Source organism: Corapipo altera, unplaced genomic scaffold (assembly GCF_003945725.1).
Source record: "Corapipo altera isolate COAL_440 unplaced genomic scaffold, ASM394572v1 180, whole genome shotgun sequence".
In the NCBI taxonomy this organism is placed as follows: Eukaryota; Metazoa; Chordata; class Aves; order Passeriformes; family Pipridae; genus Corapipo; species Corapipo altera.
Window position 1 is genome coordinate 5,271,931 of NW_020884915.1, and position 144,179 is coordinate 5,416,109.

Genomic DNA, 144,179 nt, shown 5'->3' on the forward strand with positions numbered 1-144,179 from the left:
AAAAAAATTAAATATTTAGCATGAGTTGTACAATATTAAATCCAAAGGAGACTTGAATTCAGAGGGGTGATAGTTACAAAGCATTCCTGATTTGACACCTAAAAATGTTTAACCTGGTAACAGAAAACTTCTCACGTAAAACTACAAGTTCCTAACTTTCTGTTTGTAAATGTATCATTAAAGTATTAATATGTACTACTCAAAACTTCTGATTTGCATTTTTAATAATAAATAATATAATAATAAAGTTGCAGGGCCGTTTTCAGCCCAGTGGGAGCCCCAGGAAAGGAGGAGAAACCTTCCAGAAGGAGAGAACATAACACCCCAAATTAATCCTCTTCTTATTTGACCTGAATATAAGAACCTTCTGCACACACTATATATGCAAAATATAGCTCACTAAGTGAGCTGTAGAAATTAGGCACAGATCCATGAGGTTTTGTATTTTGAAAAATTGTTTTAAGAATGAAGACTTAAATTTCAGAAGATCTGAAGTCCCTCAACTTTCAAGGGATTAGAAATGCTGATTGGTGTGTGAAAGTCAACCAATTGGATAGATGCAGATGATGTACATGGCCAACAGTCATTGTTTCTTGCATATTTTTAAGGAGAAAAAAAGGCAGTTTTGGAACGTAATCTTGTAGTTCATAATATTTTGTAGTCCTCTGTAAAGTAATTTAAACACAAGTAATCTCAAGGGCTTGATTTTTTCCATGGTATTGACAAGCATATCTAATCCATTGTGCCACAATTTACTAAGGGATAATTGCTCATTTACTGAAATTTAGAAAAAAAGCCACCAAATAACACCATCAAAGCAAAAAAAACCCTTGGTCATTTCTCCCCCTCTAAATTATATCACATTTCTTCCAGTTTTTATTAAATTTTCCATGTTTTAAAAACTTGGAAGGAGTACTTATGTGCCTTTCAGGGAAGTATTTTTACAACAAATAAGACTATGTAGGCACTGTGAATATTTGCACTGGTTTAGCCCTCTTCATATCCTTATTTATGCATTAAATGTTGGACAGTAATTTAAAAATTATTGTAGCAAGATTTGAATTACACAAAGAAAGCAACAGGGAGGAATAAGAAGAGAACCAAATAGAAACCTGATTACTTCAGGTGTTACCGTTGGGATTGTGTAATTAAGTGCATTCCTCATTTCATTACCAAATTCCATGGAAAGTGTAACTGCATTATTTCTAACTGCTGATCTCCTGAGCCCCCTGAAGGGCTACTGGGCAAAACGAGTTCTTGCATCTTTGATCAGGTTAAACACAACCTGATTTGCAATTTTTCAATATTTTTTCTGTTCAGTTCATTGAGTCGCTGTCTGAGACACCCTAGAGCACAAAAAGATTTAGCAACAGGCAACGCTGACAGATTGGAGACACCACAAAATACTGGTAAATCCGTGGGGGTGGGAAAATTATGGGTTTATTCATAAGCAGCTCTGAAGTAGGAATAGAAAAAACTGTGCTACCCATACACTGTGATGTTCAGCTATATAAAGAAAGCCTTTACTGGTCAAAACTCAGTGGTACCCAAAATACCAAGAAGTTTTCCTTTGATTAATCGTGATTCCTCACATGATATGATGTGGTAACTGCAGTGGTAATTAATCCTGTTAAGTGTTTTTTTGCTGTTATCCATCAGCGTTAATGGCCCGGCAAAGGCATTCACAGCAGGGCATCAACGATGGACATCTGCTTTTAAAAATAAAAGGTTTATCTCCTTCTAGCTGGAATAAGAACACTTATGTGTTGTAGGGCACTAAACGTTCCTCGCCTTCTAAAAGGAAAAAAAAAAAAAGCACCACGACGCTTATTTTGCTGTAGGAAAAACTGCCTCACAGGGATATGAAGAGGCTCCCCACAAATGGGTGGCACAGCCAGGGAAAATCTGAGTCTCTGATGTCCCAGCCTGATGCCTTGTGCTCCCTCAAAAAGAGGATTCACAGGGCAGGAGGCTGCGTGGGAAAACCTCCTCATTAACTGTTACATTGTGGATCTCACTTCGACTCTTTGAAAATTAGTGTTTAGCTGGAAGAAACCCATTAAAGTGCTTGTAACACTTGCAGCTGCTGGGATACAAATCACATCTGTCAAAAGAAAATCCTCATTAATGAAGGATGAGAATTCTGGCTCTCTGTGACAATGTGACACCAAACCCTTCTCGCTGCTTGTGATAATTTTACCTTTGAGAAGAATGAAGCGTTCCAAGGTGAGCTCACACCTGTGGAGTTACTGCGAGGAGGAATTTGATCCCTTCTTTTCTCTCTTAACAGCGATGAAGAAAGCAGGGGCACTGAGAAGAAATAGTTGCAAAAGATACGTGAAAGCAGAGAAGCTGCTGCAGCTCTTCTGGTGTTTCACATACAGGGTGGAAGTAGTGCTGATGCTGATAATATTTGATTCATTTGCTCATGGCTTACCAAAATACATGTTAATATTTATCATATTAAGTAGCCTCAGATTTGATATGCTGCCAAAAAAAAGCAGCAAATGAATTGTTTCAGTGAAAAATTTTTGCCTTTTCAAGCAAGGCTTCCAAATTCCACAACAGCAACTGGTATGAAACTCGATGCATTTCCATTTTTAATTTCCCCTTGCCGTGACTGGTTTTAATTAACAAAAATTATGGGTGGCAATGGCTGGCACAGATAGATGCTGGAACTAAATTACTAAGATGGCACCAGTTAAGATTTAAAATGTAGATTTAATTTCGGAAGATAACAGTATATTAAAAAAATGAAAAAATCAACCCTAAAGCCTCTATAAAGATTACAAATTGCACCAGTGAGCTGACCTGGCTCTTACAGGAAAGTGGATTTTATCAGGATATTTGCATGCAGTGCTCTGCCATATTTACTGAAGCCTTTCCCAAAGGCAATAGCTCATATATTTGTAATTCCTATCCATCTCTATGATTAAACAGTTGAACCCCCTTGTAGCTTTTGTATTTTTACATATTTTGATCCATTTGGTCACTGTAGGGATATGTTTTTCAAAGCTGTCTTGAAGCATGCAAAGACTTTTGATTGTACCTCCTGGAATCCTCAAAGGCAATGACATATTCTAATTAACAAACAGCTCTGAGTATGTTAAAAATGTATCCCACAATTTCATGGTTGAGGAAAAATAAAATATTTTGAAATGAGCTTGACTTGGGTTTTGTTATGTTTTATTGCTCTTGGGCTTTTATATGGTAAATTTTTTTCTAAAAGTCAAACAGAAAGAAATATCTGGAAAAACTGGAAGCAAAGTAGAAATGAAAATAAAAAGAAGGAGAAGAGACTAGAGAATGAGATTTCAGGCCCATCTAGTAGTGATAAATCAAAGGTTTCTCAAAATCTAGGGCAAATATGTCTGTTGTTTTCTCCTGCTCTATTTTACACATAAAGTCAGTAAGCAGCTAGTCATTTCTCTGTGTGATCAGTGGAAATTATTTGGGTAAAACTCTTGTTTTGTGATATCTTGTTTTGAGATAAACCTTACTAAAATCCTAATGTTTGCTCTAAGTTACGGATTAGATTATGGAATTGTCCTTCCTTATTGGCTCTTTTAATGGATACAGCCATTATCTTCACTTACATTGTGTAAAATGTTTTAAATTTCACCACAGAGCTGAAAAACATGTCTGTCTGTCAAATTTGGTTGAAGCATCCCAGTTTTCTTCCAAGAACCTGCCTCTCTCCTCAGATTAATGAAACTGGATTACAGTGAGGAATAATTTATAGAAGCTGTAAGAGCTGCCAACAGCCAAAACCTTGCCAGCCTCGTCTTGCAAACAGAGCTGAAACTCCTCCAAAACAATACATAAAACCAAGATTCCTATTGTAGATTTTAATAATTTCAGAAAACTGAGTCATTTCAAGATTCTCAGAGATGTTTTGCACTGCATTTACGTTCATTTCTATACCTGAGGAGTAGATGCTCTCCAGTTGCCCTCTCTAAAAATCCACTCAGACACACTGTTGGCAGAATACAAAATTTTGCTTAAGAAACTGAGCTGACCTTAATTTAAATACCTTGCTATAGCTCATCGAATTCCTTTTAATATGCTAATAGAAATTCAGCTGGTGCACAATGCTTCTCTGTTGCTGTGATTTTCAAACAAATTCAAGCAGAAAGTTTACAACAGCGTATTCATTCCTGGTCCGTGTCACTTGATGAACTTAAAGTTTGGAGGATGGAACTGTGCAGAGCTGTTGCTTTTCATTTCAAAACAGGTCTCCTGTCAGACCATAGTTTTGTCCAGATCAGGATTGTCAGTCCTGGTAGGAATTCCAGCACAAGCAAACCTTGCAGGTGAGGATGAACATTCCCACAGGTGAGTTTGTTCCTCTGTCACCTTTTCCTACACCTTTTGCTGCCAACTGCAACAGCAGCTCTTCAGGCTGGTTTGCCCAGTTAAGTGCTCTGGTTCCATTTGAGTTCAAATGACCTGATTTTCCCTTGTATTAAGAGATACTGATTTGCTTACTGCCTTTGGGACACAGCCTGTTCTGTCTAAACACTAACAGTGTGTATTTATAGGTCTTCACTAAACAAATCTGAGAAATGTTGGCTTCCTTCTTGGCTGAAAACTGGGTTAATTATGAGAAACATCTGCCAGTCTGGAGAGCACGATTCAGTAGTCCTGGCCATGTGGCACACTTTTCAATAAAGTCATAAAATCTAACAAGTTAGGAAGAACACCAGGAATAAAATTTATTTACTTATAACAAGGCTGTCAGGAAAAAAACTCTGGGTTTTTTTTCCTGAGATGAGCTGCTGAAAGTCTCAGTATGTTATTTTTGAGGCCCAGAGGGTGATTCAGGTGAGCTGGCTTGTATTTCCTCTCTCTGTTGTTGCCAGATTCCCACCAGTAAGCTGGATGAACAACAGCCACTCTGAGCTGGCTGCCCCTGCGCTGTGTGGTGGTCAAAGCAATGAGTGGCCCCACTTTTCCAGTCCCAACTCCTGCACTGAGGGCAGGACACACTGAAAAAGCAGTGGCACAGTGACAATGTACAGTTTCCCTCACTCAGGGCCTGTGCAGACAGGGAACATTAAAAGAAGAGGTGATGCTGATAAATAAACAGTAATTCCCACTCTACATAGTGGTCACATGAACCCCCATCTCCATTTCCTCTCCTGCAAAGAGCTGGAACAATTCAAGAAACACCTTTCTCAACTGAAAACTCCAAACCCCCAGCATTAGGTTTTATATGGGATAAGCAAATATGTGCAAATAAATCTGTAATCTCCCTAGAAATGTTTTATAATCTACCACAAAAGAAGAGCTGAATATCCCCAAGAAGCACACGCTTCTTTCTCAGATTGCTTGGTAGAGGTTTTGAAAAAAATCAGGCTATTCCATCTGAAAAATACTGTACTGACAATCTGGCAGTGACTTTCAGAGCTTGTCTGCTCTGTCCAGTCCCAACTTTGTGCTGGGAGCACTGGTAGAGATGGGAGAAATCTGTTTAAACTAGAACTAAGGACAGCCTTGTGACAGCTATGCAGCCTCAGACTGCATAGTGCCAGTTTTTTTGCTAAATAATTATCAAGGATTCAATTTTAAAATGGTGAGTCAGAGTAATTTACATATAAAGAGGATGAATTTAAACCCCTTGATTTCATTCCATGATGTCCAGCAGGTCCTAAATGCTCTCAAGGAAACTTATTTCCTGAAAACTTTTGCAAACACTTTTAAAAGGTAGACTGGCCTCTTTGTAGGACTTCATCCATAAATTTGAATCTAGAATCATGAACTATTTTGCAGAGGGGGCAACATCAGAAAAAAGAGAGACAGGTAACAATATCATTCAAAATATTGCCTTAAACCCATGGGTGATGCATGTTTTAAGTTTACATCCATTGTAATATCTTGAATATTCAAGAGAATATTCCATTTTGAAAATCAAACGGCAGATTTTGATTTCTGAAGCAATTCAGAGTCAGAGCGAGTTGCAACATTATTGTTCAAGCATTTTCTTTTATTCTCCTGGCTCTGCAGAAATTCCTGGGGTAGGCTGGGAGGGTTTACTACAGCTGACATTGCTTTGTAAGTCTGCCTGGGGGCATTTTGTGGTGCCTGAAATGGTACAGACACGTAGGAGCTGCAGCTAATGCACAGTGTTTGCCAGGGACATTGTGCCAGTGCCATTCTGTGCTATTAACAAGAAGATCAAATGTTAACCAGTTCAGTGGGATTACTTTTCCTTTAAATAATGAAAGGAACTCTTACATGCACTGAAACAGTCCCAAGGAATGAGTAGAGGCAACTCTGCTTAATTAATTTGTGTCTTTTGCACTTGGAGTTATAACCTCCCTCTAATAAAATATAATAAGATTGAACTTAATTCTTTGATAAAAATGTATAGTATTGGTAGGAAGATGCTAAATTTCAGTTTGCAGAATCAGTTAATAGATTTTTTTTTAATCTGATACAGCTGCTGTTGAAACAAATTGTAGTCCCAAGGGGTTACAAAGTGAAAAATATAATTCAAAATTAGCACAATAATTCCACTAGAGGGCTATCATAATTTAGATACTTGTTCCCTTTCTATTTAATTACCTCCACATCAGTGACATATGTTAAACACATACCTTCCTGAAATGTGGAAGGAGGAAGGGGTGGTATTGCAAGGGCAGTAAATCATTTAAAACAGAAAACTTCCTATCTTGATCCTCAGGGCAAAATTAGGGTTAGTGAGAAACAAACGCCCAGATGGATAAAATCAAAACTCTTTTCCACCACCAAAAAGCCCCCATGCTGGTGGTGCACTGACAGGCACTTACAAAGCTCCCTCACAAAAATGATGACTTTTGCAGCATTTTAATTGCATCTGTTCTCCTTGGTCATGTGTAGCCTAAGGAAACATATCCAAGAGCTGCTTGGATATTTCTTCATTAACTGATGACATTAAGCTAATGATAAAATAATGATCTGTGCAGGGCTAATGTTTTTACTGTAGCTTAATAACCCAAGAAGAGTGTGTTGTGTATTGCTTTGGTATTTCCTTTAAATAATTTCTAGAACTATTTGATTTTTGCTGGGCTGTTTTCTTCTCCCAGAAAGTCCAACAAAAGCAAACACCACAGCATGTTGCCTTTCTGGTGTGCAGTGTGCAGTGCTTTGATAAATAGCTGCCTGTGATGACATTTAGGGCAGCAAACCTTGCCCATTTTTCAAAACCCTGAGGCTCAAAGGGAACTTCCCACCGCAGTTAAGCCTGGACTTTACAGCTGCAGTAGAGCTGGACTCTGAGAGGTGCTGAATGTCAGCAATTCTGTGAGTGATGAGAGAGGCACACCAGGGTGACACAAAGCTATTACAGCATCCTAGGCCATGGATAGGCATGGAAAAAATCCTAATGCACTCCAGAAGCACGAGAAAGTCACACCACCATAATCCTGAACCTGCCTCAGCCTCCAAGTGCCCCCTTGATGCTGAGCCTGAATCTTTCCTGCCTAATTCCAAAATGAAGGAGGACCAAGCAGCGAGGCAGCTCAGGTTGCAGGGACTGAGACAAGGCAACTACCCCAAATCTGCAGCAAGTTGTCAAGGAGTAATCTCCTCACCTTCACTGTCTGCACATCTCCCAGCTACCAAGCTCTTAATGCTCTCTGCCAAAGCTTTTCTGATCCTCCTGACCCAACAGTCTCCCACCTGTCTCTTCCTTAGCAAACCAGACAAAATGTTGTGTCCCTGTAGCTCCCTTCCATCATTTTCTCATCCCCCTTCACAGACCACTCTGGCTGAATCTTTTCACATCCCCAAGTTTAACTTGCTGCAGGCTCAGCTTGTTGGAGGGTAATTTTCTATAAAATACTTCATTTGTTAACAAGTAAAGCTCCTTCCCTTGGATGTCCTGACTGAGAGCTGTAGATAAAGGTCAACTATTAGAGCTAAATAGAATAAAACAAGTAAAATAATGTTTCCTGTGATTCAAGGCGTATGAAACAGTGAATCATTCATATGTCCTTGACAAGAGTCACACTGAACAGAGAAAATAATTGAGAACACTTAAAAAAAGTTGGTTTTAGGTGGTCTAAGTGCTTCAAATGCATTCACTGCTTTAAAAGAGTCTTTGATTGCATGAACTAACTTATATTTTAAAAACTAACCGTAATTCAGATGTGAAAACTCTGGGATGGTTTAACAAGACCACAAGCAAACAGTTTAAGACAGTCAGAGCCTTTCAAGCAATAATAAGGCTATTTTAGCTCTTAGTCAAGTTCTGTTGACTCAGTGTGTTCAGTGAGCCTGAGGATGCTCTCAGAGGCCACACGGCAAAGTTGTTACACTTCCAGCAATGCAGAACAGGTTGTTGCCATCGACTCCTGTGAGTAATTTCTCTAGTCATATGTCAGAGAAAGCAGCAATAATGACATAGAATTTGGTAACAGATATTTAATCCTCTTCCATAGCCTGTAGGAAAGCTAATTAAATTCAGTTGGAAGAACTTTCACTAAGTAATAGGCTGCATATTGTTATTTTCATATGCCTGTTATCTAAGCACAGCATTTGGGAAGATGATTTATTGCAGGTCAGCTTTTCCTTATTCTTATATATTTACAGCAAAATTTGTTATTACCCATAGAGTAAAACATCTGCTCATGCAACTCTACTGGATCTCTAACAGAAATATTAACTTTGCCCAGCACTACCAGAGCATATCAGAAAAGGAATCTCATCCCCTTTGCTTCAAATTACAGGGGTGATGAAGAACATGAACTATTTTACATTTTGTCTCCAGAGAGTTATAAATAATGAACCCTCTAGCCCAGGGTCACTGAATGTTGCTGTTTCTGTTTTCACCTGTAGGATGATGGCAAAAACCAATTTTATTTTCTGTGTATTCTCTCTCTGTCTCTCACACTACCATCAGAAATTCAGCTTTTGCCTTAATAACAGCAATCATCCTTCCTCATATAATTCTCCTTTTTTCACAGATTTGTCTCCCTGGTTTGGTGGTGACTGACTGGATATTCAGTGCCTTTTTCCTCAAGACTCCTTGTTCATCCCTAAAGGCATTCTCTAGTTTCCTTTCATCTGCTACCACCTCTTTGATCTTGGGGACTCTTTTCTTTATCTGTCTGGAAGCTTACAGGCCAAATTTTCAGAATTACGGATGAAGCTGCAAAGGACAGAATGGAATAAAGATGTATGTTGTTAGCTCAGACCATGCTGGGGTATAAAATAAAACACAACTTCTCAACTACCAAAAATGCACTGCAGAACAGGAGAACAGAAAATACTACTTGTTAATAGTAGCTGGAATCACCTGTTACTCTGAACACTGGGTTTTCTTGCTTTGAAGTGTGAGCTGCCTCCATGTTTTTTTGAAATAGCCCATCTTTAATGGTGCACAGCTATGCCAGGAAACCGAGTCCTTAAATCCCTCCCAACAAAAATGCATCTTAAAGATGAAGATCTGTGTAGTAAACAGAAGGTGCTAAGAATTCTGCTTGACAAGGATTTTTTTTTTAAGTTACCCACGCTTTGTCACATGATTCAAAGTCTGCCCTGGGATGTGTTTGATATTGGAAATATGAATGTTGTTGAAGAGTAATACAGCTACTTGAAAGTTAAACACTCCAGGTTATTGATAGGAGCCATAAAAAAAAAAAAAAAGTCGAGAGCAGAGATGTGGCAGAAATGAAGTATTGCAAGTAAAAGACACACAGAGGAAGCTTTGCAGAAAAGCTTGGAGAAGGAGGAGAACCCCCTGGAGCTGCAACAGCTACAGGAGAAGAGTTAAAGGACTGGCAGAGCACAGAGGACTCACCTGTTTGTGAGGGATACTGGGACACAACCGCTTTTCCTTTTCCAGCCAAAAAAAAAAAAAAAGCCAGAACACGGATCTATTAATCTACACCTGTAAGGACTCAGGGCAGGGGATATACCCAAATTGCTAATGACACTTCTGATTATCCAGCCTGAAGTTACTTAAAAAGTCTGATTTTCAGAGGATGAGTTTTCTGCTTCTTCAGGCCCCTTTAATATCTCCCCATCCCCAGAGAGCTGAGACACCCAAAGCAGCTGATAAATTCGTGCCAGGTATCTTTCCTATTGCCTGGGACAGAGAGATAAGGAACCTGATTCTAAATAGGTGACAGAACAAATAGCAGGACATCCAGAAGCTGGATGGAGCAGAGACCTTTCTGGAGCCCTATGGAGGAAGGTGGAAAACAGTCCCCCAAGGCAGGGAGGCAGCTGGGCAAAGGCACAGCTCTGAACCAGCCAAACAAGCTGGGCTTAGAGAGGAGAGGCAGCTGGGGATATTAGGGAGCAGGGAGAGGTGTTTGGAGATGTGGGAAGAAGGTGGGAGCTTTCTTGCAGCACAGTCTGACAAAGGATAGTGAATAGTATGAAAAAAAATGAGACCGGCTTTGGAAGAGAGGAAGATAACAAGCATTGGTCACTATTTTGCTGGACAATCCATGTGCATATCTGTGTCCTTTGTTAGTCCTCTCTCTCACCTTTTCCAGAAACATTAGGCTGGGTGTCCTTTTTTTTATTTCCTACGTGCAGAAGGAAAGTCAGGCACAGAAACCTGCTCCAGAAGAGCAAATCTGTGCCTACAAGACACCTGGGCACCTCTTGATGTTTGCCCTTCACTCCCCAGGTTTTTAAATGTTTCCAAACAGGCTGCCTTTTTATACAGTCTGCAAACCTGTATTTATAGCTGTTCACAGAGAAGTTGATTACTTCTTAGACTCCATGATGATTAATTGCCTCAGTTAATAACTTTTTTCACAAGAATTACAGCCTCCAGTTTAATAGGGTTATAGAAGCATAACTTGAACTCCCTTGATTTCATTGTAAAGCAGAGAGATTTTGAAAGATTTAATAACTGATAATCTGCTTGGCAGGTTTGAAGAATAACACTGTTCTTCAGATGTATATTTCTGAGCATGTATGGACTGCAAAACAGTATTATAAAAACATTAAAAAGAATGATAAGCCAGGCAAAGACAGGGAAAACTTATAGGTTATGGAATTCTGATAAGCACAGTGTTACATTTTGTAATATGATGATCATCCTGAAATGAGATGTTAGAACAACATCAGTGCTCGCTGCTCTGTTTGCAGGGGAGGTTTGGAGAAGTAAAATCTGGGAAAATCCTGACCAACATCCATGCAACTCTAATAAATCACATAAAGTCATTCATGCAGGAAATTACTCAAGAGACTGTAGGATCTCAGTTCTCCAGAGTGTCTCCTGTATTAACATGTCACCTCACAGAGGTGTCACTGCTAGAAGGCACTGGACTGTGAGTTTTGGAAGTAAGAATAATACAAACCAGCTCCTTAAAATGAAACCCATCCCATTTCTCCTCTGATACACGGCTGCCATATAGAGGGACTGCTTAAAATGAGCCAATAATTCTGCTTCCAGCCCCGGGTTCTCTGTGGTGACCACAGGGTCTTTTATTTTTTCATGTAGTTTTAGCTCCAATTTAAAACCCTCCCTGACGTAAGTTACAGTCACAGGTAAACAAATAAAGAAAAGAGAATATCCATGACAGTGTTCGAATTTCCTAACTCCTGTCTGTTTGGACAAAAACTGAAATTTTAAAGTAAAACATTCAGAATATTCCAAAATATTTGTTTTATGAGCAGATAAGGCCATCTTCTGTTATCTAAGAAGCTTTCCCACAGCCTTCCTAAGTCAGATATTTTCTCATTCACTTCCTTTTGTGCATTTTTACAGGGCTAGCACCAGCACAATTCTTTGTATCAACACTGATCTCTTTCCTCTCTCAGGCCAATTACTCAAATCACCAACTGCTAGTACTTAATGAAATTTCTTGGTTCCAAACACATTAGAAGTCAATATTGTTTGTCAGCCAGGTCAGCATTCAATGCATTTTCTAATGAACAAAGCTCGTGCCAGCAATATCTCTGGTGGAATTCTGCCTTAACCTCAAGCACAGCCTGTGAGTGTTTACAGACACTGTTTTGCACAGAAAAATGTGCCTTTCAAGTATTTCTTCCACTGGAAACTGCTTTTCACATGTCTGTGCATGCAGCCCAACAAGCTGTGCAAGACACTGACTGTGTTCAAATGGTCACTCAGGTCAGACTGAAGTAGAAAAACTGAAGAACACTGTTCAGTTGTAAACTCAATATCTGATTTGTTTGGTGCTTTCATTAGCAAGTAGTATCATAAAGTGGGAGATGAACTAAATTATATTAAGCCTGTAAAAAACTTGAGGAGTGACTATAGGAAGTTTTCCTTTTGCTAGCAGAGATTCTTCCAGTATTACCAATTTTCTGGACTATTTACTCAACCTCAACCACCCTGAAACAGGCAAAGTTGAGGCACTACAATCTAAGTCAAGGAGAATTGGTTTAACAAAAGGTCAGGCTCAAAGGGTACCCATCAGCTTTCAGTGAGTGATACCATTAGTGGCCTTTTTCAGAGGCTAAATGGCATTAGTGATGCTGCCAATTTGTATCTGACTCCACCTGTAGGGTTTTTTTTTTATTTTTTAATCTTTTAAGTATTTCCCCACCCCCATACACTCACTTTGTCCCTGACCTTGGAGAAATCAGCACTGACTGTATCTTTATTTTCTCTCTGTTTAGGAAAGTGGTAACACTTACCTAACTACAGCCTCAGCTTTCAGCTAAAAGCCTCGACCAACAGATATCACAGGGATGGGAGTATTAGAAAAGAATCACAGAGAAATATAGAAGCTACACTTCCACCACTGACACCGAAGAATAAGTACCAAATATGCTGAAATACTTGATATAGAGCCAAGAATAATCAAGGAATTGCTGTTCAGAAGAGCTTCATGGAAATGACTGGTGTGGAGGACTTGCAGGTTCCAGTACATTTCCCTGACAGTTTTAAATTTCCTGCAAGTTAAATGTTGTGTTTGAAGATGTTTTCACTCATTTTAACTGAAGTAAAAGAAAAAAAAAAAGGAGTGCACAATAGAGCATCCTCATGTTTACTTTATTGTAAAAGAACTATTTTGTAATTCTCATTTCAGCTCCCATTACATCCAATATAACACTGAACCTCTCAGTGGGAAGCCCAACTCTGCACTGTTCAGTCCTGACTAAAATCAGGAATCTTGGGCACCAGCTACAGGGTGATGAGATCTGCCACATTCACTCTCCTTGACAAATATCCTGGCCCTGTACACAACAAACCTGTCCTTGCACAACAAGCCATCAGAGATTGCCTGTCCTCCAGCAGATGAGAATCCTTCTTCTTTTACTGACAACTAAAATCAAAAGTGTGGGTGCTACCTTTCCCATGAAAAGAAGAGTTGTAACTCCATTACAGCTCAATCCTCAGGATTGCTGAGGGGGTAATTCCCATGTGGACAACTATGGGGAGCAGCAGAGCCAATTTACCATCACTTTTTTCCTTTGATCCTTTAAACCTTCTGGAAGAATACACTTGAAATAGGGTTGGGGTTATTTTTTTTCTCATGGTAAGTCCCCACAGAAAACACAATCTGATATTGCCTGTGATAGTGTGGCTTAATTTTGAAGAGAAAGGTAGGAGGTGTCAAGAGACTTGAGAATCAAGATTGTCAGGCAGGGTAACCACAAGCTTAATAACTCTGGAAATTTGAGAACTGGGCTCACCTGTGGGCTGAGAGGGACTATCTACGGCAGCTTGTCAAACACAACAATCTGGCCAAGTCAGTAAAGACACAGCCATGTGCCACTTTAAAAAACAGTGAAGGACAGGCTGATTGATACCCCAATTACAAATAATAAAGAGAAACAACAAGGTGGAGTGGCTTTTCTCATCACATAGAAATATTCACAAAAGGTAACTAAGGGAAGCTGATCAGCAGAGATATTTCACAGCCTAAATTAACATTTGTAAAGCAGATACAGCACTCTGAAGGAAGAATCTGATCATGATATTTTCAGCTGAAGAAAAACAAACCGAAAAATCAACCAAGAGCAGAACTTTTATAAGATTTTGATACATTGAATGAAAACCAAAATAATCATGCAATCACTTCTCAGAGATCAGACCAAAACTGTTTCTTTGCTTTTAGGGTGTCAAGTCTGCATCTGGATCTTCAAGCTCCCTTTTTTACTCAAACTACCCTTTACTCATCAGCCCCGTTTTGCAGCAGTCAGGAGAAACCTGGATTTAGCTCCAAGACACACTGTTCTTTTTATAATTAAGGCTAACATACTGACTGATTTCTTCTCCCACACTGCACCTGCAACTTTCTCCTCCAGGCTGTTGGCCAACAGATCCTCACTGATTTACAAGAGACAGGACAACTGTCATTTGCTTACAATTTACACACTTCGTTTTTCCTTCCCCCCCCCCCCCCCCCCTTTCCAGAATAATTTAGAGGCTTAATCTCAGGAATGGCCTGAACTAGGTGTCACACAGGTGTCTCCCTTTGATTTGCTTTGAGGCTGAGAGAGACAGGGGTGAAGTTTTATATTGTGAGGATACCAAAGTATCCTGTAGCTGGGAAATATTCATCTTCCTTGTTAGCCATAGCACGGGATAAACATAAGGACAGAGGGTAGAAAAAGGAGGTGGAATTCAAAATAATCATTAGGTTACTGAATGCAGTTTCCATCTAAGATGACCACAATGCATAATGAAAGTAAATGGGAGTTGCCCAAGTGCATTGAAAGGAGATAAATTTGACAAAACAAAATTAATCAAGTGGGAGAAAAAAAAAAAAGGACAAAAAGGAGATGCTAGAGTTGGGAGGTGAGAGAAATAAAAGCGATGTGGACAAAAACGTCCTTACTAGAGAGCAGAGAGGAAAAAATCTAGAGAGGTTTTTCTCAGAGAAAAAAAAAAATTACAGAGAAAAAATAATGTAGACTGAAAATGAAAATTCTCGTTAAAGAATGAAAAGGAAATACCTGAAAAGAAAAATAGCTTGAAAAGGAGATGAAAATCACAAGGGGAATCTATGTACTTGAAAGATTGTGAAGAGATGATGAAATAACAAAGTGTACATAAGACCGTAAATACCCTGAGGGGAAAATTAGACTGAAAGAGAGACGTGGAAAGTAAACCAAGAGAAAGTGCTCAAGCAGAGAGAAAAAAAATATCAGAAACACAGATGGGGAGGACAGAGTGTGTTGCCCTGTATTTTGTGGAAGGATGGAGCATATTTACCACTTTGAATTTTTTCAGACTAAGACAGCAAAAAGCCTTGAAATTAAACTCAATACAAGCAGATTTCCAGAGCCTGGTGATGGACTCCAGTTTTACAAGGGGGTCATTTCTCCTCTTTGTTTTTTTTTTTGTTTTCAGATGTTGCCCCTCTCCATTACCTTAAAAGCAGCTCTCTGATAAACCCAAAGCAGGTGATGTCCTAAAATCCACCTCCTGGTCACAGCACCTCTCTTTGTGGGCAACAGCAAAGACAAAATATGACCCAACTAGTGTGTGGCTGGCACAACATCCATTTCTTACCTGTCTCCCAGCTCCCCTTGCTAGGGATCTCTTTTACTACCTACAGTTGGGTTTCTGCCCTTGAAGCAATAAAGTGTATGGATGATTTTATTTCCAAATTAATGTGTGGAGTTGCTGTAATTAAGCAATAAATAAATGCATAAATATAAAGCAAAACAAAATGCATAAATATAAAGCAAAACAGCTTTCTCTGGTGCTAATAAGAAACAAGGTGTAGCTACAGTGCTGTTATTCCAATATCAGATAGTATTGAAAGCAAAAGCCCCATGCAATTGGTTTTGACTCCCACGCATAGGACATAAGAAACTAATGTGCCTTCAGGTTTAAAAATGTATTTCATTGATTTTAGTATATTTAACTAGAACCTTTACCTATTTCAAATATTCTTTTTCACTATTTGCTTCTGTTCTTCGAGAAAATAAATTAAATCTCCCCCAAAGAGCAGCCTGCTCTTTCACAGAGCAAAAATGTAGAGAGATACCAAACCTGACGTGGGGAGCTACAGAGGTACCAAGGCAGGGAGGGAGCTGTGTTCTAATAAGCAATCATTGGTCATTAACAGTTTCATTCCTGACACAGTGAAGATTTTCAGCACAGCCTGAATTCAAACCTGCTGAAGTCTGATGGAAGCCAAAATTGACACGAGCAGGTGTAGAAGTGCTCTGCTGAGGGGTTTTATAATCAGGTATTAATAGATTCCAGACTGTAAATATAACTATTTGATGACTCGTTTACTTGTTAATGGCAAAAGAATGCAGGAGTTGCTTTATAGCTGCAATATGCAATACATCTAATAAGTGAGAGGAACCAGGGCCATATTTTTGTGTTCCTGCTTGCATAGTATCCTGTGCCAGAAGTTGTTTGCCACCTTCACAGCCCTTAGATACATACACACATCTCTGCAAGGAGATGCTTTGGACAACTAGATAAACAGAAGGATTGGCAACACAAGCAAAAATAACTCACAGATGGCTGTAGACTCATAATGAGTAAAGTTTCTGGTTTTAGGTTTATACCTTATTTTTTTTCTTAGTTTAAATCCATCAAAGCCAATAAACTGATGGATGTGTATCTAAAGTATTATTTATAGGCAACATAAGTTAATTGATTCTTTATCAGGAAAAAAAATAAATAGAAGAGGGGTGGTCATAGGGGAGTTTAATGGCAGAGTCAAAGCTTTTAGGCTCTCCTGAACCTCCTGCAGGCATCTGTTTAAAAAAAAAAATCATCCATTAAGATGCATGATTAGTGTTTTGGTTTATTTATTCTCTAGGTATTACAGATTTTCCTGTGATGGCTCATTTACTCCAGGAGAATTCTCTTCTGCACTTCAGAGATTCCAGCTCATCTCCAGCCCAGTGTTCACGGCTCACAGGGAGTGGGAAAGGAGTTCAGCTGTAAAGTGGTTTTAGCAGTGCATGGTTCTGTGATCTCAACTACTTCCACAATTTAAAAAGGATAAGGAGCAGCATTTCCTCTGTACTATAATCCCACTGTTCCAGGGAGACAGAACAGATTAATAAATACCCCCTCCCCAAATTCAGGGCATCAAGACCCCGTGGAAACACTGGGAGGTGGAGGCACAAGGGTGACCTCTGGCCTTGGCTTCACTCTCAGGGAGCCCCATGAGGAGGATTCCACCACAGACATTTTTCAGAATCCATGTAAAATAACTTTTTCTGATTTAGCTCCCAGTGTCTTCCCAGCCTGCACTCTCCACTGCCCTCCTCTGCTTCCAGCAGCCACAGTTCCCCAATATCCATGCAACACAATAAAGTTTACTCACTTCCCATCACTGCTGTCCCTCACTTACTTGGCTCTGGAAAGCTATAAACTCATCCTGAGTTAACTTTGATATTTTAATTGCATTTGGAAGATTGCCCTTCCAATGCCCTGACTATGACAGTGAAGCCATTCCAACAGCTAATTAATGCATTCACTTGCTCCCTGTCATTATGTAGTAAAATATGCTTTTCAGGAGAAGTCACAATTGTCTGGATCTCTGGGAATCACTGACAAAGAGCTTTTCCCTTTCTGAACAGCACTGAACAAGCCAAATTCAGTGTTTCATACACAGTGCCCATAACCACCTCAGAGATTTTCAGAATATTGCTTGACTGCTCCTCGTTGGAATATTTAGATGTAGGCTCATTTTCTCCCAGATATAGCTTTTGTTAATGAGGATGAGCTTTCACTTTAAACAAGTGAGAGCTTCAGTTCTAAGGTGCCACTGCAATCCATGACAAACTGCCTGCCACAGAAAGCAAATGCTGAGGCTGGGCAGGGATGAGATCCAAGAGCACACAGCTGCCTGCAGCGAAAAGAAACGCTTGAGACAAAAACCTCACCTCTTTGTAACATTCTGTGTTTGAATAACCATTCCCACATCTCTGCCTGGGGCTGTTGGACCATCATTTTGTAACCCTCTGACAAGGAGCCTTTGGATTTTTCATGTCTTCCCTATGGAAAGTAATTAAGCTGGATGATAAACTCAAGTGCTGCAGTGATTCATGGCTTTCTCTTTCTCCTAATTATTCTGATTGCAAAGGAAATCTTTGTTGCAGCTCTCAGGACAGTCAGGTATTTTACAGCTCTTTCTCTATAGCTGCTGTGAACATTCCTGTCTGCTGGACTCACTCCTACAGCTCAGGATTGCCACTGGGAGAAGAACTTCAGCAGGGAGGGAAAGCTGCCCTGACATTCCCCTATTTTGTCCTTCCTGCCTATATATCTCCTACCCCATCTCATGGTTATCTCATTGGAAAAGTTAATGTAAGGAACCTTTTCTCCAGTTGAAAAGGTCAAAAAACAGAATAGAAGGATCTTGCCTTTTTTTTTTTTTTTAATACTTCATTGCACTTTCCATTCACCTGGTTGCCCCAAGAATGTTAATATCTGAATATTAAATTGTCAAATCAAGGTCTTTCTGTACAGATGTTAGGATGTTGTTTCCATCCAGCAGCCAATTAAAATTAGTTGTTTGGCAAAAACTGAAATGCTTTCCAGAAGGTACTAGAAGGAAACAATTAACAGATGATCTGCCGTGACTGCTCTTGACAGCATTGTACATTTTATTATTATTTGTCATCTCTTGTCTTCAGAACATAAACAGACAAAGATTTTTCCCAGGGGGAAATCTATATCAATATGTGGTGCTATAGTGACAGGTTCAAATTAGTAGTTGATGTGAATTGCCATAAAACTTGGCATCTTTCCTCGTCGTCACTGAAAATGAAATTTAATTGACGAAAGCAGCAGCAGATGGAATTAAAGGTTGTCTGTGTAGGACTCTAGTGATAAATAGTGGAGGTTTAGCGAATTGATTCTGAGTTTTGAGAATAGCTGGTGTGGAAGAAGAAATCAGAGCAGCAACTGGAGAGCTTGGGTAATAGAAGAGTCCAATGTGTTAACTCCAGAGATGGGTCTGAGACAGCAAAGTGCCTGACTGAGAGCTAAAGAAGAGATTTTGGCATGGGGAAAAAAATTGAAAAAAAGACTTGACACTAAAATGGAGAAAAATAAGGAAGGGAAAAATGATTTATACAGAAATGAATGGTTTCTATCCAAACTATTCCTACCTTTTTCATTTCCAGATAGATTTTGCTCAATGTTTTTCACTGGCTATTTTTTTATTTCGAAAGGGGAAAGATTCTCTGTCCTGAAAACAGGAGGCAAAGTGCTTGGAAATCTGCACTCATTTCCCTGCTGTGCCATGAGCTTTTTTTTGTGCCCTTCAGCCAGCCACTTGTGCCAACATTTTCAAGTGCAGTTGCCCTCACTAAACCGTAACTTAGATGGTCTATGGAGCATCCACAACATCTACAACAGAAGGGACATTTGTAGCAAGGGAACAAACGCTCATTAAACACAGAAAAACACTGAAGAAATCTACTTTTCTGACCTATCTGTTAACAAAAAAGATTAGATATGAAGCTGTAAACAAACAAACTCTGCATCTTTCTTTTATTAGGATTAGTTTGCTTTGTGTAAAGGTTAAAACCCTGAAGTTTTCCTGAACTTATGCTCGTGAATTTAACAATAAAACTTCAAAAGAAGTTCCAGTAGGATTACCCAAGCTAAATCTCAGGCTTCAACAGTCAGCTCTTTCCTGATACACATGGAACACTGCCTGTTGATAATGGCAGGGCAGATGGTGCACAAACCCCCAGTCTCCAAAAAAATCATGTTAGCACAGCTTCAGTTAAGAGGCTGAAAGTGTTTGGTCTGCATTTTAATACGATAAAACTTAATCTGTTTAACATGGCTGGAGAACAGTATTTTCCACTCTGCATCCAGAGCAATTTTCCGTGACAAACACTGGGGAAAAAGTTGAAATAAGTGATGAAGAACCGGTCTTTCTTTTTTTTTCCTTTTTATTTCCCTCTAAATTCTTGCATTTTCCAATTCCACCAGGAACCTCTGCTGCAGAGTTCCCAGGTAAGGCAAGTCAAACACACCTTTTCACTATCCACTCTGCATTTTTGTTGGGGGACAAGATTGGCAGAGATACCATCACTTGTTCTAGACAAGGTTTGCCTGGAGAATTTGTGGGAATCTAATCTGAGTCACAACCAGCACTCCTTAAACCTACTCTATTGGCAAGTGCTGCAAACTTAACATAACAATAAAACTTCGCTGTTTATTTCTTGTAAAGGGATAAAATTCATCATGCAGTAAATGTGCTTATTCTCTTCTGTGCATAATGCTATTAATTAAACAAACATCCTGGTCATTCTTTCTCACATGTGTTTCATGAGACATTGAGCTGTAACATCAGATTTCTGTGATCCTCCAGTTTGGCTGAAGATTTTTTTCAGCAAATTCTCTCATTGTTCTCACAAGACAGCAGAAACACTGTGGCCTAAGATTTTTCCCCTGAACACAAATTAAAATTTATCTAATTAAAATAAACCACTTTGTTTTGCCCTTATTTTTCATTTTGTACTAAGGAGTAACCCAGGACATTATTTATGAAGATATCAAAATGCAGCCTGGGTTCTCATAGGTTTTCAGTTGATTATGCTGAGAATTTACATAGCAAAGCGTTCACATTACTTGCACCTTTAAAGCATCACTGCATGGTTATTGTTCATTATAGTGATTATTAATTATGGTTATTAAGGTGGCTCTGTTTTCAATGTCCAGCAGAAGCACTAGAAGGAAAGTGGTGAAATCCTGCTGAATAAGTTGGCAGGTTCAAAATTAGCCCAAGGGAAGCAGATACATGAAGGCACAGAGCATTTATTTTCCAGCTTTCATCCCAGTATTTTATTTCAACTGGCCTACTTGACATTAGAAAGATTTCAGATACTTCTGTTGCTAGAATAGTTTTGTATTTCACAATAAAAATCTCGGGGCAACAGTCAGTGTCAGCTTTATGTTTGTATACTACAAAGTTCCACACTTCTGAAAATGACTTTTAATATTTTTTTGGTTTTGTTTTCAATTCAAAACCAATGTCAATTTGGCAAGTTTTACCCTTCCAAAAGGGAATGCAAAGTGAAAACAGAATGGATCCTCTTTGCACCTCAGTTATGGGTTTGGTTTTGGGTTTTTTCCCCCCTTCCAAGTAATGTCTAATCCAGGCATCATCTGTTGCCTTTCAGGTGTGGAGCTCCCCAACTGATCCTTGGCCTTACACCAGAGGGATCTTTATGCCCAGTTGTGAGTAGCACATAAAGTATTAGACATCTTTAAATTTATTTTGTTTCTAATAAAATATCAACCATTAAGCCCAAGGATGGAAGCCAACTCTGTGTTCTCTCAGCCAGCTATTTCTCTATTTTTTTCCATTTAATCTGTTATCTGTGCTAATATTTTGATTGGAATCAAAACATCAATGCAATAGCTATTATTACACACTCCACTATAATTATTCAGGATTCAGGATTTTGGTGCCCAAGGTACTGTGAGCTCTACTCAGATGGTATAAATTCCATACAACCCCCAGGAACCTCCAGTTTTATATGAGGTAAAAGACACACTGAAGAGCTTGGACCACCCAACAGGGTGTGAAATCATAGGGTCAGCTTTGAGAATCCTAGAAAAAAAAGCCCAGAAACAGTGGGGGCAAAAAAAAAAAAAAAAAGAAAAGACAAAACAAATTTAAACTGTTAATAAGTCCCCTCCTGACCAACTTGAGCTGGCTGATGACCCTCTTTGCAAGAGATTGGCACCTCTGCCATAGTACTTTTTAGCTACATATTGATGATTCATATCCCAAACCACAGCCACTATAAAATCCCATATTTCCCACTCAAGACAACACAAAATCTGGGGCTAATTACAGTAATTTCTATTCAAACAGGCTTATCAAGAGTAAAGCAAGGGAAGGCTGGATTTCTTGGTGTAGCACCTGAAGGTGTTAAAGACATAAGAAACCAACTTTTTTGTTGTTATTATTATTATATTTCTCTTCAGATGCCCTCAGAACACTAAAACAAGGAGAGTTATTTCCTGGTTATTTTAAGTCTCACACAAATCTGTCACCAACCCGAGCTCACAAATTACCAATATCCTCATCATAATCAGTGAAAACTAAGAATATTACATTTGCTCCAAGGAAAAAATATGCAGATAAACTAAAATAATTTTTAAAAAGTGCTTAACTAGGGCTTGTTTTCCAAGCAGAAAATTAAATTTACCACTGCTTTCCCTTCCTTAGGATTCTTAGAAGAGCTTCATTCTTCTTTTAGCAAGCTCATGTTTTCACTTTAGCTTTTCTCTGGTTTGCTCCACAGCTTCTGATCTTGAACTCAGCTTCTGCTGAATTGGTTGCTCAATGTGATATAATAATGAGCAACCCAAAACTTGAAGGGTAATTTCTTGAAGAAAATAGAAAAAGAGGGCATGGGGGATAGAACTGTTGAGGTGAAAAGTTTGGGGGAAAGCAGTTGTGAGCTTATTTCTTCACAAGTCCATAGAACTTAAATAAAGAAAAAAAAAGAAAATATTTCCTTACTTCAGTTCTGACACAACTTGCAAGTATAAAATTTAAAAATTAATAACCAGCTTATAAAATTTAATTCCCTTTGCTCCTAATACAACTTTTCTTTCCCCCAGATAATTCACAAGATTCTCTAAAAGGAGTATTTTTAAGCAAGCATCAACATAGACAATGTTAAAACCACTGAGATACTTTTTTCTTTCTTCATGTTGGAAAAAATGTGCTTTTTTAACACATGCAGAGCTCAGCAGAAAGACAAATCCCATCCCTACTGCTTTAAGGTCACAAATATATGGAATTAAAATGAACTTACATTTTTTTCTCGTGCCATATCACAGTTGTGTTGCCAGACACAACCTTAAAGGAAGCAGGAGGGTGTACTGTTGTGCTGGTTTCAAAATAAGCAAGAGTACTATTCAAAAGAACATAATGAAAAAAAAGAAAAAAAACAAACCTTGAACCAACTCTAAAATGTTCTAATTGAAAGAAAACATACACAAAAAAAAAAGCCATAAAGCAGACAAATAAATATAGCTAAGATATTTTTCTGTGCAAGCCATGTCTTTGAATAAGAGTAACACCTCCTGAAGAGCTCTTTGCAGCCCTGCTCCACCCTGTGCTGCTTGGCACAGGTGGGTTCCCATTGCCCTCAGCTGTTCCCATTTCCTGCACTCCCTGTTGCAAACATGCCTTGGATCTGGGGTTTGTATTCCATCAGTGGCCTGCAGTGGGTCTGTGGCTGAAATCCTGCTCTTGCTGCACCAGGGAACACTCAAAATCCACGTGGGTGTGTTGGGAGAACAAGAGACAGTTTTACAAATCCTGGCAAAGCCACATCACTTTAGATGTAGGTCAGTAGGTATCCAGCACTCTCCAGTGTGTGTATCTGGGTCACAAGCACTTCACTTTATACTGAGAATAGATTTTGTTTAGTAAATATTTACTACCAAGGATACTGTAAAGGTGGTCTTACAGCAATTTTTGTGGCTGTTTATTGAATGACACCCCATGACTGGCAGGTGTTTAGTGGCAGAAATGTGTGGGTCAGTGCACCATCTTCTTCACAAAGAGCCAAGTCTGTGACCAACTAGAATTGATTTTGAAGGCAATTTTCCTGAGGAACTTCCACTGAACAGAGTGAAACTTTCATCTCCTTTCAAAAGAACTCACTCATGTGAACACACTGTCATGGGCTTAACCCACATATGGCTCCTCCTCCAGGGCACAGGTGATATCTCTGGAATTTTTTGTATTAAACAAAAACAAAGAGATAGCCACTGCTATCTGATTCTTTTTTTTTTTTTTTTTTCTAGCTGTGTGCCTCTGGGACTTTTGAATTTTCCAGGATGTGGGTTTTGTCTCTGAGCACACTGCCATACCCCAAGGACAGCTACAGTCCATAACTCTGTGTGCAGTAAATCTTTGGGGCTGAAGAGGAAAGGCACAGAGTTCTCTGTGACATTTCATCAGCTCTGCAGGATCTTTGACTACCCAGAGGACTTACCACACATCCATGGAGTCCTTCCAGCTCGTTAAGGGTCTGTGATTCCCTCACAATGCAGCAGAAGGAACAGATGTTTTGAAACATCCCCTTTTCTGCTTCTCTACCAGGTAAGAACAGTTTGTAGCATCTTTCTCATGGAGCGAGAGTCAAATATTGCTGCAAACTGTGGTTCTGGGCTAAAGCACCTCCTCACACTCCCACCATACACAGAGATCATTTTATACCAGTGGTAGATTGAAAAAGATTAATTGGAGGGGAAAATGGGCTCTGGAAGGATTGTATTATCATCATATTTACTTGTTTCCAACCTTTTTTGTGGCCTGTCTGAAAAGAAAGTCCCGTGCTGGGAGCGGAGGGAATGATTCTTTTGTGGTTGATGTTAATGCTTGTTTTGTTACTGGTTCTGAAAACACTCTAAGAATACTCGATCTTTTTTTTTCCTGCTGAAGGGCTGAAGGGCTCTGGTTTTCACTCCTGCAGGCTGGTCCCCATCAGCCAGCTCACCAGCAGATCATAAGTCCTGCCAGCAATTCTTTCATATCTATTTGTTCCTGCTTTTACCCACAGCAGGTACCTCCAAAGTCGTACCATTTTGTTTCATTTGAGTTCCTTGCTTCTCCTAAGCTCTTGTGTCATATTCAAGAAAACAGTGTTGCCACATTTTCCTCTGAATTACAGGAGGCAGGGAATTAAACAACTTGTTCTCAACAAATATCTTCATTCTTACAGCAAATCAACGCTGCTCATGCTCATGCAACCCCTTCCGACCCTATGGAGTTTGGAGGCAGTGAATCCTCATTTCCCCTGACAGAAATACAGGTGCATGGGGAATACACTCAGGGCTATCCCATCTGGCTTCCAGCAGTGATAAACCACTGGCAGGTGCTCCTGTGGAAACCAGGAGGTGCAAGTTGTCTTCCCAGACATCTCCAGCCACAATGGTTTGGAATGTTGTGTCTTGGGGTTTGCTGCTTCCCACAGCTCCAGGTTGCCACCAGAAATCTCTTGCACTGGCAGAGATAATGAATGATTCCCATTTGGAACAGAAAAGCAGTGAGAAGGTGGATTTGGAAGCTCCCCACCCTAAAAGCAGGTGTGCTGGAGGAGTGAATTATTCATCACCCCACAGCTGCCCCCGATGCTGGTGGTAAGAGGTTGGCCAAGCCCGGAGGCTGCAAATTGGAGCTGTGGGTCAAGAAAATGGAACAATTCCACATCAAAGCACGTGCTGGAGGTAAAGGGTTGTGTGAAAACCCATTGCAGCTCTTGCATCGAGAGATCCAGTAAAGCCACGCTCCAGAAGTTTCCTGGATTGAACCCACATCCGTGTGAAAAACTCAGGAGTAAAAATGATCACAAGAAACACATCACTTGTTTGCCAGCAATCTTATTTAAATAAAAGTAACTTCAAAGACAAAACCTGATCCACATGCAAAATTTGGATATAGTTATTTCAATAGTCCAGATTTTTGAGAGGTCTTAAGAAAAAAATTAAGTATTTCAAAATTTCCCACCTGATGTAAACTGTGTATTTCTTTTTTTTTTATTTTTTTCCCCCGTTTTGTTTGGATATGGAATTGAAGAAAATCTGTGCTAAAATTTTGAAGGATTTACACTGCCATTGGCAGAGCAGGAAAAACAGTACTTCATAATGGACCTTGAAATGGGAAAACTGAGAGTTAACTCATTTCATTGCAACCCACATTCATTTCAGCAGGTCTGTCAAAATGGGGAGTTAATTTTTCTCTTGGTGGGTGAGAAAACATCCCAGATAATCAACAAATCAGACAGGTCTGTCAGGGAGAAACTCTGATTCCCTCAAATTAAACCACACCAGGCATTTCTGAAGCCCAAGAGCAACACAGAGGGAACACTTGGAAAGGGGAATTTGCTGTTTTGAATTGACTTGTCAACGATGAGGGGGATGTTATTGTGAAAGATGAGAGAGATGGCAGTGGAGCTGAACAGTAAACAGCTGGTAAATGAATGCCTGTCTCTTTATGGTGTGATCCCAAAACCTGCTCGGTATTTTTTTCCTGGGAAATCGGACTGCGTTTGTTCTTAATTTGAACTGTGATTTCCTGAGGTACCACTCACCCTTGAATAAAAGAACTAACCTGAAAGCAAAAGTACCAACAGTGCATTTTATAGACAGTCAATCTGACTGGTGTATTACTCACTCTGTTCTGACACATGTATGGCAAAGAATTTTGATTGTAATGATTTACCATAAGGTAAGAACAATTACAGTAACGTTGCCATTTGTGTTCAAGAGGAGTTATTAAATACAATGTGATCTCTTGCAAAGTCTCACAAATTATGCATCACTTGAGAAGATTAGGAACACTCCTGGTGCAGGAACCTGGTGGCAGTTAAGTTAGCATGGGGATGAAAGGAAAATGGGAGGGATGAAAGAGGGTAGGAAAAAAAATCCCCAAACCAAACCAAACCAAACCATTCCCCTTCCTTGCAAACTTCAGCAGAGAGAGCTGGTTGATATCATTCCATGCCAAATTCAAATCAGAAGTCCCAGCCAGAAACCTCCCCTGGCTTGTTCCAGCCCCACTGCCTTGCCAAGCCATAATTAACAATGCTGTCTGTGCTCTGCACAAACACCACCAGCTCAGGCTCCTGCATCCCCAGAGTCACTGAGTGCCTTCCCGAGGTGTCTGGCACAGCTCCAGGAGCTCAGGCTGAAGTTTCACTGCTCCTTGACAAACTCCAGCATCCCTGAGGTGCTCAAGGGGGCCACTCCTGAAACACAAACTTGGAAGCACAAACACATCCCTGCACCAGGTTCAGTCAGCAGGAGGTTGTTGGGTTGTTTTCCCTGGGGGAGGTGGGGTTTTGTTGTCATCTTTCTTCCTCACTGTTGGTGAAAATCAATACTGAAGGAAAGCCCAGAGCATTTTATTAACTATATAAAGGTGCAAGATAATCAGTTGCTGCAGAACTTCCCTGGCTGAACCGGTTTTCTTGAAAAGACAAAATAGAGAGAAGTAAACATTTTAATGCAGCTGGTAAAGCACAAAGGGTGTTCAGTGCAGGAGGTGGTGTGACATAGTGATTTTAATCCCATACATCAAACACTTCATCTGTTCTCCTGCCCTCATAAACTGTTACAGACACGTTTGTGCAAGGAGTTCAAGAGCTGTTTGAGGGAAACTGAGTCTGATATTCAGAGAATCCACTTTGTTGCCTTTTTTTGATGTATGGGGGCAGCATCTAGTTATAGACACATAGTAATAGAGTGACAGCAGCTCAGAGAAAGCACACAATGAACTTTGCCTGTGGTTTTTGCAGCTGTGAAACTCATCCAACTTCTTACTTTTCAATTTTTGAGATTAGTACAAATATGTCCTGATTCACAATTGATATCCTAAGGTTTTAGCACAGTACATCATCCTTATTTATACTAACACAAGACGTTCTTTAGCTTCCCATTCAGCTTCTCCTCCTTGTGAGGCAGCCTAGAACCTGAACAAAACCTCACGATTTGTAATAAACACCTCTGAGCTTCATGAAAAATATAAATTGCTAAAAAGAGGAGTATTGAGAACATCTGTATTCTGAGACAGAAGGATGCACTTTGGCATTTTATTATGATTGTAATTCAGCTGGAAGACACTGGCTTTATGGCCTCACATTTTTCCTTTTAGTGGCAGATATTTCACTTTGAATGACTCCCAAATATCTAATCATGTGTTTGGTTTTATGTTTATAAACCTCAACATCAAAAGAACATGGGAATCCTGATATATTATTCTAGGTTCAGAAAGAATTGGCATGAAAACAGCATCTAGTTATACAAATATATAACAATAGACACACAGTGGGTTAGACAAAGCAAGGATTTGATATCACTGTGATAGCTAAAAACCCCCCAAAGCTAAAGATTTAGATGACTGCATTTATTATGAGAGATAAAAGTACATTCCTCAAAGGAATTCATTAATGTGGTAAAGCTACTATTATCCACTGAACTTTAATGGCTCTTTGAGCAAAGAAAGAACCTGAGGTTTGACACGACTACATATATATTTTCATATTTTCAAATAATGACTCTATGGTTCTGTTACAAAGAGGGGGGAATATTTCATATTTCATGTTATTTTTATTCTGTAGCCATCAGGTTTTGAGCTAAGTGCATTTAAATGTTTATTATCAGATAAAGATATCTATGTAACTTTTTCAGATACACTCATTTTTCCATGCCACAGACAGAAAGTGAGACAGTCATATTTCAGCTTTCATAGATAGCACTTAATTTGCATTATTCACCTTTCCCATTAGAATATAGGGAACTGTTTCCAAAACAAACAGTCTGCCCTCTTTTCTGTTATTGATCATAACCTTTGACACTACAGAATATTAAGCCAATGACATTTTGCCCTTGTTCAGTTTTCTTGTTGGCACCAGAATGAGAATGATGATACAAACCATGGAAAAGAGCCCAGCCATGAAAATTCAAAAGAGCTCACTCTCATCTGAGAATACAGCACAAAGTCTACTCTGAAAGCAAGAGGAAAATGATAATATTCAAGGGTTAGATGATTTTTCTGATGACCTTGACTGCAGGAAGTTGGTGCAGCTCAGCTGTACTGAACAGGCTGTGCCACTTCATTATGAAACCTTTAAATAAAAGGAAAAACACATATTCCCTATTTAATAACCCCAGTGGGAGGTTACAACAAAATTTTTGGAGGTTCAGTTGAAACAGGTTGAATATGTATTGAGGTGGAAGCAGTCAAGAAGAATTTCACTCTTAAATTGCATTCTCATAAAAGCTGCTTGATCCTCATCAGTCTAAAGAGTGTACAGAGACAGCAGAGCCTTTACCTTCTAGCAGTAATAACATGGATAACTTGATATTTTTCATAGACCTTTAACTGTTACAAGATATTTGGGAAATAAAATGCAAAACCAGTTCAAACTTCTCAGAGTAGGTGGTTAGCAGTGAAAGCTAAATAACTTTTTCTTGCATGTTTTTCTCCTTCGTTTTGGCCTTCCTTTCAGACAGAGTCATGTTAAAAAATAAGTTCTTGTCGCACAAGAGGTGAAAAAAGAGCATTACCATATTCAATTTCCCAGAAATGTCTGTTGTAGCAGTAAAAGCAGATGGCACCAGAAACAAATGAACATCAACTCTTCTGGAAGTGAAGGATGTCTAATGAGAGCAGGTTGGCTTTGATGAAGATAATGACTTTGGAAAATTCATCAATTTTTTTATACAATAAAAAAGAAATTGGAGCAAACATTTTCCATAGCGTGGAATACTTACATCCAGGCAGAGAGTTAATTTAATTGGCTTCCAAGGGTTGATCTGAGCACTGACTTCTTGCTGAATTAACAGAGAGAGAAAGTCACTGAAAACTTTTTCAGGAGCCTGCTGAGCATTTATGGCTGATCTTTCTGAAAGACACAGATCTACACTAAACTATTTCTGCCCTGGAACTACTATATTTATCTAGATGCTACGGCCATGGATGCAAATAATTTGGAGTAATCTGAATTTCAAATATCTATTTATATTTCTTTATTATCTGTTTATATTATAGGTCTTTTTGACCTCTAGGGAGCTGAGACTTAAGAGTCCATTACCACGTGGTTCTGAATGGAGAAAGGGTTGGTATAAGGCAGGAGAATAAAAAATTTCCACACCTGCACCTTGTTTGGAATAGCTGTGGAAATTTTCTACCTGAGAGTCTTGTAGGGATTTCCATAGGATTCTGACTAAACCATTCCTATTTGAAGAACACCCTGCTATGCCTATGATTTTTAAAGGTTTCACTTATCTGTTCTATTATTTTCCTACATTCAGCTTGAAGGGAGCTTGGATTTTCCATGCTTGACATCTCTCTCTCAGCTCTGTTGTAGGTGCAGTCACTAGATGCTAGAAAGATTCATCCAGAAAAAGTTCTTTGATTTATACACTTTAGCCCCCTGCTTTGATTTTTTTTTTCTTTCTTTCTTTGCTTACAAACCTTTGTATAAGCCATAAAATAGTCCACTGATGCCCCAGGCTTACACAAGTCTGGTTCTTTTGTCATTTCCTTGCCTTTTGCTGTGAAATTCCAGGATAAAAACCACAAAAGTAGCCCCACACTGCATCTCACTGTCATCATTTTGCCATCCTGTGGGATTCCCGGTGCTTCCCCTCACAGCATCCTCCCAAAAGACTCCAGGACTTAGTGAACATAAAAGTCATTGATAACAAATACAGACATTAAGGCTTTTTGAATCCCACAAAATGAGACTCGTGTTCCTTCTGCAAACATCACAAATCAGACACCTGGAGAAGAGAGATAACACGAATACTCCCTGGAACACTTTCCTCCCCCAGACACTTCTGAGAATGGGCAATTCACATAAAAAATGAGTGGATTTGCAAAATTCCTTGTCTGTGCTCACGGGCATTAAATTCTGGGTGGATAGAGACAATTCTGGGTGGATAGAGACAATTCTGGGTGAATAGAGACAATTCTGGGTGAATATAGACATTACCCATTCACCTCAAGTTAAAATACCCACTGTTTCCAATGAAAGCTCAAAGACAATCACACCACACTCCCTCCAAAATGGCCCAACAACATTGAATTTACAAAGTTTAATAGAGTTTGGCTGTTAAGATGTAGAAACAGGTACTGAATAAACTGAGGAAGGTCCAGTAAAGATTCAGCCCCACAACTCTAAACACTGTCTCATTGCAATGAAACTTTGTGAATTAAATTCAATTGTTCCTCAGAGAGAAAGTGTACAAATTTATTGAACTGCAAATAAAATATTGAAGCTTTTAATGTATGCTGAAAATCTAAAGCATTTTGCAGGAGTTGGTCTGCCTGCCTCAAAAAAGTGTATAAATGTTATTTATGATTGGAAGGTTTAAATACAACTCAAAATTTAGAACACCTGCAATCTGAGATTTTGGGGTGAAACCAGCAAAGATATCTTTTCAAAATATTGATGATTTTTTAAATACAAAATAACAGGTATATCCACCAAATGAAAAAAACACATTGAAAGTAAGAAAATTCATTTAAAAAGTACTGATCTCCAGCGTAGGGTGACACTTATCAGAGCTATTATAATGATTAACCTAGACTTGATGTTCAGGAACAGTTTTTTGTCAATATGCATAGAAAAAGAAAGGAAAGAAGCTTGAAAACATGTAACCACTAGAGCATTACCATGAAATATGAATATATGAAAGCATGTCTATGAATTCTCTCCAGCTGAAGCATTCACATTTCCATATCACTTACTGGAGATTATTACTTGCCATTTTAGTTAACATTCAGTGTTAATTAGAGAGACTGACAGGAGAGACACGGCTCAACATCTTCTACCTCTTCTCTCTCCTTTATTAAAGCAACGTTGGCCTCAGGACAATAAGGGATTTTGCTACTTAACATTAACATAATTACATTTATTAAGCATTTATTAAGCACCATCTCATCAAAGACTGTGAATTTTCTAGTGGTTTTTTATGAAGTTTTCTCAGCCTCCTCTTCAGTACTGTAAGTTATTTCATTATATTCAGTACAACTTTGCTGGAGAGAGGAATAATATCCATCAGGTTGGCATCCAAGATGCTAGAAAGATTCATCCAGAAAAAGTTCTTTGATTTAGACACTTTGGCCCCCTGCTTTGATTCTTTTTTTTTTTTTTCTTTCTCTGCTTACAAAGCTTTGTATAAAATAGTCCACTGATGCCCCAGGCTTACACAAGTCTGGTTCTTTTGTAATTTCTAACAGCTGCAACATCAGCAGCACTGCTGGATTTAATTAACCTGACAAAACAGCCTCTCCCTCCAGAAGAAAAGCTTTTATTCACTGAATACCGAATATTAGGACAGGTCTGTGAATCAGAAAGGCTGAAGGTAACTCATAGATGTCCCTGTCCATATCCACAAGCAATAAGGGAACTCTCATTAAGAGAGCAGGACCCAGAGTTTAAGCTCTTGTACAACAAGGATGTGACTTAATATGCAGCTCATCACGGCTCATCCTGGATGACTTTGCTAGCCTGGAACATTCTTCTGTGTAGCCTAGCAGGGATCACTGAAATATAATATGTTTGGCTGAGCTTTTGCACTTTTAGAATACTGGAGAGGCCCATAACATTCCCACAGAACTGGCTGGGAGCCTCTTGCAGGGACCCCCTGGATGTCGCTGCTCCACTCACTCCTGTCTGGATATGCTCAGTTTTCTTTCTCACTTTCTCACTGGAGCAATATAGCAAAGTTCCCTCGATTTTCCCAAAATACATTGCTAAAAAGGCACTTCTGTGCAGACATGACTTTGCCACACAGGCATGGCCATACCAGCAGCACACAGACGAGGCCTTGCTGGGACTTTTCCTGCCCCTGTAATGATTACTTTGATCTGTGAAGGCAATGGAAACACATAAAGGGAAGAGGCATGTAGCAATAAATGGGATATGACAGCATCTCTCCTCTCACTGCAGCATTCCCTTGAGTGTGATCTCTCTGATCCCCTTTCTCTCTGCTCCTGTTTAACAAAAATCTGCAGCCGGAAGGTTCAACACATTCATCACCAAAACGCTTCTAAACCTCAGGTCTTCTGGAGAAATGGCTTATAAATGAAAAAATTCTGAATAACCCTCCAAATTTTGGCTTGAGGCTGCAACCAGTGCCCATCAGCACACAAGATGGACCTGCCAGGTGCCAATCCTGGAGAAGCAGGTTCCAACACCAGCCTTCCCTGTACCAGGTTCCCCGTGTACCTGCACAAGTCCCTCCTGAAAAGGCTGGAAAAACCATCAAAGTCTTGCAATCCTTCAGCTTCAGGCATGGTAGTTCCCCCCTGTCCTTGTGCCCTGGTGTTCACCTGCTGGTCCCTTGCTTTGGTGTTGTGTTAATCCCACCTGGATATTCTCAGCGCTGGTTTTCCTTGCAAAAATAACTTTGCTACGCTCAAAAGGAAAAGCTTTTTTAGATTTTCTATAAATCAAGCTGCTTATTGCTGCTTCTGTCCCAACTCACATTCATCTTCCTTTGCCGGCTGTGTGCCCAATTTTCCAGAGGGATCCCCAAACGAAGCCTCCCAAGACAGGAGGATCTCCTCACCTTCACACTTTACGTGGCTGAAGATTTGCAGGTTTCTTCAATAAGGAAAAAACCATCAGGAATTGCTCTTGGTAATCTAGCAACTAAAATTCAAGATTTTGAGATCAGGTGGCTGCAAATATGGGAAGAAAGAATCCCACAGACTTGTGTGGTTTTTTGTGGGGGAGGATTTACAGCAATATAAATTCACAATCCAGTTTCTTCCATGAGTAAACACTACATCTTTGCCCTTACTTATGGATACCATATGCACATAAAGACATAGAAAACAGTGAGAAGCTGTTTGAGAGCAGTAATGTGGGGAAATGCAATAGGGGAAAACCAGGATTTTTTAAAAATTATTTTCACTAGTGCTTTTTGTTGCTGTTTTAACTGATTTTATTAGACACTTTCAAGAAAAAAAAACTTTTATAAGCCCCAGCTCCCAAAGTCATTCTGAAGGGTCATAGAAGAGCAGGATGCTTACCAAGAGTAAGATTACATGTTGCTTTGGTTTAGATTAACTTTTTCAATTTTTTTTTTTTTTCAGATTAAAACTGGAAGTATTTTAACCTGGGAAGTATATTTCCTTTTTCTTTGTTTCCTGTAGCTATTGGCTACTGAATAAACCTGAATTCTTAACAAATGCCTGTCCCTCTGAAATCATATTTTCCAAGAATAATCTGCTCAGTAAAATGACTTTGCTCTGCGTGTTTTATTCCCTGGCTGGAGCTGCCTCAGGTCTTTTTGCCCCATGTCAAAGGAGTGCTGGGAAATGATTCCATGAGGATGCCAAGACCTGATCAGGATCTCACAGCCCGATGAGAAATACATCACAAACCCTGAGATCTCATCACAACCCCTTATTTTCTTAAGATGCAGTATCTTCCCTGCCCAGTCTGGATCTTTTTTGCAACATTAATGTATTTGCATTTATCACCCTCCTGGGCCAGCTGGTGTGGACTGACTTGAGTGCAGGCTGTTCCAAAGTGGCACTCTTCAGGCAGGCTGTGTCTGCATTGGGGACAGGTTAAAAATAAGGTGTTCAGTTCTGGAATCAGACTAATTAGAAGCAATCTTCCTCCAGCAGCTGAAATCAGGAAAGACAGGGAGTACTGAATTAGCTGTAAAAAAGTGCTTTTGAGTTCAGTTTTAAAAATTCTGTCTGCACTGTAGCTTCTTCCTTTGACTTCAGTTGAGGTATTTTGTATTCTATTAGTAAAAAATGTAAACTACTGAGCAACTGAGATACATCCAAAAGGAACTCAAAGCTTCTATCTGAACAGTAGCTCAAGATTGAGTTCATGGCTAACAAAAACCCCATGAAGCACTAAGGTTCTGAGCTGGTTTGGAGAAAATCAGAAAAAAAAGCAAGGTGCTGATGGAGCTTTTCACAAGGGAAGGGTGTAATCAGGAAAAGCACAGAGTCAAGATGTAAAATCACTCCAGATGTGATAATATAAAATGCCACAGCTTGATAATGAGAACAGAGATTGCACATGTCATGGAAGCTCGTCAGTCAAAGACAGTAAAGGTTAGGTGGAAACCCAACTGGATAAATTCCAGGCTCTCCAGTGAGGTCCAAAAATAATGCACACACAAGGGTGGGTGGGCACTAAAGAAGGGGTACCTGTCACATCCCATTGGTTTGCAGTGCCAGGAGAAAAGATAACTTGCAGTGGGAGCACAAATGGTGGTACAAAGTGAGGAGATGGGGAGTGATGAGAACAGCGACCTGATGGTTCTCTTTGGGCAGGGAAAGGATGTTCCAGGAGGAGCTTCAGCCAAGCCCATCCAGCCTCACTGATCTGGCAACAGCAAACCCCACAACAGAAAAGCGTCTTGCACAGGGGTAAAGAAACAAAATCCTCTGGAGCCTCTGTGTCCTCCTCACCCTCATCTAATCATTGCAAAGCACTCCTTCCCAAAGAACCACTCCAATTAAGAAGACTATGAATATAGTGAGGAACTCATCCATTTCAGCAATTTATGCAGGGGCTTCTTAAGGACAAAATGCACATCACCCTTTTCTCTTTGCTTTTCATTTCTCATGCAACAGAAATTTTTTCAGTGTTAAATTTCCTGGACTTCACTGAAGTATTCCCATTATCTTCTACATATTTTTTTTCCTACCTTTGCTGGAGGCTTTATAATCACTGTAAAATCTACCTTGGCAAGCAAAAGCACTGTGCAATAAATTTTCTGGTAGGAAAAAGGCTGTATTTTGTGAAGAAGCCAGAGACATCATAAATCTGGGAGTAACAGCTTTGCTGGAAGGCCAGGCTTCACATGACTCCATGGGATCAGGCCAGGTTGGATAGGGCTTGGAGCAACCTGGACTAGTGGAAGGTTCCCTGCCCATGGTAGGGGGTTGGAACTGGATGGTTTTTAAGGTTCTTTCCAACCCAAGCCTTTCTATGATTCTATGAACTTCTGAGTTGCTTTTGCTCCTGGTTTTGGGCCATTCCAGGAGTGGACCCTGGGCTGTTCCACTGACGTCTGCCAAGAAAAGATGGGGACATTTGGAAGCTCTTCCCCACTTTTAGCTTCTCAATAACTGTTCCAACGGGTTGCAAATACTGTGATTAAAATCAATTTTTAAATTAATGCTGATTCCAAACTTATCCAAAAATAACTAAGGATATGGAAATGACTGATTGTGCTCTTCTGTTCTTGCTCTAAACAGAAACAGGTGAAGAGAAGAGGTGCCTACTGGAAAGTGCTTCATTACACTTGTCAGTGAAACCTGTTTGTACTTTCAGGAGAACACTATTTTTCAAAGTGCTTCAGTAAAGCAAACAAAGGGAAGAAAAGTGATGATCTTACTAACACACAAGGTACATTTGATTCCTGCCCGTGTTTTTCCCCCACTTCTTTCAGAATAGGGGTGCTTTTATTATTTTTCCCAGGTGAAATAGAACAAAAGCAGGAATGGCAGCACATTTTCCAGACCACACAGGCTTCTGCTTTTCACTTGCCAAAGCCTCCATACCTCCTCCTAGCAGCATAGGGATGTTTTTTCGGAAATTAGCTGCAAATTTAAGAAATTAGAAAGCTGACAGGCAGCATTTCCCATCCATCACCAGGCAGAACAACTGCTGGGATGGAGCAAATTTCATACTCAGCTTGCCTGTCAGCCTTGAGGGCTTTACAGGAACAGGTTATTTTTGTTTGGTTTCCAAGATGTTAGACAGAAACAAGGACTCTGAGAGCTCCCTGTAAGGCTGCATGTGCAGTGAGGAGATAGCAGGGAGGAGGAAACAAAACCACAGCTAATTGTGGGGTGAGCAATTACAACATGGCCTGGAAAACAACATAAAGAGATAACAATGTAAGCAGAGGATCATTTCAAATTGGGAAATGGTTTTATTCAATGTTAATCAGCTGCCTCAATTAAATACTAAGGGAAAATTATGCATGATAGTGTTGGAAAATTCCAAATCCTGGCCTGACCTCCTCTTCCAACATGTTTTGTTTGCTGGTGTCTGCAAACAGCCACATGACTGGGGTTTATTAGGGAAGGAGTTTAGGGGATTCACAGATGAACAAATCTCTGCATGCAAATGAGTTTTACTTTACTTATTCCAGTTTTAGATGTTGGAGAAATGATATGCCTTTATTTCACACAGCTTCAGGAAAATCTACTGAATCTCTGACTGTTCAGAGATCTTTAATACATATATTCTAGCCCAGCCAACCCAAAATTTTCTCCTCCTCTTCAGCAATGGACTAAGCAAAAGGCCCTCACTAAACTCATCATTTTTGTAGCTTCCTTGTGGGAGTAGCAAATCCAGGACCTGCTTTGGTCTGGGATGAGGAAGAGAAATTCTGTGCTCCTCATAACCAATTCTGGGATGAGGGGAGGGAAGGCAGCCACAGATCAGTGCCTGATTTATTCTTGCATTAGAGCTCCACCAGCCATACAGAGCTAGAGAAAGAATTCATTCTTTCCACTGAGGGAGAACAGAGGAATCTTTCTGAAAGAATTCTGTTTGAGAGCGAGAAAGATTCTTCTTTGCTGCCAAAAAAAATCAGAGAGCCTTTTTTCTCCCAGGCTGGTGGTTAGTGGTCAGGTAAGACCTCTTCAAAAATCTCTTTTTCATACATCTTGTCCCAGAGAAGAACCAACTCACTGTTGCCATCAGACATATGCAAGGGAAGAGCAAGAAGGAAACCATGTAGGATGGAAGAATAATGCAGCTCTGGTCACAACCCTTATTTTGGTGGATGTATTACAAATAGATTTGAAAGTTACTTTTATTAAATTAATTCAACCAGCGTATCTGATTTATTTTTTAAATAAACCTCAAACCTAGTAGTTTCATATCTTGCTAAAATAAACCAAAATCCTCCAGATATCACTAATAAAAATCAAACCTGAGAACTGCACCAAAAAATTTACCAAATATGAAGAAAACAATGCTCAGCTCTTATAAATGCATGGTCTTTCACTGGATCCTCAGTTATAGGGAATAACAGGGAACATCACAAACCCAGCAATCAACAAGTGGGTTTCAGTGCTGAGTGGGTAAAAGAGAAATGCTCATTTTCTTCCAAGCAAAAAGCATTTCCCATCAAGTTTTTTGGCAAACTAGAGCTCTGAAGGGGCAGCTGTCAATCCTTCCAGTCTGCCTGACACGTGGATGTCACATCAAATATCAAAGGGGACACCTCAGCAGTAAAAATGACATCTAAGAGAAGTTACTGAAATTTTAAAAGCATATAGCAGCCACCATATAAAGATGTTAAAAGTTATATTCTGATGATTAAGTGTAAAAAAGCACAAGGGGTTTTTTAATGCATTTCTTTGTAAGCTGGATTTCTTCAGCTTTTAATGAAAAAAACCCTGGGTTTGATTTTGGTGGACTTTTATCCTCATTACCATCTTTGCAAACAGTATCAAGGATGGTGCTAACATTTCTTTTAACCTACTATTCTTCAAAGATTTTGTAACAACATCTTAGTTCACACTTTTACTGAACAGGTCAGGGAAAAACAAGCTTATCTTTGCATAAACACTTATGTTTTGTGAGGATAAAGTGCATCATGTAATATAAATAGGCAGCTGAGTGACTGAGATATTAAACCTGAGTTGCATGTTTGGATATAAGGCTACTAATTTAAACACTCAAATTTCACTTTTTCATAGTAATAATTCATGATTGAAGTGAGATTTATTTCACCTCATTAGAGGTACACGAGGTGTGTGGTATTTTCCCTGTGTATAAAAAGCAACCATATGCTTGCAACAGGAATAATGTTATATGGCCTAAAAAGAAAACCATCCCCAAGAAAAAGCGCAAATTCTCTAAGATAAGTTAGAGACTGCATATGACTGCTGAAAAAAAACATGATGTTGACCTGAAATGACACACAAACCTGCATCAGCTTGGAGTTGTGGTACATTTTTCTCTCAGTGAAACCTTTGCTTGGTTTAATATTGCACTTGTTCAGAAAGTCTTGTCACCACTCCCTACCTTCCTGTCTGTCTTGTAAATTATTGCTGCTGTTAAGCACTTCTGCTTAATAAGTTCAGGTTAGAAATACAGACTGCACCCTCTCAAACCCAGTGATAAACACTGAACTGTCAGGGAAAGAGTTCAGGGAGAGAGGCAAGGAATGGAGTGAGGACACTGGGATTAATCAGGGATGATTTACCTGGGCTGCCTGTCTGGACATCTCCTGCAAACACCTATCAAGACTTGCTTATTTTGTGACCACAGCAGCTCTAAGCTGCTCTCCTGGGCAGTGTGCCAGCTCCCAGACCATCCCTGGAACAGCTATATTGCTGTGCTTAAAGGATACACCTCTGGAATGTTTCCTTTACAAGAGCACCTTAGCGTATTTAAAAGGTTAAACGCTCTAAAGAGCATTTAAGAAAGCATTAAGGGAAATAAAAGCAACATCTGGGCTACATTTTAACGTATTTTGTAAAAGTTAGTGTCCAGCTGCCAAAAAGAATATTACCTTTCCCCTCAGGTTTGCAAAGGGATCGGGTTTGTTCTTTTCTGGCCGGGATTTGTTGCACAGTTGCAGAATAAACTGGTGCTGTGGTTTGTGATGGATGATGTGCAAGGAGAACAGCTGAGGAGACCTCCAGGACCTCTTCCAGCCTTCAATTCCCTGCCATGCCAAAGGTGAAGTATAAAATGCATCACCTGGGATGGCAAGTGGTGGAAATAAAAAGGATCTGTATTGTTGAAAGTCGCTCAGAGAAGATGAATCAGAAAATGGCCAGGCACTTTAGATAGATGGAGATAGAAAGATAAATTGGATGAGCCCTTAGAATCCCTTCTATCTATTATTAAGTGATGTGTCAGCACACCAAACACATTTCAAGAACACAACAGGAGTCTCTGCTTCCCTCTCTGTGCTCCACTGTCACACCTCTTGTGTATTCTCGGTCAGAGCAGCACTTCTTAGAAATGCTGGTGGCCTTTTTTCTCCCTGTGTCTCGTGGATATTTCCGAGAAGAGTTTCTACATGTCAAAAAGTCAACTTCCCTGAACAACATCTCTGAGAAATAGTTGTTGGAGGTAAGAAGTATCATTGCCTGCTGAACCATGACACAGTGAAAAGAAAGGAATTGAGAGAGGTACCCAAATAATAGAAAATTCACCCTGATATCAGGTCAAGTTTGCCAGCCAGCAGTGTTTCATGGAGTGACTATCACACTGCTACTCAACTGCTGGGAAACCAGCAGCCTCTGCCATGGATGATGGTAAGGTGTATTTTTAAAAAGAAACTATTTGAAGACAACTCTGAATTAACTATATATATTTTTTTAAATATCCAATTATGTGAATAATAGTGCAACACTGTTGTCAACGACAAAGGATTACACGGTATTAAGAGAAGAGAATATACCTTTAGGGGATTTTTCTTTGAGGAGAGTTAATAGCTCTGAGAAGTGTGAGAGCTTTTTTCTAGTTTACGTGTATTCTGTGTGTTGTCACAAGTTTTCACGCTGTTTCCCATCCATTAGTTTTCCATATAGTATCATTAGTCTGATGAAGAGGACTGGCCAGACCCTAATTTCCTGTAATATTAGGATACCTTTTGATTCTCACAAATTAAAAGAAATAATCTGGCACTCCAAGCAGAGCTGTAAAGGATCTGAGCAATGCTATATAAAGGTCAAAGAATTTTCTTAGATTTCCAATTAAAGCAAACCAGAAGAGGAAGAAAAAGAAACGAAGTGTCCAAGGCTGGTCATAATTTTTCAGTGCCAAGGTAATGTAATTCTGATTAGTAGGTTGCCTTCATGTCTTTAAATGCTATTTTAGTCCCTGACATGTTGATCATTTATTAATATGATAATTGTTTAAAAGGTACTGACAAGGAACAAGAAAAATCAAGAAGCATTAATCACACAGCCTATTTTTTACCCCACGCTGAGTCACAGACCAGTTCTCCTTATCTGGGTCAATGGATGTGGGGAATTGCCAGGTTTTGGTGGAGCTGAGGGAGTGGATTCTGCAGGAGGCAGCAATGCAGGAGCACCCATGGGGAAGGGGAGTGGGGACTTTGATCTCTGTCCCTGCTGAGGTGAAGAACTGCTCTTCCAGGGTGTCACCAGCCTAGGGCTGGTTGTGCTTTAGCACAGTTCCCTCTTTTTTTCTGTTTTCCCCTACTCCTCAGCTTCCCCTTCGAGTCCTTTTGCTGATCTTTCTCTGTGGACCTGAGAGCTCAAGAAATTGGTATTTACACACTGCACCTTAAGTGACCTAAAATCTTTGACGTCTGTTTGAAGACCTGGATAAAATAAATCATTGCTCTTCATGTCTAGTAAATAAATCTGCACTTTTTCTCACTGTCAGAATGGTGGTGTTAACCCTGGTATTATCCCAGCCTAACACTGATAATCATAGAATCATTTAGGCTGGAAAAGACCTTTAAAACAGAGAAGAAAGTGTTCACATTCACCCTGACTCACCTGAGGTTGTGGAGATTTCTTTCTCTGCCATTATTCTTTTCCATTAAATATATCCAGTATTATAAATGTGTTTGAAAAGGCACAACCAGAAGCTAAGAGGCCCCCAAGTCAGTCCCTTAATCCTGTCCTTAATTTGTGCATTGTTATATGTGCACAAACACCAAATCATTAGGGTCACATTTAAGTATTTTCTCAAATATTTTGGAAACTTCTAGAAGATTTGATATATAGATCTAGATATGAACCATTCAGATTCTCCCCTAAATAAGATTTTTAAATACTAACAGACTAAATGAATAAACTGAGAAAAAAAATAGATAAATCTGTAAGCATTTTTGTCTTCAAGCATGATTAGATAGGTGGTGTAAATAAAAAAGGTGGTGTGGTAATTGCACCTCAAGTTAAGCAATAAGTATTCTATATTTAGATCTTATTGAATCCAGTTACTGAAAAGTCCTTCTTCCTTTTAGAAATGGTAGTTCAGCTGAAATTCCAAAACCTCCAAATGTGGCTGTTCCTTTGAGATATTTAACCTGAGCTGCCCACATGAAATGAGCAATTACTCCTTTGACTAATATTGCCTGGCCTTTTCAGTTAGAATCTTTCAAGTATTTTTAATTAAACAAAAAAAAAAAAAGCCCTGGTAATGCTTGGCAAATGAAGGGCTTGTGGTTTGTTTAATTTGGTCTGAGTCTGTTTGCTCATGATAAATAAAAATAGCACAGATCATTAAAACACAGGAGAAGAGACATGAGGGAAAACCAACCAATAGAGATGAGCAGTGACTCTGAATTTTAATAACAAATATTTTGTTGATAAGGACCTATGATTAATTATGTTTTATTACTCCACCAATCCACAAGGAATAATGGTGCTCTAAAAAACATCTGTTTTTTCTGAACACTGTGCACAGTAAGAATCCTGGACTGATCTGTACCTGTACAGGTGTAGGATGGGAGGATGAGAAAAAGGAGTCATCCTCATACTCTTCATCCTCATGGACTGAGAAATTAGGTTGTCTCAGGTTTCACCAGTGCAATGGAAGAACAGTATTTTATCCTCATGCAGAGCCTATTGCAACACAATGTGAGGAGCTGATCTGCTCCCTGATGGAAGCAAAATTAGGAAATTATGTCCATGTATTTCCTAGGAAGAGAAGGGAGTCATGAAGGGCTATTTAACAGTAAATAACTGGGCAGAGAAGAGAAGATCTGGCAAAGTGGGCCAAGTCCATCCTTGCCAGAGTGGCTGCTGAGTTGACAAGGAGGGCTCTAAATGAGGCCTGTGGGGGATGGAGATGAAAAATGGAAAAGAAATGGAGCGGTGAGGGTCAGGAGAAAATTTGTGTGAGGAAACAGGCTGTTCTCAGAGGTTGCAGAAAGATGGCTGGAGGCAGTGGACACCTGTTAAAACAAGGAAAACTGCTCAGAGACTGGGATAACATCCTTCACAGCGTGAGTGGTTTAGCATGGAACAAAGCCCGGAGAGCCTGTGAAAGCTCCAGCCTTTGAAATCCTGGAAGCTTGGCTGGAGGAGGACCTGAGCTACAGGATTAAGCTCGAAAATGGATCAAACTTCAAAGCTGGGCTGGAGGGACTGGAGCAGATGTCCTCTGGATGTTCATTCCAGCCTAAATTTTTCTGTGATTCTGTGATACAGACCTGAAATGCTGCACTGAAACCGGGGGGTTTGTCTTTATGTTCTGAAGAATTGAGCACAAGGATTGTCTAAAAACAAAGCCAGGCACTGCTTGAACTATGTAGAGATGAAAGCTGAAGAGGAGAGAAGCAGCTCAAAGGTGGACTGAGATACAGCATTGCCTGTAACACGATAATATTTTAGTGGGAAACTATATCAAGCACCAGAAATGCTGCATTCAGGTCCCTAAAACCCAATCGCTTTCACTGATGGTGGAAATCTCACACAATGTTTCACAAGGGTGGGATAATGAAGACAGAGCAGTGGAATAAAGTCCTCCTGAACATTCACACACACAAAAAAAAAAATCATAAAAAAAATTAGGTGCCATATGTGTTAAATAAAACACGTTGCAGGTCTCTAAATTTGCCCGTTATTTACTTTAAATTTAAAGTTATTTAAAAAAAACAAAACAACTTTCATCAAAATCATTTCTGTCTGTGATAAAAATATCTGTTCTCTTCAAGAATTAACAGAAGCAGCTGAGAAGAAAAGACAGCTGTGGGCAAGACTGAGTAGAGGTGCAGGAAACGCAGCCATAATTTGGACCTGGGCCTTGGTTTGGTCTGTTTAGTTGGAGCTTATCTCCACAAGATTAGATACTTGTATCAAGTAAATGAGTCCTAAATTTTCCATAGGTAACTTTCTTTAAAAAAAAAAAAAGTCAAGAAGACATTCCTAGAATTCTGGGGGGTTTTTTGTTGATTTCTTTAAACAGAAAGATGTGTTGAAAATTTTTATATTTACATTTTTACGTACCCAGGTGGGTTGACTACCATGGGGAGGAGGAGAAAAAGCCAGAAAGACAATAACTGAGAGATTAAGTTGTACTTCTTCAGAGGGACTGCTTCTCAAAAGAGGTTTTGCAGTAAAAGTCTAAACTTTCAAAATTTTATATTCATAAAAAAAATCTGATTTCCACGAAGAACAAAATGGGATAATGTCGCAAGGGAATGAACCTCTGGAGACGTATTTTAAAGAGCTTCTCTCAGAAACATTAAAAAGTCAAAATTAGAGCTAAATAAAATATTCATAGGGAAGCTAAATGTCCAGGTAGAACTTAAAAAAAAAAAAAAAAAAAAAAAGGAGTTAGAAAGGTGTGTACTCCTGTCTTAAGCACTGATTTCCAGGACCAGGTTTTATTTACTGGTACATCCTCCCTCACCATTGCATAAAAGTGGCTTTCTGTAAAAAAGCATAACAAAGAACATCTTCCCCAGTGCCCATATCTTACTCATATCTTCTCACTAACATCAGGAAGAGTAAAATAAGCAAATCAAAGAAATTATTAATGCTCTGTGTTGCATTCTGCCTGCGTGCAAAAAAATTACTTGCTAACTTCTTCTTATTATAGCCACTTAAGCACAAAAGAAACTAATTAAAAATTGAAAGAGTGGTACTTTTTTATAGCCTTCAGAAGTATTTCCATGAGCTGCATGGTGACTCATGTTTTATAGCACTGGGCAGCTCAATATATGTATTTTTAATGATTTGGAAAGTACTCATAAAGTAGTGTCACCATGTTGTAATTGTTCATGACTGCATGTAAAAGGAATCAGAATCCATTATTTCCAAGGAACTGTAAGAGAAACTTGCTTAGAAATATCTGTAAAGTACCTGGATTGCTCTCAGTAAAGCCAGAAACTTTTTATGATGACTTCAACCCAGGTGTATTATTGTGTAAGATATGTTGGGTTTTTTTAGATTCCTACCACACAGACACCCACAAGAGAATTTAATTCCCTTAATACCAAGCTTGTTTGGAGGTCTTGGGCACAAGCAACCAGCTGAAGTTTAATGATTTCATATATCAGGTGAGCTGTGATAGCTGCCCGGGAGCAGATGAGAGCTGAGTCACCCATCACAGGCTACAAAACTGCACCTCCACACTTGATGTGTGTCAAATGAGGAGGGAGATTTTCAGCTCCAGCAGCTTGACTGTTTGTCTGATGCAATGTGTATGTGTGTGTAGGGTTTCTCCATGTGGGCCTGTCCTGCAGTTCTTCCTGCAGGATACTCATCCCTGGTGGGGGTTGGTGTGAGTACAACACCGTATTTTCCCAAAGACTGACATACATATCCAGGCTTTTGGCACCTGTCTCTGGCTAAGCTCAGTGGCTGAGACCCCCTGAGGTTCTGTCAAGGCTGTATAATTCTCTTTTGTGCTGTTTATTTACCAGTTAGACAAATTATACCTCTTTTATCAGTTGCTATTGACTACCAGGCAATCTGAGCCGTTGCAGAGGAAATAAGTATTTCTTTTAAATCCCTGCCCTGGGCAACCTGTGCAAGTGTTTGACAACCTTTTGAGTGAGGAAATATTTCCTACTATCCAATCTAGGTCTGCTCTTGTGCAGCTTGAGGCCAGTTTGTTCCCTCCCTTGTTACCTGGAAGAAGAGACCAACCCCCACCTGGCTCCAACCTCCTCTCAGGTACTTTTGCTTTTCCTTTAGATGAGATAAAGGAGGAAAAAATGACATCTCTCCTCAGGTGACAGGGAAAGCAAGAGGAAAACTGTTCCATGAATTCCCTTGATTTGTTACAGCCTGGAAATCTCAGGTGCTGTGTCCCAGATCAGCATTAGTAAAGAGTTTAATCCTAACAACCTCCTCTCTTCTGTAGTTTATTCCAACTCCACCATTTTCCACAAGGAGTCAAAGCATCCAGACGTTAAAACCCTGTTGTGGTTTCAGAGAAAACAAGCTTGCAGATGCTTCCACAGCAACAGGAAAAGTAATATCTATTTCCCATTTTTGAAGGTGGTACTAGTGTGTCTTTGGTTGATATATTGGATCACGGTATGAAACAGCAAATTAATTCTGCATCAGAAAATACTTCTGCTTAGATTAATCCCTTTTAGTGTAATGTTTGCCAAGAAATATTCAGACCTTTGGAAATATTTGTACCTTGTTTAGACATAGCAGATCATTAGCTGCTTTATTAGTCAACACAGAGGATAGGAGCTGTAAGAAATATCATGTTGTCGCCTAGAGATAATACAATGGAAAAACAAATCAGGTTTGTTGAGATTCTTCTCATGAATTTTTTCCATTTATTATGCATAACTTTATCTTTTTTCCTCTCCTGTTGTTAAGATTATGTTAAGATAATAAATAAAAATAATAGTGCCCTCTGTAAGCCCAGCAAGGTTCCACACAGCCTATTTTCTGAAAATCACTTAAGAGAAGACACAAAAAATTGTATCAGTAAGGGGCAGCCAAGAAAAGATTATTTATTATTGGATTAAGTCCCAGGAAAGTTCATCTGCGTTGTCTTAGGCAAAAGCAAGGAACACTTTAAAGATCTTACAATCCAAACAGAGAAATGGTTGAACACATTTACAGGCAGAGAAGTGGAACACAGAGTGGCTTCATGGATAAAGAGAGGTCCTAAAATAACTTTTTGTGGAGTACAGTCCAAAACTCTCATGATTTCTACCTACACAGACAGCCCAAGAACCTCCTCACCACAGTCCAGTATTCAGGGAACTCTTACTGGAAGTTCTCACTGAGTCCATCTGACCTGCAGATCTTGTGGTGATGAGTGAACCACATTAATATAGCTATTATATAGCACAGAACAGAAAAAAAAAGTCATAAATAGTTGTTACAGACACTGAGAAACCACTAAAAGCACCTGTCTCTCCAGTTTTGGACAGATATCACAATTTTTGGATTGAAAAGTCCAGATTTCCACGTTTTTGCCCCATGAAAATTATTAATCCAAACACTACTCTAGTAAAAGAATAAATCAACTACCTCCAACAACAACAACAAAAAGACAAACAAAACAAAACAAATACCCAACTAAAAACCCAAATCTTTTAGAAGAAGTCTCTGACCAGTTTATCAACTACTTAAATGAACTGTACTTTGAGCATAAGTCCCCCAAACATGCCTGTACTTGTCTTCCTTAAGACTTCTAATAAGCAACTCAATACTTTGCAACTTCTCCCTTGTGTCCCAGGTCCCTCTATAATTTATCCAGATCTTTAGCATTATATTATCACTTTAACAGTGTTTTTCATGGCTTTCCCTGCTGTACAAGTGTAATACTGTGGCCAGTGCATCTATTGATACAGAATGAGGTTTCTTTATTCCTGTGCCTTACCTGTCTCAAAATGTAAATCTGATTTCAGACGTTTCTCTGCATCCTCTCTTTCATTTTCTCTGAGTGTTTCATTTTCTCTGCCTCCCACACAGAGGGCTACCTGTAACTCTGCATCCATATTCTGAATTTCAACACCATCTTTCAAAAATGCAGCTGTTATTAGTAAGGGGTAACTAGCACAGAAAGTGAGTGTTCTGTTATTTCTCCCATAAATGCAGCTCCATGGGGTTGCCACTAGGAGTGGTTTGGCTTTAATCCTTCAGTGCATCATTTTCTCCATCTCTAAGCAGGATGCAGGAAGGGCAATAACTGCTGGTTCAGAAGTAAAGAGGGTTAACACTAACCCACATCACTACTGTAAAATATTGTGCCCAAATCCTCACCACAGAATTTTTCTTTCATATAAAATGATAATACCCAGCTCTCATGGAATGTTTTGCACTGGTAGAGTTCAAAGTGATTGATGAAAAAGCAAATAACAACTGAGGTTAACTTGGTTAGTTTGCTTAAAGGGAAGAAGTTTGCCTTAAAATAAAATAGTGAGATATGAACTGGAATTACACCAGTGAATTTTCATACTTTTCCAGGCTCCTAGAAGGTTTATCAGTGTGACCAGGATTTTATGAAGGCTCCAGAAGCCAGGTGTCTGCAGCCCCTAAGGGCACTGCTGGCAGAGGAAACCATTTACAAGAGCACTTCTTACAAGCCATTTTGGGAATCTGCCCCTCCATCACTGGAATTCCTTTTCCCTCCATCCCAGGGGTAGCACCCAGCCCACTCACTCACCACTGCCCTCCAGAACAAGCAAGTTGTTAGAAGAATTTTCTTACATCAGCAAGGCTGGACTCCCAAAAACCCCACTGCAACCTGTTCAACTCACTTATTTTCCCTATTTACTTATTTTCTCTTTTGTTTCTTTTAACCCACAGATGTAAATTGCCATCTCTTTCTTGTACATGCACAGAGCAATAGAAAGATAAAAACAATTATTATTATTATTGCTCTTGAACTCTATTCTTAAATTGTCTCAAGAATTCTGGGTTGAAGGATGCACAGATGACTCAATATAAAGCAAATTTGCACACAGTGACATGAGCCTTTCTTGAAGGAGCAATAGTCATGCTTAAATCAATGGACTCATATCCAAGATGCAGAGAAATTCCACTAGACTTCCCCATATCTTCTTTTTGAAATTGAAGTAGGATCAAATGTGTTTTCCTGTGGTCTTTGGCTCATTACCTGGTTTTCCAACAGCTGACTCACCTTGAGTTTGCACTCTCTCAAGGCTGCCCTGTTCCTCAGTGCCTTTGCATGGATTAAAATCCCTGCTGCCATGGAATCAGGTGTTATAAAGCAGAAATGATTAAAACTGACAACTGCAAAGGCCGAGTGTTTTCCAGCTACAAATCAAACACAGCAAAATTGAGCAGCAGAGAATTTCCCACCCGGGGTTTCAAAGGCTGCCAGAGCAGATGGGGGGCCAGGCTGGAACAAAACTTCCTGCATCCTCCATGCTGAGGATGTGACAGATCTGCCCTGATCCAGGACAACTCTGGCTTTTCAGGGCGTTAAGAGAGGACAGAAGGGGCACCACAACACCAGGTTGCGGCCCTAATATTGAAAATACGGGTTGGTCACAGCACAGAGCACAGGCTGAACAGACAGGGAACAGCTGGGAGGGTAATCTGGGATATCCAGGTAGGATTTTACAAAGATTTGAATTCATGGCTTCGCTTACAGAGTATTTTCCACTCTATTTTTGGGTCCAACTTGTAATTCCAAAGTACAATTCAGTGTTTATACACAAAAGTCGGTGCATCCTATACTTCTGTGATAAACCATTGCAGTGGCTTTTCATCATCAAAATAGATTAAACTTTAACAAAATAGTTTATAGAACCCAGATAAAAGGAAAAGCATTTCTACAGGTGATGTCTCCCTCTGATCTACATGTCTTTGGTGTCATGGTTAAATAATTAGACTGTAAAACAACTTTTCCCTTCCCATTTATTTACATCCTTCCTTTAACTTGTAAAATACTTTTTGTCTTTTCAAACAGCCTATTTGATGTGTTTGTGTCCAGCTCTTCTGGCAGTTACCAGTTGAGGTAAAAAATAGCTAAAGAAAACTTTTTGAAAAGCACAGAAACGTGGAAGGGAAATCAGACCCTGCACAATAATTATTTAATACAAATTATGTATTTTGGCAATTACCTCTGGAAATAGATTGTCTCAGTTTTCTGTACTACACAGGCTAAACACATTATTACACCTACTAATTAATTAATGGCTGTTCACTGAGTAACCTCAGTGTCAATTTTTCTGTGTGCTTGCAAAAACTCCCAAAGTTGTTATTCAGTCCATGCACATTCTTCAGTATTATGAAATCATGATTACCCAATTTTCCTCCCATTTACTTTTAGTTTTATCCTAAGTGAATATTTTTAGGCTAATCAGTATCTGTTAAATCAATGCAGCAATTCTATCTCTCATCAGCTCATGCAAGCCTTCACATTCAGCATTTATCTGTGCATACCAGAAGAACCACCTATATTTAATGTAAGTTCAGGAATGTCTGTCATTTGAGGACAGAATATTCCAAGAAACTTTTTGGGTGTTGGCTTTTTTTTTTTGTTTTAATGCATGCAGCATTCAGCAGCAAAAGCACAAAACAACCCTAAAACAAAAATAGATTCTTTTTTATGATTATTATCTTATAGCTTTTCATCTATAAACCTTTTTGAATACTTTAATGCAAAATTAAACATTTTGGTTAGAAAATATTTTGTTCAAAACCCAGACTGGTCAAAAAAATCTATTTGCAAGATTTTTTTATTTTCTTTTGCAGGGATATTTGACACAACCTCTATAGATACAGAAACTCTCAAAACCCAGGAGTACTAATGGCATAATGTAATCAATCAATTTAATTAATTGCTGAAGCTGGGTGTCTGTGTGAGACAACCAGAAGGGTGTGTTGGGGGACAGACAGCCAAGGTACCTCTGTGCTGTAGGAAAATAAAATATCCATGCAGTTGGCAACCAGACAGGGCTTAGAATTCATTCATGAAATTCCAGATACACAGATTTTAAGGATAGAGGGATATATTTTTCATAGGCGCAGGAGAAGATGCAGCCCAACAATTACAAAAAATTTACAAAAAAAATAAATTAAAAAATCATTGTTTTGAAGCTGTTTTCTAAAGGCTTGGAGCTTGGCTGGATTTCAGAAAATGATCAGTCCTGTGATAAATCTCAAGGTTTTGTGCTGAGCTGGTGGATTGAGCACAACACAGTTCAAGTGATGGATGTAAAGGATCTGAGGAACCCCAGCATGCAACTGCCTGTGAATTTGCTGAGTGTTCCTGCCTGGGGAGGTTCTTTGCAGGGCACCTGCAGGCTGAGGAGCTCTGGGATCTGTTCATGTGTAGCCCCTGCACGGCCTCAGGAGGGTCTGCTCCCTTTTCTGTACCCAAATTTTAGCCTTCTCTTTGTTAAATCAGTAAATTATTAACAACAGGCTCTTCCCCCTCCCCAGGCTAAATCAATTAAGGCCTTTCTTGTATTTGGTCTTCATTACCCATTACATGCATATCCTTAAGAACTATTTCCCATTCACTGGTTAAACTTCCCACTTCATATACTTGTTTTAATATTAGGACTTTTTTCTTAGTCTGCTTAAAGACCAAGTTAATCACAAGCACAAACAGCAGCACTTTCAGAGAAAGATGTGGTGCTATTATCTGAATGCTTTCCATTTTCCCTTTCATTAACCTCCTGTGCTACAAAACTGCTGCCAAGTCACTTTATGTGATTTACTGCTGAGATAGAAACACACCCTTTTCCAATCACTTGGAAAGAGATTATATCCATGCTTTTAGAAAGAAGTACAAGCATCCAGACAAGTATGTTTCTGTGCCTGAGTGTCTTTCAGTGTCAGGAAATGTTTGTGCAGGGCCATTTGCTGCAGAAATTTAACCCTGGCAGGAGGACCAGGCCAGGGGTATTCCCATCAGCCTTGCTGGGATGCCAAAAAACCTGTGGTCAATGCTGTGGCACCCAGCCACAACAGTCCTCAGCCTCATGTGTGTGAATCTGTTCTGGTAACTGCTAAAACTCCATTTTTCCTCATTTCAAGTAACATTTGCCAAGTGAGTGCATGTTGGAACTGCCAGGGGCTGGATGGAAGCGTGATGAACCCATGTATCTTTGAAAAGCTCAGGATAGTTTAAATATAAGGCCATTGGGTTCTGATCTCTGACTTCTTATAGTCTTTTAGGAGAGCCTAAATCTTGCAAATTAAATCTCCAGTGGGATCCAAGCCTGGCTGCCTTTAGCACAGGGAGATCTCATTGCAGTGCTTGGACCACGGCACTAGAAATGGGCACGTCCTTGAAAGTCACTTCCAGAGCTGCACTCAGACTCCCCTAAAACTGCCCATCCCCACAACCTGTTACATTTCACAAAGGAATGTGGAAAAAAGAGGCAAGGTCTGCCTTGATCCTGGGGACAGCAGTGGTGGCTGGGTTAGAGCTCTGCCCTCTTACCTCCCTCACACAAAAGCAGCGCAGACTCTGCGAGTTGGGAGTATCATTCTGATCTCTCCATTTAGTTACTAAAGTAAATTCACAAGGTCTTTTTCCATTTCAAATGTGCTGGTGAACCTGCTATGTGTGCCACCCAGCTCAGCTTTGTGAGTAATCTTTTGTCCACCTCCATTTTAAATTTTTTGATCAGATTACCTAATTCAAAGCTCCAACTTATTTTAAGGTGGTGGAAGGAAAAGTTGCTTCAGTTTTTTTCAACACAAATGAAGATCAGATCTGTATTTGCAACACGAATCCCAAATCCACCCAGATATTCTGAGCCAGTCCAAATTTCCTATCAGATTCAAGAGTTTCAGGACTTGGCTGTTCCTCATCACTTCTTTCAAAATAAAAAACGTAGGTGCAAGGCTTTGAGCCACATTAGTCAGATCCTTATAAAAAGGTGGTTAAAAGTTTGATAGCTCTGTATGACATGGGTTATTAGGAGAGGGCTGTGGCAGATACACTGTAGAAGCTGTTTAAAATAGACTAAAACCTGGATAACTTAAAAAAAAAAAAGAGTAAATTCTAAATAAAATATTAGAAGATATTCTTAATTCAAATATCTCTCAGACTGGAAAACTTTTAACAGAAAATAAGACAGTCAAGTTAACTATTTAATGCAGGCCTTTCCCAAACTGTAAGAAATTAGATTTCAAAGGGTATTAAGTTCAAATTCTCGATGGCCTGAAAATTGAAGGTACATCTGTTTGTTTTGTACTGGAGTCCCTGTCTGCAAGTCCAAAAGAGCTGAGGAGGATTTAACTCCCTGTTCAAACACAAGTGTGTCATTAGAAGAAAAATTATCCATTTAGAACATGTAGGCAGAGGGTTCCAAGAGCCTAAATCTTGCACTCACAAGAGCTCCAGGTGCTTTTTAAAAACTCCCTTGTGAAACTGGCTTTCAGCACTTTGCCAGTTGCCTTTTCTGATTTTAAACATGCTCTTGTAGATTATTAAAGATGTCTGTGTTTATTTTGGGCTAAGCACATAAACCTTGAGATATTCTTGGATTTGCTGGGCAAATCATCACAGCTCACTTGATACCACTTCTACCACCTACATTATCATGGTTTAGGGCTCTCCCTAAGACCATTTTCCCCACACAACTGTTTCCTGATTTTATGGTAATATTCCTTAAGTCCAACATCTCCGTATCAAGTGTATTTATTAAAATATCAAGATCTCCATAATTAGCATTATTGGCAAGGGGAAAGGATTCCTTCTAATTAAGCCATAAAACTAAGCTAATAAAAGTAGTTTTCCAGTGCATTTATATAAAATTTTAATTTCACGTTCATTGGTGTTTAGTTCCTTTATTAAGTCCACAGTGAGCTAATAACTTTTAGTGTGTTCCTTCTTCTAGAGAGGAAACGAACATCCAGCACTAGCAGTGCCCAAGGTGGGTGTAGAAGATGCTAAATTTGGTTTTCCAACTCTAAGAGACACAAACTGCAGGAAGTTGGTACAGCTACACTGCAAGAACTGTAGCCAGAGCAAGCCCAGAAGATCTGCTGCCATGTAAAGGTCTGTCTTTGAACAATGAAATTCGGTTTTAAAACACTCTGTTCTGATGGACACGTGCAAAGTACTGATGTTGCTTGGCAGGGTTAACTGGAGAAATGGAACATGTTAGGTTCTATGACATTTAATATACAAGATAAAGATTAATTAGAGATGCATAAATTACAAACAGTGGATCTTTATAAATGTAGCTATGCTAATTAAAAAAAAGAAAGAGGGGGGAGAAGTTTGCTGAGTTGTCTATCAAATATTAAATTAACTGAGTTAGGGAAGCAAAGACTTATTTCCAGGAGATCCAATCCTTATTTTGTGACTAATGCTAGCTGATAAAATTTTCCTCCCCTTTAACAGTTATTTGCTTATGCAAATAGCTATTTGCTTTTGTACTAGCAGTACCTTGCCCTCCTTAAACACAAGGTAAAAGTGGAGAAATTACATAGTTGATGAGTCAATGCAGTTTTCTGTCATGCAAAATATGGATTCATGTAATTTTTAATAGGACAAAATGAGATATAGATGTAGGATAATAGTACATACATCAGGTTATTGTAGATAAGCATTTCACAGAAGTCAGATCTATAACCTCCTAGAATCAATTAGCAGCAAATTGGATGGCAGTCCCACTGTGAAATTGGAGTGGACTTTTTTGTTGTAGTTTCAATATGTGCAAGGGCATTTTCTGAGTGCCCTGAACACTGTTTTGGTCCTCTCAATACAGGACTTAAAAGAAAGCAGAGGTTTACTAAGCTGCAATGAGGCACAACAAATGAAGCTGCCTCCTTGTAAGACTTGTAGTCCCTCATTGTTTTAGAGCTTGTACAACAATTTGGGGATAAAAAACCTGACTTATTTAGGTATCTAAAAGTCATACAACAGTAATGAATTTGACTGTTGCAGAAATAAAATATTCTAGAATGAATCTTCATTATCTTTCAGATTTTAAAGTTATGCTCAGAGTAAATATAACATGTTCTTCTCCATTTTGCTGAAAATCACAAACTGTATTTAGTGGAAGTCCTGAAATACTTGCTTTCACATCACACGTGATGGAAATCTTAACTGCTTATTTTTTTCTGTATGTGCTTTTTTATTTTTACGTGAGACAAAGATAGGAATTTTTTTCTATTACTTCTGGAAAATGAAGCCAGGGTTCCAAAGGAAACTGTCACTTTTCTAGTGCCCTTCCCTGACTCATGATATTGTGTTTTCTGTTCATTTAAGGCTTTGCCAAATGTTATGAAGTCTCAGGGTCTGATCTCCTGCTGCAGTCACATTGTATAACACTATTGCACTTTCCACATTGCTCTGATTTTAATTTTGGCCAACAGCTAGAGACACAAAAAGAAGGCAGCTTAACCATATCCTGAATGACCTGCAGCTGGGAGCCAGGGAGTCATTACAGCCCAGCTATGCAACCAAGGCCAGACTGCAAATGACTGACCCAAATTCAGCCTGCAAGGCTTGAGGGTTGGAAAAAAATTTTGCAGGATTATTTTATTAGTGTCATGGTCTGCAGCTTTCCAGGTGTTCTTGTCCTGGAGCATACACAAAGTAAAAGATCCCAAATACATCAGTAAAACAGTTTAGAGATATTTTTGTGCTGGGAGGCGTGAAGTTTGAAATATTAAAGGTGTTCTCCAGAAGTGACTTAAATTAATGAATGGCTTCAGATCAAGGCCAGAGGCAGGGAAAAATGTCACCACAGTCCTTCCTGCTTATCTCAAGGCAGAGTAGATCTCTAATCACTGTTGCATGCAGAGAAATTACAGAAGCTTTCCCATGGGATGAGGGATACATTCGTGAACACCCAGGCAGCATCCCAGGGAAGACACCTGATGATCACACAGTGTCTCACAGGCTTCCATTCACAGCAGGACTTTGTTTAATGATGCTGGTGACTAATCACATTGTCACTGCCATCCTTCACCCATGTAATGAGCTGGCATTCCATGGAAACCCACCCAGGAGATGCCACCTCAACCTCTTCTATGGGTCACTAATGCTGATGGCAACGTTCCATCTCTGTGCAGAAAGCCACATTCCTATGTGTTTCACAGATAAATTGTTACATTTGGCATTGCAAATTAATTTAATCTTACATTTAAACCCCCACCTATGGGACTGACAAATCCAAGCAAGTGATCTCTAGAGTTCAAATCGTTGCATCCTGAAGAATCACTCTTCTCATTCTTTCACAGGTAATGAATTCCCTGACTTGCTAAGTTGTGAAACAATCAGTTGACATTAATTTGGACCAGGCAGAGATTCAGTGGGTCATTAGTGGTTGTGTAGGAAATGTTCCAGTTATTTCCTGTGTAGTGTGGATGCTCAAGTGCAAGCTGCCTCTGGTCCTTTTCTCCCAAGAAGGAACATCCCTTTCCCAGCTCCAGGCTCAAGGTTTATAGCATACACTACATATTGCTCTTTTCCATCCTCCTTGGCTTCTCTCACCAAAACAGAAATGAGGGACTACTGCAGAAATTAGTGATTGCAAGTGGCCACAAAGTATCCATGACAAATAGCTCTGTGGGCAGTGAAGTCCCTGAAATCTGGAAGGAAAACCAGACCTTCTGACATCCTGCAGTCTCAGGAGTCACAAGAACTGGAATGAACAGAAGGCAGCTGTATCCAGAATAAATTCCCCATGCCTGTCAGGTGAATGGCAGTAATCTCCATCTGTCTCAGGGGTGGACTGTTGGAGTGTGCTCTGGTACAGGGGATAAACAGCCCTTCACTGAGGAAGCCTCTGGGGCTCACCCCAGCCATTCCCCAGCTCAAGTTTTGGAAAAGATAAACCTCTGCCTTGGAAGATTGCAAAGATTACCTGAATCTCCCTTTTGTGCTTTGCATGAAGATAAGGTAATCAAAATGAAGGCAGCCACTGCCTGCACAAAAGCAAAATGCTCAGCTGAAAGCATCTCAGTCAGCTGCTGATTGTGTTCCTTCAGCTCAATCCTCTGTTGTGATCCCATCTCAACAAAATAAGGAGGGACCCCGAAGCCAGGCACACTCAGGGCACAGAAGGGTCACAGCACAGTCATCTGACAATGAAAAGCTCTCAGTTGTCCAATAAAATAATAAGAGGCAGAAAACCCCCCCAAACTCTCAGCCAAAAATAAAAAAAATCCACAAAAAAGCAGGGAGCAACTCCAGTTTCATGTCCAGATTCTAATCGAGATTTGCACTTAGCAAAAAAATGTAAGGAGGAAGAAAGCATAATATGTATGATCAATAATTAACCTACTTGATTTTAACTACCTGAAAGAAAACTTTATTTAGTACCCAGCACTTAATAAAAATATGAATATTTTAATTAGAACTAAGCATTAATACTTAATTGCTTTAAATATTACAGGCATATTGCTCATAGAAGGGCTCAGAGAAGTTTCACATCTTGCTGAGGCTGCAGAGTAATTTTAATTGTTGTGGTGGTGTTAAAATTTCTTTAAATCTACCCTTCATTTTGATTTGCCCTGTTCTAGCACTTACTAGACTGACTACCAAGAAAGATGCACCAAAAGGCATCTGAAGAGGTTTTGGAAAGGGCACTTCAACCACATTCTCCCAGACTGGAGGCAAAGCTTGATCATGGAGTGCAGCTACAGAATTGAAAAGGGGGTAAATTATTTTGGGAGTTAACAGCTGCCAATACCAGCAGGAGCAAACCCCTTCTAAAGCTTCAAGAAAAGAGAACAGAGTTGTACCTTTTTTAAAAATGTGATCATAATAAGAAAAAGAAGTAATTTCATTGCTTTTTCCTAGGACAGCACTTCTGTGGGGAGGAACATTAACAATTATTTCTGTCAGATTTAAGCAGCAAATGGTTTTGCTGCCGATTTGTGTGGCCTCAAAAAAGAACTGCTACCTAAAAAATGAGTCAAGTTGGGTTTACATTTCACAGAACAAACCCTGCAAGTCAGTAACTTTTGCAACACCACATTTCTAATGAGTTGCTCTGACATCTGGTTACGGTGACCCTGGGAAGTGTAATGGCCAAAACAAAAAACTTTCACCAGTTAACAACACTGCAGATGAAGAGCTGAGGCTCAGCTCTTACAGAGCCACGGGGGAGCCTCAGAGAGCTGGAATGGTAACTTCTTTCAATGGCCTTTGTTTTAACGAGCACTGAACAAAGGATGAACAAAAAAAACCATCTCCTGCCTATTGGAGTTTAATACCAGAAGAGTAAAAGGAAAGATGAGAGCAACTTTCATCCCTCAAGCCCTTTCATGTCCTTCACCAGATGTTATCAAGAATTAAAAAAAAAGAAAAAAACAACCCCCACAGATAATTAGAAGTGATCCAAGCCATGTTCAGCACAGATGACTATCCATCCCCCCTCTGCATTTACTGTGTTGTAGGAAAGAGTGAAAGCCTGAATCAGAGCTCAAGTATCAGTTTGAATAATTGATATTAAGATTTGGTGAAATGGAACAATTTGACTGACCCAGTTTTACACTTCAGGGAAGTTTATTTCACGTAAACACCTATTTTCAGTTTATGAGGACTTTTTTTTAGGAGCTCTATCGTGCCTGCCAGCTCACCTCACCACAGACAAATTCACAGAAAATAATGCACAGTATTAATGCCAATATTGCCCAAATTAATTTCACCAGTGATCAAAGGACAGTTCTATTTCTCAATCACTAGTAACCACTTTAATTTTAGTATAAACCTTTCATTATCAGGTTGTAGATATCTGTATTTGTCTTAATCACAGTCAAGGATTTACTTGCAGCTGGAGGTTTAAAACCTCCTCTGGAACAGCCTAAGTACAGAGTTGTCTGTTGGCTATGAAAAAGCCCAAAGCCACTAAGCCTCATTTAAGGGCCTGATGTTGAGTGAAACCTGGCTCAGACCCCACTTATATGAGTCAGTTCCAGCTTCTCTGGATAAAATCTGGGCTGTTCAGCTGTATAACCTGCACTGCTCAAAGCAAAAAAAAAAAAACCATCATTTAACTGGAATAGTCAGAACCACTGCTTTGCAGGGGAATCTCACTTCCTCAAACCTCAGGGAATCACTGTTTAATAACAGCAAGCAATCACTGCACACCAAAGACACCGAGAGCCCGTTTAAAAAACCCTCACACCTAAAAGCTCAGCTGGGAGACTGTTTTTCTTTGCAGGAGCATCACCTCGCACAAGTCAGCGGGGGCACTAATGGAAGCGTAGAAGCGACCCAAAACATAAATAAACAATTTAGCCTGAAGACAAGCACGGGGGGTTTTCTGAGAGCACCTCACTGGACCATAAAATGTGAGTTGTGATGTTACACTGAGGGGAGGGCCAGAAGAAGAAAGTGTCTGAGTCTTTCTCTACTCACCTGAACACTGTGTGATGAGCCAGCCCCTCTGAACCTAACCTTTATTCCTGTAACAAACCCAGAGAGTAAATTATACCTCTTGCTTTCCTTTGAAACTAAGTGAAAATTTGAAAAATCCACCAGAATGGGGGAAGTGACAGAAAAGCTTTTAGTCTCCTTCAGCTGACAAGATGTATTTTTGTCCCGGTCTCTCCCAGCATTGAAATTCATGTCACAGGATTGTTTTGGATCACATTGCACCTGTTAGTTCTGGTGTTTAAACAAATTCCTCACAATTCTGATGCACCCAGGTGAACTTCAGCAAAGACTTCACAGAGGAACAGCAAGAGTATAGTCCCTAACATCTCCTTCACTCCTCTGGGGTCAGAGGGTATTGCACATCACACACAATCCTGAACAGCAGTGCTAATTATAGCACTGACTCCAGTATTTAGTGCATTATCACAACCTAATGAGGGACTCTTTCCACAATTTAACTAGTAAGCATCTTTCTTCATAGCTGCATTTACTGCCTTATAAATGGTTTTTATTGGATGGCCATTACCAGTGCCATTAAACTCCTTAAACCATCCTGTCACGACAATGGTTTTACAGAAAGATTGTAGGAGTAGTGTAACTTTTCCTCTTATTTTTACAAGGACAACATAAAATGGCAAAATATGTATTTACTTGCCTAATAATTCTGTCCAGCTTCTAAGAAATTACTATGAGCATTAAATAAATACACATAGAAAACAGGAATTGACTTCTTCAGCGTAATTATCCCATAAAAGTGAGGAAGGAAAAGATTAATAGTATTGATTGGTTATAAGCCAATACACCTTGGGTTAGAAGCTACCCTTTGTTTGGCAGATTGGAAACCATAAACACTGGCATATCTCCATTTATTAGCAGTTCACAGAAAAAAAAAAAACAAAACAAAACCAAAACAACAAAAAATGAAGATGAAAAATTTCCTTAGGTGACCAATTCTGGTTCCCTCCGCTGCAGAAACCTTCCACAAACTAAGGGCCATCAAGAAACAAGGACAATATTTCTGCTTTCCCTTTTATCCATAACACACAAGCTGTTCTACAGTTTCCTTCCATTAAATCAGGCACTGCTTAAACTTCACAAATTCAAATCTGGAAGGCACTCAAATTGATCCCAAATATAATAGAGGCTGTTTTCATCTCTTCATGGAAAATGTAAATCCACTTACCAATAATGAGTTCCTGTAGCACCTCTTCTTGCACCATCAGCCAGCTCTCTGTTCCTTCCAAATTTTGGTGCAGAATAGTGTTTGTTCCCCTTTATCCTACACTGAATATTGAGATCAGCTGTGCTCACCCCTTTTGGGGTTTTAGCAGCACAGGTGTTTTCTTTCAGTATTTAAAAAGGGGGGATTCCAGCTGATGCTAAAACTGGTCAAAAATTAAAAATGAAACTATTTCCCATCTGAACAATTCACAGACACAGAAGACTCACATGGAAATTTTGGGGAAGGTTTCTCAGCCCAGGATAGAATTAGGAAAGGAACAAATTAGGAAGGAACAAATCACCCACTCAAGAATAACCCTGTTACTGTGGGCATTTGCTTGACATGAGAGAGTTGGAAGCCTTGAAAGAGCAAAGGTGGAAATCCTTCTCTCCACATGTTGGCAAAAGGTTTCATACACTGAGATGTAGTGAGAGAACATGTTTGGATTTTTTTTTTTTTTGTCATTAAAATATGCCTAACATTACGAGTTTAGTTAACACATTAAATTAAAACTATTTCCTAACCCATTACATGCCTATGAAATGGAATTTTTGTTTGCCAAACAAGCCTCAGAAATGGGATTTCCAGCCTTTTGCTTTGTGCCATGATGTGTTTGTGGAGGCCAGCTCCACTCTCTTTCACACTCACTGATCCAGAGCATGTTTTAAGTTGCTTTACCTTTGTTGGACAATGCTGCAGATACAAATTCCAGCACAATCACTGCCTAGACAAGCTCACACCTCTTAGATCAGAGTGACATTGTGACATTGCCATAATGTTCTTTTCCCTTTCCTTTTTTTACAGTGTTATATTGGTTTCAATACCAACCTGCATCTGAAATCTTTTCTTGTGCCCTCAGTCTGCGGGAGTGGAAATGAGGATGAAATGGATTTTTGTACACACAAATGCTCTGTAATGCTGATAAGGATGTGAATAGAATACAGAAAGGAGATACTTATTCAACAGTCTGTTTATAAATTATTTGTAAATCTCACCCTCAATAAAATGGGGACTCCTTTCTCCTAATGATGCTGATAGAAGGAATTGAATAAAAAGCTCAAGGAGATTTTTGACAATGATATGACTCCTGGGAGCCTTCAGAGTCACATCCTCTGTGTGTCCAGCAACAGGCAAAGGCTGTTGGGGCTAATAAGTCAAACTTTCCCTTGCTTAGATCTGTTCCAGCAATTATCTAATGGGCACGGATCTTAATTAGCATCTCTTCTCTCTTAATCTTCTGACTGGTGTCAGAAAGTCACTTGGAGAGTGAAGGTAACTAGAATAGTGGCAAAAATGGCCTTATCTGTGGCTCTTGCATATTTTTTTTCCATGGTGGCAGTTGTCTTTATTTCACAGATTGTTTCCATGCAGTGACCACATGTGAAAAAGCCAAGAGGATAGAAATGGGCTCACCAGTCCCTCACAGCATCTCACAGGTCAGCTGTGAGTTGGCTCAACCTGTAACACCAGAAATTTGAAGAGCACAAATCTGCTTTTGGTCCACCTGTGAATTGGGCTGACAAACCCCTTGAAGTTAAAAGTGAAAGGGCATTTGGGAATTTCTCTTTACTTGTTACCCTTTCTCCCTTCAACACTAAGAATTGCAAAAGCCTGAAAAATTCTTAAAAAGTGCCTTTTGGTTTAAGAGTGAGAAGTTTTGTGTATCAGACAATGGCAACAAGAGTTCTCCTGTGGAAGCCTGTCTGGATTCAGCTGGGCCATTCTCTAATGACACCCAGTCCCTCCAGAGCTGCACTCTGTGCTGTGGGTGAATGATGATTATAATATGCAAGTACATTAATTAGACTTGGAAAGTTACAGATATTGATGCTGTGTTAACCCCAAATCCCAAGGCTCCCACTCTGGTATAAATGTCTGTGTAAGGGATTAAGCTGGGATAGGTTATTGCACATGTGTATTTGATTCTTAATATTCCAAGCTATATTTTCCTATTATTAATTTATGTTTAGCCCCAGTATCACCACTGCTCTTTGCAGGTCTCAGTTTCTCTGTTTGTTATCCATGTGAAATGGAGGTATTCCAGATTTTCCCACTCCTTTTATTTTCCAGGACCAGTGGTTCCTCACATGGGCTTGTTTAGAGCAGCCACAGTTGGGGCTGGTGAGGAAGAGAAACTTTATTTTCCTGCTCACAGAGGAGCTCTGGCACAGGTTCTTGAAATGAAATGAAGGAAGGCAGACATGATCCAGGAGAAAAAAAAAGTCACCATCAATTCTCTTCTTCCCATCATCAGCACAGAGGCTGTTCTGGAGATGAAAACAAGGGACCTGAAGGTGCTCAGAGGAGATGATCAAAAAGCACAGTTACATCTGTGAACAAGAGGCCAAATAAAAGCAAACCATATATAAAAATCAGAGCTTCCTTGTGCCCAGCCCCATCTACTCCTAGAAATAAAGTTGTTTTCAGGCCATGTTAAAAACCAGTATTTTACAGAATAATGCACGACTGCTGCAAACCTCCCAGTGAAATGAAGAGCTTTTTTGGCAAGCTAACAAAGGAATTCAGGCCAAAGGTTTAAGGTTCACAGAGCTGGTTCAATCACATTTCATGCCTGACATCCTGCAGTACTCATGGACTGGTTGGATGCAGGGCTGTGTTTTTTATCCAGTGGAAGCACCGAGGGAGGATTCTCCATTTCACACCCCATTCACACCTCCATACACAGACCAGGAACGTGGCTCATCCCCAAAAAAACGCCTCTTGGTTTTCCCCTTGGGAAGTTTGCTCAGAACCTGGCAGCAAAATGTCAATGGGCACATCTTCAGGAACTTCAGCACACATCTGCTGCAGCTCAGATGTTTTTAGTTGTCTGGGTTCAAACAAAGTCCGAGTCTGCTCTGAATGGTCTGTATGTTGATTTTGAGGCTATTTCTGCAAGTTTAAGCAAAATAGCATTCAGCCAGCAGGCCAAGCATCTGTAAAAGGAATCCCAGTTCAATCCAGTGTATCAGGAGTTATCCACCCAGTCTTGTCATTTTAATTTTATACAGGTTAAGTTTTAATTTAATGGTAAAATGATAATGTTTTTTCTCTGTTCAGAGCAAGTTCCCGAGCAGGGAATGATTTGCACACCTGGAGAACAGGAGTTCTCTGTATAATAAACTGTATTAAACTGGGTGCATCCTACTGGAAACTTCTAATTTAGTTTTAGCCTCTTAGGACAGCAATGTAGACATTCTGCTTATCAGATGAGTCTGGAGTGGACTCTAAGATGAGTATATATCTTGTAAAATGGGTAAGAATAATAAGAAATATGACTTCAGGTTGTGCCTGTGGATGCTAATCCTAACTGTTCAGCAACGTGGTCCTGCTTAGTAATTTTAAAATGCACTTTAAGCTGTGGGAATAAAACCCTAGTAGGTGCTTTAACTATCTAAAGTAGAGTCAATTAAATTAACTCATGTGGAACTATTTCTAACTGATCTTTACATTTTGTCCAATCCACTAGCTATACTGGTGTTTCTTGTATAATTTTGTTCATTTTGAATGCATTGTGTGCATTTGAAACATGAAAGCATATTAGCATAGCCTCGAGTTTTATTTTACAGCATTCTCTAAAGATTCTCTAAAGATAACCAATCCTACTGAATGCACAGTTACCAATGATCAATATTGATATTATTTTGCTTTCACTGTGCCTGTCTCAGCTGGCAAAGCACCACTGTGAGCACTGACACTGGGGAGCAGGGGACACAGAAATTTTATAGTTATTGTTACCTCTTGTGGCACTTGTGAACACATTCTGAACATCATCATCAACAGGAACCTGTCCAACCTTTTCACTCCCACCAACCCAACACTGCTCTCTTCAAGACTTTTCCCTTAGGTCAGAGCAACCCAACAGTTTTCTGTCTCAGGACAGATACATGTTATCACAAGAAAACAAAACTGCAGACAAATTAGTTGCAATATTTTTCTAATTATACCCCTAAAAATGTTAAGAGTGTGAGCAAAAATTGTGTGAAGGTTTTATTCCACCTATAGGATGTGATATGCTCAGTGATCCAGAGCAGTTCACTGAAGTCATCAGAATTTTAGTACCATAAAACAAAAGTGAGGCTTTTTCATCTGTTTTGTGGGGGGTTTTTTCCACAATCCATAGCAAAGTATTTTTTGCCATGGGAAGAAAGAAAATGAGGTTCTACTTCACATTAAATAGAAATAACTGGCTCTGTTCATTGAGGAAAGAAAACAGAGGGCCAAATCAGACTGCACTGCACACAACAAAATCTGAATGAATCAGTATAAATGCTCCAACTCCTTCCTAACACAATGCCTGGTTAAATATTCCAAAATTTCAACCTTGCAGGCTTACACTACCTTTTCCTGGAGGAAAGCTGAAGAGCATATTTTGGTTAAAGGAGGAATGCTGTCCCATTTCAATGGCATCAGTTTGTTGCTTATCAATAACAAAGTCACTTTAGGGCTTGGGTTTCTTTGTGGTTTATTAATGAAAATAACTTGCTAACTTCTATTCTTCTCAAAAAAACAGTGACACACAGATGTACAAACCCACATTCATGTGTTGTTTTATTGGTGCATTACAACATTACATTTCCTTCACACTGAGAAAGCATGAGATTAAAATACACTGATCCACAAAAATGCCTTCCCTATGCTGACTTTGCACTGGTGATTATGGCACCCACAGATCCCTCCACAAGTTTCATTCCATTAAGTCCTTCATAATTTTAATTACATTTTAATCAAAGCTTTTACATTGTCTATTTTATGACTTTCAATTTAATTATTCCCATTAAAATGTGTTATTCTTTACTGCTTTTCCAAGCTCACCAATTACTCTTGTAATTTAAGTTTTTATGCTGTGTTACACTTCATATCCAATCTTTTAACATCCACCACTCATCTGAGGGCTGTATAAGGTTTCCCCATCCCAAAGAAGACAGCTTGTTTGTATCAAAAGCCATTAAAACACTGGGAACGTGTACAGCACAGTTAAGAGGTCCCACTCAATTTTGAGAATAAGCCAGATCCATATAAAACCATGCAAAATGCTCTATGCATCAGTATTAAACTTCTAATTTGATTGAAGGGTTTTTTTTTTTTTTAACATTTGCATATAACCTGGAAGACTAGGGTTCCTGCTGAAAGAAAAAGCTGATGGCTGAGCCTTCCCCTCCCTCCAGGGCTTTCTTTAATCCTCCCAGGTGAAGTAACAGAAAATTATATCTGTCACAGAATTCCGTAGGATGGGTTAAAAACTTTATAGAAAGATTACACCTCCACTAGGCTGTGTGGGTTTCTAGAATTTAAGACCTCAATTACACTAGAGGAGTGTTCTGTGAAATCCAGCGCAAATGCTGAATAACTTGGCTTTGCTGCTGCTGGTTTTGGGAATTTGTATTCACCAGCAAACCCACAGCTATGTTTGGGTAATGTCTCTGCTGTAGAGTTCAGAATTCTGTAACTGCCAGTAAAACATCCCACCTCTCACTGGCAGAGTCAAACTGGTATCAGTTTTAAAGCAGATCAGGCCTGATTTCTACAGAACACTTCTGGGTTCGTGCCTAGTACATTCTGTTCCCTGATGTCACTTCCTATTTATAGTTATTTCTAAATATCATATAAGTTTATACATAGCAAGGTTGCATCCTCTTGTACACAATCATTATGTTTCTTTTTAAAGGGACTCTAATTCACTTGCTTTCTATAAAAATTCAAGTGTTGCCAATCAGGAAGTAGCTCTTCTCAAAAAAAAAAAAAATCTACAAAGCTTAGCTTTGAGAAAAGTAAATGGCAAGCCTTACATAAAGACAGTGAGCTGTTTGAATCACAAAATGCCTACAAGGCCAATGCATATTCCAACAGGAACACATAAATTGGAGTTATGGCAGCAGTCTCCTCCAGTCTAAAGCACCATAAGAATGGTCGTTGATCAACGTTCTCTTGGTCTCCTTAACCAGCAGCTCCAAGTGCCAGGATGTGGGCTGGAACATTTGCCTGCTTTTTCACAGGATACCTAAGGGAAAAAAAACCTGGAATCTGACATTCTGCCATCCAAAGGTACATCATTTCACAGGAATGTGATGTGTGCTGCGTAGTGCATACACATATCACACCAGAATCCTGATAATAATAAATTATTAACTCAAATCCCACACTTATGAACCTTCTCCACACCAGCAGCAGTTTGATTTGTTGAGTTTGAATTCAGGTACCAAGCCAGCCTTCCCAAACACCACGATGAGCTGAAAATGTGGAATGGGACTAGCAGAAAACTGTCTCCAGCCTTCCTCTGGACATGTGACAGTGCTGGAAACCACCACGAGCGTTCAAGGTCACAAATGAAAATCTCTGCATTTCTTTAGGTCACCAATGCTGCAGTGAGTCACCACACAAGGATGGACATGGCACACCAGGTTCACAGGAAACTCTGTGTCTCCTTATTCTCCCAGGTTTAGGATTTTTTTAAAACATTTGTTTTAAAGACTTCAGCTTGTTGCTCTTTTCTTTCAATTTGTTTGGATGGTAATTACTGCATGAGCTCTCAGAAAATGGCTGATGATGTAGTACCAAGTTTCTAGTCCATCCTATGAATACATATGTTATTGTAAGTTGATAATTTGAACAGCATGGAATTTCTTGAATGTGAGAATCATCCTGAAGAACTACTGATGCATTAAGCTTGGCTCTTCAAACATTTAACCCTTCATACCTTTCATCTGCTTTATCATTAGTAGCTCAGAATGACCTTGTCAAAACTTGGCAATTAAAGCAAAGTTTTACCGGCATATGGAGGTTTGTTTTTTTTTTATGTTAGAAGGCAACAAGATAAAAATAAGGATGATGCCCTAAATTATCAAATTATATGAAGAAATGGCTGGCCCCAACAGATGCTGAACACCTGGTGAAAAGTGCTGTGTGTACTCACCACCCATCAAAATCAATGAGTGCTGAAGATGACCAGAACTTTGTAGAGGATGAGTCAGTACCTCAGAAAAATCTGTTTCCAGATCTACTATATCCTCAACCACATCTCCTTAAAATTACTCTCTTAACCATTCTCTATATGGGATTGTTTGTAATTCTCTCCCCTTCCCTCAAATAGTCTGTTTGCAGTAGACTGAAAACAGGTAATTCAACAACAAGTCAACATGAACTGAAAAATTAACTTCGAAAGTACGATGACATTATGGCATTAAAAATAAAATATTTGAACTTCTCTTTATAAAAAGGAAAGAAACAAAAGAAACAAAAGAAAAAAAGTAAGAAACACTGTTAAGAGACCAGCTTGGAGGAAATGTGAGAAAGCTAAAAGTTCATTCTGCATATTTCTTAAAGTCATACGGGACCTTCAGTTATTCCCTCCAGAGGCAGCCCAGTAGCATTGTCTGCTGTCGGTCGCTCTTCTTTCTTCACAGAGTTCTGATCTAGCAGGCTGACGTAAGATTTATGACAAGCTGTGTTACCCAGAGGGGGGTAGTGCTGTCTGTAGCAAATATAAGCAAAAATGAGGCCAATGATCCCTCCAACGAAAGCATCTAGACAAAAAGAGCAACAAAAGCAGAAGGAAAGGTCAGCCAGAAGTGACAGGTGTAAACAGGAAGACATTTGCTTGACGTGGAAGTGTTCAACCCAGAAAATGTGAACTTCGAGTTTTCATAAAGAATTTGGAGCCAAATACCACAGTCACACAGGACACATAAAATCAGTATTTTGTGGGGACATCTCCAACGTTTTGAATACCTAAAATGCAGGTGGTTGGTTGTGTTTTGGGAGATGAACAGAGGGAACAGTGTGGCCTCCATGGGGCATTAAACACCCATGATGTTCCAGAGCACTGCTGACCAACATTTGGGGGTTGGCAACCCATGGATCTTCTTCCAGTGTGCCATCAGGTAGAGTGCCCACAGCCAGGTTTTCCATCCATGGACAGCACAGCTGTCCTGTGCTGTTTGCCATCCAGAGCTCTCCTGCTCACAGGTCCACCCCAACCTACTGCACTGACCACAGTCTGTTCCCTGCCCAAGCACCCCCAGGAAAAAAGGCAGTTACAGTGCCAGATCTGCTCATGACTGTTTGTATTCCAGGAGGAATTCTCCAGGGAGCAGGCAGGATGTAAGTGGAAAATTCTCTCCCTCCAGGCAGTGGGCCACTGGAGCTACAGCAGTTCACTTCTCCTGCAGCTCCTGCAAGGCCCCTGAGAAAGACAGCTGGCAACAACCACTTCAGGCTGGGTGAATTCTCACTAAAAGCACCTGAAAGGTCAAAGATTGACATGCCTTTGAACTGACTTAACACCTTCTGAATATCTTTCTTTTGATGCTTTTTACTGTCTCATACTCCTTCAAAAAAACCCAAAATAAAATAAGATAAAACAAGGCCATTGTACAAGATATTTGCACCTCTCACACACAGGTAATTTTAAGTTTTCTACAGGAACAGAATAGCACCTGAAGTGTCAGAAGATTCCTTCTGCTGTCAGGTTCTGCCTCTTAATAAAAACTCCTCTGATCTTGTGTGTTATTTCCAAACAACCAGAGGAAAATTTCCCTGGAAATACAGCCTGCCTTTGAAAGCCTCAGATTGAGCACAACCAATAAATGGAAATGAACAAGAGGCACTGCCTAGAATATGAGTTGGTAGCACATTTTATTTTAACCAGACTTATTAAGCACCATATCATCTGTGTGTACCTGTGTTTCCATCCTTTCAATTACAAAGAAACCACAGTGTAATAAAAATGGTGAATCATTGAGTTTAGTGACAAAGAAGGCGAAATCAATACAAATTATTTTTGACTAAAGTCGTCAAATAAAGATTAAATTCCCCAGCTTGTCAGTCTGATATATATTAGAACAAAGGTATTAGAACAAGGTTCAATTTTCAGTGGGTGACAAATGGTTTGTATTTTTTTCTCATCAGAGAAGTGAGATTTCTTTTAAGAGGAACAGCTAGGGCCAGAAAACCTGAAAAATTTAATGTTGAGATGGATGAATTTAAGAAATGTGTTTATAAGTCATGGCTGAGTAAGAGGAGATCCCTTCTAATCCTTCTACACACAAAAGGACATAACAAATCTATCACAAACAGATGTAATAGAGGCTCAAGCAAGATTTTAAAAGGTGATTGTGTGTACACAGTATTTGGAAGCAGATGGAATCTTGTCCTATGCACACAGAGGCTGATTTTGCACCATTCAGCCTGTCCCTATCAAACTGTCATGGTACAAAAGGTACCCAGGGCAACAATTTTCGCTGTTTCAGCATCAATCAACTCGTAAAAAATTTAGTTATTGTGACAAGATTAATTTTCTATAAACCTGTGTTGGGTGTAATTCTCAGATTACTCTGCTTTAATTGTTGACTGAATATTATCCCAGCTGTTTTTTTATTTTGCTTAGCAATAAAGTCAAGCCTATGATTACTATATTTAATCATGGAGAAACACCACATTTTTGCCAGTCCCCTACAAGTTCCCTGGTATTTTAAGACTTGCTGCAAACTTGCCCAGATTTTATTTCTTTCAAAACATTTACATGCAAATTATGTAACTCTGGGCCTCAGTTTGGGCACCACAGTAATGCAGATTCACAAATGAGTTATGCCAAAGATTTCTCACTTACTGATCTTGTCTGGGGGTGAGGAGCAAACACACAGGCAGCTATTTTGACTCCTGTTTTTGAAGACAACAATTCTGTCTTTGTTTGAGCTTATGGGAGCCATAACTTACTTTTTTTGTTTTGTTTTGTTTGTTGGGGGTTTATTTTGGTTTGGGGTTTCTTTTGTTTGTTTGTTTTTCCCATAAAGGAAAAAGAACATTTTTCAGTCTCAGTATTTAACTTTATTTCCACTTATTCCATAAGTAAACTAAAATTTCCAGAATTAGAAGTCTACAGAGAGATTTAGGGACTAAAAAGCAGTCAATACATTCTGGATTCACAATGAAATATCCTAATATTCATGAACACCAACACTAAGATCTTGAATATTACTTTCTTCAGCCAAACTGAAAAGAGCTCATAAAGTTCTCATAATATTAACCTCGTGAGCCCACTCAATGGCTTTTTAATATAAGGATTCTCCACTCCATCTTTCACCTACAGTGTGCTCAGCCTTGGACATTAAACTGATGGTCCTTTTACACTCCCCACAGCTCAGAAAAGGCTCCAGCACAAAGGCACCATAAATAATTTAACACAATTAGCTGACTCTGCTGAGCAGAGAAGGCAAGGCCTGAGGTTCTGTGCTGGGTATTCCAGAGTGAACTATTCCCTCCCTTGAGAACACAGTTCTTTTCAGGGAAAAACACAGGTCACCTGCAGGATAACTTCAGGAAGAGCTGAGTTTCCAGCTCCATCTCCTTAAAATTCAAAGACAAAACAGAAGTAGTTGTGATGAGCAACAGTCACAACCCCCATGGGTGCAGTTTTCCTCTGTGGTGTATAAACCATGCCATAATAACCAGTGTTTCAGCACATAAATAATTCTTACTCTTGGCAAGAGACAGTACACGCTGGAAACACGTGTCCAAAACTGGAGAGTAAACCTGTACATCCTCTTCCCATTCATTCACACTGCTCCCTTTCTCTTTAACAGGCAGCTCAAACCAGTCCAGTGCTATGAGAAATAAAAATATGGGGTTTTTAGGTGTATTGGGAAGTTGTAACATATTCAAGTCCCAGACTGGGACTGGGAATCAGGGACTTTTTCAGCCGGATAAAGGAAATATAAAAATTCCTAAAAATTAAAATCTTTCAGGGCCATGTGAGAATTTTGCACACAGGGAGGTTCTCTTTTCTCTTTGGGCTAAGAACAAAAGAAGATCCATCATTTTTGGTAGAGGATGTCCAGTGGCCAATTGGAAAGAAGGGAAAGCCCCTTTTCGGAGAAAAGAAACATTTTTAGGCAAAAATGAATATATTAAGCTTATCTGAAAAAGGTGGGGATTTTGTGAAACTATAAAACTGAAGGGGTCTTTTTCCCCAGAAATCACCCACCCCCATCCCTCTGTGCCACTGGAGGGCATGAGGGAGAGAAATTGGGAGTGAAGTTGATCCCAGCCAGGAAAAAGGGAGAGGGGGAAGGTGTTTTTAAGATTTTCTTTCATTTCTCATTGTCCCGATTTGATTGGTAATAAATTGAACTACTTTCCCCAAGTCAAGTCTGTTCTGCCCATGCTGGTAGTGGCTGAGTGATCTCCCCCTGAACTATCTGAACCCATGAACCTTTCATTGTATTTTTTCTCTTTTGTCCAGCTGAGGAGGGGAGTGACAGAGTGGCTTTGGTGGGAACAAATTTCCAGCCTGTCTTGGAAAACAGGAAAACAATATGTAACTAGTATTAACCAGATAATAGAAAGGAGCACTCATGACCTTGAGGGGAGCACAATTTGCAAGGCCAGCAGTAGTGCACCAGCAACACCACATAAAGCCAAGAGGACCTACATAACAGTATCAGAAAGTATGGCATTTCCAATAGGAATATAGGGACAAATAGGGCAAAAGTAATTACAGGCTGGTTTAATTAGTATGAGGGATGAGCAAAGCAAATGGGAGATGGCAATAAAGAGGGTCAAGAAATGGTAGAAAGAATAGATGGTAGTGTTTTATGAATTGTGCCTCAGTAATATAAGTGTGCAATTAATAAATGGCATAGTCTTCTGTTGGATTCCAAATTTTAGATATGAGAAAAGAAACTGCTAGGTTTAAACAGAAAACCTTGAGTCACAGATGCTGGGGAAAAACCCTTTTCAGTAACTTCATCATTGTGGATTCTTCCTGCCTCCTCCAGCACAATGGAGGAGACTCTTTGCATGATGTTATCATGTGCCCTGCCCAAACCAGAGAGACCATACCCTGACTTGAACAACCTATTCAGAAGATCCACTGTGTTTTATCTCTCCTTTTGTGTTACCTGTCCCCCCCTGTAAAATCCCCCAAGTTAAAGTGGGTTTTTGCCATAAGAGGTAATTCCTAAGACCCCCGAGATTTGTCAAACCTGTTTTTTCCCTTACCTCATCTCTGGAAAGTCCCCAGTTGTAACAGAATGAATATGCAAGCCCCCTGTTGAAAATGTAAACCTTGAACCCTTTAAATATGAAGTTGTGAACCCAATAAAGGATTCCAGTTTTCTGCCTCCCCTGGGATCGTGATAACTCATTGACCTCTGCAGTCTTCTACATCAGTCTCACACCTGAATTTTAAAGCACTGAGACAACAGTCTCTCTGTGACAAACACACTTAATCTGACTGGGAAGTGACTGCTGTGAGGGAAGAGAGGGGGCTGTGGCAGAGACCTGAAGCTGTGAAGGTCAGTGTTGGTTAACTCAACCTCTCTAGGAAACCTCAGCAGCCACCCGCACCATCGTGTTTTAACTGTCTTGACGTAATTAAAATGAAATAAAATAAAATAAACACGCAGATAATTTGAAAAAAAAAAGTTGGAAAAAACCTGGCTCACCTTGCCAGTGATGTTTATAATCACACATCCGTGACAGGGCAATCATCATGGCACAGTAGAGAGGCAGGATGGCTGCACAGAGCCTCCAGCTCTTGCCCCGGCCACTCTCGGTGAAGCAGTGCAGCTTCCCAGCCAGGTAGAAGGTGGTAAAGCCAAGGCCTGAAAATGCAACTGATAAAGAAAAAACACATCACTACAGGGTTTTATTTTTATCACAGCACAATACTAGCCCTCAAGGTCCTTTAAGGTGTGACAGCAGGATTCCTCTGCTGCAGAGAAGGGTTGGACATTCCAGGGTGATAATAAAGTTGAAAAGACCCATCTGCAAAAAACTGAGGGAGCTTCAAAATTTAAATGATGATTCCCATGTAACCATATCAAGGATGCTGTTATAACTTAGTATTTTAAGAGGATGCAGCAAATTGCCTTCTTGCTTTGTTTTGTTTTTTAATAAAGCAATCACGTCCTTAACAAACTTTAACAAAACCCCATTTTTGAGGGGCTGAATGGGAAAAGACACATTTTCCACAAGATCCAGGACATACTTATATTCTCCACAGCAGGGGTGTTATCAGTGTGGCAATGCAAGTAGTGCAGGCAAGTGAACACTGCAAAGCAAATTGACTTTCTTCTCATCCACACTCAGCTTTCACATAATCTGACAGGTCTGCAAACCCTGTAGTACCTCTAGACATTCCCCTATGCAAGAGAAATTTAATTTATTTTTTTTTCCCTTCAGCAATTTGCCTTCTTCCTCTGGGGGAGACATCAGCTGTGAAAAGAATGCCCAATTTTATTTGCACACTAAATGAAACATTTAAGCAAATTTTTTAACTCGAGTCACAAAAGCTTTTTCGTGCTTCAACTTTCAGCACATCTTTCCTGATTTTAAACCTTTTCAAAAACGTCAAGGTTCAAAGCAGAAAAAGATTCAGACAGTTTGTACTGTAATTGAATTATATTTCAATTCAAAATCTAAAATGAGATTTTTTAGATTCCATTAACCTGTTTCTATAGAACATCACATGCAGTGATGAGAGAACTCAGGCCCCAAGTTTCTGTACTGAATTTCTTCCTTGCTGTGGCTCCTCACCTTCCAGAGAGATATTAGATTTTTTTATTATTATTTTTTTTAATATGCATTTCTATTTCTTGAAAGAACCAAACATCTGAATATTTTTTTTCTGTAGGAAAATTAGTGCTGCAGCTGAACATGTAGCTCTGTGAAACACATCTCTTTTCTTCAATCACAATGACAATCATCATACTCAATTTTGCTTTTGACTGCAGAGATCAAAAATTAGAACATGAGCACACAAACCATAGAGAGCAAAATCATAAATATTTATCATAAAGAATTTGAAATATTTTTTTTTCTGATTACCTTTATACTTTCAATCTTTGTGATATCTAAGCAACTCTATAAGAAGCAACAGGTGGCATATTTATGCAACCATTTGAAATACTTTTTTTTTTCTGACTATAGTTTTTACCTTTGTTATACCTGAGGAACTCTATAAGGGGTAAGAGGTGACATTCATAATACATAATATATAATTCTTTTCTGGTTCTACTTTCAGCCAATGTAATGGTAAAATCACTACCAGTGCTGGGTCAGATGCAAATCTTTTTTTCCAATCTCCTGATAGAAACCTTCACCTGAGGTTACCAAATGTCAGGTGGGTAAAGCAACCCCTTTGTGTTCTGCTGATAAATCCATGGGAGGGTCATTTTTAGCTGCCAGTACAACAGAGTGCTTTCCCAAGTTTGTATTCCACAGCCTGGATGCAACTACTAAAGATTTGCATTTCATCTTCAAACACCCAGATAAATCACTCCCCTGCACAGCTGTGGTGGAGCCAGACAGAATGCAGATTAATCATCAAACCAGCACACCAAATATGTTGTTTTCTAGATGTTTTTTCAACCACTGCTGATTCCATATTTGTCAGAAGACGGTGGGAGGCAAACTTTGAAATGTTAACAATCCTGAATAAATAAAAGATTTCTTGCAGACTGGGCCACCTTCTTGCGTGCAGACCTTTGAGAGCTGAGCAAACCTGCTCTGCCTTTCAGGCTGTTGAACAAGAAGAAATAATTTCTTCTGACATTTCAGGGAATTCTTGAAATGAATGTATTTTCCTAAAAGCAGCATGTCTTGCACAGAAAAAGGCTGTGAGATGCACAGTCAGAGCTCCAGGCTATACCCACCATGAAAAAAATAAAATTATGATACTAACACAGCTCAGAAAATTGGAATACCCCCCTCCTTTTTCAAACATCCTCTCCAACTCTTAGTGCCCAGTGTAGACTGACAGACCTAAAACAATAAATTAATATTTCTTCTTGTGCCTCTCACATGTGTTATATTTGCCATGACAAAAAGCAACTCTGCTCTTGTCTGTGCTCTTCCTGTTGCACCAGGTGATTTTTGGGGCACTGTCTTTTGTATCAAAGACCTGCAGTTCTTTACAGGCTTGGTTTTGGGGTGGGGTTTTTTGGATGGCTAATAAAACACATTCACATCTGTGTGAGCAGACACAGGGTTGCCCATTCTGCAGACTTCTGGAACCAGAAACATATCTAAACTCACCTGAGACTGCAAAGACAGGATTTTTTGCATCATTCCCTCTTCCATTTGAGTAAATGGAGTGACCCAAATGAAATCTGCCTTGGATATGCAATATCAAATGAATACTTTCAAATACTTCTTCTCAAGAATTACTTTTGTCTTTGTATTTCCATTTTTCATCTCAGGTTATTATTATTTTTTTTAGATCTTCAGAATTAAAATCTGAAGACAGTATTCCCAGGCAGAAGAATCAATTGCTCTGTGGTTTCATTTTCAGGCAATTCTATAATGCCTTGCAATTTAGAGGGCTTACAGAAATACTGCCCAAACTATAAAATAGGTGTTCAGTTCACACAGACTCATATTCAAAGTTACTGGCATTTACCAGGCAATTTTAGTAGCAATTGTCAGTAGCAGCAGATTTAGCTAAATGGGCTTTAGAGAAAATCTGGTGATATTTAAAAAAAAAAAAAAAAACAAACCCAAAAAACCCCAAACCAAACCAAAAAAAAACAAACAAACAAACAAACAACAAAAAATCCCCAGAATTTGTGGGGTTTTTTGTCAGGATCTGCCACATTTCCAGGAGGAGGTGCTCAGGAAGGAATATGGAAGTTCAGGAGACTTGCACAAGACAAAAAGGAGGATTTTGTCTTAGATGCCTGATGTGTTCCTCTGAACCAAAAGCCAGGAAGAGACTCACAACCACTCCTCTAGGGGAATTTACACCTAATATAAGATGGAAAAAAGTAAGATAATGATGCTCCAGCCCGTGGCTACGGAACTAACATCTGCAGAGATGCAAAAATTCACTCTTCAAGAATCCTGGGCTTAAAGCTGCTATTTACCCTGAAGAATTGGGCAATTAGTAGAATATATATATGAGTCCTTTTTCTAAAAGCTGAAGTCAGTATCTCACTATATCACCAAGGAAATGCAAATGCACACATACACATATCAAATGCCCTAAATTATTACATGGTGCCATAACAAAAATTATCATTTTGCATAACAAGATTCCAAAGATGCAGCAAAGCAACGCTCTTCATTTACGGAAATAGTTCTAAGTTGGTTTCTTCCAGAAAGAAATTAAGACTGTTTATAGAAAGGAGGCAAGACCACAACACAAAATGCCAACCAGGTCTCTTTGGAGACATTGATATAAAAGGAAATAAGAACATCAGTCTGATTTAGTTTAAAACAATTTTAACACAACATAGATGTTGGTGCAAATTCCAGGTACAAATATTTAGATTATTTTAAGTGGTGAAAGAGGAGAAAGGAATGAATCAAATATATAGTAAAGGGAAATGAGATATTTTAAACCATTGGTGTAGCTAACTCAAATCAAAGTCCTGACACCACAAGCTGCTGGACAGAGGAAAACCTCTCCTAAGAAAAGCCACAGGTTCTACCAGGGCTTGACAAAATGCTCTATATTTTGTGAACTGTTCTCTTTAAATGAGCCAGCTGTGGTTCCTTAAGAAATTAACAGAGATGAAGGGGATTTTGGAATGAAAAGGAAAAATTTAAGTCTTACAGGAACAGGTGCTATGAAGTAACTTATAGGAGATAAAAGATCACACCATATTGCTACTTGTAGCATGTAAAAAACTGCTCCCTCTTGGGCATTGTAATTATTGGAGTAAATAAAACTACATTAGAATCAATTGTTCAGGCTGTTTTATCATATTCTTTAAAAAAAAAAAAGGTGACAGCATCTGGAGACACTGCAGGCCCCATCCTGACATTGATTCTCTCCAGACAAGGGGTCCAGGTGAGATCTGTACAGACCAAACGATTACCAAGTTAAAATGCAGAAAGTGAGAAACTGTGAACAAGAATCTGATCTAAAGTACCCCAAGTAAATTATTCATTAAAAAAAAAGTAATTGCTTTTCTGAGTGTTTTCTGAAAATTAAACTACCCCACAAGGATCTTCAGCTTCTCAAGTTTTAATGGATGCTTTGCTAAGCACACAATAAATGTCTTTTTTCCACTAAGCAGTTTTTGAGCTGAAGAAAAAAATCATCAACTTACTTAAGTGGCATCACATTACAAAACTGCAAGGCAACCATTCAAATGGCCTATATAAGAATCAGACAAAATGATCCATCTCTTTGTCTGTAATGTTTTAGACTTGCAGTGCTTACTCTATATTTTCCAAATGCAAACACATGCTATTCATCCCTGGAACTGCACAGCAGCCTACTGTGTAATTCCTGTAGCTGGGGCTGCTGGCAAATATTTTCAGTCTCACACTGTTCAAAGAACTGAACTATTTATCTTTCTTGAAGGAAAAAGTATGATACCAACTGAGGGCATAAATTTTAACGCTGAAATTCAACTCAAAGACCATTTTATAGAAGTACAATTCCCAAAGAATGTGTTTTGAGCTTATTATCACAGGTAAAATATTTTTCTTTTTTTTTTTACAAGTGGGACAGTCAATCACCTTCCCTTTGGCTCAGTTTTATTAATTTCTCTTCACAAAGAAAGACAGTTCAGCAGAAGCAACATGAAAAGCACATCACGAAATACAAATGTATGCAGGGATTTATTTGGGAAACAAAAGAGTTATTGGAGACAGAGATGTGTTAGAACAAAAACAAACCTATATTATCTGAAAAGCAAGAGTGTTAGTAGTTAGGTTGTTTTTGCAGGACTGTCCCAGTGAATTCTTGTGAATATTTTTTAGGTTATTTTCTCATATATTTTTAATACACTTTTCAAGACACTTCATTTTACCCGAAATACCTGAAGTGGTCTCGGGGTGCATCTCATTGCTACCAATGAGAACTAAGTTTTGATTTGTTCAGTTAATGGTGTTATTTACAAAAAATCCTAAAGGTGAACCTGCTCCACAGCCTACTTTGACATTTCTGTTGAAAGAAACCTTGAACAAATCCCCTTTCTCTGAGAACATGGTAAAGAAAAGCCCAAAGCAGTTCAAGATTCATAACTTTGAAGAGAAGGGGTCAACACACAGACAGTAATTGAAGAGGCCTTAGTATTAATATAAGATATATGAGCCTGCCCTGTAAATGCAGCCCTAATCATACAAATGCACCACACCAGAAAAACCCCTTTCTGTGCACAGGATTTTTTTAACTCTTCACTCACTGTCAATATCTCAATGTTTCTCAAACACACTTGGTGAAATCAGGTCCAACTAATGAATTTACCCCAGATTTGATAAAGAATGACATCAGGATGGAACTGATCCTTGACCACACCCACGAGGGTGCTGCCCTGGTGTGGTCCCAGGCTGACACACTCTTCTCCTTACAGGCCTCAGGAATACCAAGTGCTGGCTGAATTTGTTTGTTAGACCAAACATGCATCCCTTTATGAAACAGAGTCCTGATACTGCACCTCCAGTCTCTTGAGAAAAAAAAAAAATCAAACTGAGATAAGAGTTACCAGATTAATTCAAAGAGGTCAGTGCTAATTAAACAGCTACAACCTGCCAATGATCAATAATCAGAGAATACATTTCTCCTCCTGCCAGAACTCAGCCCAAACACAATATCCAGCCACCAGCTTTGGGTCACTGTCTCTCCAGCCCCAATACAAATTATGGTCATGGGGCATTTACGAGATACCCAACTACAGATAGTCCCTGCCAACAGCAACTTCTTCTTTTCCAATTCAGCCCTGGAATATACCAGGTCCCATCCACTGGGATCAGGGTAACTTCTTTTTTCCTTTGCCATACACATGGCATGGAGCAGCCTTGATAATGGATCATATCCTGCACAACTACTTGTCATTCCATTCACCCTGCCAAGTATCTGTATCAGTTGTTCAGGGACGTGCATTTAACCTAAAATTTACTTGAAGGAAATTGGCACAATCATCCAGACCAGCATATAAAACACAGTTAGAAGACAATCTGAAGTACATCTTGATGGATGGAAACTTGTTACAGTGGAGGATCAGGATCTCTACAAGGTGCACTGATTTTGCTGGATTATACCACTGTTAGTACTGCCTGCAAATAATCCCCCTGAACACTTCCAGAATAAACCAGGAAAACCCCAAGATCATGCACAGCCAGAGCAGTAAGAGTTATACAGAACATCTCTGCTTCTCTTCTCATGCTGTGAGACACAGCAGGAATAGGAAAATGTTATTTATTCCTGCAACACTGCAAAATGCAGAGCAATGAAGCCTGATCTACCCACCATCTGCAAGAGGAACTTATCACTGGGGGTTTTATGTAAAGAAGAAGGGCTTGGAGAGGGAAAAAATGGTAAATGATTTAAAGTTTTGTTCAACTGCACCTCAGATATCAAAGTAAAGCAGGACACCAAGGGGTGAGTGGCTGCACAGTGACATTATTCTGTCACTGAACTCAATGCTGGGCTCCAAACTTCTAAAAAACTCTCTTGAGAGAATAAGGGACTCTAAAGTTGGGCATTTCCAATTCAGTCCAGATCCCCTGAAGACAGCAAAACTGAAGTTGCTCTCCATTCTGGAATACACAGCACATCTGGGATTAACCTCTTTAATCATGGAAAGAAAGAGGAGAAAATATCCAGGCATATAACAGCATAAAAAAAAAGCTGTTGTGTTGAATAACTGGGTTGTTCAGCATCAAGAGAAGGCTCTGGGGAGACCTCATTACAGCCCTGCAGTATCTTAAGGGAGCTCATAAAAAAGGAAGGAGAGAGGTCTTATATCCAGGCAGAGTGACAGGACAAGGGACAAGGAAAACCGGACTCCAAGGAGATCATCCCACAAACCCCTCATGAATTCCTACAGCCCTTGTTATTGAGGACTGAGAGGTAACCATGTCATAGAGGGGGTAAAAGCATTAAACACAACCATTCCTGGTTGTGCTTCTTAATTCAGCTCCTCAGAGTTTGAATTAAGAAGCCAATAAGCCCCACAGGAGATTTGATTTTATTTTTTCTTTGCCTATCTAAGAAAATCCATTTCTTATTTCTCTGGATTCTTTTATAAAAGGGTGAATCATCTCAGTGAGACGGTGCCATACAGCTGTTAATTAAGAGATTTATCTTGAAAATAGGGGAGTAGCAGCAATTACTGCCAAAAACCTGTGGCTTGTAGCTCATTTGTTACTTAAAATCCTCACTTTCAACTGAAGGAAGTATGATTATCCTCCATGAAATTGCTAGCTAAAGATAATTAACAGTTCAAATTTAGATACCCAACTATAATTACATGTACTGAAGTAATATTTTATATGAATTATCACAGGCTAGCAAACAATTCTACTGAAATTCAGTAATTTCTTCACTCTGAAGCACATAATTCTAATTTTTCAAACAAATGAATGGCTTTTAAAAATGTAAAAATATTTTCATTTTTACAGCTGATTAATTTTAATTATTTAGTGGAAAAGGGGAGGAGGAACTACCTGTCCCTTCACTCTGATGATATAATATTTCCCAATCACCTTTCTTCTTTTAATGGCACAGCAAGAAACACCACAAATACTACACTCATTTAATTAGTGCTTCATCAAGCAAATCTGGTGTGAGCTTGAACTGCATAATCAGCTTTGATATCATCAGAGGAGGCAACTCCTCAGGGGGAACACAAAAGCAGTGCACTGTACAGTGACAAACAGCACTGAGTGGAGCAGTCAACTGCCAAGATAAAGAGAAAATAAAATATCAACCAATCAGCCAGTCAACAGCAAAGGGGCTGGGTTGTTTTAAGAACTTTTGCAGTGGTTTTTACTGGTCTAAAATGACAACTCACACCAAGGAGACTCCTGAGTTGACTGTCAGGGACTTTACAACTGGTTTAGAGAAGGAAAAAAAATTAAAAATAAAAATTAAAAAAAAAAATCAAGAGATTTTGCTTCTTCTCCCAAAACCAAGGAGTGGATTAGATAAAAACCTGATCAAGGAGTAATCTTTAGAATTCTTTCTGCTCAAACAAGTAGAGTTTTCCTAGGAGGAATGGGACACATCCAAAAAAATGCAGACACCGGGATGTGAACCAGTTATCAGGACTAAAATTGTCAGAGATAAATACCACAGAACATTTTTTGGTAACAGCATCAAGGCCAGAGCCATGAATATTCATATCCAAATTGTAATCCTGCTTCTCATGTTTAACTCCTGCTCATCACTTACCCTACTGCAAAGAGGCATTCTCTGAACACAGTGATACTCTATTTTCATCCAGATTCCAGCCTCCTTGCCATACTAAACAGCACCAGAAAGTGATATTATATTCTATTGCTTGATAGCACAAATAAATATCTTTTAACCATCACCTATTGACCTTTTTGTTATTTACATCAACCAGTAGTACCATTTTTCCAGACAGGATCTTGCTGCCTTCACCCACATAAACCTATTGACTTCAAGCAAGTCATGAAGGAACATTTCCAGAGAAGGGAACATGGAGAACAGAATAAAAAAATAACAGAATATTTCAGTTGGAAGGAACCTACAATTATCATCTAGTCCAACTGCCTGACCACTGCAGGGCTGACCAAAAGTTAAAGCAAATTTATTATTTATTTTATTTATTTTTAAATTTATTTTATTTATTATTATCCTGTTGATAAGGACCTGCTTCCAGTCAGACCCTTCCCTGGCACAGCTTTGAATCATTCCCACATGTCCTGTCACTGGATTCCAGGGAGATCAGCAAAGACAGGCTAATACAGTGAAGAATAAACTGGTTTATCATATGAGAGAGAAGTTCTTGCATGGCTGAGCAAGTGATGTATTAAATATTCAGTGATATTTAGATACTTTAAAAAATATGATTTAATTTGACTCACTGGTCAAATTAAATCATATTTAGTCCCCAGTGTCTATGGAAATGCTATGATAACACAAACACCTGGTCAATCATTCTGATTTCTATTTTCTGATTAATTCTCTCAGTAAAAAGAATCCAAAAATTTTTTCCTTTCCCCCAGTTCCCCTGCAAGTAATTTTTTTAAGACCTCCCGTGCTCTTATCCACTGGCAGTTTCATCCACAAATCCAACTTGCATTGCCTTTCAACACAACCAGAAACTTCCAACATAACCATTCTCCAAAAGTCTCTAGTTGCTTAAACAAAGTGTAGGAACCCCAGACTGAAAGACTTCTAAACCCACTATTTTAGTTCAGGCTGAAACAAAGACAAACCAAAAGTCTCAAATCACCAGACAAATCCATTGATTGCAACAAAGTTGTATTAGTTATAAAAATATTTTGCATAAATATTTTTCCTGTAGGTTTCATTAGATAAAACACTGAACATTATTTGCTCACTCCTCTGCAGAAGGAAGTGGGGAAAAAAATTACCTATTTACTTACCTATAATAGATTGTGATTTCCATGTAGAACTGACAGTAATAACAAAATCCAAATGAGGTTTTCTGCAGATTTTTTTTTTCCTTTCTGGTATAAATAACATACTTGATTTCCTGTATTTATCTCATAGCTTTTATCTCAAGAAACTTTTAATATCCCCTTGTTTTCAAGAGACTTAAATTAATGTTTTCAGAAAACACTGTGTCTGAGATTTCTGCCATTTGATAAATCAGTCAGCCACCTCTAAAGAAAGGTGCCCAGCATTTTAACTTTATCATTCCATTTCAAGGCTTTTTATTGATCTATTTTTTCTTGGGCTTACAGCAGAATTGCACTTGGTACTCTTGTTTTTATTGAAGTAATTCTGGATTGACTCAGGGTTATTCCATTTTGAATAACAGCAATAACTGCTCATTCTGTTGTAGCAAGCTTCAATGTATGTAAGGAAATTTTTTCTTAGAAGTTCCCTCATCCTTTCATTTAATTTCTTTCATTAGAACCTGATCTTACATGAGTCAACTCTATCACTCCTGCTACTCAAAAGGGTTTTGAGGCAGCAAGTAGCATTTGGAGACTGATCACCCACCCCAGCTCATGAAGGTGACAACCCTGTGGAGTTCTAAATTCCCCATGGAAACAGGATGGTTGGATTTACTTCCAAGTAGCTCCAGTCTAGGCAGAATGCTCTCACACATATTCTGATTTATGTCTCTATAGATGTGAAAAAACTACCCTACCAAGATGAAGAGCAAGGATTGCTTTTGGGAGTCCTTATTGATCAAAATGTTTCACAGCTGAAGGGACTGGGGGCAAATTCCCACACAAATATCAGTTTCTGGTTCTCAAAACAGAATTCTGACCAGTCCTACGATTCTCTGATTTCCTCTTTGCAGAGAAGGATAAAGGGATATCCTTCCTTGACCTGAAATTAAAGTTGGAAGAGAGCAAAGAAACGTGTTTATGCAGTGAATACAACGAACATGCAACCAAGCCAAGGTTTTACTTGGGCTGTTTACCTGCTTCTCATCCCAGCCTGTCCTACCTCCCGAGTGCTGCCTCAATCAGCCCACTGTTGAGGTGATCCACCTTAAAGAAAACTCCAGGCTGAAAGATATATTATTGAGGAAGAGCTAAAAACACACCTGATTTAGAAACATCTCTATATTTGGGTTGTTTTTATACAGAAATGCCACACAAAACCACATAGAATGGGTCCTGGAGTGTGATGTGTGTCAGTGCTGTGCTGCAATGGGAATTTCAAGGAATCTCAATATTTGCCAGTGCTGGAGTGAGGCTCCTTCCCCAAAAATGGTCAGAATCTGATGTGCCAGCCTCCTCTGAGTTACCAGCCATCCATTTTCCAATCAGACTTGAGCTTTCTGCCCCATTTCACTGGAGAGAAGAGCTGTCACTGCAGTTCGCAGATGAAAATTGATCTTTAGATCTCTGGTGTGACTCCACATCCTTTTAACTGAAAAGGTCAGGCAGAAGAACAATGATCTGATCTTTACATATAGCTGAAGTCTACAGCTTCACCATGAAGTCTTCTGCAGGCTGGGAAATCAAGCATATACCTTAAACTCAGCTTAAAAAGTTGAAGATAGGCAAAAGAAAAGGAAAAATCAGACTGTGAGGTAATTAAGCTTCTTCCCTACACAAATGAAAGCAATTTGAACAGCTATAATGATCAAGGAACAGCAGTAACTGCTGGAAAAAACTGGTTTCTTGAAGTTAAACTCAGAGATTTACTCATATTTCCAGTTCACTTTCTTTAACTTCAGCTCTCCAGCTTTTGAGGAAGAATCATGCTGACCCACAGAATCATTCACTGTATTCCTCATTAATGACTCAGGATTTAAGATGATTCCCTGTTTTTGCTTCCTCTCCTCTGAAGTCTCACTCTACTCTTCCTGCACGGTTTGGCCTCCAGATTAGGAAAAACAAACAAACAAAACGAAGAGCACACATAAATCCCTCTTTGATATTCTGTGTGAATCACAAATTACAGTGGATTGTAAACCAGCAAATCTCAGTCCTGAGACCAAGAAAGCAACAGGCTCAGCTGACATAATTCTGATTTTTCATGCAGTCTTTGGTATTGCTAAATAACGTTTTACTTTCAGCTTTTCTTCAAGAAGCTCTGATGAATTTTTCTAGAGAGAGCAGAGAGCTGTAACACTTCATCCTTCATCTGTTTTAGTCACTTTAATGAAGAAGGCTGGTTGCTGGTGAGGGGCAAAGAGCTCTTACCAGGCTTGGCAGCAAGCCTACTGTCTGCAGATGAAATGAGGGAAGGATAAGGGCCTTTCTTCCCACCTGTGGTAAATTCTCACACAGATAAGTGGCAAGCACTGGCAAAGATGGATAACATACCTGTATGGCTCTGTCTTTTCATGGAAAAGATATATTTTCATAGAAGAAAATACCCAGAGAAACAGCCACCTTGTTTATCACAATGTGCATTATCGCTGCTTGAAAAACTGGCTCCTGAGCCAGTTTATACTTAAACTAGTGAGAGCTTGTGGGAATGAACTGCTGATTCTTGGGAAAAGGATGAAGAAGAGACATTCGGCATTCACCTTCTCTCTTCTGGATAAGGGAACTGGCTCCAAAGTTGGGTAAAGTACCATTCCTGGACAAGGCATGGAATGAGGCTGATAATGTCCATGGTCATTTCCCCCACTGCCACCTGCTTTCAGTGACAACCAGCAAATCCAGACACCAACAGGACTGCTGGTTTTCTAGTGGAGACTTTTTGTTCTGTGAGGAGCCTTAATAAAGAGCAGTCCTAAGAAGCCAACTTAGAAACTCCACTTGTGGGAAATATGTCAGTGTTGAGGGGGAAAGGTAGAGCAGGAATATCTGCAGGATTTGGGAGTGGACCTTGCTCACAAGGAACATTTTTGAGGTGAAAAAAATCAGCTGGGATTCCTCTCTCTTTATTCAGAGAAAGGATGAGGGAATTCTAAAGAAAAAATTTCCTTATATTTAAGCTTGCTACAACAGAATGAGCAATTATTGCTGTTATTCATAATGGAATCTGGCTACTGAAAGCAGGAAATTACTCTTCAGCACTGGCCTGAGGATCTAATCCGATTTATTATGCCAGAAGAAAAGGGTAACCAATTACTTTTTTCCTACTGCTGTTTGTACTTCCTTTCTTAGGCCATCAGTACTCTTATAAAGTGCACATCCCCATTTTAACACAAACAGAATCTACAATGTGTAACATGCTCCACTGGTAGTGTTTCCTTAACACCCTATTAAAGTGCACAGTAGGTGTTAAGAACCTAATTCCCAGACCACTGCTCCCATTAACCCTGTTTGCTGCAAACTTCTTTGATGTAGTAATTCTGACTATTAATAGATTAGAATTCTTCAGGCAGTGCAGTTCTGGCAGAGGTTTTTGAGCATAGTGAGATTATGCCCCATGTTGGAAATGGATGTTTACTTTGATGAGTTTATACCTGCAAAGGCTCATCCTGAACAATGAAACTGGGAAAAATCAATTCTTCAGGATGTTACAACCACTTACAATCATGACAATCTGGCCACTGCAAACTTCGCTTCCATTGGCACTGACATATTACTACCTAGATTTTAATTGTATAAAAAGTGCCATTTATTAAAAAATAAACAGTGACAGGAACTGTTTCTTTGGAAAACAAAAATTCCTTACGAAAATGGGGTCAACAATACATAATAGTTGGGTTTTTACATATTATTTAGCATCTTGTCTGTGAGGGCTGTGAGATAAGACTAAACTATACTCGAAAGGCAGAGAAAATAATTTTCTTCTTCACTTTTAAAAGGCCATTATTTTCTCAAATGGATCAAGACACCTTCATTCATCAAGGAGGTAATTAAAAAACATGTGTCATAACATATCAATGTTCTTGTCTCCACACTGATTACATTCTTCATTTCAGATTTCTGATTAAATTCTCTGATTTTTTCAGCTACACTAAACAGTAATCACTACAAACCTCTTTGAGCCAATAACACGAAGAAGAAAAACAAAAACACCCACACAAGAAATAAGAGCTCTTGTATAGCTCTGTGTTAACATCCACTCTGGAACTGTACAAACAAAATTGAGATGTTATCACAAAATAAGTTCTTCAAAACTCTACTTTTTTTCCATGTAAAAAGAAATCTCTAGAGTCTATAAAGATTTCTCTTTAAAAAAAGAAATAAAAAAATCAATGGCACAATTTAGGGAAAAGTAAACTTTTCAAACTAATTTAAGTAACTAAATTGCAGCTACAAAAATAAAATCACAACTATTTTATTTATTTGGCTGCTAGCACTTCTATACAGAAAATGCTAATTTTTAGTTGATTTCTTTTTTCCCCATAAGTCTCTCCTATCCAACAGGAAATTGTAAGTTCAATTATCTCTGCAGCCACTGTGTTTTTCAAGTGATTAATTTTTATTGAGTTTGGTTTCCAGTCATTTGATGTGAAATCCATTCATACCAACTGGGATCTTTCTTTCTGGGATCTCCTGAAGTTCAACACAGGGAACTGCAAAGTCCTTTACTGGGGGAAGTTCATCCCAACTCTTCTCAGTGGCAGCCAGGAAAAGGAGAAGAGACAAATAATAAGCAGCACAGGCTCCGAGGAGGTTAAATTAAACTCTCACCAAGCCACTATTTTTTCCTTCAGTACAAAGGTACCAAAACCATTTTCATGCAGCTTCCTCTAATTTAAGGCAGCAACCCCTTAACTGAAAAATATAGCTTAAATAGTTCTGACCAATTCAGAAATAACACATTTAAAAATAGTCACTAAACAAAGCTGAAGCCAAGACTGGCAATTGCAATCTGTGAGCAGAGTAAGAGCCTAAAGGGAGTTTTATCATGATAAATTAATCACTTCCTCTAAGAAAGCAAAACAGGGTCAAGACTTTGGCATTTCATTCCCACAGGATTTTTGGTGTTTCTAAACAAAATGTGTTGTGCTACTATTATTTACCCACAGTTGCTTGTACAGGGACTTCACTACTGCAGAAATGGCAGCATAGAAGATTATCTGCCTCTCTAGGAGTTCAGTTTTTCTTTTAACCTGAACAGCCCATTTTACTGAACAATATTTGAAGCAATTCTGTATTGCTGAGTTGCCACATTTTTTCTAAAAAACTTCAGGAGAGAAGCCATTCAGAGACTGTTTACATGGCAAGCAGGTCAGAAAACCACACTGGAGGGTTTGCAGCTGTTGCAAATCTATATTTACATTAAAATGGTCTCTTCCTTGTTGAGCTGAGGTATGAAACAGGTCTCTGGATAAACCCTTTCTCTGTAAACAACATGATGTCTAGTTCCTTAATTTTTTTGTCTCCTTACTGTTCTAGAAACATGCGAACATAAACAAATATTTAAGGTCTGATCTAACCATGAAGTTGTCCTGGTTTTGGCAATAAGTCAAGACTCATTCATTAAACTATAACATAAACACCCACTACTTAAGCAGCACATTTTTGCTTGCTACTGGTTGTCTGCCCTCATTTATACAGGTGAAATCCAGGTCAAAGTTTCAGTTTAAATGTGACAGGTCAGGTCTTTACTCCTCTGAGTTAGAGTTCTGTACCCAAAACCTGGAGTCACCAACTTGGAAGGATGATTTGGGTCCATATTCTAAGCCAAAATCATCACAGTTAAAAGCTTAGGGAACTACAGCTGGCATCAAAACAGGAGTGAGTGCTCCATGCACTTTTCTGATTTATCTTATGTGCAGTCCTTGGCACGGGGAGATGAAGCCAAGAAAATCATCTGTGCTCTGATAAGGAGAACACACCCTCCTTCAGGGCAAAGGTGAAGGGTTTTGAGCACAAGTCCTAAGAGGAGAGGCTGAGGGAGCTGGGGCTGTTCAGCCTGGAGAAGAGGAGGCTCAGGGGAGACCTCCTCACTCTCTGCAACTCCCTGACAGGAGGGGGGAGCCAGCTGGGGGTTGGTCTCTTTTCCCAGGAAGCAGCAGTAGGACAGGAGGGTTCAGTCTTCAGCTGTGCCAGGGGAGGTTTAGGTTGGATATCAGAAAGAATTTCTTTGCAGAGAGGGTGCTCAGCCATTGGAATGGGCTGCCCAGGGAAGTGGTGGATTCTCCATTCCTGGAGGTTTTTAAGATACGACTGGATGTGGCATCAGTGCCATGGGCTGGGAACCACAGCGGGGTTGGATCAAGGGTTGGACTTGATGATCTCAGAGGTCCCTTCCAACCCAACTGCTTCTATGACTATGATTCTATGACTCTCCAAGTGGTAACAGGCAGTTCACAACATTTTTAAGGAGTGCACAGGGTCAGGCCAGGCCATCTGAGAGAGTCAGTGTTGTCCCTCTCCATACACATCCCTGTGTCACATCCTCACAGCACAACATTCACAGCACCCCAGACCTTCCCGGTAAGGGCCTCATTTTGCATGGATGAGGTTTTAGATTCTGTTATGACAAAGCATTTGATTGACAGCCTATCCAAGAAATGCCTTGAGAGAAAATGCTTTGAAGATGAAAATGGCTCTTGACTGAAGCCTCTAACTTCACTTTATGAGCTGCCTGGCAGCTCTTACTGGTGATTTATTTTCCTCGTGTGTTCAAGTAGGAAACACCAAACTGCAGTGGACTACTTGGAACTATCATTCCAAGAGAGGTATTATAGTTTATGTCAGCTCTCATCCTCCCCACTTACATTTCTCCAGTCATGAAAATAGAAAAAAAAAAAATCCCTCAAACAGTAACAGAAACAAACAAACAAAAAAAATATTTTTTGATGCTTTTTCATTAATTCCACCACACACAGAGAACAGATGACAAATGTGAAGAATCAAACTCCTGCATTTGATGTAGTAGCAATCTTATGCTGAAGGGAGGAGAAAGGAGCCATGAAAAAAATTTTGGACTGACTTTATGACAGGAAAGTTCAAAAACATCTACATGTTAAGAAGACAGGAAGGACAGCTTTTTAAAATTGAGATAAGAAAGTGCAGAATTATGGAAGAATTTACAAACACGAACTATTATATCCCAAACATCCTCATTGCTTCATAGGTCTGGGAAGGTAGTATAATTGCATGCTTTCCATCATATTTTTTTCCCTTTTCAATCTTTAATCTAGTGGGGATGAGGAAACATCAAGAAACTAAATGTATGGTCACAACTATAAACTATTCTTGATACAATAATACTGACAATCCTGGTTATGTAAATAATTTTGCTGCACAGACGAAGCAGGGATTAGCACTGCCAGACTGCCAAATTAAAGACAAATTAAAGGTTTCCTTCTCTGTTATGAGACTAAAATACGTGTGGATTTTAAGGCTTGTCAGAGATTTAGGTATTACAACATCAGTCTTCAAACAGCTGAGCAGTTCAAGCAGCTGCAGTTGATATTGTCCTTCTAATGTAATCAAAGTTTACAAACAAAATTTGAGACAGCTAAGTTGTTTTGTGGTTTAGAACTATAGAGCTAATCCACAAACATTTATTGCTCTCTTATCCATTTCTAGCACTCAAACAAGAAAAAGGAATCAAGATTAACTTACAATTTCCTTCATCTCATTACCCAACTTGTTTATAATGTAGTTCTGCACAATTAGGCAATTTGAAGTTACTACTTTGAAAAAAGATCAGAAAAACAAATTCCATAGATACAACTTACAGTTCTCAGCAACAGAACACCAGAAGGCAACAAACAATCCTGGCCAAAGAACCCAACCAACCTCACAGCAATCAAATTATTTTACTGATGAAAAGAAGTTTTATTAGACACTTGATATGAAACATCCTGGAAGTAAACTCTTTAAGACAGAGGAAGGAACCTTTGCAAACATCTATGTTAATACAACTCATTAAATCACACAGATGGGTTTTTATGAGGCCACCTACATGTCTGTCAAGATAAAGGATAAACTGGGAATAAGTGATCAAACCATCAGACCTAAACTGAGGAGCACCTCAAAGCCAAAAGTGACAAATGACTGTACTGTCCTACTTCATACCTCAACAGAATATAAAAAAATAAATATGTAATATATAGACAAAGGTTGCATTCAAAGGTCTGCACTGGGGAACAGACACCCCTCAGGATCCCACTGTGTTCTGTAACCTTGAACAGGGTTACACTCTACTGACAGTCCTCCTATGGCTCCCAGTGAAGTCAGATGGTTCTCAAGGTAAGAAAGGCTCACAACTTGATTTCCAGAAGGAAATTTCTGAGAGTGGAGAGCAAAGTCAGAAGTGCAGACCCCTCCAGCCAAAATCAGGTTAATTATCGAACAGCAAAAGAGCAACTCCAAAGTACAGAAAGGACAGCTTTTTACAGAAGAGGCACTGTATTTAAATGAACTTACAGGAAGAATGGATACTGGGAAAGCTTTTTCTGCCTTCAGACACCAGATCTGGATCACCTGTGCAGTGCATTTCCGAGTTCATGACTCCATCTGGAAAGCAGCGGTAAAAGAAATCGGGACGCGGTCTACAAAAAACACCATGGATATTAAAAATATAAAAGCTGTAGTAACAGATAAACCTCAAAGTGATTATTACATTTACTGCTCATTACATACAGAGTTCATTCCCTCCAGCTCTAACACAGCAACAGGAATCACAGAGTCATTTGGGTTGGAAAAGACCCTGAAGACCCCGGAGTTCAAGAGCAAACCTAACCCTGCCAAATCCACCACTAAACCATGTCTGTCAACTCAAGGTCACATTGTTTGCAGGCAAGCTCTCATAGGGAAGCTTCTAGCACAGCATGAAAGTGGGAGCTGTCTCTAAAAACACCCATGCAGGGTTGCTCTTGCCTGGTGATCAACCTTGCACAGCACCCCAGTGACAGAGCCAGGCAATGGAATGACTCACAAATTCTCACAAGTCTTGCCAACACATCCAGGACTACAACTGAGGCTACAAGGCTGGCACCAGAACAACCACCAAATTCTAATACCAGCCTTGATGCTGACTAAGTGCATTAAACAAACCTCTGAGTTTCCTGTGACCCAGCTCTGAGCTGGTTTGACTGGTGTCATCCTGATCCTGAGCTAATAAACCCCCTAAAAAAGTAAAGGGAATAATCACAGATTCAGAGACAAGATGAGAGAGCCACCAGCTGGCTTGGGGTGCAGGCAAAATGAGCAAAATGGATTCTGAATTATTTTCAAAAACACTCTTAAAATAAAAGCACCAAATACCATTACTGTCATGGCATCAATACCACAGCAGAGAGGGTTCATCAGAAACCAAATACTGCTCCCTCAGTGCTGTGAAAGAGGTCAACAACAAAAGCAGCATTGGAATCTATTAAATAGTCTATGAATTCAAGTCAAATACGTATTTTTCAGCTGAAATTATTCAAAATTTGATAAAGAGCCAAAAAATACCTTAAAAATCACTTTTCAGGGAGTTTTGTTTGCTATATTTTTTCTGAACCCGTCCTTCAACTTTATGTTTAAAAAAATGGCCCCTGCCTAGGAGTTCATTTATTGCTTCACTCCAAGGTTTGTTCTGCCATGGATGTTGGTGTCTCCTGGAAATCCCACACTCACTAATATGCTTCTCACAAAATGCAGGCACTGGGTTACACAGAGACTCAACTGATTTCCACTTAATCAGACAAGGGGCACTGGCATCTCAACTCCCATATGCTGTGACTCTTCCCCCTTCTGTGTTGTCAATTTAATGAACTTTTTTTTAGCTCACACCGTTCCTTTCGAACTCCTCACCTGTCTGGATCTGCCAGATCCTCAAAAAAATAACAAAACATGAGGGCATGGATTCCTACCCCAGTGGGATGTCACAGAATGGAGTTGTACAACACCTGCACCACATAAAAAACAACCTCTCAGGGGCCTATTCCATCTCCACACCTTTGGGAACAGCAGCCGACTATTTATTAAGATGTATTGTAGTTGTCAACCTGTCTCCATTCATCTTAATATTTAAAGCTATCATTTATAACATGACAAGACTTACCTTCCCACTATTAATTTAATTGTATTTGTGCAGACACCATTCAGAGCTAGAGCCAAGGAAACAGCTACAAAACAGAATGAACAAACAGAACAATAACAACCTAAATACCAAGCAATAAATTGCAGCATTACAGCATTTGATTCCCAGACAGAAACCTTTGCTGGACTGAAAACTGACTGATCTTTGCAGCCTTCTGTTTTACTTATTACCCAGACTAAGAACAGACCCCAAAGCATCATAATAATCATGACTTACTTTGTTCTGCTTTTACTCTTGAGAAATCTTATTTTCCCACACAAAGCCAGCTCTCCTGTCATGCCATTTGCACAGGCATAAACCACCAAATGGGAAAAAAATCAGAGAATAAAGCACTGTGGGTTTGCAATTTTTTAGGTTTGTAATTTACCAGGTGGAAAACTTAGGCTCTTTGGGTCAAGGAGAATTCCTGTATAGACCTATATGTAACATATATATATATATACACATATGTGTATGTGTGCTCATGTATATATATATTAAACAGTCCAATTTCAAGCTAAGAATTGACTTTTGACTAAAACTAGAACTGGATGACTTTTTTATTTTCCTTTTGAAAGGATGTGGATGTTATGAATAAAAATCTCCATGTTTTCCCCTAACATTTGCTCCCAGGATTAACCAATTTTTCTAATAAAATTGGAGTAATAAACAGGAACCTACCTACCAGGTAGGACTGAATCATCTTTTTTATTTGTAGTTGCATGTCAAGTCTGTAGACTTTCTGAAGAACCTCATCTCAAGCCTGTGGAGATCCCTGCCTGGATTTCAGGGGCACTTGGATCTAGCATATAGACTCCTTTTGGGTTAAAACTGATTTAATTTTGCAGTCCACACCATAGCTCTCTGTTACAAAATAAGGGCCACTGAATTTTATTTCCCATCAGAAAAAAGTTACTAGGTAAATCTCTAATTTGCAGGAAAACATTACAGTAATGTAACTTTGGATTCTGACAGCTCCATGAGCTATTTTCTCATTGGGCTGCTGCCCCAGATGCTGCACTTCAGCAGCACTCACCCATAAAATCTTTGCCTGAGGATGCTATAGATCATAAAAATGTGTGTCATAGCATCTATTTTTAAAGTTTAAAAAAAAAAAAGTAGGTCCTTCGTCAAAGCAAAAATAAGGGTTTTCTCAGATTATAGCAATAGCTGCCAGCAAAAATAAAAGAACAACTCAATCCTAGAGACACTCATATTGTCAAAAAAAGTCTTCCTCTTTCCACCTCTGCTCACAGTGACCACTCAATTCCACGCTCTTTTTTCCCCCCTCAGTTGTTTTGTCTCAGTTTTTGATGGTAATTGCATGAGGGAAATTTTCCACATAATCAAATGCACGTGACCAGCAAGGTCACAGCACTAAATTCCCCTTTTAAAAAATACTTTGGAAAACTTGCAGTATAATTTACTCTTTTTGCTGAGCTTTGTCTTGATTATTCATTGCACCCCTGACTGAACCACACTTTCACTGTTGAATATTCCTCACGATGACAATCGAGGGATCAAATGACAGTGTGACTGTAGGATGATAAATTCAATTTGCTCTCATTTTGTTCCCTTTAGGAAATATTTATATTGCCCATTGTATAATCCAGCCAGTAAGAGATTTAGGGACTTCCAAGGGAAGGTTGAAGGGCATCTCCATGTAGGAATTTAACTCCTCCTTACCCCTGGTGCACTGAACCACCTTCTCTGCATTAATGGCTGTATGAGGGGCAAAGAATTTTCACGTGCTTTTAACTTTTTTTCTTTCTTCTACGTGTCATGCCCAGAGAAATTCCTTTGCAGGGACTTCCTGATCATTCATCATGAACATTATTTGCCAGATCTCTGCAAATCAGCAATGCTCCACCACAGCTAATGAACCTTCACATCACCAGACACATTAATACACTGACTCCTATTAATGCAGAGCACACTTGAACAGAAATAAGCCACAAGAAGTTCCACACTTATGGTACAAACTGAACAGAACATCAAGGCTGGTGTTTCCTCCAAGTCTACGTAGCAAGAGGAGTGCTGGGGAAGCTGGCAAGTTTTCTCCTAGACATTATAGAGGGTGTCAAATCAGAAGGCAAAACAGCAGGAAAAAAAGTGCTTTTAGAACAAAAAGGTGAGAATAAGTGATGGAGAAACTACCCCAAGTTCCTTTCATTCTTTACACAAGGGGGAGGGGAAGCTCAGAACTGTGACTGTGTGCATTTTATGAATGAAGGGTTTTTTCTACTGAATGGACTTGTCAGGAAAATATCACTGTAAGACACTTCAGAACTTACTACAAACGAGTGGCAGCAGCCAAAACAAAACTGGGATCATTTCACACTTGTGCTAGAGCAGCTGGAGAAAGAAGGAGCTAAGGGAATGCAGCCTTGTGCAGAAAGATTTTTCTCAGGCAGATACATCATGCCATTTACATCCCATCTAGCTAAGGCAAGGCTGAGTATTGCTTTGGTTTTACTATGTAAGGGCCAATAAATTAAAGTGTAAATTAGCCAGGAAAACAATTTCAGAACTATGCATATTTCAAACATAATGCCAACAAAAACATTTGCAGTTCTTAGTGCTTCAAAGTATCTTCCGCCAGTGGAAGTGCTTTAGTCAATATTGGTCTCTGGCAATATCTATGTAAAAAAGATCTGGGCATGCATCACTAATACTTCAAAGGACAGGCAGAGCCAGAATTAGCTGGAACAGCTTAAGACTTACCCTCCCCATTGTCTACCTGTTCCTCTGCTCGAATTTTCTGCCCACAGCCTTAATCAGACCTGATCCAAAACAAGCCATTGCAGTTCACAGCCCAGGATAAAGTGCATATCCAATTCCATGGGCAGTTTAAGATGAAAGATCAGCTTTTAATTAGAAAAGCTGAGCCAAGATCACGGATTTTGCAATGGGTAACAGTAAACTCACTGAGAAGCTCAGAGGAAACAATGAGAGGTGTAAATTCCTACACTAAGCAGTTGAATCTCACAGGACTTCCCAGTCAAACCCTTAATTTACAAGAGCTGCAAGTATAAATAAGAGGTAAGTAATAGATGGGGTGTGACAGAAAAATATCCATCTGAACAGTGTCTCAGATGGACTTGTCTCTGCTGATCAAATTCCAGGCCTTGCTAGCTGGATTGTGGAATTAAGGCATAGAATTTGTCCATCTAGAAACACACCTAAAACCAAAGGCTTTTGTGAGATGGCTTGCACAGAAAACTACTGTAATGGGCTGGAACAGAGAAAGGTTTTCTTCAAGGCTTAGACCACGGTTGGAATCAATCTCCAAGAGCTATCACACATTTTCCATCTCTGAAGTATGACATACTTTACCTAAGAAAGCCTCTTTAATTTCAGTCTTGTCTGTTCGACGGATTATTTTCACCACAAAGATGACTGCGAGTGGTGTGAGGAACGAAATGGCCTGTAAGAGATAACAAATACCATGTGTGAGAGCAGCAATCCCCTTTCAGTCCAGCTGATTAATAATTAGCTTCAGTTAGCTCCATTTAAACTGGGAAGCCGAATGATCTTTATCCAGCTCCTGACCTTCAATAAAATGGGATGATTTGTCTTCGAACACATTAAAATTCTAACACAGCCGTGGGTTATAATTGATTTGTAATTGCCTAGAGCTGCATTTAAAGTGTCAGCTTCTCAAATGAAAAAGTAACAGTCTATAATGCCCACAAAATTCATACACAGACCTTGTACATTTTTTCCACACTGAGCATTGCTGCCCATCCAGGCTGTGTGCTCAGCAGGATCCTCCTCAACACAACAGACTTCAGCACCAACTTCCCAGCATTTTAAAATGTTCTTTAGCTTACTTTTTGTTTTCTTTTTAACTGCCATTCTTGAATGCATTGGGAAAATCATGTCTTTATGATCCTTTTGTTTGCAAGTGCTGGATGTGGAGCAAACTGCTTGAATTTGTTCAAAAGCAGAAAAACAACACCTGAGCACCTACAAGTGCAGTCCCTGGTTAAGCAGAACCTTATTGTTTTATTGTCAGTACTGCAGGGCAGGATTCCTCCTCCAAGGAACCTGAGATGGCATCTGTGCATCAAAGCACACCCCTGGTTTCCAGGAACAGCAGCTCTTATCACAGAGCAGTCTGGGCTGGGATGATTCACTGTAAATGGGAGCCAAAAGGTATTTTGGGCCAGTGTCTGCCTGCTGCAGTCTGGCCTCCCAGAGCAGGTATTTACTGCCTTTCTCCAGAGAGACACATGAGTTTGTCCCAAGCACAGTACCAAGGAGTTTTTCATTACCAGCTTGCCATGGGAATTAGGATTTTGTTCCCAACTGGCCCTTCCATCGTCCCTTCTGTCTCAGAGTTTCAGCTGCAGAGGTGAAAAGCAACTTGTATTTATGCTTCCTGCTGGTTCCAGCCTAAATTAACCCATTCCTTTCTTGACCCTACAAACCTCTTCACCAGCACACTTGTTCAAAAATAAATCCCAGTCTTTCAAAAGCATTTATTCTCTTAAAGAAGAGTGAAAATGACTGTTTTCTTGATTATTAGTTTGTTTGGGTTTGCTTTTTTTAAAAAAAAACAAGGCCAAAATTAAGCTGTAAATGGCACATGGGATGCCAGGGCTTAAGTAAGATTGTCATTTTTACTGAGGCTGAACAGTGCCTTACTTCTTGAAGAGCCCCCATTGAAATAAAAACCAGAGAGGACAGATATGACAAAAGATGTGTGACTCAATCTTCTTTTCATAACACAGATTAATCCCAGTCCTCATTTTATGCTTTTAGAATATCTGAGTAGGCAACAACATGAAAGTGCACTGTATTTGTTATTTTGGCTGTGCATCTTGCACCAGCTGCCCTCACCTATATCTGTAAAATATTATCTAACCCAGCGAGCCACACACATTAAAACACAGTCTGGAGTCTGCTCCCCTTATCTACATTTAGAAAGGCAGGCATCAAGTTTTGTGCAAAAAGATGCACCATTTCTACTTAAAATTCCCTTCTGTCTCCAGTGTGTGTGAGATTCAAGCTCAGATGCCAATGCCACGATAGTGCTTCAGAAACGTTCACTTCTCTCCATCCTCAGTAATAGTTTGATTTCTGCTTTCAGAGACAGAGAGTGAAACACAAAAAAAAGTTAAAGCAAAATCTGGAATTGCTAATTTCTTTCTAAAAAGTAAGGATTGCCAATCAGGAAAGGAAAGAAGAAAGATATCTGCATCCCACTGTTGAAAAACACGTCGAAATACAGCCAAGGCCAATATCAGTGGTGGTTTAATGGAGTTAGAAATCTTTTGAACATGCAGGAGCAGCAGAAAATATCAACAAAGAATAGCATTCAAGTGGCAGCTTGTTCCAAACCACTTTCCAATCAATCTTCAGAAACCTGGCAAAACTGCAGATTTCCTCATATTTCACAAGCACGTGAATTTTTGAGAGAAATGAACTATTCATGTCTGCAGCACATCACTGTTCCTTACACAAAAGCATTAGCTGGAAGGTGCTTTTTATTCTGCAGCAAAATGCACATACAAAGAAATCTTGGCTTGCTAAAGCCTCCTTTTTTTTTATTTTGCAAAAAAGATTCTGTATGGTTCATCTCTTTAACAGATTTGGCAACATTCTGATGAGCAATACTCTCCTCACTGCATTTCAGCAAGGTGGTTTTTTTTCCAGCAGTGAAATATTCCAACATTTTCCTGGCTTTTGTGAAACGTGGGCAAAAATCTCTCTCATTTATTATAAATCCTGGCAAGTCAGAGAGGTGCTGAAGTTACAGGGACTCCCACACACTTCCATGCACTCAAGGGAAGTTGGCAGTGCCTTAAACTTTCCAAGACAAGGAATATCCACTGATAGACAGAACAAGGCTCAGAGCTTTCCATCCTTGGCTACCCATGCAGGAGTCAGCTTCATCCAATCTGGATTTCGGTTTGGAGTATTCACAACATTTCACTTCAATTCAAATCTCTCCCCATATAAATTAATCCTGCAGTTCACCTCCTGGTGAGCCACAGCCATACATTTCAATATTGGAGTACAACACTAGTGGTGAGAAATTGTTTAGGTAATGAAAGCTTGTCATCAATGCTAGAGTTGGATTTTTCTTCTTTTTAATTACATAAATTAGAAAATTAAAAAAAAATCTAGAAATTAGCTCCATTTCTTAATTTCAGCAGCAGTTCACTGAGTTACTGATATTTTTAAAACCTGAGCCAGAAAGGGAACACACAGTCCATGCAAAAGTTGCTGACACAGAGTTGCCTGGAAGTCCCACCCACCATGAAGTTTATAAAAGCTGGCTTTGGGAAGTGCTCAACAGGGAAACGTATTACAGTTATATCCCAAAATTGTGCTTCCCAGTGGCTACTGCCTGGAGAACAAGAGGATGGACTAATGATTATCACAACTGATTTGAAAAACAGTTCCACCACCTGCAGCAAACCCTGGGCAATGATTCACTGTTGGCTCCTGAACTCTTCAGTTACAAACACAGATCAGAGAAATCATGTAGCAAAGTAATGCTCAGCATAAGGAAAAACAACAGAATCCAATTCAGCCTTTCCCAGCACAACAATTTAACGTTTGGTTTGAGGTTTGTTTTTGCTTGTTTGTTTTTCATTTGTTTGGGGTTTTTTACATAGTTCTCTTCCATTTCAGGAAAAACATATATTTTCATTCATCCAGGCTGAAAAAGTCCACAGTAGAGTTGTTTCTTAATTCAATATAAACAACATGTTGGCAAATTTAAAAGCAGGCCTTCAGCCTCTGTCTTAGAAGGCTGGGATACATGGTCACCTCATAAAAGGACTCTTTGGAGTCAAGTATCTCAGTGTCTAACACACCTAAACCAAACTGGATTTCAGAATTTAAGCACTTAACCCAACAAAAGCATGGCAAGGTTTTGTCAGGTCACCCAACCAGCTAACTGAAAAAGCTTCTCCACTCATTTCTCTAGCTTTCCTCTAAGCTAAAACCACCTTAACTCTTAAACTGAAAAATCAACAGTCATAAATTCAGCCACCTGACAACGCTGCTTTTTACAAACTCCCCATGATTTGCTACGTTTTGTCATTTTGGACATCCCTGGTTTGGTAAATAGTTCTCTTTAGAATTAAAGGAACATCCCTCTGCTTTCAAAAGATTTCCTGCTGCTCAACAAATGAAAGTGTTCTTAAGTTTGCAGCCATCAAATGACCAACAAGCCTTTAGTACTTACAAACATGAGACGTGTAGGGATGTTGTCTGATTGCACCAGAGGATTTTTGTACAGCCAGATCTCTTCTGGCTGGATCACCCGCTGGAATGGATCCAAAAACTCTGTAAAACTGAAAACAACAATTAAAGATACAAGTTTTTCACAGCTGGAAATGATGGCTAAAAACCCCAGAAGAGTTCTGCTGATTTAAAACTTCCCCCAAAGTTAAATATTAAATTGTCTGTATTAATACATTGCTATCCTACCTCATGGATTTTTAGTAATACAACCTTTAAAAATATACCCTTCAGAAAATGGCTTTTAAAAGTCTATATTCCACCACTTAAAAAAAGTTCCATAAACATTACTGTGGAGAATAAATTGCCTTCTTTGTTGTTTGCTGGGGGTTTTTTTTGCAGGAAAAGTGTGCAAATAACATTGTGGGATTAGATAAATCCATGTAGCAGGTCTTTTACCCTGAAGAAATTTTATACCAGATATCAAATCCAAAATGTCTTTCAAATGCCAAGATTCAGACTTTGAAGCATGACTGTTGTATTTGCAGGATCACAAAGCAGGGATAAAGAAGCAGCCCAAACAATTCCTTCTACTGATGGAGAGAACAGATAACTTCAGAGGATATCTCCAAAAGACACTTACTCCTAAAACAGAATGAGCTGTCAAGCTTAAGAAGAATCTAGGTATGCCAGAAAAGTCTCATTCTACCAAAACAGACTGGTTTTACTTCCATTATTATGTCATTTAGCTCTCTTAGAAAGAAAAAAAAAAAAATTCCAAACAAGCCAAAAACCCCCATGGTTTTGTAATTGTATTATTTTGAAATGAAGAGCATCAAAATAAAATGTTGAGGTTACAATGCTGTATAGAAAGTAAATTATTTGTGTGGGTACCTTTCCTCATGCACTGAGAGGGAAAGCAGGAATTGTGATCTCTGACTGTATTAAGATTCAAAAACCTTTTATGACTGCATAATTTGTCTCACTTCATTTAAACCATATTCCTTTTTCCACCCAGTCCTTCACTGTTCTTTAAGTTTTTTAGGCTTTGAAGTCATATAAAACTTCCTGGGAGGTTTGGCCTTTGCTTTGCATTGCTCATTTCAGGTCTGGTTTATTGGCACTCAAAGAAAGGCTGTGGAAAGAAGACAGAGGGACCAGTTTTCTGCAGACTGGTCTAACTTAGTGAGCCCAGCCAGAACACAGAAGTGCAACAAAGTTTTTCTTAGTGTAAATTTTCCAAAGCCCAAGGGCTTTAAAGCTCTCCTATAATACCAGGTTTTATACCAGTAACAGGCACATCACCTGACTTTATCTGTAAAGAGAAAAAGCTCAAAGTGATTTTTAAAGTAGAGTAAAATTAAACCATACTTATTTATGCAACTCTCCCCAATGAAGATGAGTCCTCAAATCCAGCCAGGTCAGCTATTTCCTAAAAAACAGTCTTACCCAGTCTTCTGGGTCTTGGGAAATCTTTCTTTTTCTCCCTTCTGAGGGCTGACCTGCTGTTCTTTTTTTCCTCACTGTAGTCTCAGATCTCAGCATCAGCTCCAATTTCCAGCCACACTCCTGCCCATGGGGGCTTGGAACTGGATCATCTTTAGAGGTCTCTTCCAACTCAAAATTCCCTATGATTTTCTGACCCCCTTCACCTGAGGACAGTCAGACTCCCACCAGACAGAGTGTACAAAAGAGCCCAACTGGCCTCTCCTTCCTTTCCTTTCCTAAAGGAAAACAACAAAATCTGAGGACCAACCACGTCAAACACACTCTTGTCACTTGTAACAATAGTTATTTTTCCTTCACTGACCTCCATGGACAACAAGATTATTCTGGAAGCTTAAAGAGCCTGGTACTGCAAGGAGAATATTTGCTATTATACTCAGTGCCTTCAAATCCAGAGTCTGACCCTGCTCTCCAAAGAAGGTGCAAGGGGAGCTTCAGAAGTGTCAAAACACTTTGTTTTGGTGTTTTTCAAAAAGAAAACTCGAATTTTTTAAGTTTAAAACTCGATTTTTTTTTTTAAGTTTAAAAAACAATGGCTTGTGCAAGACATGAAAGTGGAAGACATTTCTAAAGAACAGTTCCAGGAAATAAACAACTTCATGTATGAAAAATTCATTTCACACTTCTCTCTTCATCTAGAAAAACAAAGGTCAATTCCTAGACCATGCAAGTAACTTTGGTTCTAAATTTCAACTGAGTCCTAAAGTATATTATTTTTGGTTTCAGTCTTTAAAGATATTGATGGCAATATAGAGAAGCAATTAACAGCTGGTTGAAAGGGTTCAGTTGCTGAGTAGGGTCACAGGCCTGGGTATGATGCACTGTCATGAAATTTAATGCCTTTGAGAGCAAAATAACAGATATGCTAATGAGATGAAACTATAATAAATAATAAAAATATACCTGATTTCAGCGGAGGACTGATTTTCTAATTAATATATACTCATCTGTACTCATATAAAGAATGAGTAATTTCAACAAATCTATCAATGACAGTAATCATTATTATTATTTGATGTAACAGCAGCAGTTCTGTATCCACTACAAATATAAATCTGATTATGTATTCATTTATGTCTTTGACTTTTGTTCTGAATGTCTTCCAAGAACAGTGTTCAAATATGCTGAAACAAATGAAAAAAAAAAGAAAAAATAAAATTCCTGAAACTGGGTAAAATAATTTCAAAATCACTATTGAAAGAGAGAAAAAAGGTAGATGCAGAAGGCTGCAGATCCCATCTGTGTGAACAACACAGAAATAGAAAGTAAACAGTTAAAGGAAAGTGACTGTATAAAAAGAAATCACTTTTTTTTTTTTAATCTTCTGAAAGAGCTCAACAGCTAATTAAATTTTTATGCCAAGACTCATAAGAGAACAATTCTCTTCTTTTTTAAAGCTTCACCAATGGGTGGCTGGATATGAGATTTCCGTAGCTTGAAAGCAATTCCCCTTGTACTCTATTAAACAGTCATGAGGACACAGTGGTTTCTAAGCTGCCTGACACTTGGTGATTTATGTTCCTTCATCCCAACCCAAAGCACAGTCTATCACTACTCCTGAGCCAGTACAAGCTTGTTTAAATGACTAGATGCTACTAGGAATTACTGTATTTCTCAGATAAAGAAAGCTGATTTCCAGACATTTTCTATTATGGCTGGAATTACAAACTCAGCCACGGAATGTCCCCTGGGGAGCAGGTGGGCAAAAAAACCTTATTTTGTATTAGTATATAAAAATTTAGTCTTAGGTTTTTGGCCTGAGATTTTCTTCAGATTTACCTATTTGTCCAACATTTTTAACAGTTTAACAGGCACGATTTTGAACACTTCAGCCTGATGATATTTATATTTCAGGTATAAAAGAACTTCCATGAACTTCAAGAGCCTTTAACTGTGACTTTCAAAGCAAGCTAAGGGAAACAGGAGCCCTAATTCCATTAAAAACACCCCTGAACAGCAGGTGCCCAAGTCTCTGCAGTTGCTTTGGACAATTCCCAGGTTCATTAACTTCATTTCCATTTAACAGCATGGAGCCCTTTTAAGATCATTTCATGCAAGCACCACATCACAACCAGACCCAGGTAAAAGCGCGTGGAAATTTCGTGATAATATGGACTAATAATGCTTTTTTGGGGGGGAATTTTTATGAAACCATTCACTGGTAGTGCATGAATCAAACATTACATAAATATTTTGACCATTGCCTGGCCCTCAGCAGCACAGCCCTCAGCTGGTTGGCAGGGGGAGAGTGGGAACCAGGAATTTTTGCCTTTTACTTTGTCCCTTGCAGACAAGGCTTTTCCCAAGTGACAATCCCTGAGAGGACAGAGCAGTACATATGGGATGGCAAGAAGAGAAGGAACATGAACTCGAGGGAGCTGGGATTTACACGAAGTAAAAACAGGGGATAAAGACAAGATAAGAGATACTTAAGAGTGCCACAAGAAATTAATTTAGAAGAACTATAGTTTGAAAGCAAAAAAAAGGACTACTTCTCCTTTCTTCTTGGACTCTTTTTGAAAGAAAGGAGAAAATCTAATGTAATATATTATTTTACTGTAGAAGAAATAATTAAGTTGTTATATATATAAGTATGTAAATAAACCCTGTAAATATTTCCCTTCCCCTAATACCAAGTTGTATGTGTCTGAAAACTTCTTCCCTTTCACATTAGAACAAATCGTAACAACCCCTTTAAATTGGCCTTTTTTGAAATTCCTGTGTTTTTCAAACCACCACAGAGTGTGATCTTTTCTAAGCTCCACCTATTGATGAGCACATCTGATCCTCCAGAGCCTTTGCATGCGAGTCCTTATTGGAGCAAGCAATGAAGATAGAGCAGTGGGTCATGAACCTCTCTTAGAAAGCACCTCTGAGGGCTTGTGGAATAAAAAGTTGGGCTCTGACCACCACTCCCTGCCTGCACAACTCCTGTGTGAGCAAAGCCACCGCTGCCTCTCGCACAGACCCAGGTCAGCTGGGACTGTACCACTGGAACTCCGCTTTGTACTTTCTTTCACGGGTATTTCTTTGAGTATTCCCCAAACTGGGTCTCAAATCTAGTAATAAAAGCTTTTATGGTGTATCTGCAATGTTAAATTGTGCAACAGGTTGTCCTGACACGAAAACTGCGTGGTTGTGAGCAGTGTCAGGGGTGCTGGAGTTGGTAGCAGGCTCTGTATTGCTTGGCTTATTTACAGTGTGTTTACACAACACAGAACTCAGTGAGGGATTCTCACACAACAGATTCACAGCCCCAAACTTTTGAAGGAAGAGCCATAAAACACAACACATCATAAGGCACCACAGCTGAGAAGATAAGAATATAAGCCAGATAAGAAGATAAGCCAGAATTTGCTTTAGGGGTTTCCCACAAGTGATTTAGGCTAAACAGAACCTAAACATCCATCAGCTGTGTACATTGCATTGAACACTGTTTATCCACACCCTCTCTGCTCACATTTAAATCCAGGCCTTCAGCTTATCCATGCTTATAGTGGGAAATGCCTTCATGTCATGTCATTTGATATACCTGGAGAGAACAACTTATTTCCATGCCATGAGAAAACCTAGGCTTGTTTATTCCCTATGGGTAATACTGAAGAAGAAAAATGTAACTTCTTGGTGGTTATTTCACAAACTCCCGCAAAGACAGACAAAATATGAAAAGCTTGAAGTGGTGTGTGGCTGGAATGCAGAATTCACAGAACTGAAGCAGAGAGGAGAGTGATGAGATAAGAAACAATGCCTGTGGTTTGTCCCCATCATCCTGCTCCCCACGGAGCTGGAGGAGTTCAGATTCTGAAATGCTGCTGTCTGTGCACATCAGCACGATGAGACAGCTTTGTGCCAGCTCAGAGGTTACCTTAAGGAAAGAGATCTGAGATATCTGATACCCAGAGTAATTTGGGAAATCCACAGCTCCTCAGCCATGAAAAAGGGGTACACAAATAGGGTCAAGACTCAATTATTAATAAAGAACTGCAGTTTCACCAAGGAAGAAGCTGCCATGAATTAAAAATATAACTTCAACAACATAAACTTTAGTTGGATAGAAGAAGAAACCTTCCCTGTGGTTTAGGCACAATACTGGGTATCAAGAGATTTGATGTTTTCTGCCACTGTTTCCCAAAGGTAGGGAAAACCATTCCAGCAGGAAGTGTCAGTGCCAGTATCAAAGCAAGACTCCTAATGCTCCAGTTTGCTCTGGACTGGTACTTCCAGATGCCAAGTACACCCTGCTGGCTGGCAAACATTCAGCTAGGGAAGGAAGAGCTTTAACCTCTCCACAGAAATCAAACAAGAGTTATTTAAAAAATATATTAGAATTTATATTGCAACAGATGCTGAATGCAAAAGAAGCATGTACACCAGAACAGAAACCAATGTTTTACTAGTTTTATTCTTCATAGGCTTTTATGGAGATGTGCTATTGCAAACATCATTTTTAGCTGCACTAAAATCAATCAAGGAATGTGCACTCACACTGACATGGAAGCAGCTGCATCAATAAATTATCTCTACCTTCTTCACAGCTAAAAACTTTTGTTTCTCAGTACCATGCCATGCAGTGTATACACTTCCTACTTCTGATTACCAATGTACAATCCTAACATAGAGCTTTATGGGGTTTGAGTGTCCTGCAGGATGCAGAGTAGTTAATATTCAGCAGGAACACCCAAAAAAGAAAATTCAGAAGCGTTTTTATTGCCACAGAAATGAGATCTGATGCCTCTCTTAATTTGCAGTAACCTCCTGTCTGTAGGTACAAGTATTTACAAAGGCTGGGAGGAGTCCAGGCAAGAAAAAAAGTTGCAGGAAGCATTTTTCATTTAGTCCCTATTCAGTGCCCAGTACTCCTGTGGGAACAGAGCAGGTTCATAGATCTTTTTTAACTCCTGTACTTTTGAGAAGCCAGAAACAAAGGTTTCACACCACTCCCTAATCACATTTGATACTCTGATCTGAAAGTATACAGCCTTCCCCACTTTTAATTCAGTGGGTGCACTTTTATCCAGAGAGGAGCCAAACGTCAATGGAATTAAATCCTGGGACTGATATAGGCAAAGGGGAAGAGCAATGGTTTTGGTTTTCTTATTTAAGGTCACTGGCAAGTAGATGACTGGTTCCTGAGGGCAGGTTTGGCTTCAGATGAGTCACTATGACTCAATGGAAAATATATCTGAATATTTTAAATTAGCTACCAATTGCAGTGTGACATTTAATTAGCACATATGCCCACGTTAGCCCTTCAGATATATGAGAAATCATTTTGATTAAGGAGGGATTGAAAATAAATTCTGATGCAGTTTTACAAAAGCAGATATCACCATAGCAGTCATACTTCCCAGCTGTGCTGAAAAAGGCGTTTTTTAGTATTTTTCTTCAGCTTCACTAGCAGGTTTCCCAAATTTGCCTCACACACCCATTGATTTTACAGAGATCTACCAGGGTATGAGTTCTCCCAAAGATGAATGGCCACTCTCTTTACTCTCACCCCAACCAGGGTGACCTGTGCTATTACTGGTCCAACAAAACCAACCATGATGCAAGGCAGGTTTTTCAACCAGGATGTGTTTAACCAGGTGATGGAGTCTGTGCCAGTCAGGGTCTCTGAATTACTGTTCCTAAATCTGCTACAGCACCTGACTCGTGCCACAGGTACCCACACTGAATCTATATCTGAACAGAAACAGGTTAAAACCTGGCCCAAAACTTCTGCTTGAATTTTATCTTCCTTCTTGTGCCTTCTGAATTCAAGAAACAATATGAGTTACAAGAATCAGCAAGGAGCCAACAGCTGAGGAGTCTTGGCTCAGCTAAAAGCCCAAATCTTGAACTAAAAACTATATCGATTCACAACAGGAGTCCTGCAGCTTATATATCTCATTTATATGTTATTTCATATGTCCTCAGAATACCTGCTATCAAATAGTAAATGAACAATCTTTTGAAAAGCAGAAAAACAAAGAACAACCTGGAGTTTTAGAACCTAATGTTAGTTTTCTTAGTAGTACTTAAATTGTATTTCTACTGTTTATCTCAAGCTCTGGCCTTTGAACTCCCTCTAAGTAAACAATTTCCTTCCTGTGACATAATTTAAAGCTAAGAAAGGGAAAGGATTATCTGAGCATGCATGAACAGCCCAAGAACAAGGGGTTTTTGCACCTGAAAGAATCCCTAACCTTCCAATCCATATGTTCCCCTTGCTTAGTGGCTGAGCACTTGGAAAGCAAATATCACTGAGCATCCTTAGTGCCACTGTGAGGTGACTGACTTTAGAAAACTCTCACATTCAGTGGGATTAAAAATGGCTTTCCAGGCAGTAAACTACTTAACTAGTTTAGATACACCTCTTCACCATCTTATCTTCCCAAAAGCAGTGGAATATTTGGAAATGAGCAAGGTGAAAGGAGGAAAGAGGGGAGAGCTGGTCATGCTGCATTGCAGCTTCGAACAGAGGAGCAGGAACCAAGGGTGGCTATACTGAAACAGGAAAAAAAATCACTGCAAAATGACTCAAAGTCACATATTTTGGCTTGGTTTTAACTTTTAAAACTTTCTGTGACCTGAGATTGAAAGTGATCTTTGCTGTCACAGAAAGAGTTTTACAGAAATAACAGGTATCAACAAAGTGAAGACTACTGGTTCCTGCTTTCATTGCATTATCTCTCATTTTAGTTAATAAAAAACGTGATTTATGGTATCAATTGCTGCCTCTGTGCTCTGTTTTTATTAAATATACTCTACGATACAAAATATTCCACAAAAGCCATTTTAATGTGTGTTTGGGGAGGAGAAAGTAGAAGGAAAGGAAATGCTCAGTATAGGAACACTGGTGTAGCTGTTAGAAGTGTCAAAGCTGGCAGCTGTACATGATCTTAAAATGAAAACCAGAATTCATATTACATGCTTCAATCAACTAAGCACATGTCTGAATAATGAACCAACACCTGAGGGATGCAATCTCAATAAAAGTGAGGATTAAGCAGTATCAAAAAAATTGTCCAAAAAAAAGTGACCAAACACATTTTCAGATCATTTTTTTTGGATTAAAAACTCAGGAGCTCATAAGGAAGTGGGAGAGAGGAGAAATACTGAGGCCCAGTCTAGAAGGCTCCAGCAAGAGTTTCTTTGTGTGAAATTAAAACATTCATTTTTGTTCAAACATAAGCAGACTGTCTCAACCCAAACTGAAATGAAATGTTTTGTTTGGGCACCCATTCAACTTGCTTAAATAAAAAAAATGCATTTTAAAATAAAACACTTCGGTATTAATTCCGAGACACTTTTTTTGGCCAAGTTATTTAGTAAATGCAATACAAATTTACAAGTTTGTTCCAGTTTTTCCTTCACAGTTGCTGTAGGCAATGACTTCCTTTTTCTCTTGGGATTAAAAAAAAAACACATGATCTGTTTAATGATATTCACAATCAAATCCAACTATATTAAAACCACTCAGCTCAAAAAAACTTGTGTGAGTACTAAATGTTCCAGGGTATTAGTAATTATTAAAAAAAAAAATAGTAAATTATAATAGTGGGGAATAAGAACATCACTTTTTGCATTTTGTAGCACTCACCAAAGTCCAATAACAACAGTTACACTCCTGGAAAGCACCTTGGCCAGCAGATGAAGGAAACTATTAATGTTCTCTCTGCAGGCTGTGAGAGTACAGACAGGCTATTAGGTCTGTTCTCCCATTAGTGAAAATTGGCAGCTAATGAAAATCTAACACTTTATATCAAATGGCCCTCTCCTCTGTTGTTTGCCACTTGCAAGGCTCTCACCACACAGGCCACAAATCCTTCAGAGCTGAACTATTCCTGAGCTATCATTTGCACCTCCATTATATCATTTACACCTCCATCACACAACCCGAAGAAGCAGAAAAACTCTGCACTCTAAACAGGGTAAAATGTTGACCTGCCAAGACTGCAGAGTAAAACATTTCACCTAATCTAGGATTTCATTTTCCCCCCAGTCTCATCAGTGCAGAATATTTAGCACACAGACTCCGGCATCACTCAGATTCTGTTCAGTGTTTGCTGAAGTTTTCTCCAGATAACTCCATATTGGTGCTACTGTTTCCTCTTCTGCCCATCATGATGAGTCAAAAATCAAGACATTTTGCTATAATGTCTTTAAACTTTTCCCTGCACACTGGGAAAGTTTCAGGCAGTATAAACCTCAGGCCATTGAGCTGATTTTTTTACAAGACCACCCAGTCTGTCTCCTCACAACAAAGCAAAACCTGGTGTAAAATACACCCAAGACACTTCAGTGTAACTTGCTTTTTAAAATTTCCTTTGGTGGAGGATTCTACACGTGCCTCAGGCACTCTTATCACAGCACTCTGAGTCCTCACAATTAGTTGGTATTTCCCCACGTTCAGCCCAAGTTTCCCTTGTTACTATTTTAAAAGTCTTTTCTTTCTGTGAAATTCCCAAAGGACGTGAAGAGCAGCTTGTCTTCTTCACACATCTTTATGGAGCTGCTTACACGTGAAAATTACTGCCACGTCCCCTCAGATTTCTAGATTAATCAGCTCAATTATTTCTACATTTTCTCAGAAAAACCTGTTTTCTACACCACTCTTACCATCTTCCTCACTCCTCCCCAGCTCTCTGGAATTCACATACATAATTAATCTTAATCATCCACTTAGTGTGAAAACACCAGTTGTCAACCCTCTTACTCTACCCTACAGCAAAACAATTTCCACTTATGCATTTTCTCTATAGGCACTTTTAATTAGAATTCAGTGGTATTTTAACAGGGAAAATATTTAGCCATTTGGATGGTAAAACTGTTTTGTAATGCAGAGAAACAAACAAATACAATACCCAGTGATGGCAGTAATCTGATTTTCAACAGAGAAATAGTCTTAATCTATTTTTTTTTTTTTACAGAATCATCTCAATCAGTGACAGAGTTTCTTGCATAGCTTTCAGACTTTGTCCTTTAATCCTTGCCAATATGGATGTGGCACTCAAGCCTCCCCGTTCAGTGTCAGTAAGGTCCTTACTGCGCAAAAAAAGTTACAAGACACACTAAATATAATCCTTGATCCACTTTTAGCATCAATAATTCTGCCAGCTCTTTCCAAGTACTCACTTTTCAAAGTCAGTGACAGACTGGGAGACCATAAAGATCCTGATTTATTGTGCCAGATGAGTGCGTTCTCAGCAAAAAGATCGTACTTTTTATTAAAAGTCTTTCCCATCAGAAACACAGTTGTGTCCTATCTTGACTGTGCTTAGGTCGAAGTATAAAAATCAATTTATTAAAGAAAAATTTCCCCTATGAGAACCCCACCAGTCTCAGTAGCATTCTCACTATAAAACACTCTCAATTGGGCCAGCAGCAAATAAATACACATGTCAAAGTCTGTGAGTAAATAGGATTCAACAAGAAGAGACACAAAGTCACCATTTACTCCTCAAAAAATCTGGAGCAGATGCTTTGGCATTTACAATAACATCCTTTTTTAGTGTGGATTCAGCTGTGAGTTTAGCCATGGAGATCCCATTCTATTAGCAGGACAATTAGAATTCCTGCCATTAAATCCCCTTCCAGCTTCCCTTCCCCCCCTCCCACGGGACTCGGGGAAGACAAATGAAATAAATTTGTTCCACAATCTAGAAGTATTGATACAACAGTCTGTAAAAACAGTTTATCTTTTGCACTGACCAAAGTCTGCACAAAAAGACAGGCACATTTTCTCCTGAATAACTGTTAGCAAAGTCAGTAAAATCCTACCCTAATAAATACAATATGAAAATGATGGAAACAGAAGCTTCAACAAAGTGGAACACCAAGTATCTGAACACCAGGTTGACCCTGAGTGGATGCCAAGTACCCACCAGAGCCACTTCATCCCTCCCCTCCTGGGCTGGATGGGGGAGAGAAAATACACTGAAAGGCTCTTGGATGGAGATAAGAACAGATGGAGATCACTCCACAGTTACCACCATGGGCAAAATAGCCTTGAGGAGGGGAAACCAGTCTAATCACAGTAGGAAAATGAGAAAATAAAATCTAAATCTCAAAACACCTTCCCCCCCTCACCCCTCCCCTCTCCCAACTTTACTCTGATTTTTCTCTCAGAGAACGAGGGGAACGAGGGCTGTGATCAGATCATCCCATGTTGCCTCAGCAGTTCCTTCCTCCTCAGGGGAGGGCTCCTCACACTCTTTCCCTGCTCCAGAGTGAGGTCCCTCTCCCAGGGACAGTTCTCCATGAACTCCTCCATGAACCCTTGCCCAGGGCTCTTCATGAGCTGCCCCAGTGAGGGTCACAAGCCCTGCCAGGAAATCTGCCTCACACATCAGGACAGGCACAGGGTTATTTGGTTGTGTGCTTTATTAAGGTCCTATAATAAATATTTAGGGCCTATTGTTTTTACAGTAACCTGTCAAGGACACAGTGCTGAGCACAGTTAAAATTCAGGTTACTCTGTGATATATCAGCTACATTCAGGGAGTTACAGAAGCTCCATGTCTGACTCTCCCATCACTTCAAAGGTACCACAGACTCTGCTGCTTGCCAGTGGAGCTCAATATGCAACCTTTGATACGGGTTCTCAGATCCTGAGCACCAAAGAGGCTGTCTTTTTTTATAGCAGGTCTTTCCCTTAACTCTTTGCTAACCCCAGTCAGTGAACTAGACTTCAACCTGTGCCACAAAACTAAATTTTCCCCTCATTTTAACACATCAGTTATGGTTTACAACAGTGCACCTATTTTTAAACAGGTTAGAAAACATCTTAGTGTTCTCATTTCTTATTATCATTACTAGCTATGAAATATGAGAAATAAAAATATGATTTTTATACGTGTATCACGAAGTTGTAAGATATTCAAGTCCCAGACTGGGACTGGGTATCAGGGACTTTTTCAGCTGGATAAGGGAAATATAAAGTTCCTAAAAACTAGAATTTTTCGGGACCATGTGAGAATTTTGTACACAAGGGGTTCTTCTCTCTCTGGGCTAAGAACAAGGGAAGATCCATCATTTTTGACAGAGGATATCCAGCAGCCAATTGAAAGAAAGGGAAAGCCCCTTTTCAGAGAAAAGAAACCTTTTTAGATAAAAATTAATATATTAAACTTATCTGAAAAGGGTGGGGATTTTGTGAAACTATAAAATGTATGGAATTTAAACCAAAAGTGTCTTTTCCCCCAGAAACTCAGTGTGAGAAAGACCCAATGCATTGAATAAATTCTTCCTTGTTTCTTTGTTCCCTGAGTTGATGCCGTCTTTCTAAATTTAAAAAGAGGGATATTTCCCACAAAACCAACACTGAAAAAGCTCTCAAGTTGTTCAAGGGTGTTGGCTACCTCACAACACAGAATTTATCAATTAAGAGAAGGAAGGGTGAGCAAAAGAAGTATTACTCTCACTTTCTTGGTGAGAAATTAGGGTACACAGAAATGAAGTCCAAAACTGTTTGGATCAAAAGTCAAAACTCAGGTTCCAAACAAAGTCAGAATTATCAGATATTCAAATTGAGAAGGTAGGACACAAAAAGATCAAGAAGCTCAGGTGGCCAAACACCTACTTCACTTGGAAACCTTCAGCTATAGAGCCCAGGCTTAAAAGGTGCTTTCAATTCTTGGTCCAACTGATTTGTGTAATTTTGGAGTGTTTGAGTCAGAGTGAGGAAATAAATCTGAATGTCTCAGACTGGTGAATTCTTCTCAATCTCTTTTTTGTATGTTCCCTACAGATCTCCAGCTCCTCATGATTCTCAGCTCAGTCTATCCTCCAAACATGCAGTCAATATGAGAGAGAAAAGGCAAGCCCAGCCTGTGAGAAGAGCAAAGTAAAACTGCAGCATTGTAGAATTTCCTCAGGTGATTGATTTTCTGTCTGTGTTAACAAGACAATATTTAGTGTCATTTATAAGGGACGTATCCACAATATCCAGATCACCACTCCAGGACAAAGAGAGCTACCTAGAAGAACTTTACATGTTAAATTATTTCATGCATATTCATAACCTGATTAAAATCTTAACACTGTAAACATGCAGAGAAACAGTTTTTATTTACTTACACCAGAATCTGACCATGGCACACACACAAAACATGTCAGCATCAGTCAATCCTGCAAACTCACATGTGTGTGATGTATACATGTGTTTACCTGCAGATAAACATTTATTCCCAAGGGAGGCTGCTAATGAGACTGTGCTGTAGGGAAGATATCCAATTACTCTAAATGACAGTCATGTTTTAATCACATCACATGCCCTGAAGAGCTCGAGTTTTGACGAAGCAATCCCCGAAACACTGTCTTTTTAATCAATTCAATATCAAAATATCAGCAATATGCTGTTGACAAGTCATTGGGTTAAATATACTACAGCACACCCAAATTCCAGCTTCCTACCAAGAGACAATGGTGTGGCCTTCTAAAACTTTTCAAACAGATGCACAAAGTTTTCCTTGCAAGAGATACCTAAAAGAGACCATTGTGTATTCTGCTAAGAAACAAAGACATCCCTCAGGCTCACTCTGAGCCACCACTCATGGAATTCTTTTTAGGACAGATGAGAAACATGGTTTTAAGGGCATCACTCCTGTGTAAAAATACCAGCCTTGCTCACAAATCCTTTTACAACTGGCTTATCTTAATAAAAAGAAACCAGTTAAAACAATTTGCTTTCCTCAATCATCCTCTAAGTGTCAAATGCCACTGTGCACGTGGATCAGATGAAAGACTGGCCACATTTACCATGTTTTAGCATTAATCAGGCATCTTAAGATGCTCCAGGTCATAGGAATAAGTACAGAAATTAAGAAAACAGAGATGCAAGACTCAAATTCAATCATTCTTCAAATTAGCACAGGATATTTTCTGTAAACAGAGTACATCCTTATAGTTGTTATATTAAACAATAGACCATTTCTACTTCTGAAACTTTACGTCAAAAATTTCACTTCTAAAAAAAATTCAGTTCTGTATTCACATATATTTCTTAATAAACAAAAACCTAAACGAAAATATAAAGTGAGAATTGATTAAAGCCAAGGTTTCACTGGAAAATATTCCATTGTGCAGTTTCAAATAACAACGTAATGGTCAAATTACAGGATGAGAATTTTCTTCGCCTAGGAAGTAGCAAACCATCTACCTTCCATCAAATCACTTCAGCCCAGTCAAAAGGTGCAAGGCTACATATTTTGAAAACTTAAAATTATTTTTTAAGAAACTGGGAAGAAAGAAAACCAGTTAAGAAACCGGGAAAAACTGTGGGGCAGAACAGAAATCTGTCCTTGCAATTTGTAAGGTGTACTTTGAGAGCTATTTTGCTGAAGGTACTCAACCAATTACCTATTTACCTTCTGAGACAAGTGTGCATTAAGCATATTTTTGACTGCAGCCACTTGTGTTTGGGTTTTGGGTGTTTGTTTTTTGGGGCAGGAGTTTTGTTTAACTCCTGCTTCTCAATTTCAGGCAGCTGTAGTTCTTCTAATAAATCTCTCCTAACTAATCCCTCCTTCAATACCAGTAAATCCTGAGGGCTAAAATGCGCTTCAGCACAGATCTCTCTAAAAGCACAGAAGCTTGAGTTGCTAAATTTCAATGCCTAATCTGGTCTTTAACAGCTAAGTGAACACTTAGCAACTGCCAAGAACACATCGTCTAGAACCGACTCAGTTGTTATCATTATCCTCCCTAAATGCCTGTAGAATTCAACCAAATCAACACACAGCCATCAAAAGTGTGTAATACTTCTCAGGCTGGGTATTTGCACGATGGAAGATATGTTGAATCATAACTATAGGTTTCTGCCTTTGGTGGAAGGATTGAAGTTGGTAATTATGGTAACTGGAGGAAAAAAAATGCCAGTCTTTAGTATAGAAAACATGGTTGTTGTTGCTGTAAAACACATCCTAATTGGCAATACATTCCATTTCAGCAATCATCAACAGGAGTTTCCACACCTCCATTTTTATGGAATGACATTTATTACCAAGCAAGGCTACAACATGGAATATGCACCTTTATTCTTTTGCATTCTATGGTACAAAATATGCCAGTATCTTACTCTGAGTTATATGAATCGTTAGGCTGAAGCTAAAAGACATCTGGGAGGCACAGATGGTTCACAACTGACAAATGGATGTGGAACCATTACCTTCAAGGTCAGCTTTGTAACACCACAAAGGTTGGTAACGGCCCAAAGTCATCAACACCTTATCAGAATGAGCTAATTCTCTTCTGTCCAGTTCCTCCTGGACAAACACCCGTGTCCCAGCTGGCAATCACAACAGGGACGAGCTCAGACCCAGACTCCACTCAGTTATGTTAATGGCATTCCTTTGCAAGGGAGGTGGAAAATGTGCAGCCTTTCCATTCCTAGAAATCTCTTCTGCAGTACAGCTCAGAGAGCTGCTGCCTGGATTCCAGTCCCAGGGCTTCCAAATTCACCAGTAAAAGTTCATTCTTGAAAAGATATTTCACTGAACTCAATGCTCCATAAAAATCCTTGCACTGGCTGTGTATAAAGCCACAGGAAATACCATTTTTAAACCTCTGTAACATAACAGCTTCAAAACATGAATAATTGCCAGTTAAGAAAACAGAGAACTATTGAGTACTATTTCAACAGCAAAAGATTACTTGGGTGTTAAGATTACCTGAATTATAAAGCTATTCTTTTGGGCTACTACAGATTATATTCTTGGAACCATCGCAAGCAAATAAAGTGAAGTTCTTCATGGAACTGAACACCAACCTGAATTTAGAATACTATAGTGCTTAGTGCTTTTAATGAATGCTCTAAATGACCTACTGAAACATCAGAATTATTCCCCAGAATTCCAAGGAGGAAGAGACGAGCTACATGAAAATGTTGGAGGTTCTTCCACAGGCATTTGCCATTCTTGGTGACTCTACCAAAAGCTTTTCCATCAGCTACCCCTCAGTGCATTTCAGAACCACAGCATAAAGAGCAGTGGAAAGTACAGAACCTTTTAGAGAGGAAATAAAGACAGAAGAGAAGCATAACCAAGAAAGGACTACTTCAAATGGGGCATGATTTACATATCATAGTAATAAGCATTACTATGATGGTGATGAGTTACACACACAATCATAGTTAAGAGAAAAGTTCTGATGTAGCATCAGACTCAGGTCTTGGCTCACCCTGTAAATCCATGTATTCCAGAAGGGAGTTCTGTTGAGAGGAACAGGTCTACTTTCAAAGTAAGATGCAACTGAACTGACAGATATCAAAGGTACCTCACAGGATTTTCAGGGTATCAAAGTTTACCCTAAAATGAAGATGATTCCACTTAATGAAACATGTTGCAAATCAAAGGATTAGCATCAATATCCCAGAGAAATGAACACCGAGGGGAAAATCAAGCACCAGTAAATTGGGCAAGTTCTTAATTAACCGTGAGAGGTTCAGAAAGGACTCGCGTCAAAGCATTCAGATTCCCCAGCTGTAAGTCAGCACCACAGCTTAATAGATATATCGCCTGCAGCTGTGACCATCAACCCCCGTGGTTAAGAAAACAAACAAGCAAACAGCAAAATCCGATTTCAGTGATACTTCTGAGAGACCACAAAGACTGAGAAGACTCATCTTTAAGCAATGGACACGCAAACTTACACAGAGCGGAACTTTTCTTTGCTCAAATGCACGCAGAACACAAACTGCCTGAGAGAAAGAAACGGGCACCGCTCTGAAAGGCAAGGGGGAAGCCTGCCTGAAGTACACCCAGCAAAACAGCACGGAACTGCTTTCTCCTAAAAAAGGCAGAGAGCGTTCCTGCAGCGGTAGCTGCACATCAGTCGGCAACCAGATTTCCCTGACTTTCCTCCCCACACCCCAGCGCGCGGATGAGCATTCCCAGAGCCAGCCAGCCACGTTCCATCATCTCCCGTTCAGCCCGAGCTCCTCGCTCGGCTCCAGCCCCAGCGCTGCAGCTCCCCGGTACAGGGTTCCCAAACCAGCTTTTGGGGCGCATTTACCAGCTGAGACATCACAGCGCAAACCACAACCCCCGAACCAAACCCGCAGCACGTTTGGGGGTCGCGGCGTTTTTGGGGTTTTTTTTTGGTTGGTAGCTTTTCGCACGCTTGTCTCCGGCAAAACCTCGAGGGGCGGAGAGGGCTCCCGGCTGCAATATTCCAAACCCCCGCAGCGCGGGGAGGAGAACGGCGGCAGCTGCCCCTCGCTCGGGTATCCCCCGCAGGGTCCGCCTGAGCATCGGAGCCCCCCGGGGCGGCGCTGGTCAGAGGCTGCGGGATGCTGGGGCTGCGGGATGCAGGGGATGCGGGACGGCATCCCAGCCCCACATCCCGCCCCGCTGCGAGGAGGGACGCGGGCACCGCGCGGCACCGGAGCGAAGTTGCTGCGGGTACTCACACGAAGACCCCGAAGAGCAGCACCCGTATGCCGATCTCGATCGCCAGCTCCCGCATGGTGGGTCCCGGCGCGCTCCCGCAGCCCCCGCGGCGCCGCCTCTCATCCCCCGCTCGGCGATGGGGGCACCGGGGCAGCTGTGCCGCCTCACGCTGCCCTCCCGGTGCCCCGAGGGGCCGCGCAGAGCCCGAGGCAGAGCCAGAGGGAGAGGGAGAAGCAGAGGGAGAGCGAGAGCCCCGCCGGGCGCAGCCCCGGCCCCGCCATCCCGCGGCTGCCGCGCTGTGCGGGGCGGGCACTGCCGAGCGCCCGCACCGGGGGAGGGTCCCGGGGACTAACGCCGTGTCCCCCCGTGCGGGGGCCGGGGATCCTGGAATCCTGGGGATTTCCCCTCCCCTCCTCCCTTTCCCCGCCCCCGCGGCGCTGCCGAGCTAGAGCTGGAGCTGGAGCTGGAGCCGCGCCGTCCCGCCCGCCCCTCGGGGCTCCTTTGCGATGCCCTCGGCGGGGGCACTGCGGGCTCCGTCCCCGCCTAACGCCGGGAAGCAGCTCGGTGGGGCGTAGGGAGCGCTTTTCCCTGCCCCGTTCAGCGCAGCGCTCGCCCATCCTTAGCTGGAGAGCCATTAACCCGTGGCCCATCAGTGCCCATCGCCTCCCACGGCACAGCCGGGTTTCAGCCCGGCTCCGGTGGCGGGCTGGGCAGGCGTTCCGCTCTTCATCACGGACTCCTGCTGAAGCCCTGCGCTCAGAAAAGATGGAGAAACAAAAATTAAACGGGGCTGGGGGGAGGGAGCACACCACGCACAGGTAATATCAGGTGTTCACGAAGACTTATCCTGCCGTGCCATGGGTAATTACACACCAGACCACCCGTGCTGGCACCGAGCCCGGCCCATTTACTTTATCTTTGCATAAAAGATTAACAACGTTTGAACGCATTCTACATCATGTATTTCCATAACAGGGGGTCCACCCGTTCAGACATCTGTGCCGTTTTAAACCCTGCTTCTCACTGTTAATGCAGATAACCCAGCATGTCACTCCTGTGTCACTTGGTCAGATTCTGCCCCATATATGATATTATAGCCTAATTATATCAACAGTTCACTGTCCATTCCCAAGGCTGGGTCCAGCTCAGCAAATGGGCAGAGGTTGTAGTTATGACCTCAAATTGCTGTGATGGGAGAAAGGCAGCAAAACAACCATGGCATTAATTTATTCCTGTGTTTCCTCCAATCCATCTTCCCTTCCTCCCAGTGGCAGGCTCTGAACCACCCTAATCCTTGTATTGCCTTAGCCTGCTTTTGCACAGAGTTCATTTAACTTCCTCTGCATGGAGAGACTCGATCCTGAACATCTTTAGTGTAAGAGAGTTTCAGCCTTGAGTTATGAAATGCAGCAAACTAATTCACACTTAAATATATTTCATTATCTTCTTTCTTGGGGCCTTTGAAGGCATGTCCTTCAGGAAAGTGTTCATAGCTATTAATACTGCACATAGTTACAAAACAGCCATCATTGGATTGCAGTGGGGATCCAATTCACTTTACTACATGATTATTGCTAGAGAATTAATGCCAGAGAGGCTTTATTAAACCTATCTGCTTAATATATGCACTATGCATAAAATGGAAGCTTTGAACTCTGAATTAACTACCACGTAGTAAAACTTTTATTGTCTGTGTTTGTGGAAGAAAACAGACACATAAGCTTCCATCTTAACCTCATCTACAGATAAATACACCAGTGCTAGATTTGGTGCAAGGAGTATGACTGAAGCCCAGGAAACACAGATGTGTGACTGGCACTGGAGAGAGCTTTTAAAGTGTTAGTGTTACTGAGATCAGATCTTTCTCCCTTGTATGCCTGATTGCACTAATTTTCAAGACAAAGCTCTGTCAAGTACTTATACTCTGGATTTTATAAAAGGTCGCTCTCTTTCAGGAAATAAAGCTCAATGGTGAAATCTCCATATTAAACTGCTGGTGGTGATAAAGGACATGTCACCTTCCTTTGAGGACACGCAGTTGGTTTGTCTTCTATTGTCAAATATTTGTGCTCCCTCTCCCTTGTGCCCCCAGTGACTCGATGTGTATCTCCATTGCTGCTAGGTGTGCACAAGAATAATCTTTGTTTTCATTAATAGTCCTTCCTCACAGAAACAGCCTCACAACTTGTGTGAATCAAGCCAGGCGTGAAACAAGGAGTTGCAAAGACTATCAGATAATGATGTCAGATAGTGTTTGCTCTCATTGAGCATCTGGGGAAACAGTTACCAGTTCCAGCTCTGGTCACCTTTCATTTTTGTCCTGTAATTGCATATATCTTGTCAACTGTGTTGTCTTAGCCTATGGATCTTAGAATAACAGAGTGGTTTGGCTTGGAAGGACATTAAAGATCCTCTTGTTCCACCCCCTGCTGTGAGCAGGGACACCTTCCACTGCCTGGTTGCTCACAGGATCCTTCAGCTTCTTTGACTTTGCTACAGTGTCTTTCCTATATCCTGCTGAAGAAAAAGGGGATTTTCTCACAGGTTTCTATTAGTGTTTGGAATCACTCAACTGTTACCAGCAGAGCTAATAAACAATGCTGGTTAGAAATTAAACAAAACTTGTCTTGCTGCAGTGTTCTGATTTTCCAATACATATAAACTGATGGGGATTTATGAAGCATAAACACATCAGATTGATTTTTTTCTTTTTTTTTCTTTTTTTTTTGAAACTAGACCCAACTTGCAGCTGTCTGCTGTACAAAACTTGCTTTGACTTTTAAACCAAATACGAGTTAGGGGGATAATTAGCTACATTGTGGCATTGAGCTCCAACCCAGGTGCAGCACAGAATCACTGCACTACAGCAGATTCTTGGAGCAATCACAATGACCCTGAGAACATCCCAATTTCCTGTTCATCCCATCCCTACATCAGGCACAGCAATGCTATTTATTTTCCTAGGTGAGACTGCAAAGAGAACTGATCCCACTCAGGTGGATGAAGCTGTCAAGATGTCTAACTTGGGTTCTTAGTACTTTCCTCTCACAAGGATTAGTTTCTGTCTGAGCCACCTGTAGCCAACTTTTAGTCCACGATGGGATGTTCCCAAGCAGAAAGAGCTGCCCAGCTGATGTGGCTTTTCTGGGGGTTACAGCTTTTTCCCAATGCCACAGGATGTATGCGTGCTTCTCACCTCTCTTGGGGCAAAATCTTGCAGCTCATGGTAAGCTGAGCTTAAGAAACCCTGATTTTTCCATCAAAACAGATAAAATTCATCCTACAGAAAAGCTGTGGAAAATACCAAACTTCAAATGGAAAAATCATTTAGATCTCAAAAGTGTACCTGTTGATTTAAAACATATCAAACTTGAATAATTTCAATTGTGTAATTTTTGTTTCTTTTGCATTTTTTTTTCTCAAAAGAAGAATTTTATATATATGGGCAATTTTCAGAAGTTCAAATTGTCATTGTAAGGGTGTCTCACTGATTCTGAGGTGACATTTTTAACCTTGTGGAACTCTTCCTTTAAGTTGAACTGGTGCAACCAGTTCACATGAGCCAGGGCACAAGAGCCACAGCTTTTTTATTTCTTTCATCCCAAATATTTTTTTTCCAAAATATTGAAGTTCCATAGGCCTCATCTGTCTGTCATTCACTATTTCAGGTTACTTAACCTGAGGCAAAATTCTGAGGAGTGAAGAGAAAAAGAGATCTGTAACACATACAAACCTGTAATTTATTTCTGAGAAAATCTCTGTGTATCTGTATGAGTACCTCATGGGAAACTCCAAAATCTGCATAAGTCAGTCATTTCTTAATTACTAGATCTCAATCCAGAAACAACCAGTCTAATTTTTTTTGTAATTTCTGTGGTAAAAGGCAAATTTACAGAATGCTTTAGCTGGTTATGTGGGAGGTTTGCAGTACACTGGGTGGGTCGAATGCACACAAATACATCAGAATCGTGTTACTTAATGGTGAAAAATGGCCATTATTTTGTGTCATTACCTAATTGCAGTTATTACCAGTAATTACTGTTATTACTAATGAAATTAGGACTCCTTGAGATCTGAAAAATTCCCCAGAAAAGAAAACCAAACGTAGAATTTTTAAATACTGTACGGAGAAATTTGTCTGAAATACCTGAGACGAGCAGGGTGTCTGTGGACCAAACACCCCTTCCCTTACCCTTTAGAACTTTACTGAGGCTTTTTACTGATTAAATGCCCCACTGTTGAAGCCATGAAATCACTGCTTGTTATTATCACCTTGTATATAAAGGGGTGTATCTGAGAGTAGAAAGCTTCTTCATGATGATTCCACTACTGTTGAAGTCAGCAGGACTTTCAGGAGGAACCTTTCAGAAAGCAAGAATTATGCCTTTAGCACATACTAACTTATGCAAATATTCCATAGGATGTACTTCATAGCCTAAAGGTACTGCTGCCTGTAAGTGATACAGAATTTTGTAGGATAAAGGAGGCAGAGCACTGATTCCTTGTAAATCCATGTGGGGAATTTGAAAATGAACCCTGCAACCAGGGAAATGTCTTAATCCAACACGTATATATGAAATAATTTTATGTGTTATAAGAAGGATTCAAGTGATGTTGACTAAAGCTTGACAATTTTCTTAACTTTCATAGTTCTGAAGCACAATCAGGTACACCTTGGCAGCCAACTTTCAGTTTGGACTTATTTAAATACGGATTTGTCACGGGACGTAAAACTTACGTGGGTTCAGATCCCTTGAGATCAAATATTAAGACATGTCTGGATGAACAAAATTTCCAGTTTCACATTGCCTAAGCCTGCAGACAACCAGATGATTAAGCAAAACCAGCTGGCCAAACAATCACTAAAGTCAAACCTGGCACAACATTTCAGTAGCTTTTTATTCTTCAGCAATTACAGTCCACTAAAAACCTACTTACTCCTTCAAATACATAAATGAAGGTTTATTGTAGGACTTCTATTATACTGTCTTTTTTTCTGTCAGTACTTTTTTCTCTTACCTTTAACTGCTTGAGTAATTAAATCTAGATCACAATGGGGAAAACTTCTCCTTTTCCCCATACATTTTTTGATCTGTACTGCACACCCAGAGGCAGTGCACAACCCTTGGCTGTAGATTTAGCACTAGAGTTAATCCAAAGTCATGGTGGGTTTTGTTTAAAAAAAATAACAATATTTGAAACTGAGAACATTTTACTTATTCTGTACCTGTCCACACAGAAACATATGGCAGCTGGGAAGTTCATCATCATTGGATTTGTCTGCTATTCCACATATGCTGCTGATGAGCTCTTTCCTAAGTAGCTGTTGGTGCTCTGATGGACAAAAGAAACCTCAGGGAACAAAACTCCAAAGGAATTACAAACCTCAGCCAGTGTGATGCACCCCTGCACATCTTAATTGCCCCAGGTATCATGTTTAAAACGTTTATAAAAGCAAATTGGTAACGTTTGTTTAGTTACTATAAGTGCCTACAGCTGGCTCCTGATTGTGCCTAATTAAAAGGTTCTTCTAAACATTAATGTATCAGCGAGATTTCAGTAGTTGCCATTTGATGAAGTCGTGTCAGATATTTCGGCTGGGAATTTTTTTGGGGGTGAATATATGTGCTTGGGGCCATCTGGTGGAACAGAACCACAGTGCACTGACCGTGCTGCTGCCCATCCCGGGGCACGGGCACAGCTGGGCACGACCCCTGCATCCCGGGCATCCCACCTGCACCCTGGGCATCCCATCTGCATCCCGGGCATCCCACCTGCACCCTGGGCATCCCACCTGCACCCCGGGCATCCCACCTGCACCCTAGGCATCCCACCTGCACCCTGGGCATCCCACCTGCACTCTGGGCATCCCATCTGCATCCCGGGCATCCCATCTGCATCCCGGGCATCCCACCTGCATCCCGGGTATCCCACCCCCCCCGGGGCTGCCAGCCCTCCCAGCTCCCCTTTAGCTGCTCTCAGTGGAATTTCTCTTCTGAACACTTACATATTTCAAAGTTTAAAGTAATTTAGAGCTGTTCTTGACTACGGGGGACAGGGACATATTTTGAGCCAGCACACTATTTCACTTTATAAATCAGCACGTTGGTGAAAGTTGATGAGTCTAAATAATTAAATTCGTGGCTTTAGTACTCAATATACTGTGTATAATGTTGTGGGGTTACAGTTGTAAAAGTGTTCATGGTCCCATAATAAAATTGTGATAAATTCAATTCTTTAACCTTTACAATATTTAGTACTCATGTGAAGTATTTAATAGGAGACTGTGACTTAAGGCAGACATCTGCTATCTTTAATCCTAAGTAACACTTCATGCCAAGAATGGCCTTATTGACTTCCATAAAATGGCTATCTAATTACCTTTCTATTTCTTTTTTTTTCTTCTAAATGCAGCAGAAACTCACCAACAGTTGCTGCAGTCATTTCAAATAACTCTTGACCTGAAAGGGAGCATAATGAAGCAGGATAATTAAATACAAGAGGTAAATGGAAGAACATGAGTAGTGCAAAACAAGATAAAGTGGCCAATTGTCTCAGACAGGAGTTGCAAAACAAACACTCCAGAGTCTGAACATGGCCTGATGGTTTAGCACTCAGTAACAATAAAGTTTGTTCATGTTTCACTTGGATTTTTGGAAATTACTGACCATTTCATCTGGATCCTGTGTAATAAAGATGCCAGAATTTTGAAACTGCTCAGAGCAGGAATTTCTTCCAACCCAATTCTACTGGAAATAGCCCTGGGAGGAGCAAAACGGGATGAGGCAGTGTGTTAATCCAGTTTCAGACTGTATTCCCCTTTAAGCCTGCCATTTGTTGCACTGCCTTAGGAATCACACTTGAGCACAGGGATGTGCATTCCCAGCCCTGGGAGAACACTGTGTGCTCACTGTACTCACTGCAGTGCTGTCTGAGAGCCTCAAGAACAATGAGCCAGGGGTTTCCCAGCAGGAATCACGTTTTTACTGCTGGTCTGTGGCTTCCTCAGCCACTGAGCACGTCAGGGATACATAGGAGGAGAAAAAGGATTTTCTGCTGGGTGAGAATGAGACCAGGTTCTGAGCTGTAGCTGTGAGCAACTGTAAAAGTTGATTTCTAAACCAAGGATAAGGAAACAACACCAGGGACTTCATTAATCTTTAAATTCTGTGATGCTGTGAGATTGGGTGCAAAGGAGCAATTTTACTTTATCCTCACATCAGTGTCTCTCCTTATTGCACTCTGAAGTGCCTGCTCAATAACTGCAGAAATAGAAACACTTTTAGTTCCATGGCTAATCAGGATGCACCCATGATGTTTTGTCAGACACATAGCACAGGTCAGAAACATCCTGATTCAGTCACAGTTTCCATGAGTGCCACTGAAGGCTCACTGAAATCAACTTTATACTGTTTGGAACTGAAGTGGCAAAATTTTGTTCCCTGGCTTGAACCCTGAAATTCATTCTTTGTAGCTCTTAATTAGTCATCATTTATGTGCTTATTTAAATACAAAAGTCACTGCTGCCTAGTCCATCTAGCATGATGTAGACTGCTGTCAAATGAAGCTACTTGGTTTAATTTGCATAATTTTCAATATATTTTGCTCACCTGTGCTCAAAAAGAGGAAGAACAGAGAAATCATTGAGTATTATCTTTTAGAGGCCTAGACAATGCATTCATAATTCCATTGTTTTCTGCAAGTTAGGCTGGGAAAGGTAGGCTTGGTGCTTATTTCTACCTGGGCTGCACTGTGACAGCCTCAGTACTTTCTGTGATTTTCTTTGCCTTCTATATCATCTGTACTTAAAAAATCAGCAGCTCTGCAACTTGAATAGGCTGAGGAGCCAATTTTGCACATCTCGCTGCAGCTCCTCAGAGTGAAGACTACTAATTAATTAAAGAGTGATTGAATCCCAGCTTACAACATAAAGCAGTCAGTGCTCCAAGCTGGTTTGATCAGCTGCCATTTCTGTTGCCCAGCAGGGAAAATACACCCCATTTCTCTGATAGTCCTACAGTTCTGGACAGCAGCAGCTCCATGAGCTGGTAAATCTAAATGCACTTCCCTAGGTAAGGCAGAGATTGCCTACCATATTGAAGTGGGAAATGATAACATTTTTTGATAATATGATGAAATAAAATGGTAGGGAACTGACTTAGGTTAGCTCCACTAAGCTTGGTGCCATCACCGTGGGTGCTGTGTACCCAATATTTAGGTTTCACTCTTAGAAGCAGAAATAAGAAATTCTGCTTCTGGGCAACTTTCCCTGGGAAAGCCAAAGGCAAATATTAAATATTTACTTGATGTTTTTTAAAATACAGTGAAATTTTATGCATTGATCTGTAAATAGAGATGATTGAATGAACTAGAGCAAGATCAGCTCACACATTATTTTACTTTCTGTGATTGTAGACAGATTTTAATCAGCCAGTTTTAAATAATAAGCTTTTATACTGTTTGAGGGCAGAATAAAAGCTGTTTAACATTATGGCACATCAACATTTCTGTGTGTAAATATTGAACTGCAGAAGCACTTTTGGCAAAAGGAGGCCTTTCTGCTGTGCAAGTACCCACAAAAGCATCCTGTTGTGGATTCAACCACAAATTACATGGTTTGGAAAAGGATATCGACCCAAACTAAATGAAATTGTGCAGTTCCTATAGAATTCCATATTGCCTGAGATGAGTTCTGTGTATTTATCATAATCGATGTGGGGTCACAAGAGTAATAATGACTGGCTGCTTCTTGCTGGGTTTTTGGAAAGGGACTAAAATATTGCTCTGAATGCTTAATTTCTGCAAACAAACAAGAGCAGAGCATTTTTCTTGGCAGCTCTGCCCACAAATATAACGAGCTTTCTGTTGAAGTTTCCAAGGCTTTTAGTGGAAGGCTTGACATGTTCCGTGCTCTAATTTGTTCTAGAGGGAATATTTAACTCGACTTCGGTGGTAGTGGGGTACAGGAAAGCAGGAGGTACTTACCAGGTCTGAGTTAAAAGTTCTTTCACTGGGCTGGCACTGTAAAAATTGCAAAAATACACATTAGGTAAAATGCTTCAAAATCTCAAGGAAAGCATTTAATTAAACACACTGAAAAATTCCTGTGTAAGGAATAAAGCTCTTGACTTCACTGATTATTCTGGTGTGTATTTTTTTCCTTTTCTTACTGATTTTTTTATTTAAAAGGATAGTACAAATAAAAGAGAATTACTACTTTTACAGAAAGATGTGAAAAAACAATGTCTGCCAAGTGTCCATTTATACATCTTTTTTCCTGAATAATTCAGCCCTCTTTGGTCCCCAGTGTTGTTAATGATAGTTTGAATGTGGTAAGTGATCAGCTAGGCTAGATTTTTGTCGAGTATGACAAAAGAAAAAAAGAATACATGAAGACAACTGACTATTTTTTAAGTATTAAAATTGTTAAAAGAATTTCCTTTGTTCAGGACCCTCATACTTCTCATTTCATCTTCCACTCTCATGATTTTTAACTCTCAGAACTCATATTGTCTTGTTTTCTGCTAGCAGAAAATATTGAGTATTTTCTAAACAGTGGACCTGAAATATTCATTATTTGTATATACCAAAAAAGAAGGCTGACTTTAGTAAAACAATGAAAAGAAGTACTTTTCTTTTTTTTTTTTTTTTCAGTGGTTCCAAAACTGTGGGTCCCCATTTTGCCCAACAGTCATGAAATTTGAATATGGGGTTTTTTGAGTACTGGTATTCCATCCAAGTTTCCTACCCTCAGGTGAAAAAAAATTGAATGAATACATTCTTGGAGCCAAACAACAAGTTCCTTTATATTTATTTTTCACTCTCCTGTGTTTTTTTTATTCTATTTTTCCATTTCTCTTCTGATTCTCCTGTTTTTTGCTTCTTCTTCTTCTTCCCCAATCTCTTTTGTTTTTTTTTTTCTTCCTTCAGAGAATTCCACCTTTTCCCAGCCCCTTTTTCTTGCTCCAGGTCATCAAAACACATTTACTGGACTGCAGTGTAGGTTTTGATGGAGGTGGGATAAACTGCCTGCTGATATTTCAATGATGGTGTTAACACAGTTAATAGGAGGGATCCTCTTCGTGTTCAAGAACTGGAATTGAGGGAAGTTTAGATTTACAGTGGTACAAAAATATCAAAGCATTCTCCCATCAATATAATCCCCAAATAACCTCAATTTCTCATTACTTCTGAAGGAACTGTGACTTGCCCTCCTTTGTAATTGTCTGGAACAGCAAAGAGCAGTTGAAAGGCTTTGCCTCTAATTCCTGCTACGGGCAGTGAGAAAAAAAGAAGTTCTTTAGATTTACAGTTGCAACCAAAGGGTTTATCAGGGGAGTGGAAAATAATAAGGATATGAGGTTGTGATTTACTTCAATCCATTTTCAATCCATGGATTTGGGCTAAAAATTCCCATCACTTCTTTCAGAACCAGGTCTTTTAGATATTAGCCCAGAAAACTTGTTAAGCCTTGTTATTTCCTTCCTTGTAAAGGAAATATCTGGATATATCCTGAAGATAATATTTCATGGTTTATTTGCTGTGATGTGAGGGTGTATGTGTTTATTTTTAATGACAAGACATTAGCTGCAGTTTGACAAGCTGTTCCTGGGCATCCCACTGGATCAGTGGGCTCTGAAGTCCTGGAGTGTTCCCACCTACTTATTGTGGTTTTATGACACACAAAATTTGGAGATTTTTGTTATTGTAAAAATCTAATTAGTGACTTCTTGAGAAGGGCATTAAGGTTTGAGTTTACAAGGTTTAAATTTGAATGTGCATAACTGGGGTGACAAAAAAGGTATAATCTCAACTTAATTTAAGATGGGAAAATACAGTGATGGAAAGATTTAGCAAATATTGTAGAACAAATATGATCATTTTATAGGTATAAAGGGTGCAATTACTCAGAGGTCATGAGCTACCCACAGAATCAGAGCAACATCAAACTCCTGCCAGAGGAATGAAAAAGTGAGGATAGAACTTCATGATTTTCCTTCATGACAATCAACCTATTACAGCAATTTATTTTGTATCTAAAGGTGGAAAATTGGGCTCAGAAAGCATATGAGCAGCCAGGCTGGTTGTTTAAAGTGTCTGATTCACTGTGAAATGTAAAGTGCCTTGAATAAAGGAATACAAAAAAAAAAAAAAAAAATAGAGGAATCAAAAATGAGGTATTGCTTCAAAAATTGTAGCACTGTGCAGATGATAATGATACATGCAGATAAAAAGGAGAGAGTGAGAGAGGAAAAAAAGCTTCAGTTCAGCTCCTGAGTTGTAATTGTATATTGCCATTATGCTTTCCCACTTTAATTGTGTCATCCAGCTCTTTTATAAAGCCCCTTCCACAGCAGGCTGGCACTTTTGATGTTCCAGAGATCAGACACAAACAAAACCCCAGTCCTGGGCACAGTGGGTAAGTGTTTTACACCAACACCACGCAGTATTTACATTAATATTTTAAAAGTTAGAACCCTTTCTTTGCTCGAAATAGAGCTTGTCTCAAAGCAGCTCCAAACTGAAAGAGAAAAACAAAAAAAAGCTTTTTTCTTTGAAGAAAATATCAATTTCAAGGGCATACAAAGCTAAATTGAGGTGAACATAACAGTTCCTAACCAAAGCACCACAGCTAAGAACACTTCTTAGCCTTGAAATCCTTTAAAGAATTGCATAAATAATAAATAATACAATTGATATTACAGAATGTATCATATACATTACTTTCATATATACATACGAAAGTTTCAGCCTTACCATGCCACATAGGAAAGCTATCAATTATTTCATTTACAGTTATTTACTGTGTAATTTTAAATCTGTTTTCTGCAACACATCTACAGTAAAATCATCATCATCATCATAGTTGCCATAATAAACACTGTAATATCTACTCTCACAAACTTGCATTTTGTATTTAATCATTAGGACAAAGGCAGAAAAGACATTCAGAGTTATTTCAACTCATGATTAAAATCCTGGGTACTTCTTTCTCTCCTCCAAGTCCCAGAGATTTGGGTTCTCTCCCCAATAAGCTTGTGCCTGCAGGTAAATCAATGACCTTTAATTCTGAATTCTTGGTGACCTTTCCCACCCAGAAGTAGGAGCTGTGAAAGATGAACAAAAATATCCCCATATTTCCAAAGTATTTCCTTTGGAAGGTAAATTTACATTTACGTGCTAAGCAGTCCTAGAGCTTATGTCACAAGGGGACACAATTTTTAATAAATTTACATATCCATTCAATAGATATGTAAACATGTAAAGCAGAAGTTGTCATTTATAGGTGTTTAAAGTATAATTCCAGCAAATACAAAGTTTTGTTTTTAAATTCCTCTCCGTTTCAAAAATACTCGAAATAAATTGAAGCGTCTCTATCAAAACTCAAGGGTTTGAGATTCAATTAGTTACTTCATTGAAAGGATCTAATTTCTGGGAAATCTAATTTTTTTTTTTCCCCTGCAAGGCCAAACAGTAGAAACATTTTCTCCTCAGAATAATGTCCCACAGAGAGATGGAGTTGCACAAAACACCTTTTATCTCTGCAAGACTGTGCAGCTAAATGTAGGGATCACTCTAAGAATGAAAGTGGGGTGGGAACTTCATGGGATGCTGAGGCGATTTTGTATTTAATTTAACATTTTTTGAGGAAAAAAAGCAGCTCAGAAGCTCTCAAATTATTCATTTCAGGCTCAGGCAGGATTGGAAAATCTTAGGGCTGAGGTGCTGTGCTTTCAGCTGTGATTATACCAGTAGAGCCTGTGAAAAGAGAAAAACAAGTTCTGGGGCAAATAAAGGGGATCCCAGCAGAGCAAAACCTCGGTGTAACATCTGGGTTTGTCTTGCAGCTGCTCTGGAGTTGTTTTCCTGAGGAATCCCCTGAGGGAAGGTTTTGAAAACAGCAATATTGCAAATGTATATATGTTTATAGGCAGCACAGCCTGCTAGGAGGGGGGTTGTTGTGTGAAATGTTATTTGTGTCTGTCATATATATTTGGGGGATTGTTGTAAACTATATATAGGCTGCTACCCTGAACTGAATGCCTGTGAGGTCACTCATTAGGTGAGTTTTTAATTAAAAAAAAACAAGATTAGTTTCCAGGTTACAGATTGGGTGGAGCTTCCAGCTGGTTTCATCCAAATAAACCTCAGTTTCTGTGCTCTGAGACACAAGGACATCAACCAAAATGTGGAAAGTGGAAATCACGGGGAGATTCTCTCAAAACACACTGTCCTGGTGATCACACTCATGACGACACAACTTCAGACACTGCCTCAGTTCTGAGACCAGCACATGCTTCTGTATCCATTGAGGCTTTGTGGTTCCCAAATCCCAGAGGCAATCCATCCCTCCCTGGAGTGCCCAGCAGGTGTTCCCTGGAGCTGGGTACATTTGTGACCCTTTTGCCTTGACATGATGCTTGGCTGACTCCACCCACTCTACCACAAAAAGAACAAAAAGGTTTCAAAGAGGGAGATCACAGACATTCACTCAAATTCTGCTTCTCTGAATCCCTTCTCCTGTATTTATCCGTTGACCAAAGCAGAGTGGGAATGTTAAAATACATGTCTGGGACAGCTGGAGTGACTGAAGACTGAAATAGAAATGCTTCTCATTTATATTTGGGCTTCCTGTGCTCTGGTTTTACAGTGGTTCACTTCTGAAAGGAGGATGCCTTTACTGGTGAAGAAGAGCCAAGAAGATGATCAGGAAATGGGAAATAAGTTCCAGTACTATAGACAGGTTAATCCCTATTTTCCATCTTGGTTAGGGTCTGGCATTGTACCTGCACCAGAAACTGAGCTGAGTAACAAAAGAGAAAGAAGTTCAGAAGGATTTATTTAGATCTCTTGTTGATCAGTGCATATTTAGTCTACTTACAATTTTGGACTAAACAGATGAGCAGGACCAAACAGTATAAGAAAAGCAAAAGACAGTCATATTGAATAAAATACCTTCAGCTGAGATAATTTTCCATGTGATATTGGGATTTGTAGCACACACTGGCAAGGGGAGCCCAGCTGGAAGATCCTACAGCACATTTCTGTCAATCCAGCAGCAATTCACCCCTCCTGGAATCAAGAAGGGAAGCAAATATACTGTGTGCAGCTGATTACATGGACCAACACTAAAGCTGAATTAGGAAAAGACCACAACATGAAACTCTGGCATGAAAACCTAACTAAATAAGGACTGGATTTCAGCATCTCAGCTCCTGTGTACTCCTGTGGTCTGTTATTGGCAGCATCCTGCTCCAAACTGGTCCCTGAGCAGTCTTCTAAAAGATGTGAGAGCTCAAAGAAACAACAGATATAATCTAGAAGTGTGCTACAGCAGAGCATGGCTAAATTTGGAATCTTTGGTGTGTGGTGGTCAGAGAGCTGTGTGAGAACGAAAGCAGCAGCAGCCACCAAGATTATCTCTCCTGCACGAGGGAAAATCACACTTGACTACAGAGAGAGGTTAAAGGGACAGGTCAGAAGTGGCTCAGGAGGCAGGAGGGAATCTCTCAGAGAGGTTTAACTAAAGCCCTGGGATTTAGGGTGCAAATCCCTGAAAGAAGAGGAGAACGAATGCTGCTCTAATGAGCTCTAATGCCAATTATAAATGGCTTCTTCTGCTTGGTCATGAAGCTCCATGTGCAGGTGCAAGCAACATGTGGGGTTTTAAATTATCTGGATTTGTTCCCCAGTGGAAAAAAATACATCCCTGTTCCTTCTTTTTATGAGATCCACCTCTGGCACCTTTTGCTTAATGATCAGTGCAACATAAAACATCAGTCACTGCTGCAAAAAGGAGCACAAACAAGCCATTTTTACTCCACTGATTTATACCCAGTGTGGCTGCAAGAGGGAACCTGGGAAATGCCTCTTCTGGCCCTGTTAGAAGCTACAGATTATAGGGAGCACATTTCCAATATTTGCTCTGTGAATCTTGGCTCAGGGTTATTTGTGTTTGTAAAGTCTCTTGCACGTATTCATAACTTAATTCCTTCCTGAGCCCCCTCAGATCTGTCAATGAATGGCTTCTTAAGAAGCTGTTAGTGTTTAAAAAAAGGCCTTTGACTTTTCAAATGAGAAGGTATTTTTTTAAAAATAAATTGAAGAATGCTTTCATCATATTTGTGGGACTCAGAGAGCAGGGAGGAGAAAAGTTAAGTGGGTGTTTTCTCCCTCTCTAGTGTTTCTAACCTTTAACATGTTTGAAAATTCACCAGCAAATAAAGCAACCTAACTAAAAGGCTTTTTTGTCCCCTCCTCACTATGCAACACACATTTAGAGATCTTTGTGGGAAAGTCAACTCACATATAATAGAAAATTATGTTCCTTTTATGCTGTTTTATGAGCTGAATTTCACAGGAAATTCTCTGGAGTCTCTTCCCCCAGGAGATTCTGCTACTTTATAAATAATATTTGGCCATATCTACTCCATTTCTGTGTCCAGAGTAAAACCAGTCTTAAATCTTCATTCAGTTTTTCTTGCACTTCCAAACTGTGGCAGACTGGAGATTACCCAGCAGTTAATAAGCTAATAAATATAACATGAAAGTGCTTAATGCACTCTATTTATCAGTATTTATAAATCCTATTACAAACAGCCCTCAGAGAATACAAATTAAATTGGTGTTCCTGTCTTATGTGGTGTTGATATAAAGAGTAGTCCTGGGCCAGCAAGTTTACATTTTTATTGGCAAGTCAGAGAAGAAATAGGGAAGGATTAATGTGCTGGTGTCAGGTATAAAAAGGGCCAATCTGAAAAGCATTTTTCATTTAAGCCCTGTTGACTGTCCTAGAAAATTTGGCTGCTAAACAAACCATAACTTTAGATGTTTATCCAAGAATCTGAATTCAACATGGTATTCATTTCATCTGAATTCATCATTTCATGTGTTGTGTAATTTAAGATGGTCATTCACACTCCCTTTAGAGTCAGTGGAGAGAGTGGCATCTTCACAAAGGAGGTCATCCTCTCTGTTCTTGGTTTATTCAGATTTTATGATGGGACAAATTTCTTTATGGTGCGACAAGTGGTGATATGATTGAGTTTAATGCTATTCAGGAATATAAAAATGAAGGCAGAGGAACAGAAGCTAACTAAAACATTTTAAGGTTTTTGTTCCCATGAGGATTAAAATGCTTTCTGATGTTGCCTTTTTTTTATTATTACTTCACTTTTGCTTTGTTTTAAGCTAGTCTGACAGCACTTGTTAGTAAAGCTTAAAAATAATCTTTAAAAATATGCATGGATTTTATTCAATGGAGTCATGTAACCATAAAATCACTAAACTGCAATCACTTACTTACATGTACATGTATTTTATGTTACCAGGCTCACCAACTTGGCACTGAGTGACACTGTAGTTGGAAGAGGGACTTCAAGCTGACTCCCAGCCTCTTGACAGAGGGTGCAGTCAAGCCTAGAGAATTCTGCTTTGTCACAGATTTTAGCAGATCCCAGACATTATTAGCTATAAGAGTACAAAGGTTAGTTCACAAGTCAGGGGTAATGGTTAAATATTGCAGTAAAAGGAGGTGGAATTTTAAAAGAGAGCTAAAATTACTTTTGAAAGTTGCAGTTTCCAACATCAGCCAACCCCTCCTCTGGCAGGGAGACCACTTCAGTTTTAAATTTTAGGCAATCAGTGCTTCTCCTAACTTGCTGCTAAAGTTCACAGCCCCTGTTTCTCACCAGGATCCCCAGCTGGATTCAAACGACCAATCTTTCAAAATCAACACAACATAAATGTGCAGTGGCACCAGGAAGACTTTTGCAGCCAACCTGATGTTTATTATTCATTTGGAACATGTTATTTTAGGATCCTGAAATCAGAAGGAAAAAAAAAAGAAATTAAAAATGTGGCACTGCCCATCTCCTTGTCCCCTTCTCCAAAAATTTCAGCTCCCCCTCTGTGCTACTCTGGGATGGAATTCTTACATTCTGAGTGGCACTCCTGCTGTTTTCAGAGGTTCCATTCCTGTCTGCCAAAGGCTAAAAATATGTCTGGTCACCAGTGCATCCAAGGTAATCCTATTCATATGTTGATGGTCCTTGAAAAGCCCTTCATTCCAACCTGGCAGTGCCTACAAGTCACCTCATTCCCTTCCATTCTGCTTCTCTAGAATAGAATTTTTCCCCTTAGTCCTGACAGCATCACAGTAAATGGTACAAGGAGCCAATGTAACTGTTCAAAAAGATGAATGGGGAGAATGAACCATATCCATATTTCATGAGAGTCCTGCTAAAATTCACCCCCCTGTCCCACAGCTGCTCATAAATTCTGCCACTGGTTTAAAAATAATGAAATTTTCAACGTAGAACTTGGATTCTTTTGTATTCACACCAAAGGCATCTTTACTTGCAAGTGGGGGTGATAAACTCTGCCCTGGGGTGGAATGGTCCAGCACAGTGCAGGGAGGGCCGGGGAGGGACATGAACAAGGGTGAGAGAGAAGAAAATTGTCTTGACAGAGGAATAGAAATTCCTGAAACCTAATTCTCAGTATTTGGCTTTTAATTGAAGGAGAAAATTTTTCTGGTGAGATCTGAGAGGGTCCTGAGCATATCCCCTCTGAGAGCAGCTCCAGCACAGCCCAGCAAAGCACTGCCCCTTCCCACTGGGAGAGCTCCCAGACCCCACTGCAGCGAGTCACTGCCCCTGGGAACTGCTTGGTGCTCAGGCCTGGCTTGATCTACAGCTCCTGCCACTCCACAACCACCCTCCTGCACCCTGACAAAATCTTCATATAGCAAACAACAGCTTCTGTTACAAAAGACAAGAATATATTGTGTAGAAATGCAATTAAGGATATAGCTCTGGAGAAAACCAGTTGTAGCACACCCATAACTAACTATAATCTCTTAGCTCTGATAAATGGTTACAGAAACTGGGGCCAAAACACTCTGTAGCATTTCCAGAATTACATATTGAACTGTCTAAAGGCTCCAAGTGGTATTTTTCCTGAAGCACTTGCTCCTCATATATTGACTTCCTCAGTAGCACCTCAGGTCTGCAATGTTACAAAAATCAATGGTTTTCCACACCTGAGCTTCTGTCCCACTCATTCCCCCCCTTGCCAGGCAGTGGGACTGTCTCAGAAAACATCGGGATCCCACAGAAATGAATGCAGGTCACGAATTATTGAAGAGGAATATTAACATCCACAGAACAAATAATATATGTTGAGGCAAAGTCTCATTATTTTCCAGACCTCTTCTGTGACTTGACTCATTGCTCTTTGCATGCAAAATTATACTCATATAAGCTCCATTAGCATCGACTAAATGTTGTTTTCACAAATCCAAGTGTTAACTCTTTTTTTTTTTTTTTGATACTTCAGATTGGCTCCATGGAACCCACTGTAGCAAGAGTAATTTTTCTTTTTTTTCTTTCTTTCCTTTTTTTTCCTGGTCCACCAGAGGTTTTGTGCATCCCTAAAGTCTTAAAGAGAGGAAGTTTGGGGGGGGGAGAAAGTCCATTTGTATAATTTACATTTGAAAGTTAAAAAAAAGATTAGCCAGGGAGCCATGAGAGTTGGTATAAGTTCTTTTTTTTGCTGTGACAGACACCTGAGGATAGTGAGAAGATAAAAGGAAGTTGGGAAGAGGGAGTCAAGGGATGTCAGGAGGTGATAAGGCTGAGTGATAGTACATTTGTTAATAGTGACATTAAAGCTCTTTGTCATACACAGCTCTAGAAGCAGGACTATGTGACAGCTTCCCAATGCAGCCTTTTTGGCTCTTTGTGGAGATACAATCCTTCCAGAAAAAACATACCATCACAGGATCCCACGCTGAGGGACAAAATGCTGTAGGTATTGAATCAGCAGATAAAGAAACACGTGTTCAAAACCACATGTGCAGAGCCGGGTAGGAGCTGTCATATATAATGGACATTTGTATCTGACTTTTCCCTTCAAGTGACTCTTTGCTTCCCAACCTTAACTATACTGTGGATAAAGAAAAATAAAGAACAGAAGTTTATGTACCGAACTTGGCCCTCAATAATGACACTATCCTGTTTTGGTCCCACAAAAATGAAATCACTTTTTGGGTTACTGGAAGTCAGTGCTCTTCAAATCTAAGCAGTTACTCTGTAATAAACACAACCAATGTGGATTAGTTATTATGAAGAAAAGATAAAAGTGTGTATATATTGTTTTGATATAAATGGTGCTTTACAATAACAATAAAAGGGAAAGTTCACTGGTTAAATTCCAGAACAATACTCTATATTCTGTATATGAAGCTAACAACTCAAAAGGGTAAACCCATATATAAGTTAATGTAACTAAAGTAATTAGAATTTTATTTATTAACAAACTACATAGGTTAATAAATATGTATTCAAGGCCTTATTATTGTACACAAAAATTAATGCACTTACAGAATTTAGATTTAGTCTCTTGTAGTCTTTGTCAAGTGATCAGACTGCTCCAAGTAAGAAATGAAACCCAAAATCAGAGAGGACAAGGTTTATTATTGAAATGAAATTGAAAGCAGGTCACAACAAATCTGGCTATAGCTTTTCTGTATCACCACACTGCAATATGTATAGCACCAATAGAAAATATTTTTTTAAAGCTCAATCAGGTAAACCCCTTTTGATCTCTTTAAATGGGAACTCACTGTACTCCTCTAACAGAGGCAGTTAAAGAATCCCATTATGTTTGGAGTTGAAATGCATGATCTGTGATAATTCTACTGCTATTTGCCTGTTCCCATTTTGAAAATGCCTCTATACCTTCTGCTGTAATTTCTCTTTTGTTCAAATTAACGAGCCAGCTCTGTAAAGATTTTCTTGTAACATACAATACACTTTTACAGTGGCCATAGATCTCCTTGACTCAAGATAAATGTTTTATAGCATCTGTTTCTGAGCTGCAGATTCTTTTGAGAATTGGCAGGAATCAGGGACTTCACAGTAGCTCAGCAGAGCAAAGAGATCTTCCAGTCCCTGAAATCAGGTTTGCAAGTCTGGCTTTTGCAGAATAAAAGCAAAGCACCTGAGAAAAAGACAGCAATTCAAGAGGTGCTACAATCTCTGTGATCCACAGATAGAAGGAGTAGCTCAGTAAAGATTTCTCATTTGAATTATTTGCTGCTTGCAGTAACTGAATGGCTGTAATTCAGCACCAAGTGTGTTGGACTCCAGTGGACACTGATATATCATATTCATGTGTAGAAGAAACCAAACCTCTGCCACTTAACATAATATACAGTTCCAGGTCTACAAATAAAAGGGGTCATAGAATAACCAAAGCAGGCAGGAAAGAAGGGGCCTGTACACTGATAAACACATCAGCTTTTTAGCGTGGTTCTAGCAGGAGAAATTCAAATTCTTGTCTTTTTATTTTTTTCAAGGCTATTAGGGAAATAGTTTCCCTCTAAGGCAATATGATGTTGAGGCTCAGAATTTCCTCATGCTGATGTTTCACCAGCATGATTTGTGCCTTTCTGTGCCCTGGTAACCTGTGCCCATGCCTGCAGCATCCACAACTTGTCTAGAACTGTGCACTGTACCTGAGAGCAGAGCTGGTTCTATTTATCAGTTCAGTTATTTCCTCAGACTTCCCTGGCAATTCCTTCAGCTCTGCAGTTCATCCCTCCTGGTACCTTTGCCCCTCTGAATCCCGTCTGGCTCAGTACTTATTGACTTTCTAGGAAAATTTTCACCGAGCTCCTCACAGATCAGATTGGATATTCAAAATTCTCTCTTGATTTCCTGCTTACAAACGTGTGCCTTCTTCCAACCTCATTTTCTGTTACTCTGGCAACACCTCTTGCTTTATCCCTTTGCCTCTTCTTGTACTTTCTCATTTCAAAAACTCTGCATGTGGTCCCTGTTTTTCTTCAGAAACTGTCTAACCATCATTTTCTTTGGGGTTTAGGTTTTGGGGGTTTTTTTGTTGGTTTTGATTCTAATTATTCTAACCTTAATTTTTTAATGCAGTTTTGATTTATCACAGCCCTTTTAGGAAGATTCCCACCTGCAGTGTGAATTTTAAGCTTTGATTACACTGCTGACTGTTCCATTTCCATCTATCTCAGTGTCTTCAACCTGACTCTTATGCTCTGAAACTCAGCAAAATTCCGTATTTAACTACGTATTTTAATGCCCTTTGACACCTTGGAATAAACTTCACCACCTTTGTTTTGTACCTCCCTCTTTTTGACTGACTTGTCAGCTCCACTACAGAGGCTGTCAGGACCTGCACAAAGCACGTGCATTTTGTGAATTAATATTTATAAAGACAGGCAGTGGAATGTGATTTTCATGGAAAAGGTTTCACGCTAAATGCAAAGTATTTTTGTGTTAAATTGTCCATCAACAGAGAGCTAATGCATCAAAGAATGACCTTTACTTGTTCATCTATGCCATCAGTCTTAATTTAGAAACCCAGCACTACCCTTAAACAGGATAATTACCAAGTTAACCTCACACATAAATCTTCAGTATAAAAATGAGGCATGTGGGCTGAGGGATATTTTAGCTTTCAGTTGTCATTCTATAGCACTTTGTTAGGCTAACAAGAAACCAAGGAAGAGCTTGTAAATTCAGGGGACACCGTCCTAAGTCCTCACTCGAATTCAAACCAAGACCAAAAAAATCTAGGACAGAAATACCTCACTTTAATTCCCTAATTTTGCAAAAGTCTGAATATAGATTTAGTGAAGGGTCATTGTCTCTTCTGGTGCTGTAGAGAGCCTGTGACTGAGGGCTTCAGTTCTTATCTCCCAGTACCAGTTCTGGGGTTCCTGCATCCATCCTTGGTGAAAGAAGAACTCATTATGCTTCCCTACAGAAATAAAATTTCCTGAAAAAGGGAATCTACAAGCAAATGGGGCTCCTTAAAACAGCATATAAATGTAGGTGTGTAACATTCGGTGTTTCTACCCTGTAAGAATGAGATTGTTACTTATAGAATGACTCCTTAAATACACTTTACACTCCACAAAAGCCACTGTGGGTGTGCCAGTGCAGAGGATGTGCCAGTGCCCAAGGAATCACTGTCAGCTGAAGGATTGTACTTCCTCAGGGGCTCAGTCAGGGTTATGGCAGTAAAACAGAACTTCATTAGCAGAAATCAAGGTGCTGTCCTATGCTGTCCTGATTTACAACTTATGTTAGAACAGAAAAGCTAGCGAGATGGAAAAATAGCTTTAAATAATTTTTCCATCCTTTTATGTGGTGAGGAACCAGTGTGGATTTTTTTGCTGTAATTACAAGTTGAAATAAGTTTAAAAATTTGCCCTAAAACCAGCAGACAGCTGGTTCCTTTCTGTAAGGTTGTGCTGACAGCCAGGGACTGGCAGGATGCAATTTTAATACATCCACACAAAACAATACCTGAGAAGATTCCCTTCCTTTCAAAATACACTTGGATAACCTTCCTCAACTGCTCAGTGTGTTTGTCCAGTGATTTCCATTTTTGTGTCTGTGCCTTTTCTTCTTGCCCCAAAGGATCTGTCCATCCTTTGTGACTGGATTCAGAAATCATTCCACAGGTGGTGTTTTAACTACAGGCACAGTATTTTCACATGTTGCTGCAGATATTCAGCTGCCTTTCCTCCTCAGTGAACTTTAAAAAGCTTAGTTTCAACATACGAATTCTGAATGAGTTGGTTCTGGGGCACTGAAAAATGATAGCTCTGCAGTGACTCCAAGCTGATACCTATAAATTGCTTTTCACTGTAAAAACTTTCTCTTTTCATCCCAGAAAGAGGACTATCCTTCCTTCCCCAGCTGAACCAGTAGCATCAATACAATCCTACTTTGATTATCATGTTCCTGTGGTTATGAAAGGCTGCATTCTGTGAAACATCACCTGGTAATCAACACAAAGAAATCCCTGAGGATTAGACAAATTCACTAAACACAAAGACATATTCCTTTTAACTCATTACTGCAAATCCCATTAGATTCCACAAAAAGCTCGTGCTCCATTTGCACATAGATCTAACTCCTCCTTTCAGACAGCAGATTTACTTGGGAATAAATTACTTGGGAATTAGCTTCACGGGAAAAGCTGGCTCAAAAAGGGATCAGTGTTATTGTTTTGGGAAGTTCCTGAGTAGATCTTTTTTCCGGGACAGACCCACGTGTCACAGGGATATTGGCTCTGATGGGGCAGGTTCAATCACTCAAATCTTTTTAAGATTTTTCAGGTTTATCACCAAGTGAGGAGGGTAAAATAGGTGAACTGTGGAATCTGTGAAGGTTCATCCATCAAAATTCACATACAAGCCCAAACTTCTTTGATTAAGGGGCTTTTCTTCCAAAACTTGTGATAAATGTTGGAGTATTAATATTCATAGACTTGTTACTGAAGACAGAGAACATGCTCCAAAATAGGAATTGGGCAGTACATATATAGAGAAAACTTCAAGCTTTCAGGGGAAAAAAAGGGAAAAAAAATAAAAAATTGCCCACGAGGGAGAAGAGAGAGAGAAAGAGAGTTAGTTGTAGCAATGTCATTATCAGAAGGTTGTAAAAGCCTTGTAGGAAAAGGTAATTTATTTTAAGATGGCTAAATTAAGCAGAAGATGTAACAGGAAAATGGTTTTAGTAGTTGAGGTCTGGGGAGTTCCAACAGCCCATGATATAAATAGGCACCTGATCTGTTTAAAAAAAGTATCTGCTATAACTATGATATTTTTCCCTCACATTTTGTGTAGCAAGTATCTGTAGCATTATTTAATGTAACAACATGTTGTTTGCCAAAGATTCATGCTCTTTTAAAGAGGGCCCTCGAGGCATATTTGGAAAAGCTCCACAGACTGATTGCTGGTTTCTCCTTTCATTCCAGAAATAGAGGTAACCTGAGTGTTGACAATCCTTGTATTTGGAAAATAAACTGGTTTAGTTAAACAAAAGAGAACACAGAGAGATGAGGGTTTGAGATTGCAGAAAAAACAAGGTCCTGGGACCTGAACTGATGTTATAAAAGTGTCCACAAGACTTAGATTCCATTTCTTGGCTCAAACATCTGTGTGCTGCTTTTTATTTTTTATAGAAAACGAGGAATAAGCATTGCTCCAAACAGCCATATTTTACATTAATTTAAATTTCAGAAGCAGGCAGAAGAATTAACTACTCATTGTTTTCCTTTCTCATGTTTATAACTTAGAAGGTTTTGTTTGCCCAGTTATATATGAGAAGGAATAACATGGCCTGTAGGAGATAATTCCTACCAAAACCTGGGAACATGAAGGTTGGGGGTGTTCAGCATTTTGAATCCCTGCTGTTCTCCCAGCTGTGCAAAATATTATCAGTGCTGTTCCACCAGCTCCACTTGACTTTACAGTTCTCCTGGGGCTTCCAGAAAACTGAGAGGGGGATTTCACATGAAATTCATCCCAAAATCAGATGGGACCTGTTTTGCTAAAGCCTCATGCAGAGCTTAAATGACACCAGTGGAAAGATTAATTTTGATTTTGGTAGGTTTTGTATTTTATCTCCTACCTGTCCATAGAGACATCTTGTCTTCCTCTTCTGGCAGGTGGTGGCTCAAGAAACAACTTCAGAATTACTACTCTTTAAGGATCAGGGAAAAAACTATTCTCACACAAGTTCCAAAATTTCAGAGGTATTCCTTCCAAATAAACTCTTGACTGGCTTTTTCTAGTGCCAATTCTAACTGTTGAGTGTTGTACAACCCATTACATTTCTCATTTCTTCTCATTACAGTGGTTTTCTTTTTATTTTCTGTTCATTATGTATATATTGTTTAGAAGATAACAAACCTTTCCCTCATTTCTAACAGCTCAGCCATGCTTACCCAGCACTAACTTGATTTAATTTCTTACCAAGGGCCACAGGGAAATTGAGGAGGTGCTCTTCATTAGTCTCTCTTGTAATTATGTTTCTAAGTCTGCTTTCTAAAATAGCTCTCTCATGCCCCCGGTGCTGGGACTGTTTTGAATCTGATCAGTGTCTCATTATCTGACATTTTTTTGAGCTGCTGGAACAGGTAAACTACCCTAACTGGGACACTCACTGGGATTTAAAGTGGGAAAAGGTGCAAGGCAATGGATTTAGTGGTATGTGAATTCCAGGATGGATTTGGTTTCTTTGAGCTTTGTGATGTTGTTGCTAGCATATAACAATCCATACTTGTAATAAAAATGCTTAACTCCAACTTAAATCCATCACAAGGACAGTAAAGACTCGGTTACCTTGGCAGAGTCAATGTATGAATTTTCTAATATTGGAAAGAGCTCATAGGTCTCTTTAGCTGTCTGACTGACTAGTTTTGAGGTGTGTGAGGGAGGCTGAGTTTTTCTGGTGTTCTATGCTTCAAATATAAGTGGATTTACCTAAATAAGAATTTCCAGTACTCTCCAAGTCAGTCTTAAAAAACTAGACCTTCATTATTTTTATGCTATAAACATGGCATACAGAAAAGCCCTTAATTCAACAGTGAAAAAGATCAGAATGCCCCAACACAAGGCCATTAATTTATGTCAAATTTGATAACTGTACTTGTAACAAAGGCACCTGTTAAGTCAATGGTGACAGTGCTGTAGACAGAAAAACCTGAGACTATTCCAGGCTTGGTAATAAGAGTTCATCCTTGTCAGAGACAGCCTATAGTATTTATTTCCTTTAATAGCTGAATATATGATATATGTGAAGTTCAGTATAAAATAACTTCTTTAGTTATTTTATTTATATTATTTTATTTTATTATATATCATTAATATTTTTAATAATTACTTACTTTATTAATATTATTGAAAACTATTACAACAATATGCAGAGGTTGAGAGAGTTTTTTGGATGTCTGGTAGTAGCAAATATACCAGATCAATTCAGTAATGTCAGTTCAGGGTCCCTATTTTTCATATGCCCTTTGAGCTTACAAACCCTTCTTTTCAGCCTCCTAATGAGGTTTTATAAACTAAAATCTTTACATGTGTCTAAGCTACATATTTATCAGCTCTCTAGGGTGAAATAGTTCTTAAATCACTTAACATATGTTCTGGTTAAACAATGTTGTTTTCCTTGCCCTCCATTTTAGTTTCTTTGTTGACAAAGGATTTTGATAAACCCATTTGAGGTTTTTCCTCTCCTGGTCCCACCTCCACTGGCCTGACAAACTGGAACTGCTCTCCCAGAGATACAGAACAGGGAAAGCATGTGATGCTTGTATGATTCTATGCAACTTGGATTGCAGTATTTTTCTGAAACTAGCACAGATTTCCAGTCTTCCCCTTGAACATAACCCCTTGGGAAAGGATTCTATTCCCCATTGATGAGCAAATCCAATTTAAGAGAGTGCATCAGGGCAGAAATTCCTATATGGCTGCACAGGGAGATGACTGGCATTAGCAGTAAATTAGCAATAAACCCCCTTTGCTTTCAGGAAGAGTTCATTGCTGCCCAGAGGACATCAAACTATAGAAAAGGAAAAGCAAACCAGCCCTCTTGATCTTCCTTCTCCTGGGCTGATGGAGAGTCCTCTCAGTCAGTGCCACAAGGGTCCTGAGCAATATTTAAGCCTGGCATCCCTCAGTCTCCATTTGGCCATTGGATCACTGTCAACTCTTCTATTTCCAAAAGAACAGTCTTTGCTCTCTGGAGCTGTGCAACCTCACGTGATGGGAAAATTGAGGGAGGAGGCAGGGGGTGATCAGTGCTCACATTTTTCTTGATTCAGTCATCAAAACTGGCATTTATTTGTCTCCCTTTGTGACACTTCCTGTAATGGCAAATCTCCTCCCATCAGAAACTGGGCTGAGAACAATGTTACATTCTGCCTTGAGGTAAATCTGTCAGATTAACACCAGCTATAAAAAAGACAGTAGCTCCTTAGACTACTAACTTTGTACAAAATGCAGCTCTCCAGGCAAACCTGAGTTTTGGTGAGCAGTGGCACAGAACAAATGCAGGGTGCAGCAGTGAGTGTACAGGTGGCACCTGTTGGCATTTACAAAGACTCTGCTTTTACAACTGCTTTGGCAGTAAATGAGCACTGTCCCTTGGCTCGTGTTTTCTCCTCTACCTCATCTGACCCAAACTCTCTGACATGAGAAAACTGTGGGTTAAAGAGTAGAGTGAATTAGATACATCCTCTTTTGTTTTCTGTTGGAACTTTTCCACATTCTGATTCAATGTTCCCTCAATCTTTAAGATGCATCTCAGACTCTGCCATGCCCTGAGAGCACTCCAACCTGTAGGCTCTAAACTTAATTGTGGAGATCTTTATTTCATTCCAAGTCAGCGAGTACTTGATTAATTTGACAAAACCCTGCAGCTGTGGCAAAGTAAGCTCTCCCCAATCATGACTTATAACCCTCTAAAAGCAACTTCCTGGGAGGTAAGAAGTGTGGTTCAGACCCTTTTTACACTTGTATTAGAGGAAGACCTTCTCTCATACCTCAAAGAAGTGTTTTAAGAAATATGCCACATCAGAAAAGGCAATGGATCCAATGTCCCTTTTT

The 144,179-nt window shown here is 39.6% G+C and overlaps 1 protein-coding gene across 2 annotated transcripts; it reads right to left on the bottom strand.

The window, feature by feature from the left end:
• Positions 1-63,895: 63,895 nt before the first annotated feature.
• Positions 63,896-117,168, bottom strand: PLPP4 (phospholipid phosphatase 4). Of its 2 annotated transcripts, XM_027655305.1 has the most exons (8): positions 116,755-117,098; positions 98,863-98,971; positions 94,995-95,085; positions 91,641-91,704; positions 90,020-90,144; positions 71,815-71,985; positions 66,706-66,894; positions 63,896-65,372 (listed from the first exon to the last, which is right to left on the bottom strand). In XM_027655305.1, exons 1-8 carry the CDS (start codon positions 116,808-116,810, stop codon positions 65,362-65,364), a joined length of 816 nt encoding a protein of 271 aa, XP_027511106.1. In that variant the 5' UTR covers positions 116,811-117,098; the 3' UTR covers positions 63,896-65,361. The 2 variants fall into 2 exon arrangements, with proteins under 2 accessions (XP_027511106.1, XP_027511107.1); XM_027655306.1 differs by lacking the exons at positions 63,896-65,372; positions 66,706-66,894; positions 90,020-90,144; positions 91,641-91,704; positions 94,995-95,085 and having other exon boundaries at positions 71,860-71,985; positions 116,755-117,168.
• Between the last annotated feature and the right edge of the window lie 27,011 nt (positions 117,169-144,179).

Excerpts from the sequence above, each read along its gene's own strand:
- PLPP4 (XM_027655305.1), bottom strand. The coding sequence starts at position 116,810 with ATGCGGGAGCTGGCGATCGAGATCGGCATACGGGTGCTGCTCTTCGGG. Across the intron at positions 95,086-98,862 it reads TCCCTACACGTCTCATGTTT|GCCATTTCGTTCCTCACACC; the intron begins GTAAGTACTAAA and ends TATCTCTTACAG. Across the intron at positions 71,986-90,019 it reads TCCCAGTATCCATTCTTCCT|TTGCATTTTCAGGCCTTGGC; the intron begins GTAAGTTCATTT and ends TTTCTTTATCAG.